The sequence below is a fragment of the Zootoca vivipara genome, chromosome 10, assembly GCF_965207765.1.
Source record: "Zootoca vivipara chromosome 10, rZooViv2.hap1.1, whole genome shotgun sequence".
NCBI lineage: Eukaryota > Metazoa > Chordata > Lepidosauria > Squamata > Lacertidae > Zootoca > Zootoca vivipara.
The window spans coordinates 56,218,798-56,362,976 of NC_142593.1; the positions used below are offsets into that span (position 1 = coordinate 56,218,798).

The window sequence follows — 144,179 nt, forward strand, 5'->3', positions numbered from 1 at the left end:
TTCTCGCTGCACTGGTGGGGGAAATGAAATTAGAAGTTTGCAGAGACTAAAGGGAACCCAGTTTTATTAAAAGAAGTAAATAAACCCCAAGGTCAATTCTCCCCTCTTCCCCAGAAATATCTTCCTTCTTTCCATTAAGCTTTTGTATGTGCAGGAAAGGAGAATAAGGATTTCCCCCACTCTTTAATTGCACGGGAGAAAAGCAAGGACCGCAAAATCCATTCACTATATAGCAAGAGGCAACCTATAACAACACAGGAAGTATTCTGAGCTTCTCCACCAGTGAAACTGCTGCTACGTCCCCCGTAAGTGTCTGAAATTTTTATACAGTGTGGAACGAGTTATTTGTGAAAGCGATCAATGTAAAAGAAAGGGAGTTCTGGGAAATTTGGGGCTGCCTGAGCCAGCTCTCATCCCCCCCTCTTTTATAGAAGTCTTTTGGGAGACTGAAATCAAGTTTCTGTTTTATTTTATATTTCAAGTAAGAGCTTAGTTATCATTTCCAGGAGATTAAGAAGGAGTGTTTGAAGACAAAACTGGGGTGCGGCACATTACACGACTAAGTGGATTACTGTGGGCTTAGCTTTTGTAGGGTTTTTCATGCCCCAAGAAGGTGATATGGAGCGGCAACAAACAAACAAACAAACAAACAAACAAACAAACAAACAAACAAACATGAAGAGGAGGAGCTGTAGCTCAGTGGCAGAGCATGTGCTTGACATAGAGAATGACCGGGATCCATCTCTGGCACCTCCAGATCAAATATGGCCTTCTGCATCTCTCTGTCTAGATCTTGGGACTCTTCCCAGGTCACACACTCTACCTTAACCACATGCCTTCTCCCCAAGCCACACCCTTACTGACCTTTTCCGCACCCTCCTCACACGTTTTCTGCTGGACTGTATCATTGAATTCTAATTATGCCTTTTGATTATCTGGATGGAGGATGGAGAGGCCTATGGAAATGATGGTGATGAATTTGTTATTTCGGTCACAGACCAGTTCCAGCCCACATACAATATCAAGGAAGTCATAAAACACGATAGGGATACATTTGCAATTAGGTATAACAGGGACAATACAGATATAGCAACAGTTAAAAAATGGGAGTGTTTACAGTCCAAAGGTAAACTTTGCTCTACTTTTGCTTCCACCCCCTTCAACCACTGAAAGGCATTGCTCCAAATGGACCAAGGCCCTCAGACACAAATAAAAACAAAAAAGTTGCCACCTCTGAGTTAAAGGATCAGCTAGTGGGTGACAGGAAAGTGCTTGAAGTCCACACAAGCAATATTGAAAGGTGGGTGGGAGAACCCACCTGTCAATTATGTGATGTCATAATTGCATCTTGTGATTGACATGTGGCTTGTCCCGCCCACCTGTCAATTTTGGACCACAGAGCCCAAAATTTTCCCCCTACCCCTGCTATAAATGGTCTTAGTAAAAAGGTAAAGGGGCCCCTGGGGTTGCGGCAGCGCTCATCTCATTTTACTGGCTGAGGGAGCCAGTGTACAGCTTCCAGATCATGTGGCTAGCACGCCTAAGCCACTTCTGGTGAACCAGAGCAGCACATGGAAACACCTTTACCTGCTGCTATAGCTAGGAGAGATCTCCTTGCAGTCTGGAGCCTCCCAAGGCGCAACCTGCCCTGTCAATTGCATCAGGCAATTTGTGAGACCATCACAACATTGCAAATGAAGCAATGGTTTGTCGAAGTCATACATACAAACCATCCAATTGTTTCTGGGTCTGTAAGCATTAGTGCTGAGATTAATCCAGGTGGGTTGAGAATCACGCCCTATCGGTTTGTCTACTCTTAATAATTTTGATGCTAATGCCAATTTTGGGCAATGCAAAGTGGGTTTTTATTTTTATGGGTGCTCATTTGATGCTTATTTACACACAATAAAGAAGTCGTAGAGAAAGGGTTGTGCAGTAATTAAGTTCCATCTCTCCTGTCCATTCTTTGAACGTGAAGATAATTGCCTTCAGCCCTTATAAATCGTCAGCCGAATTCCGCCAAGCAATAAACATGGTACTGTATCTTGGTAATTGTCTATTGACTGCACTTTCCAGTATGAATTAATTTTCAATTACAAAACTTACTTTCTTCCTGGATCAGGCCAGGAACTTTCTAATTGAACTGACAAATATCGGGCAGAACAACCTGCTCCACATCAGCCTCCTTAAACAACTGCCCATCCACCACTTCTCTTGTGCAAATTGGGGCCAGAAGAGAACAATTGGCAAGAGAGACTCTTTGAGATGGAGAAGGAAGGATGCTTAACCCTTCCTTTGCTTGCAGAGCACACACTTTTGACCCCTAAAACACTTTCAAATGAAGGTTAACCAATAGACAGGTCTGGCATTTCAGATGAGGACAAAGCATTGACTGAAGACAATCAGCCTGAAGGAGTGAGTATCTCTGTGGAGATCTGGTGTGGGGTGTCAGAACTGCTCCCTTGTTTGCCTCCAGTTATGCTCTGCTAATAAATACATCATTACAAACACCCCAAAATTCTCTCTTGCAGAAGAAACCAAACCAAAGATCAGCAGATGATGTCCCCTTGGTGGCTGCCAATGTTCCTGCAGGTGGACCCTCATGGCCCTGATCTTGCTGCCACCCTGCCCCATATCTTTCCAGGTTGCCGCTGTCTGGAGGATCGTCCTGCCCCATCACTGTCCCTGCCTGCCAAACTTCCACAGGAATTGACTTCCAAGAACTGGGAATCTTCATTCCCTTTCCCAGGTTATTCTGAAAGGGTCCTTGTTAGACCAACTGCATCCACAAATGTCACCTGAACACAAAATCTGAATCCAAGCCTCTCTCTCCTTGAAGCCATCACTTCTCCCATACTGACCTGACTAGGGTCTAAGATGGAGCCTTTTCAATGGTCCCTACGAAGGATGAAGTATGTGTTGTGTGTGTGTGTGTGTGTGTGTGTGTGAGAGAGAGAGAGAGAGAGAGAGAGAGAGAGAGAGAGAGAGAGAGAGAGAGAGAGAGAGAGAGAGAGAGGAGGGGCCTCTCCAGAGGTGGCTCCTTGAAGATGGGACTCTCTCCCTACTGAGATGTGGCTGGCAGCATCGCTGCCATACAAGTGAATGGTTAATACATCTTTCTCAGTGGATGTTTGAATGAGAGATCTGATAAGACACAAATATTCATTGCTGCTGCTATGAGTGATCCAATGATTTGATAGTTGCTGTGCTTGTGTTATTTTATGGTGTGTGTGTGTGTGTGTGTGTGTGTGTGTGTGTGTGTGTGTGACGCAGGTGGTGCTGTGAGAGCCTAGGGCTTGCCAATCAGAAGGTAGGCGCGGTTTGAATCCCCGCGACGGGGTGAGCTCCTGTTGCTCAGTCCCTGCTCCTGCCAACCTAACAGTTCAAAAGCATGTCAAAGTGCAAGTAGATAAATAGGTACTGTTCCGTGCGCTGCTCTGGTTTGCCAGAAGCAGCTTAGTCATGCTGGCCACATGACCCAGAAGCTGTACACCAGCTCCCTCGGCCAGTAAAGCGAGATGAGCGCCGCAACCCCGGAGGCGTCCGTGACTGGACCCAATGGTCAGGGGTCCCTTCACACACACACACACACACACACACACACACACACGGATTTTCAGCAGATAGATTGTGATCCACTGGTAGATCGCAGGGTGACTGTGGTAGATCACAGGACCCTCCCCCCACCCCCCTCAACGACTTTGGCTCCCTAAAAAAAGCTCAACAACTTTGGTAGATCACTGCCAGTTGTTTTATAGTGGGAGTAGATCTCAATCTCTTGAAAATTGGACATGCCTGAAATATATATATATATAAATCTTATTTGACTTAGGAAACTGCCCTGCGGTAGACTTTGGTAATATGGTGCCCTGTGCTGGACCAAAATGTGATCGATCCCTCAAGCCCTCGCAAGGTGCTGGGCTTTGGGGAGGGGGTGCAAGGCTCTGGTAGGGTCCTACCGTCCTAGAGGCCTCCCATTTCCTTCCCAAAGTAACTAGGCTTTGGGAAGGAGGACTCTAGAACCCTGTTAGAACCCGCATGTCTCCTTCCCCCCATGGCTTGGTGCCCTGTGAGGAGGGACTGGTTGTGCTGCCCTAAATCTGCTTCTGTCTGCCCTGTGGCTTGTGGAAAGGATGGCACAAGAAAGAAGCAAATAAACTCGAAACACCATTGCTCTGGGAACTTCTTGCTATTTTAGGAAGTGGGGAGCGCATGTTTCACCAAGGGGATAGATCCGCGAGAATGCATCAGAAGGGAGCTTTGCTTCCAGAAGTGGTTCATTGGGTGGCGTGGAGCTGCCACACTTGTTTTCTGGAAGATGGGTCACAGTTGTTTCCTGGGAGAAGGGGAGGATCGAGGTAGCAGGAAGGTTAGTGAAATGTACTCGGAGTCGAGAGTGAATTTCATGCTCTTTATTCAGCTCATAGTCATCAAGGAGAAGAGGAGAAGAAGAATGGCTCTTTTCCCAAAACCATCTGCTTATATACATTATTTACACAATGGGCCTTGCGTGATTGGCTACTTCAGGGCTACACCTGTGGGCCAATAATATTGTGGATTGACTTCTGCCTGCAGCCTGATTGGCTGCTCCTACAGGCCAATCAGGTAGCAGATTCACTTCTGCCAGCCGCCTGATTGGCTGCTCCAGCAGGCCAATCAGGTTGCGGATTCACTTCCACCTGGAGTTGGATTGGGTAGCTCCCGCTGATTCTGAATCCTATTGTTCTAGGATTCAGCTCAGTACATAACAGTTAGCACAGTGCAAATGCAATTTGTAAGATATGTAATTGCTTTGTCTTAGCACACATGAGTTTATCAGAAACATTATATTTATTAATTAATGCCTGCTTGTATTTATTCATACTTCAGTGTCTTAACTCACTGGAGATCAATAGAATTATGTTTAAGTCTAAATCTATATTTAAGTCTAAATCTCTGCAAAAGATTCATTTTAAAAACAAAATAAAAAGTGGAGGGGGGGTAAATAACAGCCCCCCCCCCGCCGCCATTCATTTCCAGGATTGAGCTGAGAAATCTATACTAGTCCTTAGTAGGAGTCTCACATGAGAAAAACTGAGATGAGTTATGGTTCCTAACTTTTAATTCAGCCCCTGAGGTCATCTCTTTCAGTAGCAGCCAGTTGCTTGGACATCTGCAATCATATTCATCACCATGCCATGAATAGCCAATTTCATCTGCTGATCTCTGAAGATCAAGCTGCTGGTAAAGGCAGAAGAGCAAGGTGGGCTGTGCTTCATTCCTGATCAGTTGGCAACTCTATGTCTGGTAAGCAGAGGCAAATTAGATTCCCTTTTAGAAAATCTGGTCGAAAACTTCCAATGAAATCTCAATAACATCCAATGCAAATCAGAAGATTTGAGGCCCTCAATCTTGAGATTGTCCAAAGGCGACACATTTTTCATATACTTCTGAATTATTACTCACCCCATTTTTTAAATGAAAAATTAGATCAGCTAAGTGCATCACTTTGATCAAAGCTATGCAAATCTTTATATACAGACCCCATCTATAATGGTGACAGCTCCGATAAAGGATTTGATTCCAGCTTCAAAGAGGAGACCCAACTATTTTCTGTAAATGAAAGCTATTCTTTCTTTGTTTCGTTTTTTTAAATAAAGCCTTCTGCCTTTCCCCCTGCTATTTCTGACAGTTACAAATTACATATATTATTTACTGTGCTTCCCTTCTACTCCCTGAAATAATTAATACTATAAATAAGACAATGGCTAGAAATAAATACTCCCCCCCCTTCAGTGTGGGCTTGGCAGATTTTGAGAAAGTGTGCAGTCAGTTATACTGAGCATTTGGCTTTACAGCAGAGAAGAACTTTTAGACTCGTCCAATGGGTTGTGAAAGACTCTCAAGTCAAGATGCTTTTAAGCACAATTTCCAGGCAAAATGCCCCTCACAAGGGAGACTGTGAAACTGTGTTGTTCTCCTCCTGCTAATAGGGAGAAATCTGTGACTCAAATGGTAGGCGGTGTATACTTGCAAGATAAAAGAACAAACTTTGCTGCCAAAAATGTGGTCCAGTCTTGCAGTGAGCACCTTATTTAATGATGTAGGTGTGGGAACATTTATATAATTTAGCAGAGTTTAAACAATCCCGTTTGAGTTTATGCAGCGACAAGCGGGTAGCTAACTCGTTTGAGTCCTATCAATAATTATACCTTCCTGGTTGATAATCCCTTTCTGTCCCTCTTAAAGAACACACACATGAATCCGAATCATATTAACATAAACTACTTTACTTTCAGATTCTGGGAAGAAGTGTGGCTAAGGAGGACAAGTGGCCTGAGTAGAATCTCAAGTAGCTTGGGGGTCAGATTTGGCCCTCAGGTTTGAGGTTATCAAACTCTGTTTCAGAGAGCAGAATCCCAACCAGAGGGACAATTCTTGATGAAGAGATTACCCTGTAATTGCCTGCAGTTGCCCTATGCATGGGCATGGGCACACACACACACTAGCTGGCCCTGCCACACGTTGCTGTGGCTCAACCGTGTGATTTTCCCCACCCTGTCCCGACCCATGACATATCATGCCCCCTCTTCCCCCCACCCCTGGATCATCCCTGTGACTGGTCCCACCATGTCCTGACCTATCCCATCCCCTCCTCCTCCCAACCCCCACCCAGGCGAGTCAGTACCTCCATTCGACCTAGTCTGTAAAGGCTTTGGCCTAGTATGTAAATGGGAGCTGAGGTGCTGTTGAGAGGGAAGGTTTTATAGGTGCAGTGCCAGTGTATCTGCTGCTAGAGGGCGCTGGTTTGCAACCTGGTTCTTTTCCCAGCATGCATTTTCGCCTGAGTGGTGTGTTTTGAAACACAGGGTTTTGGGGGTTTTACCTGGAAGAGGTGTGGCATCTGTCTTAGCAAACTTTCCTATAGCCTTCAGACATTTGCATGGGATGTTGTGTCAAAATTTGACCTCAATCGGTCAAGCAGTTTTGGTGAAAAGTGGAAACACACCCACATGCCCAGTTTACATACATACAGGCAACTCCCAATTTGCACAGGGGTCATTGTACACAACGGTGGAACATGGATAAGCCTGCCTTGCCCCCATTACGCGCCATCATGCCCCCTTTTCCTGCCACTTCTGGTTCATGGCAATGAACATGCGCATGATCACATTTTTTGAATGTGCACAAAATGGACATTCTGTAATTGCTAACAGTAATATGCTATTAATCAAATACAGTGGAACCTCGGTTTATGAACACCTCGGTTTACGAATTTTCGGTTTACGAATGGTGCGGACCCACCTGGAATGGATTAATTCACTTTCCATTACTTTCAATGGGAAAGTTCGCTTCAGTTTATGAACGCTTCAGTTTATGAACAGACTTCCGAAACCAATTGTGTTCATAAACTGAGGTACCACTGTATCTAACATTAGTGTACTTGCTTTCCTTTTTTCAGAAGAAAAAAACACCTTATTGGGTATAACATGGGTGTATGCATATGAGAGACAGAAATAGGGAACACTATCAAATAGTGGAAGATGGAGAACATTTTTTTTTTGAGATATGCATTTGTGACTTTTAATTCACAAAATTTACTAGATATAGAATGAAACACACCTCAAAATTTGGGAAAACAATCTCCAGGGTTTGGAAGATCAGTCAGTGCTGATACCATTGAGCTAGATAAGTGAAAGGTTTGACTCTGTGTAATGCAATTTCCCATGTCCTCAAAGTTTTCCCCATTGCCTTACAACAGCTAGAATTTGCAAAGCTCTCTGTGACATCACAGCAGTTGAGCCAATACCCTCAGCCAGAGGCATGATTCTTGGGCAAGCTGAGTAACTCACAGGCGCAACGAGCACCCACTGCAACACCAATGGATCTCTGAAAGGCACAGAATAACTGTAACTGCTGGTTGAGTTTCAGCACTAAAAGCAAGAACTCACCCACACCACTGTCTGGTCTTAAAAAATAAAATAAAATAAAATTTGACTGTTCAATTATCTACCTGCCCTTCCACCTTCCTCATGAAAGCATCATATTGCATTAGTTCCTCTAGCTAATTTGGTCACACTGAACACCTGGTTACCCCTCCCCCCACACACCTTGAAAAAAGATCCCTTCTGCACTGACCTGACCTTTCACTCTGTTGCCTCAATCAGCTTGCTTTGTACACCTGGGTACTGCATTGAAATGACTCCCATTCTTCTCAGATAGCGAGGCTTCAAAGTGATGGAGAGCCGACGAGCATAGCTAGGTTTCTTAGAATCATAGAGTTGGAAGAGACCACAAGGGCCATCCAGTCCAACTCCCTGCCAAGCAGGAAACACCATCAAAGCATTCTTGGCATATGCCTGTCAAGCCTCTGCTTAAAGATCTCCAAAAAAGGAGACTCCACCACACTCCTTGGTAGCAAATTCCACTGCCGAACAGCTCTTACTGTCAGGAAGTTAGCAGCATCACCATTTTATTGTGGGGAGAGAGATGATACATATTAATGGAGGAAGGTATTAAAAATGGTGGGGTCTGAAACAGTATGTTTCAGGGTCCAAACTCCACTGAAAATATGGGGCTGCCTCGGCTGTTTCACTCTCCCGAGCTACAACCTTTCTCTTGCGGGAGGAGTCATGAAAAAAGAAATGTGTATGCATGGAACAGAGAAAGTGGAGAGAGAAGAGGTTTTCTCTTTCTCTCCTAGAACTAGAACCTATGGAGCTGAATTTTGGACTATTCTGGAGAGATAAAAGAAAGTATTTCTTCATGCAGTGCAAGTTATACCGTGGAGCTAGCTCCCACAAGAGGCAGTGACAGACAACAACTTGGGTGGTTTTGGACAAATTCATGGAGAACGAAGACTATCAATGGCTCCTAGCCATGATGGTAATGCTCTGCTTTACCATGGTTGGAGGCAATAATACCTATGAATAATGAGCAGCAGTGAGCAGCCCAGCAGTAGAAGCTACTATGTTTTCCAGCCCAAATATAAGTGACCACTGCATTGGAGAACAGGTCAATCATAGCAAACAAAGAAGCATAGGATACCGGTTTGGGGATGCCTGCTCAAACCCCTTGAACCAACTGAAACGAATAACCATTGGTGTCTCCAACGGTGAAACGCTGGCCATTTTGGTTAGCAAGATTGCCTTGTTCTCAGAAAACCCTTCAGTATTTCTGTCTGGGTTTTTTTTATAGTTGGGGGAGAAAGCCTCTCTTGCAATTAAAATCTCTTCAAAGTCAGAAGCCTCTGCAGTGGCGGCTGCTGCTGAAAGCAGCAATATTGCTATATATAGCCCAGGAGAACAATCTAATTTTACAGTTTCCACTTCCACCCAAAGGCAACATGTTTTCAGCACTGAAGAAAATAAAGACGGCACAAAGGTGACACTTGGATAAGAGGGGCGGGGGGGAGTCAATAATGGAACTATTACATTAAAAATCCCTAAAACCCACCCCAAAATATTTTGGCTTGGTATGGAACATTTTTTAAAAAATATATACGGTGCCCTGCAAATTGAAGCCTCACAGTAGGTTCCCTACCCCATATTGTCCAGTTCATTTAATCCCATGTTTTAGTAAGATTATGATGCCAGGTTTCTGTGTCTCAGCTGACATAGGAGGCTGCATTGTATCAAGTCTGTCTGTTGGTCCATCTAGCTCAGTTCTGTCAGCACTGACTGGCAGCGCCCCTCCAGAATTTCAGGCAGAGTTCTCTCTCCCAGTCCTAACTGGTGGTGCCAAGGGTTGAACCTGGCAGCTTCTGCATGTAAATCAGATGCCCTGCCACTGAGATATAGCTCATTTCTAACGTAGTAGAGAAATAAAAAGTTCACTGCAAGACTGGCATACAGTAAAACTGGCTCGGCTGTATTCAGAGTAGGCCCATTGAAATAAATGGACAGTAACATAATTGCAGTAGGCCTAGTCTGGACAGAACTTCATTGGATAAAACCTATTGACCGCATAATATACTTTGCTGGAAATATGAAATAAATTAACGTTTTCTGTCATATGTTTTGCAACAAAGGGCACATGCACATGGAAAAGTTACAGGGATTTTTCACAATGTGGCAACGTTCAGCCATGAGATATCGTGGTGTAAATATTTTTGCATCTGGAACAGAGATCATCAGAAAATTTAAGAATTTCTACCCAAGAGGTGAGAAAGAGAAATGAGGAGTCCTAAAATAAGAGAACTTTGCATCAAAAGAAACTTATTAGTTTTGGAATATTTAATCAATGTGCATTATTCTTTATTGAGAGAATGAAAGGACTGAATCTCTCTATCTTTAAGGGCTTTTTAAGACCATCAGTGATATTTAGCTTTTTTTTTCCATTGTGGGTGGGCTCTTGCTGACACTTCAGAAGACAGCTGTCGCCAACAGAAATAACCACACAGCTGCTTATTGCCAATGACAATTTGGACAAGTCAGTGAACCCTGAACTTCAGTTCCAAAGTTCATAAACAGCTTCGGCAATACTTTTCTTCTTCCCATTAATTAAAATGGACATTTTGTAACACGTGCTCCTATAGACACCAGCCAAGTTAAGTGCAGTGCTAAGCTTCAGTTTCTGACTCCAACATCAGGTGTAGAGAAACACTTAGAAGGCCACGACACAGTCTTCTTTTCATAGTATTTGCATTTGGAGGGATACTGCTCTCTTTTCCAAACTTCATGGCGGAAATGTCTAGGCACCAAAACACATTCTTGACCTTGTCTTAATGGAAACCCAGACGAGGCAAACTATCCGAGCTGCTAAAACGTTCAGTACACTCTGTTGGGTGCCATCTGGTTTCCTCCAGAAGCTGATGGGGCTCATTTTCTCCAGTACTAAATAACAGGGGGAAAGAGAGGAAGAAATCAAACATAAGTAAGGCATCAATGTGACTTGGATGTTGTAGGCCGCTTTACTTGTTACCTTCCCCAAGACTGCACTGGGCAAAGAAGTTTATTGGGCTGGTTCTGAAAGACTTCAGAAAGGTGGATGGCAACCCACGAGTGGGTGTCCATGCACGGGTGTCTAATTTCCTGCAGTGCAGGAATACTTTGCCCAAAGTGGCTCTTGAACCCACCACCCCAAAATTAAGAGTCTCCTGCTATTACTCATCAATCGGGAGTTGTGTAGATGCTGATTTGCACCCCTGTCTGTTTTGCCCTCTTTTCTACAAATCTGAAATGAAGGAATTTCACGTTCTAAGTTGGATACATGGCAATTCCCCCAACTCCCCACCCTCAGTTTTAACCATTCGGAACACATGCCTCCCCAGCACAACTTCCATTTGATACCTGCATACAACAACTATATTTTGCAAAGGCATATGTTAAGATCTTCCGTATCTTTCGTCTGATACCTGCATACAGCAACTGCATAGAGCAACTATACTTTGCAAATATGTGGAACATTAGAAGGAAAAAATTCATTTTCTGCAAGTACTGCTTCTTAAAGTTGCCACGTCTGACACTTGTGTTCGTAAAGACATACGTGGAACACAAAAAAGCTTCTATTTGGACATTACGTATATTTGTATTTCCTGTTCAAAATGTTGGTGTTTAATTGCGTCTACTTAATTTGATGATGTGAAAAGAGGTGTGTTTATGTGATGTATAAAGAATTCATATAGTTAAATGTAGCCAGTTATGTTGTGGATGTTATTATTATCCCCAGCACAGCATGCAGGCCAGAGTGCCAATCACAAACTTTCAAACTTTGTTGCAGCTCAAGTGCCTCTTCCTGCTTTTTAAAAAGGATGCATTATCTTGCAGACGGCTTCCAATGAGAAACCATCAATGGTTGGTCATACTGTAGCACCAAGGCCACGTGGAACTTGACGCTTTCCAGTTAATTAAACTTGATACCCAACTGCAATAATATATATTTACTTCTGGAAAATAATAAAAAATAAAGAGCCTCGTAAAATGTGGTGATCTGGAATAATAGCTGGGGCTGCTGGTTTCTCCGGTTGAGATAAGAGGCTTTAATAATGTCAGCGGCTACAGAAGCCCATTGTATTTCAACAGCGTCACACGCCAATTTGCACAGGATTTAAAGCAGTAATTATTTTTGCCCCTAATTAATAGATGTCCTGGAGAAAACAATGGGAAGCGTATCCAGTCCCAAGAATAAACAACTGAAGCCCATGGACTGGTATAGCAAACTTCTGCTACATCCCCCTTCCTCGAAAGATGAACACAGTTGACTAGTTGTCATTGCCTTCATCAACCTGTTGCTCTTCGTATGTCCTGGACTACAAATTCTCCCAACATCATGGCTGTGCTAGCTGGGACCTATGGCAGTGCAGGTCCAAAACATCTGGAAGACAGCGGTTTGGTGAAGAATACAAGTCACAGTGGCTATGCCACAAGAGGAGAAGGTGCTTTTGTACTGGGGTCCTGCTTGTGGGTTCCCCCCTGGACCATAGCTGTCAAGTTTTCCCTTTTCTCGCGAGGAAGCCTATTCAGCATAAGGGAAAATCCCTTTAAAAAAGGGATAACTTGGCAGCTATGCCCTGGACCAATGGAAGTTTCTGAGTCATCTTCAAGCTCAGCTTCACCTACAGCACATTACAATAAACCAATCTGGAAGTTACCAGAGCATGGAGTACAGTGGACAAGTCATTTCTGTCCAAAAGGAGCTCTAAGTGGTGAACCACCCAGGGATGGAAGAAAGCTCTCCTAGACACTGAAGCCACCTGAGCCTCAACCGACAGTGATGATTCCAGGAGCAACAGGTTGGATGCAAGTGATGCTGGAGACCTGATACTTTAAAAGCACCACGACCAAAACAGCAGCAGCAGCAGCAACCACCACAACAGAAGGAAGTTGAAGATCTCATGTTCTAGCAAAGCACAGCCTGAGAAAACTTTCAATTGCACCGTAACAGTTGTAGAACTCCTGGCAAAAGGAGGGAGGGAGATGTTATGAATGAATGAGCCCGACTGGAAAAATAAAACATGAAGAAGCAAAAATGGATGACCGAGATCAAATCTGTGAAACTCTTGATTTATTAGCCCAACCTGGAAAGCACATTAATGCACTGCTGGCACAAGAACTCTTGAAAAATGAGAACCCATCACAAAAGAAACTGCTGCCTTCCACCCACCAATCCTTGGGGAGGGCAAAGGGAGAAGACTGTGGATAGCCTTTTTCTTTTGACCATTAGGATCTAATCCATGGTCTTGGGTGTGCCAATATCATTTTTAAAAGGGAGGGCAGCACTTCATATCAATAATGTGTATATCCAGTTACTGCAGTTGTGTGTTTATATCACAGTGTTTGGGATACAAGTTGCCTGAGGACAAACAACAGGAAAAAGCTCTCATGCTGTACTGGAAGTCTCTGGTTGGGGCATTGCTGGAAATGAGATGCTGGTATAGAGGAGCTTTCGGTCTGATTCAGCAGGGCTCTTTGGGTGTTGTTGCTCTGGTCCAAGCTTCCTGCCATGGACTGAGATATAGAAGGCTAAGTGACCCTGACTGCACATTCAGATGAAAGCTTCCTATGCTGTAGAAAGAGACCATCTCACAGGACCCTGAAGGAAAGGCAGGTTCTCTCTCCTAGAATCATAGAGTTGGAAGAGACCACAAGGGCCATCCAGTCCACCCCCTGCGCCAAGCAGGAAACACCATCAAAGCATTCTTGACATATGCCCGTCAAGCCTCTGCTTAAAGACCTCCAAAGAAGGAGACTCCACCACACTCCTTGGTAGCAAATTCCACTGCCGGACAGCTCTTACTGTCAGGAAGTTCTTCCTAATGTTTAGGTGGAATTTTCTTTCTTGTAGCTTGAATCCATCGCACCGTGTCCGCTTCTCTGGAGCAGCAGAAAACAACCTTTCTCCCTCCTCTATATGACATCCTTTTATATATTTGAACATGGCTATCATATCACCCCTTAACCTTCTCTTCTCCAGGCTAAATATACCCAGCTCCCTAAGCTATTCCTTAGGAGGGTCTCCATCTGGAACTTGAGGAGCAGAAAGCACTCAAATTGATAAGGCGAGCTCCGGAGGCACCAAATGACAGCTCAGAGCCCTGGGCTAGGAATCCTAGATGCAGCACTTCTGAGCTAGAATCCCCAGAGGAACCAGGAACTTCAGGGTTTCCAGTTCCTTTCTCATCACATGGGGGTGCCTCTTTAAGGCTCCCCATTACGCAGCTGTGGTACATGTGTCATATGGAACATGGGATGGGTAGGCCTCAAAAGGTATAAAAAAATGCATTTGGGGGCAAGGTGCCTTCAGAACATGCAACCAGCTCCTATTGACCTGTCCAGGGTCCTGAAAGCTGGGTACCACATTCCCTCCTCTGCACTTGTGCTCCAGATCAGAGTTTCCTTCCAGTCCTGCTGATTCCTCCTCATCTTGTTTGCCATGCCCTCTGCCTCCCCTGGGTGGCTCTGCTTTCTTGTGACTTGACATTCTCATCTGTATAGCCAGTTGACAGAGACAGAGTGTTCTATTCTGGCTACGGCACATGCTTCTCCCGGACAGGAAGAAATCAGACGCGATGAAAACAGCATGCTTGGTTCCTCTGCCACAGACCTGCTGGGATGTGCAGTGAGTTACAATGCACAATCTGACTCGGGTGCCAAAGAATCAATTGTTCCAAGGTCTTGCTAAGCCAGGAGACCTTCACAAAGAGTTCTGTTGCCACTGTGAAGGCAGGCAGACTGGATTTCTGTAGCTTGGCAAGGGGGCCGTGGAGACCACAGGACCTCTTAAATATAGAATCATAGAGTTGGAAGGGGACCCTGAGGATCATGTAGTCCAACCCACTGAAATTTAGGAATATGCAGCTGCTCCATATGGGGACTGAACCTGCAACCTTGGCATTATCAGACCATGCTCTAACCCACTGAGCTATCCTCTGAAGTGATCTGCTTCCCAAGCTACTGTTTTGCTTTTTAGATGGATGTGTTTAGATGAGTGAGAGTGGGCATGTTTGTGAGTGTGTGTGTGCCCACGTGTGTGCCTGCGATTTGGCAGTCTCAACCAAATCAGCTTGAATGTCTCAGGTGATGAAGAACTAAGATTATTCAGGGCAGACAGGGAACTGCATTTTCAAATTTATACACTGTATGGTTGACTTATGGAATTCACTGTTAGAATGGGTGATGAGGTAAGGTATTTGGCCAGCGTTTTTTTAATTTAATGAATGAAATAAATTCAAGGAGGAGTGGCCTACTAGCAGCTACTACCTAAAAAAGAAAGACTTTTGGGCTCTTCTAATGTTCTTACCTGAGCGAACTTGTGGATCTGCTCCACCATCGCAGCAAAGACAGCATGGACACTTTCATCTATCAGACTCTGCATGTAGTGCACAGCCTCCTCGTCAGAGAGATCCAGGCGGAACTTATCTTGCACCTGGGAAGGAAAGAAGGGAGCAGGAGAATTTTAAAAAAGGAATGTGATTTTGTACATTGCGGATACCATCAACTTTCCGCGTCCCTTTGTTGTTAGGAGGAGGTTTCCAAAGTACAAAATACTACTGCAAAATCCGACAACCCCCCTAGAAGTAATCAAAAAACAATGGGAGGACAACATAGGCCACGAGATTAACCCCACTCAGTGGACCAGAATGTGGTCTAAACCTCCCTTTAAATTCATATCAGCAAAAAGGAAAGAACTCGCTCTGAAACTCACTGACAGATGGTACCTAATGCCAAGGAAACTAGCGCTAACACGCCCAGGAACCTCACCAAAATGCTGGAGAGGATGCACCTCCACAGGCACATACTTCCACATGTGGTGGGAATGCCCCCAAATCCAACTATTTTGGACAACAAGCATACAAGAAATATGCAAAATAGCTAAGCAAGTATTAGATGTCAACCCAGAACTGGCCCTACTAAACATCTTCCAAGACAATAATGCCCACTCACATCACAAACAGCTCATAACCCACCTACTTTCAGCAGCCATAAACATCATAGCCAGACACTGGAGAGACCTGTCAGGAGTAAGCATGGACCAATGGTCCCTAATAGTATGGGAAACAGCCTTATTAGGAAAAAAAAACACTAACCAATAAACTGAAACTGACACGGGGACAGATTCAGTGGTACCTCGGTTTAAGTACACAATTGGTTCCGGAAGTCTGTTCATAAACTGAAGCGTTCATAAACTGAAGCGAACTTTCCCATTGAAAGAAATGGAAAGTGAATTAATCTGTTCCAGATGGGTCACGGCATTCGTAAACCGAAAATTCGTGAACTGAGGTGTTCATAAACCGAGGTTCCACTGTAGAAGAAGACACCTTCACTCCGGTATGGCTCCCCTTTTTCACATACACAGCCCAACAAGACAATGACAAGAATCCGCCAACAGCATCTGAATCAATCTGGCCAACCTGATTCAAAAACACCCACCCACCCCACTCACACATAAAAACAAAGTTCACCACAGCCAATCACAAATAACAACCACACTCTAGGCCAACCCCAACTTCTCTCACCACCAAAGAAACACAAGTGAATAGTAAAGAGAACCCGCACAAGCGACGCTGACACAAAACCCCACACATACATTAAGTAAAATAGAAACATCACCACCCCACCCCTACCCACCGTGGCCCCCTTCACCTCTTCCCCCCTTTCTTCCTAATGTAACACTAATGTCTCAACAAATGAAACTGATCTGTAGAAAATGTAACTTGAAAAAAGAGACATTGCACACACTTTTGTAAACCAAGAAATGTTTAAAAATATGTTTTAAAAATTTGACAAAATATGTCAAAAACAAAATTAAAAAATCCTTCCAGTAGCACCTTAGAGACCAACTAAGTTTGTCATAAGTATGAGCTTTTGTGTGCATGCACACTTCTTCAGATACACACAAAAGCTCATACTTATGACAAACTTAGTTGGTCTCTAAGGTGCTACTGGAAGGATTTTTAAATTTTGTTTTGACTGTGTCAGACCAACACAGCTACCTACCTGTAACTATTAAAAATATGTGTGGTTTTTTTTTTTATAAAAAAAAAGAATGTGAAATATGCACAGGGATGCATACACCCCAAAGTTGCCCCGGAACCTGCAAGCAATGCAAAATACAGTGGTTTAACTGTTTGCTGGAGCAGAATATTGCCATGTTATGTCACAGCTGAAAGAATCACAGAAGCATATAATCTTAGAGTTGGAAGGGACTCCAAGGATCATCTAGTCCAACCCTCCTGCAATGCAGAAATCACAGCTAAGGAATCCCGGAGAGAAGGCCATCCAACCTCTGTTTGAAATCCTTCAAGGAAGGAGTGTTCACACCTTCCAAGGAGGTCCATCCCATCATCTAACAGCTCTTACTGCCAGGAAGTTCTTCCTAACATTTAGCCGGAATCTCCTTTCTCATCATTTGAATCCATGAAAGGCCTGGCTGCCAGTTGGCTACCTAGCTAAATCCAGGGTCCTGGTATTAGTGTACAAAGCCCTAAATGGCTTGAGACCAAGATACCTACACTATGGTTTCATTCCTTACATACCCAACCAATTGCTGCGCTCTGCTGAATATTTCATCTTATCAGAAGGTCCGTGCCACACAATGCTACTGAATCTTAGCGTTACTGAACCTTTGCAACTTCTTCCCGACGACCTTATCTGCCATGTCTACTGTCTTTTCAGCACCAACTGAAGACCTTCCCTTTTCAACAAGTCATTTGAGTGGAGATCTTCATGTGCATTGGAGTTGAAACTGATTTTACATATGAAAGTCATGTTGTATTTTTACATATGATTTTTTAAATAATGGTATTAATTGTTTTTAAATACAAAATTGTGCAAGTGTTTTTATTGAGGATGCTTTTATTGTCAAAACACATCAAGGTATTTTACTGAAAGCAATTCAGAAATGGAATTAGTGGCAGAAATACAATCTTGACAGACAACACGCCAGGTATATGGGCACATGGTTTTGCACAGGCATAGGCAAACTCAGCTCTCCAGATGTTTTGGGACCACAACTCCCGTCATCCCTAGCTAACAGGCCCAGTGGTCAGGGATGATGGGAATTGTAGTCTCAAAACATCTGGAGGGCCGAGTTTGCCTATGCCTGGTTTTGCATCTACACTTAACAGCTGTACAGTTTTGGGTCTCGCTGAGAAGCTTGTGGTGGAGGCTTCACTCCTTGCCCCCAGATTTCCTCCCCTCATGTGATGTGGGTACAAGGGACAGGACTTACTCTATAGGGGATGGGGTCCAAAGGTTGAACATTTGCTTTCATGCAGAAGGTTCCACATCTGGGCATCTCCAGGCAGGGCTGCAAAAGACTCCTGGTCTAATATCCTGGGAGAGCTGCTGCCAGTCAGTGTAGACAATACTGAGTGAGACGGACCAAGGGACTGACTCAGTAGAAGGCGATTTCCCTAGGTTCCTAAGGCAAGCAAATCCCATTTTCAGCTGGGGATGGGGAAGCAGAGGATTTTTGTTGAGGTTGGTCAGGGTGAAAATGCACACGCTGGAGCTGTGGAGCTTTTTAAAAAATAAGAAAGTGGCTTTTGGAAAAACCCTACGGCTGTTCAGGGAAGTAACATGGAAACAGCACATAAGAGACGGCAACAGCAGTTCCACCAAAGCCATCTCTGTATGGTAGGCAAGAATTAGATTAGTGGGGATTACATTTTTCATCTGTGAATTAGTTACTACACTCATTCAGTTTCTCTGCACTGACAGCCGGGAGGCTTAAAAAGACTGCTCTGAAAAGTGTCAATGCTGGGCTTACATGGTGCGCAAGCCAAATGCCTGGAGTCCTAAAACTAAAGGGGAGGGGGAAGATGCCGAAACTTCCAAGTCTTCCTGATTCGCCCTTGCAGCCAACACCATGACCACTCCCTGTATGGATGTGGTGGTGGGGAAATACATCAATCAAGCGCTTTTCAAGGTTTTTGCATCCGAGGTCCAGAAAAGTGATCAGTACCAGCCAGCCACCAGAATCTCATAAAGCACATGGAAGGTGTCTTCGGCAGCAGGATTCAATTTTTCCAAGGAATCTCGGAGCTGGTGGGAAAGTGCGAAAGGGCCTCTAATCCAACCTCCTGCTGAGTGTCAGGCTAATCATTCCCCGGCCCCCAACAGGTTTGACCTACACAATCCAGGTCAGGAGGCTGTTGAAGGAAGGAGACAGGGCAGAGCTCAGCCATGTGGCTTCAGGAATGGAAGCTCTGCACCAGGCTCTCTCGATATGCCTGCATTTGAGTAGGCTTATTCACACACTGCGCTGAACACAGTGAAGAAGCTGTCTTGACAATGTACAAGTGCTTGTGTGGACAAATGCACAGCTGTTGATTTGCACAGCTAAAATACTGGGGGTACGCTCTAAACAGACTGTCTCCCTGCTTATTTAACTTATATGCAGAATTCATCATGTGAAAGGCTGGACTGGATGAATCCCAAACCGGAATTAAGATTGCCGGAAGAAATATCAACAACTTCAGATATGCTGATGACACAACCTTGATGGCAGAAAGTGAGGAGGAATTAAAGAACCTTTTAATGAGAGTGAAAGAGGAGAGCGCAAAATATGGTCTGAAGCTCAACATCAAAAAAACCAAGATCATGGCCACTGGTCCCATCACCTCCTGGCAAACAGAAGGGGAATAAATGAAGGCGGTGAGGGATTTTACTTTCTTGGGTTCCATGATCACTGCAGATGGTGACAGCAGTCACGAAATTAAAAGACGCCTGCTTCTTGGGAGAAAAGCAATGACAACATCTTAAAAAGCAGAGACATCACCTTGCCAACAAAGGTCCGTATAGTTAAAGCTATAGTTTTCCCAGTAGTGATGTATGGAAGTGAGAGCTGGACCATAAAGAAGGCTGATCGCCGAAGAATTGATGCTTTTGAATTATGGTGCTAGAGGAGACTCTTGAGAGTCCCATGGATCGCAAGAAGATCAAACCTATCCATTCTGAAGGAAATCAGCCCTGAGTGCTCACTGGAAGGACAGATCCTGAAGCTGAGGCTCCAAACTTTGGCCACCTCATGAGGAGAGAAGACTCCCTGGAAAAGACCCTGATGTTGGGAAAGATGGAGGGCCCAAGGAGAAGGGGACGACAGAGGACGAGATGGTTGGACAGTGGTCTCGAAGCTACAAGCATGAGTCTGACCAAACTGCAGGAGGCAGTGGAAGACAGGAGTGCCTGACGTGCTCTGGTCCATAGGGTCACGAAGAGTCGGATACAACTAAACGACTAAACAACAATGCCCAGTAGGATGAAGACCAAGGTTAGAAGAAGCATAAAGCAGCTCAGCATCCTTCTGAAGTCTGAGCAGGTTGTTGTAAGCCCTAGAGCCCTTTGGGGGGGGGGGCACCAGGAGAGAATGTTCCACTGTACAAACAGCACAATTAAGTGTGTTGGTGATGACCTTTAAAGCCTTAAACGGCCTTGGCCCCATATACCTGAAGGAGCATCTCCACCCCCATTGTTCTGCCTGGACACTGAGGTCCAGCTCTGAGGACCTTCTGGCGGTTCCCTCACTGCGAGAAGCAAAGCTACAGGGAACCAGGCAGAGGGCCTTCTCGGTTGTGACACCTGCCTTGTGGAACGCCCTCCCATCAGATGTTAAGGAGATGAACTACACTACTTTTAGAAGACATCTGAAGGTAGCCCTGAATAGGGAAGCTTTTAATGTTTGATTTCTTACTGTGTTTTAGTTTTTGGAAACCGCGCAGAGCAGCCGGGGCAACTCAGTCAGATGGGCATAATAATAATAATAATAATAATAATAATAATAATAATAATAATAATGCTGACATAATAGTCACATAGTGCTATGTAGGATGCAACCCACTAAAATTATTATTTCATTGGTTCATGGAGCCAGTGTGGTGTAGTAGTTAAGAGCGGTAGACTCGTAATCTGGGGAACTGGGTTCGCGTCTCTGCTCCTCCACATGCAGCTGCTGGGTGACCTTGGGCTAGTCACACTTCTCTGAAGTCTCTCAACCCCACTCACCTCACAGAGTGTTTGTTGTGGGGGAGGAAGGGAAAAGGAGATTGTTAGCCGCTTTGAGACTCCTTCGGGTAGTGATAAATCGGGATATCAAATCCAAACTCTTCTTCTTCCTACAAAAATCCACAAGTGGATTAAATAATGTTATAAACACATTCCAATCCCTTGTCGACTATTTAAAATCAGGTACCTAGAAATACGGTGTGTGTGTATATATATATATATAGAGAGAGAGAGAGAGAGAGAGAGAGGTGTTCGATACAAGAACAAAAAAAAGGGGGGGATATCCCATCTCTACCCACTAAACGACAGCAAAAGCAGGTCATATATCATACCAGAGTACAATTTAGGGCCAAGAGGAATGCATTATTCTGATGCATTATTCTGATGCAGGGAAGTTGACAGGGCTGGGACCAGGTGTGTTTCTCTGGGGTGAGCATTCCACAGTCAGAGGACCACTTTGCTGCAGCTAATTTGAACACCTTTGATTCGCTGCTTTGCTTTAAAACTCCCCTTGCTTAATCAGAATGTTTATCTCCCTCTATTGCCTCGCTCACTTTCAAGAAGCATGGTAGAAATGTTATTTTATTATTATTAGTAAAATAAGACAATTCTTCCCACTTGCGCTGCTAACATGTCTGCATCCTCTCATCCTTTTGGCGAATGTGCAATTAAAAAGAGGAGGAGAGGAAGAAGTCCGTGAAGCCCAGAGAGGAAGAAGTCTTGCCAAGGCGACAAATTATTTCTCGGGGTCATTGCAGGACCAAGATTAATGAACACATGAATCCCACTTGTGAAGCGATCCACAGGACAGGCAAGATCTCAGAAAAAACACTGCTCAGTGGTACTGGAAGTGAAGCTAATTTTGTTTCAAATCCTTGAGCGTTTGCAAAATCAGTTTAGCTGAATAATTAAAAACAACAACACACACATCTCGGTTATGTTGCAAGTGGTCAATCCCCCTACCCAAGCTCTATACTTTGCACGTGGGAAGTTGCCTGCAACTTTTTGAATTCCTATTAAAATCAGCCTTTGTTTGTGTAGCCGTTAAAATTATTAATGCCTCGCAAGCAAACTGTATCTTAGATACAGAAGATGGGGAAGAAATTGAGATATAATTTTCACATTGCTTCTACAGAGGCCCTTGCAATTATCTTTCCTCCAGCATCTAATTAAATATGGATTTTAGACCATTTGTAAGTCCTGAGACTAAAGTGGGGAGGGAAAAAACAACAACCACCCAGCATAAGAACGTAAGTTATTGTTCCAATATTGGTCCAAGAATAAATGATAACACATCTTCCATTGGGCCAAATACCATTGTAGAAAATACATACAAGCATTTTCATTATGCTATCCTTCAGCTGGCGCAGTTTGGTGTTAATTCACAAGTCCTCCTGCAGCTAATACAAACTTTGCCCAGATGTTTCATTTCTGGACACCAATTTCCTCTGTGTTCAAAGCAGAGGCACACTTCACGCTTAAGCCCAAACACGATTAGCTCTCGAAACAAAAGAGAGGCACCCTCCTTGCAGCTCTCGGGAAATCCGATTGAATCCCAGAGTTTGCTGGATTTAGTTCCATTCTGGACATGGGAGGAATAAGTTAACACTGGAAATTTCACCTTTTGCCTGAATAGTCCGGCATCCCTACCCACCACTGAATATGTTTCCTGGGAAGTTGCTCCTTTTCACATGTTATTGGGGCAATATGCCGACGGGGAGTATCTGCCCTATGATATTGTTTGACATGCGGACTGGACCAGCATTGGGGAATCTGGCCTTCCAGATGGACTCCAGCTCCCATCAGCCCCTGCAGCCAGCATGTCCAGTGGTCAGAGATGAGGGGAGTTGTAGCCCTAGGACACCTGAAGGGTTGCAGGATCTCATTCGCCTCCAGCCTAAAACTACAAATGCCATACTTGGTACTTGTAACACATTGACAGGAGCAGATGTACTGCATTTTTTTAAAGCGTTATTCTCTCCCCCTCCCAAAGGCTTTATGTGGACTTAGAAAGTACAGTAAGCATGAAGGTAGTTCTTTAACTGATACGCATCAAAGCTCCCCAGGATGCATTCCATCAGTGTCAGAATAAACTGCAGATTCCCTTCAGTAACTCGGGAGATCACAGATAAAGCAGCTTCCTTTTCTCCGCTACTCCTAGCACACAAAACAAACCTTTTGACCCAAAACCCTGCCATCTTCTTCTTTTGCTCCCCCACCTCTGGGAAGCAGCAAAGAGTTACAATGGAATTGTTGAGATCAAAACGCCTTTTGCCTATCATAAAATGCCGGGAATGTAAACAGAACGGGTTTAGGTGAGGAAAAGTGGTCTGAGGTTTGCTCCACAATGAGAAGGTAAAAGGCACTTCAACTACTCCACCTGTTTCCTGGATATTTAAAAGTGTCCGTTCATGAGCAAGAACGATTCTTTAGACTCCAAGCCTGTGTGCAAGGTTTGATCTTCTTCAGAGCTGCACAGCCGCCACCGCCGCCCAAGGCATTTTATAAATATAATAAACATAGTACAGTGGTACCTCGGTTTTCGAGCGTCTCCGAAGCCGAATGTTTCTGTTTTCGAACGCTGAAAACCCGGAAGTAAATGCTTCCATTTTCGAATGCGCCTCGGAAGTCAAACGGTTTCTTCTTCTTCTTCTTCTTCTTCTTCTTCTTCTTCTTCTTCTTCTTCTTCTTCTTCTTCTTCTTCTTCTTCTTCTTCTTCTTCTTCTTCTTCTTCTTCTGTTCTCCATTGACTTTGCAGAACATCCTTTGCCCCTCGGTTGTCAAACGTTTCGGAAGTCGAATGGTCTTCTGGAATGGATTACTTTCGACAACCGAGGTACCACTGTCTTATTGTAGATGTCATCTTCTTAAAAGTTAGAAAGAACTTTCTGATGGTAAGAGCTGTTCGACAGTGGAACAGACTATCTGATAAGCGGTGGGCTCTCCTCCATAGGAGCTTTTTAAAGCAGAGGTTGGATGGCCATCTGTCGGGGATTCGTTAAATGTGATTCCTGCACTGCAGTCGGTTGGACTAGATGACCCTCAGGGGTACCTTCCAACTCTACAATTCTGTGATTCCATGATCTTCAGTTGCTCAAGCCCCATATGCTTTTGGGCAATGGAGCTCTAGTCAGTCATCTCAAGGCTAGATACATATCTTGACACAAACCTCTCCCCTTTTGCATGATAGCTGGCTCCGCTGTGAGAAAGCTGGTAGATATATGAACTTCACCTATGGATATAAGCTCTGGTCTTGTGCAGAGCCTAGTCGTTGGTCCACCTGGAATGCCTGCTCTGAGAATTGTCTACTGCAGGAATGGGGAGATGGATCTGGCTGGTGGACTGAACTTTATCTCACCCGAGAGCCAAAGCTGAATTGTGGGTGGGCCACTCGCCTGTCAATCACGTGGCACCACAATGACATTGGGGGACATTCGAGTACCAGTGGTCTATGTTCACTCCTAGACAGGTCTAGTTACGTACAAGCAAGCCACACTGAAACCAACTAAAATCAACCAGCCAAGCACTGGACCCCCTTACCTCTCGCAGTGATGCTGACACAAACCCCCTACACTAACAACTACGCAACAGAACGAAAGAACACCCTCCATCTCTCCCTCCCTTCTCTTTTCCCCAAATCACAAGATGACCATGACAAAAGCATCTCGCACTACACGTAAACGAACTATGAAACTGTGAACTGTGAAAAAATTCTATATAAATACTCTATAAATTGAAAGTGGAGATGTTTATAACACAAGAAAATCCTTTAAAAAAACTAATTATAAAAAAAGACACCAGAGGACTTGTTTTTGCCTGCCTGGGTGATCAGCTGACTGAGGCAAACCTCCTTTGGCCCAGTCGCATCCTTACTTGCCCCACATCTGTAATCATATATGACCCCAGGTGTAGGACCAGTGGGCGTGACTTGGCCCAAATGGCCTCGTAACCCAATCAGGCCCCCAGGATTCCCAACCCTGGTCTATTTTGCTCTCCAGGTTCCAGGCAGGGGCCTTTGCCACCACTCCCTACCTCGTTCTTTTCAGCTGGAGATCCTGAGCTCTGTCCCTGGGACCTCTTTGCATGGAAAACACATGTTCTACTACTGAGATATAACCCCCTTCCTTTAGCCGCCTAACAACAGTAGGAGAAATAATAATAACAGATGCAAGAGATTAGGCATGGCAGTATTTGCTCCGAAGAAGCTACCAGCACAGCAAAAGCAACATGGATTTCCAAGGGTCATCCAACCAAGCCGGGGGCAAGGATCTCTTATTTTCTGGCTTCAGGCATTAGGCTGCCCATAAGGCAATAACCTGCCCCAGAGGAGTGATGGATTAACAAGCTAGAGTGTAAGCCCAGACCTTGCTTTTCTGAGGCAGAGGCTAACAATGCCTGAGTCAGCTACTCCGGGCAATTTGGTATCAATGTTTAATGACTACATGTTGTGAACTCAAGAGTTTGGTACTGTAGAAAGAAAGAAAGAAAGAAAGAAAGAAAGAAAGAAAGAAAGAAAGAAAGAAAGAAAGAAAGAAAGGAAGGAAGGAAGGAAGGAAGGAAGGAAGGAAGGAAGGAAGGAAGGAAGGAAGGAAGGAAGGAAGGGAGTCCACACCAAGTCCCAAAGCTTGTCTGGCAAGCTTCTGTTTTCCCACACAGCCCTTGATATTTCATTCACAAGACTAATTGCAAGTCAACCATACTGAAAGTTATCTGTTTCTACAGCGCTCTGCCTCCAGCGAGGCTACTAGGCACTGCTGATTCACGCTATGATGAATGAACAGCTTAATAGACATCTCATCACTTTGCTCATTGCAAAGGCAACAGGCCCCAGCACTCCATCATGTCGGAAGGAAGTCCAGGGTTGTTTCCACCAGGGCTCAAAGTCACTGGGGGAAGGGCCTTAGCTCAGTGGAAAAAAACACCTGGCTTGCATGCAGAACATCTCCAGTTCAACCCCTGGCAGCTCTGGGTAGGGCTGGGAAGCTGTCCTGGTCTGGAACCTTGGAGAGCTGCTGCCAGTCAGTGTAGACAATACTGAGTTGGGTAGATCAATGGTGTGACTTGGTAAAAGGCAGATTCCTATGTTCCTATCACACAGTGTCTTTCTTCTGGAACGAGGGGTGGCAGCCTTTGATGGTTCAGGGGTCATGCTCCGTTCTGGGCTGGGGGGGGAGGGATGCCCAAGTCAGTGGTAAGTGAGGCCAGAGGAAAAATTGGGTGAGTGCGGATCTACATTGGAAGCAAGGGTGGGAGGAGACCAGCAACACATCCTTTTTGTGGGATGCAACGTGAACAGTCAAGTACTTCCTGTTTGCCCAGAGTGGACACGCAGGGGGGTGTTACTCCAGCCAGGAGGAGACTTCCTGTCAAACCTGGTCTGGAGTTTCCTTCTCCTGCGTGTGACCAGGTAGGTGGGTGTGACTCTGGGAGACCCCATAAAAGGGGCTGGTCATACAGCAATCTTTCTTCTTCTTCTTCTTCTTCCATTTACTTCTCTTGGACTGCACGTGAGATGAGTTCCCATATGGGATGAACTCAAACCCACTTCTGTAACTCTAAGCTAAAGCCTGCCTTCAGGGATCCAACTGTGAACTGAATGTGAGTAAACATCTTGTTATACCTTTAAAGGAAGACTGTTGTGTCTTTATTCTTTTTAGGAGGGATAAAAGGGGACTTCCCAGGAACCAAACCCAATCTGAAGAAAGCCAGATTGGATTGCTTAAGTAAAGAGATTCAAACCAGGGGTAGGCAACCTAAGGCCCGGGGGCCGGATGCAGCCCAATCGCCTTCTCAATCCGGCCTGCAGACAGTCCGGGAATCAGCATGTTTTTACATGAGTGGAATGTGTCCTTTTATTTAAAATGTATCTCTGGGTTATTTGTGGGGCATAGGAATTTGTTCATCCCCCCCAAATAATAATAATAATAATAATAATAATAATAATAATAATAATAAATAAATAAATAAATAAATAAATAAATAGTGCAGCCCACCACAAGGTCTGAGGGACAGTGGACCGGCCCCCTGCTGAAAAAGTTTGCTGACCCCTGCATTCAAACAAATCTACCAACTAGCTTCCTGCTATATATTGGAGAATGCACTTTGCATAGCTGCCAAGTCTCCCGTATTCCCCGGGAAATCCCCGTTTTTCTAGCTGTTCGTAGCTGAAAAAAGGGTTTTTTTTGTTTTCCCCCGGTTTATTTTGGCGCGGCGGCCATTTTGGAACTGGGCAGAGCATGCTCAGAAGCGACTTTTGATGATGCTCTGCCCAGTTCCAAAATGGCTGCAGTGCGACTTCTAGCGCGGCGGCCATTTTGGAACTGGGCAAAGCGGCATCAAAAGTCACTTCTGAGCATGCTCCAAAATGGCGGCAGTGCTACTTCCGGTCTGCTACTTCCGCCCGGTCCCTTATTTCTCCGACAGCAACTTGGCAGGTATGACTTTGCTGCTGACTCACAAGCGTGAGTTAGGAAGGATACTATTAAATCAATATAGCTTCTCCTAGTATCTGCAACATTCCCACACTATGGCAAGAGGCCACTGTAGTTGGCAGATCCGGCCCCCAAGAAGCTTGCCACAGCTGTCAATGCCAGTGCAACTGCAGCAGAGAACGGTGGTACTTCCCTTGGAGGCTGGATCTGATGCCTCTGTGGATCCTGCCGCCTGAGGAAGCCAAGTCACCCTACCTCATGTGTGGGCCGGCCCTGGATGTAGGCTGAAACACACAGAGACACAACCTCTCCTAATCAGGAGCCGATGGAAGGGAGAGCCAAATTAATTCTAGTTTTGTCTCCAACCTCCTCCTTGCTTTGTTCTACAAGTGAAACATTGGGATGAAGTGCAGAGGAAGCTGTAGGGTAAAGGCTCCTTCCTTCTGCGCCTCCTCAGAGATGGAAGCAAATGTCAGATAGAGAAACCTCAACTACAGTGGTACCTTGACTTACGAATGACTCGACAACCAATTTTTTCGACTTATGAATGGGGCAAATGGCTGCACACTTACGAATTTCTCGACATCCGAACAGAAACCGCGACGGTTTTAGATAGGGTTTTTTGACTTACGAATTTTTAGATGGGGTTGCTTCGACTTACGAATTTTTCCGTTTCCAATGCATTCCTATGGGGAGCCGCATTTCCAATGGCGCTTTTCGACTTATGAACTTTTCGTGCTACGAAGGTGCCTTCAGAACGGATTAAATTCGTAAGTCGAGGCACCACTGTCCCTCTTTGCCTTATTCCGGTTATTTCCCACCACCTCTCCTGCTCAGGTCTTCCTAAAGAAACGAAAAGGGAAGCAGTTGAGAGATATGAGTCATTTTTTAAATTTTATTTTTGCACGGGGGATTTGTCTGTGCAAAATGTTTAGCAAACGCTGAGCATCATTATATCATACGAGCAGAAACTTGCGGCTCCTTTGGGATCGCTTGAACCTTCCTGCTGTCACTTTCCGTCAAGGAAACGGATGCTATCAACAGTTAAAACAGGGTTACTTTTTCTATTCTTTTTTTCTTCTTCAGGCATTGCCGGGCTTGAAGAAAATAGATGGCCTTTATCATCCATCCCCACTCCTGAACTCTAATTTTTTTAAACACACACACACACACACACACACAATGCAACAGCGGCCCCTGCTGTAAGTCCAGGGATGTTTCACCAGAGAGAGCACAGGGCGTCAGAAGCATTATGTTTTTGAAACCTGCCTGCGTTTCTTTTGTCTGGCGAAGAAATCATTGGTCCCAGATGCTCTCTCATTTAAAGGTCATGTTTGCTATGAAAGACACATGCTGAACTCTGAGGTCGCTTGGCTCAAAGGCTTGGGGAGGGGGTGAGGAGACTTTTGTTTTGTCTTGTTTAGATTTAACAATAGGAAACTCACAGGAATTACCTAGAGAACAATACTGCCAAGTGCCCCCCGAGCATCTTCTTCTCCAACAGACAAAAATAGTCTGTAGTTATTATCAGCTGAACCATTGTCCATCTTGGAAGGAGGCGAGGGAGACACTTAAAGCAGAAACAAAGATAATATTTGCAAATCGCTGCATCGACTTCCTCACCCAAGGCAGCGTTGGCTGAATGTCTCTTAATTTTTTTTGGTAAAGAAGAAGTGCTGGAAAACCTCTTTTGTAAAAAAGTAGAAACAACACATTCTTTTCCATGAGCATGTTTAGGAAAAAAGCTGCTTTCTCCTGAGTCTAACCAGTAGTCCATCTAAGCTCAGATTTTCTGCACTGACTGGTTCCCCAAGGTTTCAGGTAGGGGACATTTTCCCAGCCCTACCTGGAGATGTTGGGGGTTGAATACATGGGAGGAATGAGTTAGCATTGGCAATTTCACGTCAAAGCACGTCAAAAATGCAAGTAGATAAATAGGAACCGCTACAGCAGGAAGGTAAACAGCGTTTCCGTGTGCTGCTCTGGTTCACCAGAAGTGGCTTTGTCATGCTGGCCACATGACCTGGAAGCTGTATGCCGGCTCCCTCGGCCAATAATGCGAGATGAGCGTGCAACCCCAAAGTCGGTCACGACTGGACCTAATGGTCAGGGGTCCCTTTACCTTTACCTAAATACCATCAATGCAAAACTCTGATTTTCTGTATAATGGGGGTTGCAAATCAATTCCCCCCCCCAATCCTGTCCCAAGAGGATCAACTTGATTGGACGTTGCTTGCTGTTCAGTGTGTGTGTGTGTGTGTGTGTGTACTCCCAATGGTTCTGGAATCCTCTCCAAAACCCACAGGAAAATCACAAAGTTTCCACTCAGTATAGAAATGACACAGTCCTTGAATATCCAGTTCCTGACCGGTATCAATGTTGTACGCGCGCCATATAAGTGTTTCCCTTGTTACGCTCCTTAAGGCAAGAACCTCAAGCCCACAGCTGGTTCGCAATCCTCCATTTGCCCAGAGGTAAATGGAAGAACATCTCTGCAGCTCAGCATCTGCTGAGGAAAGACTGGGTTTGCTTATCCTTTTCTGCGCATAAGCGTGGACCCCCTCCGAGCATCATTTCTTTGGCTGCCCATAAAACATCTCAAAGCAATTTCACAGTATGTGGAAATGGATCTTCTCGATCCAGCCCATAGGCCTCTAAGCATGCACCAGTAAAATAGGAGTAAAGGTCCCCTGCCTGCCTCACAGGGTTGTTGTTAAGGGCATCATGGCAAAAGCTTTTAAAATCACAGTGCAATTTAAACACAACTACTTAATAGTAATAATCAAATGGAGGCCTCACCCTTTTCACACACCTCTCCCAGGATAAAGGCTTTCCCTGTGCTGTAACAATCGCAGGAAACGGAGAGCTCTAATTTATTCACGATCTTTACTCTGTTGGTGTTTAAAGCTTAAGGGTAAGATGATTTTGAATGGCTTCGGTACGAAAGCAGTCCTCTCCGACACACTTCTGTCATTCTCCTGCCTTTGTCTCCATAAATAGACTAATTTATACCCACTGATACTTAAGAGTGATGTAGGGTTTTGTCTACCAAAATATTTCTCTGCGTTGGATCACTATAGCAACTGTATTCTTCATTAAAAATAATCAAAGCACATACTGTAAGCTGTTCTAACACACAACATACCCTCCCACCCAAATTGCCATCTTCTAATCATCTTGATATTATTCCTCTCCAAATAATTGCAATAGAAACCTGCTGTTTTCTTCTTTAATGTTGATGTTTATGACACTGTCCTTATATTTTAAAGGGATCTGCCCAGCTCTGTCAGTGTGATAGCAAGATGAGACCTCCATGTCTGGAGGCTTTGCACCTCTGAATGACAGGGGCTGGAGTCAAAACAATGAAAGGGGCTGCTGTTTATGGGACAGCAGTCTGCCCACCTGTGAGCCCCCAGAAGCTGGTATTCAGAGATATATTGCCTCTGACATCCTGGCCAGTAGCCACTGATAGCCCTCTCCTCCATGAATTAGTCCAAACCGCTTTTAAAGCCATCCAGGTTGGTGGCCATCACTGCCTCTTGTGGCAGGGAGTTCCATAGTTTAACTATACATTGCATAACTTTCTCTTATCTGTCCTCCAACTTCCAGCTTTACTGCATGTCCACGAGTTGTAGGGAGGGAGAGAAACTTTTCTCTCAATCCACTTTCTCCATGACATGAATAATTTCATTTCAGTTATATTTTATCAAATTTTCAAAAATAAAATAAAAAATAAAAAAAATTCACATATACATTCCAATACATAATATCTCTTGCTTTGCTTTTTCTTGCTTTTTCGTGGTGTTTTGATTTATTTATTACTCCCTCTTGCTGCATCCTATCTTCTCTCTCTTATATCATAACAATAATACAATAATCGCTAATTCCTTAAGTTGCTCATAGTTGAAATCCTGCTTGCAAATTCACCATACTATAATATTTCTTTAAATAGTCCCAAAAAGGGCCATGCATAATTTTATAAACTATATTATTATAAACCACGTCTTACTTGTATTTTCTCTAAATGGAAAAGTCACAATGCAACTTTTCCTCAAAGGTGGGTCGCTACAATCCCTTGGTCATTTTGCTGCCCTTTTCTGAACCTTCTCTAATTCTAAAATATTTGGGATGGGTGGGGGTGGAGTTACTGCCTTTGTATGTTACTATGTTATGTATACATAGTATGCGTGTGAAACATGGACCACTTATCATAGAATCATAGAGTTGGAAGAGACCACAAGAGCCATCCAGTCCAACCCCCTGCCAAGCAGGAAACACCATCAAGGCATTCTTGACATATGCCTGTCAAGCCTCTGCTTAAAGACCTCCAAAGAAGGAGACTCCACCACATTCCTTGGTAGCAAATTCCACTGCCGAACAGCTTTAAATTCTTTACATATGGCTGTCAAGCCTCCAAAGAAGGAGACTCCAACACACTCCACCACACTCCTTGGCAGCAAATTCCACTGTCGAACAGCTCTTACTGTCAGGAAGTTCTTCCTAATGTTCAGTTGGAATCTTCTTTCTTGTAGTTTGAATCCATTGCTCCGTGTCCGCTTCTATGGAGCAGCAGAAAACAACCTTTCTCCCTCCTCTATATGACATCCTTTTATATATTTGAACATGGCTATCATATCACCCCTTAACCTTCTCTTCTCCAGGCTAAACATACCCAGCTCCCTAAGCCGTTCCTCATAAGGCATTGTTTCCAGGCCTTTGACCATTTTGGTTGCCCTCTTCTGGACATGTTCCAGCTTGTTAGTGTCCTTCTTGAATTGTGGTGCCCAGAACTGGACACAGTACTCCAGGTGAGGTCTGGCCAGAGCAGAATACAGTGGTACTATTACTTCCCTTGATCTAGATGCTATAAACCTATTGATGCAGCCCAGAATTGCATTGGCTTTTTTAGCTGCTGCATCACACTGGTGACTTATAAACTCCATCTCCAACTCCTCGAAAGATTCCATCAATGGTGTCTCTGAAAATTTGTACACATCACTTGGGAAGACAGGCGAACTAATGCCAGTGTACTGGAAGACGCAAAGATCACCCGTGTCAAAGCAATGATTCTTCAACTTCAACTTTGTTGGACTGGTCATGTTGTGCGGATGCCTGGTTATCGTCTCCCAAAGCAACTACTCTACTCCGAATTTAAAAATGGAAAGCGTAATGCTGGTAGTCAACAAAAGAGGTTTAAAGGCAAATCTAAAATAAATGTAGTATAAACACCAACACTTGCCTGCGAGTGCTCCAATTGGAGAACAGCCTTTACCAAAGTTGTCGTGGATTTTGAAGACACTTGAACTCAGGACACGAGAGAGAAAAGTGCTAAGAGGAAGGCACGCTTGGCAAACTTTCTCCATGATCAGCTCCTGCCCGGAAACCTATGTCCCCACTGTGGAAGGACGTGTGGATCCAGAATTGGCCTCCACGGTCACTTACGGACTCACTGTTAAAACCCTGTTTATGGAAGACTATTTAAAGAAACAAGCATGATGAACTTGCGAGCAGGATTTGAGCTATGAGCAACAGAAGTAATTAGATTATGATATTGTGGCTACGATTTGATCGATAGAACATGGGACGCAGCAGAAGGGGAGAAACAACAACTCTGTGGAAAATGGGGCGGAATGTCAACAAAAAATAAGAGGAAAGATGAAATTGTGTTATGACTGTAGATGTTAAACATGTTGAAGCATAATAAAATATAATTGGGGATTTTTTTGGTAAGATATATATTTTTGAGGTGATACTATACACAGTATTTCAAATGCAGCCACACCATATATTTGTATAATAATAATAATAATAATAATAATAATAATAATAATAATAATAATTTATTTATACCCCGCCCATCTGGCCGGGTTTCCCCAGCCACTCTGGGTGGCTTCCAACAGAAAAATACAACACGATAATCTATTAAACATTAAAAGCCTCCCTGAATAGGGCTGCCTTCAGATGTCTTCTAAAAGTCTGGTAGTTGTTTTCCTTTTTGACATCTGTTGGGAGGGCGTTCCACAGGGCAGGCGCCACCACCGAGAAGGCCCTCTGCCTAGTTCCCTGCAACTTGGCTTCTCGCAACGAGGGAACCGCCAGAAGGCCCTCGGAGCTGGACCTCAGTGTCCGGGCAGAATGATGGAGGTGGAGACGCTCCTTCAGGTATACTGGACCGAGGCCATTTAGGGCTTTAAAGGTCAGCACCAACACTTTGAATTGTGCTCGGAAACATACTGGGAGCCAATGTAGATCTTTCAAGACCAGTGTTATATGGTCCCGGCGGCCACTCCCAGTCACCAGTCTAACTGCTGCATTCTGGATTAGTTGTAATTTCCGAGGCATTATGTATAGAGGCATTATGAATCTATATCAGTGAAAGTTGTGCAGCACCAGAAATTTATCACCTGAAAAATGGGTCCTGGTCAAACCTGCAGCTGAAGTTTTTGAAGAGTCCTCCGAGCATCTGGAGTCACAGGATTTTATCTTATTGTTTAAAATAATGAATTTCAGCCACTCTTTGTTGCCCTTTTCTGTCATCCAGGTGCTTTAGGGAGCACTTGCACCAGGAGATGAGAAAATTGACTTAGAATCCCCATCTGCATAAAGCAAATAGCAGCGTTTGTCTTGTAGCCGGGCAAACATAGCGTACTTTACAAGTCTTCGCCCCCAAGCCTTCCATGAAAATGATATTATGGCTGAAAATGGGCTATTGACTTCATTCAGGCACCGACAGGTAATTTAATTTTACAGGTCAAGGCAAAATGGATCCTTATCTTGTTTGAGTTTCTCGAAATATATATGGATTTCTTGTTTAAAGCTTTGAGGAGGGGGACGGGGGACAGGACGAAAATCAATCAAGACACAGAAAACATCTGTTTAAATTCTCCTCAACAGAATGTACGTGGCGTTATCTTGTTTAAATGAGTTTCAGCAAGCTGCCCACTTCAACTAGGGGAAGTTTAAGGCAACTCTCTCCGCTCTCGACTCCACTCACGAGAGTTGAAACGTGGCCTTGTTTACAACACACCAGAATAGTCTCTTATAACAATGAGTTTGCCTGGATGGAGGACAGAGACGGGTGTGTGAAGAAACAAAGGCAAAATTCACATTTATTTGCTCCACCTACTTTTGCCTCCAGCCCCACCCGCAACTGGAATCTTCCCCCCTGGAATACTGCCCTGAAGGGAATGCGGCCCTCAGATTTGGGGGGGGGGGGAGTTCCCCAAACGGTTACATGGCAAGGGGTGATAAAATACTATCAAATAGATACTGGAAAAATCTGGCTCTTTATTAGCAAAGAGATCCCAATTTAGATCTAGCCCAAACACATTGCTTCATAGGAATGATGTGCCAAGAATGGAAAATTCTCTGCTGTAACAAAGAACAAAAGAAAAAGAAAGAGAGAGAGAGAGAGATGATACTGCTGAAAATCAATGCAACTGTAGCATTAGATAAATATAGATTTTTTCCTGATAGGGTTGCAGAAAGAAAGGCTTTGCCACAGGGAGCGGAAAAATAATATAAATTCAGTTTCAAATTTCTCCCAGAATACCTGATGATTTTACAAGATGTCATTCTCACTTCAAATTGAATAGCCTGTACAAAGTAAAAGCTATTGAACTGGGGAGAAATGGAAGTCCTCCTTGAGATCACTGTGTGCTGAGATACCAGCCGTCACCTTCAGGGCTTGGAAGTTAAGGAGATTCAGCATCGCGGTTTCAATGGTAATTTCAGCAACAGCTTCTTGCTATTGGTAGGCAAGTGCAACACTTTGATTGGCCCTGTTTCGGGACTCAATATACCAAAGAGTAGGGACGCGGGTGGCGCTGTGGTCTAAACCATTGAGCCTCTTGGGCTTGCTGATCAGAAGGTTGGCGGTTCAAATCCCTGCAAGGGGGTGAGCTCCCGCTGCTCGGTCCCAGCTCCTGCCAACCTAGCAGTTCAAAAGCACGCCAAAAAGTGCAAGTAGATAAATAGGTACCGCTCCGGTGGGAAGGTAAACGGCATTTCCATGTGCTGTTCTGGTTTTGCCAAAAGTGGCTTTGTCATGCTGGCCACATGACCCAGAAGCTGTACGCCGGCTCCCTCGGCCAATAAAGCGAGATGAGCACCGCAACCCCAGAGTTGTCTGCGACTGGACTTAACTGTCAGGGGTTCTTTACCTTTATACCGAAAAGAGGGGCTCATTCCCGAGAAGGCAGGAAAAATAAAAGAGAGAGGAAAACAACCTCACATCCTTTCTCCCTCTCTCATAGCACTAGAACCTGTGGATTTCCGATGAAGCTCAGACCCTCCAAATGTCCCAATTTTCCAGGGACAATCCCAAATTTACAGAAGATCTCCTGGTTTCTGATTTGGGGATTTTTGTAGGAAGAAGAAGAGTTTGGATTCGATATCCTGCTTTATCACTACCCGAAGGAGTCTCAAAGCGGCTAACATTCTCCTTTCCCTTCCTCCCCCACAACAAACACTCTGTGAGGTGAGTGAGGCTGAGAGACTTCAGAGAAGTGTGACTAGCCCAAGGTCACCCAGCAGGTGCATGTGGAGGAGCGGGGAAGCGAACCCGGTTCACCAGATTACGAGTCTACCACGCTTAACCACTACACCACACTGGCTCTCTGGCTTAGTATAAGGCAGCTTCCTTTGTTCCTATGATCTGTTTATTTAGATCAACCATTTGCACCATCATGTTAGGTTCTGGTTGCAGTTATCTTATTACATTAAACATTTTCTCCTTTTTAATATTTCCTTTCCTTTCCCCCTCTTTCTTCTTTCCTCCCCACCCCCCTTCTTGGTAAGTGTTTTTATTTAGATAAGTTTCTTTCACCTTTGATATCAGAGGTTAGATATTCACCTTTGTATATTTTCTTCCAAACTTTTATAAAACTTATTGGAAAAAATGAACATATATATCCTGTTCCCAACCCCCCTCCTGTGAATATAAACACAACAGCGATCCAGGCAGAGGGCCTTCTCAGTAGTGGTGCCCGCCCCGTGGAACGCCCTCTTATCAAGGAAATAAACAACTATATGACTATTAGGAGACATCTGAAGGCAGCTGTATATCAGGAAATACTTAATCTCTGATGTTTTACAATTTTTTAATTTTTTTTATTTAAAAAAGTACTTTATTGAAACTTTAAAATGAACATATATCATTAAAAGACAGATAAATCCTATTTTTTACATCCACTCACTCCTCAAAAAAAGAAAAAGGGGAAAAAAAGAAAAGAAAGAAAAAAAAGAAAAAATTATACATATACAAATCATATAGCTCTTATAAATCATATAAATCATAAATCATATATAATCCATTCCATTCATACGTCTACAACAAAGAATTTAAAAAGGGAGAGACCGGAGATAAGAGAAGAAATAAGGAGAAGATTAAACAGGAAGAAAAGGAGAGAAGAAAAAAAGGAAAAAGAAAAAGAAAAGAAGGAACAATACAAAGAAAGAAACGAAATAATAATAGCTAACCTTCCTACTAATTACTACCCGCTTTCCTTCTTCTGAACCTATTAACTGCCTTTTCTCATTTCCCCTATTTTTATAATATTCTATTTGTCTAAATACTCTTTCTCACCTTTTATAACTTTAATTTATACACGTTACTAATCTATTTTCTAAATTTTCTTTTTCCAGAAACTCTTGCACATATTTCCATTCTTCTACTATTTTATGTCTAGGAATCTCTCTTATTATCGCTGTTAGTTTTGCCAATTTTAGATATTCTACTAATTTCTCTTGCCAATCTTGTATTGTCGGGATCTTTTCTTCTTTCCACTTTGATGCTATTAAGATTCTTGCAGCCGCACATGCATATAATAAAATATTTATTCTATCCTTTGGGAAATCCAATGGGACCATGCTTAAGAGGAATAGCTCGGGCTTCTTTTCAAAAGTAAATTTCATCATCTTTTTTAATTTTTCATAGACCTCATTCCAGAATTTTGCCACCTTTGGGCATGTCCACCAGCAGTGATAGAAGGAACCTGTCTTTTCCTGGCATTTCCAACATTTGCCATCTCCCGATCTATAGAATTTTTCAATCTTTTCTGGGGTTATATACCATCTATAAAACATCTTTAAGATGTTTTCTCTAATTGTTGTACATGCAGTAAATTTAACATCAATTTTCCATAATTTTTCCCACTGACTAATTAATATTGGTCTTCCAATATCGGTCGCCCAGGTTATCATTACTTTTTTAGTCAATTCATCTTTTAATTCCCAATCCAATAAAAATTTGTACATTTTGCCTAATGGTTTTTTTATCATTATTTATTATTATTTCTTGTAATTTTGACTCCTTACCTGAAAAGCCAATTGCTTTATGTAAATTAAATATACTTTGTATTTGGTTATATTGTAACCAACTTGAGCAATACTTCTTTATTTCATCATAGGGTTTTAAATTCAGGTTGTTTCCCTCCTTCACTACCAGGTCCTTATATGTTGGCCATTTTCCATCTCCCCAACTAGGTCTCATCACTGACATTTCCACGGGTGATGCCCACCAGGGGCTTTGTGGCTCCACTAAATTTTTAAACTCTTGCCAAATCTGGAATAATGATTTTTTAACTATGTGGTCTGTGAATTCCCTATTATTTCCTTTTTGTTCCATTAATAAATAGTTGTGCCAACCTTTGATGTTGCGGAAGCCTTCCACCTCCAACAATTCTTTATTCTCTAAGGTTAGCCAATCCTTGATCCAGCAGAAAACTGCTGCCACATAGTACAACCTTAAATCTGGTACTCCCCAGCCACCTCTTTCTTTTGTTTCTGTTAATAATTTGTATTGAATCCTGGGTTTCCCCCCTGCCCAGATAAATTTGCTTAAAATCTTTCGCCATTCTTCGAATATCGACTTTTCCCCCACTATCGGAAGAGTTTGGAAGAGAAACATAATCTTGGGTAACACCACCATTTTTATCGCTGCTATTCTGCCTGAGATTGTTAAAAATAATTTTTTCCACCTTTCCAAATCCGTTTTAATCTCTTTCCACAATTTTGAATAATTATTCTCAAATAAATTTATATTATTCGTGGTCATTTCTATGCCTAAATATTTCACTTTTTTAACTACTTGCCAGCCTGTCAATTTTTCCAAATTTCCTATCTCTTCTTTTCTTATATTTTTTGTCATAATTTTTGTTTTTTTCACATTTACTTTAAAGCCTGAAGCGATCCCAAAATCTTCTAATTTCTTCTTTAATTTCGAAATTGATTCTTCTGGATTTTCTAGCATTACTATAATGTCGTCCGCGAACGCCCTCACTTTAACTATGTGTTTTCTCACCTTTATCCCTTTAATTTCCTCTTCATCTTTGATTTCATTTAATAAACATTCGATAGACATTATAAACAGTAAGGGCGAAAGCGGACAACCCTGCCTCGTTCCTTTTCCTATTCCAAACTCCTCCGAAATTCTCCCATTTACAATTAATTTGGCCGTTTGATTTTTATATATAGCATTGATGCCTTTCGCAAAATTCCCCTTGATTCCAATTTTGGTCATTATGTTTTTCATGAAATCCCATGAGAGGCTGTCAAAAGCCTTCTCAGCATCTAAAAATACAAAGGCTGCTTTTTTTCCTGGGTTCCAATCTAAGAATTCAAATATGTTTAGAAGCATTCTGATGTTATTTGCAATTTTCCTTTTTGGTAAGAAACCTTGTTGATTTTGATTAATTATTCTATTTAATACTCTTTTTAATCTCTCTGCCAATATATTCGCATATATTTTATAATCCATATTTAGGAGTGATATTGGCCTAAAATTCGAAACCGATATCTCCTCCCCTTTTTCTTTTGGCAGAAGGATTATATAGGCCTCTTGCCATGACTGAGGTATATTTCCCTTCTCTAGTGCCTCATTCACTAATTTATGGTATGTGTCCATTAGCTCTTCTTTTAGAATTTTATAATGTTGACTCCCCAGGCCATCCGTTCCTGGCGATTTCCCCAATTTTAATTTTTTTATCGCCCAGGTAATTTCTTGTTTTGAGATCGGGTCATTTAACAATTTTATTTCCTCCTCTTTTAATACTTCTCCCCTATACTTCCCCAAATAATTTTTGATTTCCATCTCCTTTCCGGCTTCCCCTTTATATAATTTTTTATAGTACCCAATTAAACATCTTTGTATCTCATCAATCTTTGTCCAGCATTTTCCTTCTTCTCTTACTTTTGTTATAATTTTCTCGTTTTGTTTTTTCCTTAATTGCCATGATAAAAATTTCCCCATTTTATTTCCCTGTTCAAACTGTCTTTGTCCAATTTTAATGTGCTGTAATCCACCCAGGGTGGCTGGGGAAGCCCAGCCAGATGGACGGAGTATAAATAATAAAATAAAATAAAATAATTAAAGCACCTATGATCAAACTTTGTAAAAGAAAGTGCAGCCTGGAGAGCTATGGAAATTAAATAAGAACATCATAACATCAGTAACCTTTCCAGATCTTCAGACTTATGACATTAAGACAACATATTGTCACACAAGATCAAGAGCAACTCACTGTTCGAAAGAGAAATTGATTACTAAACTTCAAAGGCATATCACAAGGTATCACACAAACGGATTCCACCCTCCCCCCACTGCCCCCCCCCAAAGAAAGCGCTTTGGGTTTTATTCTATTAAGACTTTCCATTAAAGTAGACTTTGAAAAATGGAAAGGAGACACCTCCATTAAAACAAAGGGAGCAAAAAGGCTGTGATGTGAAGGACTGACAAAATAAATAAGATTCCAAATGCAGAAGCACAGATATATAATATAATAAGATGAGTCTTTTACAAGGTCGGCAAAACTCAGAAGAAGAAGCTGCATTTGAAAGAGCTCAGAAATGCTTCTTAGGAAGTGACACATTGAAATGTAATCTGAATGGAGAAAGAGAAATTGGGATGGATGGCTCTCTCCAGCCAACATGGAAACGTGTATGCTGTTGCCCAAATGAAACATGAAAGCTGTTGCCCACATATTAATAACAAGCTGGTTATGCTCTGCCTTAATTGGCACGAAAACACAAAAGAAGAGACTCTCCATTTGATAAAGGAAGAGTGTCAGATTGCTCGCAAGACAGAGTCCAGGCCGAACACAAACACCATCACGTCAAGCAACACTGAACTCCTGACAGAGATGAATGGGATTAAACTAAGTGGTAAGTCAGAACTTGAAGTCTGCAGATGAGGAAAAAAGAAAGGGAAAAAAAGAGACGCAAGACCCCTGAAATCCAGAACAACTGCCAATTCCGTTCTTTGATGGCCAGGTTTCTACCAATTATATATCCTTGACGACTGCATCTCAGTCAGTGACGAGGGTTAGGAAACGTAAAAAAACCCACAAGAGAAATAAGAACGGTTTCAGAAGTGGCTATTCCCCCTCCTCCATCAAATTAAAAAGAGACCAGGCTGGAATAAGATGGGTTTCTGAATCATCAGAAGACAGAGATGAGATTGCTCTTGTTTGGCAAGCTGCCCTCCTGTTTCTTTTATAGACTTCCTTCGGATAATATCTAGGATCACTTCCAACATTACATTTCTCACTTTGCAAGGCTCCCTGGGCCAATTCATACTGAGTGCACACGGTCGCACAAGGGATTATCACAATCACCAACAACAACAATGAAATTTCTACCCAGCCCTTCCTCTCCAAGAAGCCCAGGGCAGCAAACAACAATACAATAAAACCAACACAATGCAATTAAAATAATCTGAAACATCTTTAAAAGACATAAAAACAAATTAAAAGAACATCTCAACTAGGGTTTACTGTTTGAAATATGGCAACCCTACTCTAAACGCATTCAAAAACACTAAGAGTATCTCGAAACATTTGAGCACAGCCAGATACCCTCACAACCAACTAATCCAAGCTGGTCAGGAATGGTATCATTCAGCCTGAGAGCTGAATTTCCTTATGGGTAATTTTCCTGGGGTGGAACAGCAATGATTGGCAGAGCCAGAGGCAAAAAAGAGGGTGGGACAATGGACGCGTCTCTTACCTTTATACTGCGGGCGACAGTGCAGTCACATAAAAGCCAGAGGTTTCTACAGAACCCCCTCACATCTCTCCAAGCAGGCAAGCAAGAGGCAACTCCATGGCTTGAGGTGATATTCCAACCAGTAAAAAGCACATGAGGAGGCATGTGGAGCAGGGTTGGTGAGGGCCTCAGCTTGGGAAGAGTTGCAAAGTTCAGACAGAGAAGCCTGGCCTTAAGGACCAGAGCATTCTCCGCTTCTGAACCAGCAGAAGCGAGGAGAACTTGATTGACATCCTAAGCCTGGGGTTCCCAAACTACGGCTCCCGGGCCGGATGCGGCCCAATTGGCCTCCCAATCCGGCCCGCGACGACCCCCGCTGCCCGCTGCCGCCACCCGCTCTTACGGCACGCGGTGCGGCGGCGATCTTCAAAATCGGCAAAAAAACGCCGAAAATCCTTTGTGCGCATGCGTATGGGCCTCTCCCGACCCAGAAGAGGTCATTTCCGATGCACTTCCGGGTCGGGGGAGGCCCATACGCATGCACACAAGCGATTTTCAATGATTTTTCCCGACCGTGTGCGTGTGCGCATGCGCACGGGCGCGCACTCCCCTGCCCTCCGGCCCGCCTCGCGGTCGGCGCGGCGGGCACCGGCCCGAAGCCCGGTAAGTCTGGGGACCCCTGTCCTAAGCCCTTTTTAAATGTGTTGCTGCGTTGCTGTTGCCTTTATTTTGATTGTGCATTTTGTGGTTTTGTATTCTGATTTTATCTCGAGAACCGCCCTGAGACCTGTGGGTATAGGGCGGAATATAAATTCAATCAACAACAACAACAACCCCCGTTTCATGGAAACAGTGCGTTGACGCACAATGGCAGGGAGCTGAGAAATAAAGCACAATGGAGGGAAATATAAATGAAATGGGTTTGGGAGCCAAGCCCCTCTCTGTGGGCAGAGCACATCCCGTAGCACACACACTTTGCATTCAATTCTTACCTTCTTTACAGTCTTGTCTGGCTCAAGAGCTATGTCCGGGATGTTGGCATCAACCATGAGGGAGAACAGGTTCAAAATGAGGTTGGAATACCTGTGGAGAAGAAGAGGGCAGGCACGGTAAGAAAATAATAACCCAATTTAGCAACAACCAGAGAGTATTGTGGCACAGGCTTATATGGACTTAAGCCCACCTTATCCGATGCATGAAATGGGTTCTTAATTGGCAGCCTGGCAGCCAAAATTTTAGATACAGTTGGATGCACAATGTGGACAAAACGAGACACCTGAAGGTCAAATTAATCGTGCTCAAAAAATGAACCTACAGCAAGTAGAAAACGAGCAACTTTAGCTTTTTATTGGCATTAGCTGAAACATGGGCTAATTAAAGTAAATTTCCTAGGGATGAGACACTATGTTACCAAGGGTAGGGGACTTCTTTTTTCTTCTTCTTGTCAGATGCAGTTCCCAATGCTTGCATTACACCACTGGTTTTTGGCAGCACGAAATCCACACTGTCTTGTCCAAAGAGCAGACTAGGATGGGGTGGTGGTGCTGTGGGCTAAACCGCTGAGGCTCTTGGGCTTGCCGTTCAGAAGGTCGGCGGTTCAAATCCCTGCAACGGGGTGAGCTCCCGTTGCTCTGTCCCATTGCTCTGTCCCAGGTAAACAGCATTTCCATGCACTCTTGTTTCCATCGCAGTGTTCCGTTGCGCCCAAAGTGGTTTAGTCATGTTGGCTGCATGACCCAGAAAGCTGTCTGTGGACAAACGCTGGCTCCCTCGGCCTGAAAGCGAGATGAGCGCCGCAACCCCATAGTTGCCTTTGACTGGACTTAACTCTCCAGGGGTCCTTTACCTTTACACTTCCGACTGAGCCTTTGGGGATGGTTTAAAGAACTTTTCTTTAAAAGGGCGTTTCAGGGGCTGGACCGAAATATTTCTGTCACTTCCACTGTGCGGACCTCAGAGTGTGTCTCCTGCTCAAAGTAAGCACCCGATCAAACTTCTGTGAATTACGTGAACTAGCCGTTTTACGCCTATAACTTTGGAGATCCAAAAGCCATTTGTAACCATTAAAAAGGAACAGCCTGACAGCTGCCTTGAGCTTTACAACTGAAGTCTGTATGCTTGAAACAGCTGCTGGTGTTTCAAGAGATTGTGGTTAACATTTTACTTTCTTAAAAGTAAAATACGGTGGGCTTTTTTAATATTAAATTCCATTTAAAAATTAAATTAATAATAGTAAATTAGCACCAAGATTTGAAAGAGCTTCCACTGTGAGTGATTATTCGAACTGACATATTTAACAGTAGAGGAGAAATCCAAATAAGGGAAAACATTGTGTTTTGCTGTTTTCAATCTGAGCACAGGCTCACCTGTGCAGAACTACAGCTTCTATCATCCTTGTCCGTAGCTGGGGTCGAAGAGCTGTCTGGGATTGATGGCAAGGGATGATAGGCTAGTCCAATACTTCCTAAAGGCACCAGGAAGAGGAAGCTGGATTAGATGAACTCAGGGTCTGATCCACCAAGATTGCTCTCATAAAAGGTAAAGGGACCCCTGGCCATTAGGTCCAGTCGTGACCGACTCTGGGGCTGCACACTCATCTCGCATTATTGGCCGAGGGAGCCAGCGTACAGCTTCCAGGTCATGTGGCCAGCATGACAAAGCCACTTCTGGCAAACCAGTGCAGCACATGGAAACGCTGTTTACCTTCCTGCTGTAGCGGTTCCTATTTATCTACTTGCATTTTGATGTGCTTTCAAACTGCTAGGTTGGCAGGAGAATTCATGGGGTAACCTCATGTATTCGCAGCTATTCCTGAAGCCTCTAGTCCTTCCTGTGCCAGAAATCTTGGCCAGCTTTCAGAGTCTTGCTCCATAATATTCCCAGTGATCCTGTCTCAGTGTAGGCCTTTCTTTGTGATTTCTTAGAGAGAGAGAGAGATTTTGCCAGTTGACAATTATTCACCTTTTTTTTAATTTCCAGCTGGATATTGTGTAATTACATACATCCTTGGCGTTGGAGACAGGCATTTGGATAATCTGTTGCTAACCAAAACAGGTAACTACTACTACTTATATTATTATTAATATTATTATTTGTTATTTGTTATTACTTGTTATTATTATTCGTGCTTTTGAACTGCTAGGTTGGCAGGAGCTGGGACCAAGCAACGGGAGCTCACCCCGTCACAGGGATTCGAACCGCCGACCTTCTGATCAGCAAGCCCTAGGCTCAGTGGTTTAACCCACAGCGCCACCTGGGTCCACCTGTTCTCGTGCTTTTCAAGTGTCTCCTTGCACAACAGTCATTAAGGCAAGGAAATGAAGCCCTCAATAGATCAAATGAGTTAAGCTGCATTTATCTTCCTTCTTCCTGTGCCGCAGAAGACACAAAGCCTTAAAAATTGAGACTTTTCTCCAGCCTTGCTAAACACTACCAATGCTGAACTGAAATGCAATTAATTAGCTAGCGAAGAACAGAAACCATCACCGTTGAACAATGACATTTTCCTGTGACAGGAGCAAGAGGGTGGGGGGAATCTCCCATGAAGATAGAAGATGAAGACAGAAAAAAAGGCAGAAAAATAATTCTTCTAACAAATTATTCCCTTTCTTTTCTATCTCAGGGTGTTTTCATTTGAATTGTGTTCCCTCCCACCACCAGCTTTCAGCGTCTTTTAAATATATTTATACAGCCATTCAGAGTTACTTGAGAGACTCCCCAGACTGCAGTCTGGTTTTCAGAATAGATATCTCCCTGATTCTTCCTAGACACTTTATATATATTTAACGGAAAAAGATTGTGGGTTTATTCCCCGCAGTCTCCCGCTACCTTCTTGAGCAAGCTTCTTCCGTATCTCACCCCACCCTGAAATGAATTCCTTGGGCACAAATTCCAAGTGTCTTTCTCTCCAACTATTATCTTTAATATGCCTCACTTTTGTGCATTTTGTTCCACATACATCATAAAAAAGATCCAATCAAGGTGTCGAGCCATTTAAATTCATTCCCGTTCAGGCTTTCTGGAGACAAAAGGCTGCGCCGGCAATGTTTTATTGCACATTATTAGGAGCATTTCGAAAGGCAATCAAGTTGTAACCGCTAGATCCTCAACACTCTTCACCTTTTAATCTTATTGTCTATTAGCGCTTCTTTGCACAACTCCGGACATCCAGCTATCCATAAATTAAGAAAGAAGGCAATTCCTCAGCACCTGGGGCCAATTCGTAAGTAACGCCACTTTAACCTTGCTCTGATCATCTCGCATCTATAATGTCCTCTCCGTGGGCCTAACCTCGTGCCACATCACTCCTCTTTAGTCGACGCACAACAATTCTGCTCAAGTCATCTTTCTCTCCAGACGCTATCGCCGCCATCACCTCTACCCTGAAGACTGAACGGTAGCTCTCAGTCACTGTCGGCATCTATTTCCAGTTTGTTGTCTTCACCTTTAAAGCTCTTCACACCTGTTCTCTCTTCGCTCATGTCTTTCCTTAGACCTGTTGCTCTTCCCTGTGAGTCCACCTCCCAGTGAGGCCCACCTGGACCATTTCCTGACACTTCTGGGTACATAGGAACACACACACACAAATCTCCTTTATACAGAGTTAAGATTCATAGAACCATAGAGTTATCCAGTGCAACTCCTTGCAATGAAGGTGTCAATATGTATTTCTTAGTAACAACATCAACAGCAGCAACAGCAGCATTAACAACAACAACAACTTATTATTATTATTTCTATCCCACCCCTCTGGCTGGGTTTCCCCAGCCATTCTGGGCAGCTTCCAACAAAAGATTAAAAATACATTAAAACATCAGTCATTAAAAACTTCCTTAAACAGGGCTGCCTTCGGATGTCTTCTGTACAAAAAGTACTGATCAGATGTGTAGAGATCTTTCCCGTTCCACTTAGTTCAAGAGTGTTCTGGAAAGCTTCTTTCTATGTGAAAACTGGCAGAAGGTTTCTGATGTTTGGGTTATTTCTTCTGGGAAGCTGAGTATAGCTGGTTTGAACTGGTTCTGATATCCTTTCTGTCGAGGTCACCCTGACTATAATAGTCGGGCCAGGAGGAGCCTTGGTTTCTCTCGCTTCCTCTTTCTATCTCTTTGTTCTGGTGTGATCTTCTGGATGCTTAGTGTTAAGGTTTTAGTCTTATTATAAGTTGTAAGTAAGTTTAGCTTAAGTCTGCGGCAACTGGATTTCTTAGGGACTGTGCCAATCCTGAATGTATTGGATTTGTGACCATTTATGCTCATTTGCCTTCAGTAGCAGCAAAGCTCTGCTGGATGAAGCACAATCGCCTCTGGTCTATTTTTGGGGAACTCTGCAATGTGTTTAAGTTTTTTCCTCCACACTCATGGAAGGAGGAACCCCAACCAAAGGCAGCATGCATGACAGATGGCCATACAGCCTCTGCTTTCAAAAAAAAATGCAATGAGAGCCCACCACCTTCTGAAGGAAGGGCAAGATGGGGGGAAGGACTTGAACAGTTTTGCTTTCCTCGTTGCGAGATGCCAGGTTGCAGGGAACTAGGCAGAGGGCCTTCTCGGTGGTGGCGCCTGCCCTGTGGAACGCCCTCCCAACAGATGTCAAAGAGGAAAACAACTACCAGACTTTTAGAAGACATCTGAAGGCAGCCCTGTTCAGGGAGGCTTTTAATGTTTAATAGATTATTGTGTTTTATTTTTCTGTTGGAAGCCGCCCAGAGTGGCTGGGGAAACCCAGCCAGATGGGCGGGGTATAAATAAATGAATTATTATTATTATTATTATTATTATTATTATTATTATTATTATTATTCCAAAACTTCCTTTGCCAACCCCCAAGCAACCACTAGGGGCACACCTTTGGCCTAGGTCAGGGGTCAGCAAACTTTTTCAGCAGGGGGCCGGTCCACTGTCCTTCAGACCCTGTGGGGGGGCCGGACTATATTTTGAAAATAAAAATAAAAATGAATAAATTCTTATGTCCCACAAATAACCCAGAGATGCATTTTAGATAATAGGACACATTCTACTCTTGTAAAAACACCAGGCAGGCCCCACAAACAACCCAGAGATGCATTTTAAATAAAAGGATACATTCTACTCATGTTTTTTTTTTTAAAAAAACAAAAACAAACAAACACCATGCTGTTTCCCAGACCGTCCACAGGCCGGATTTAGAAGGCGATTGGGCCGCATCCGGCCCCCGGGCCTTAGTTTGGGGACACCTGGCCTAGGTGGTTGAGAATTATCGGAAATTAAGTCAGTTTAGCTCCAGATATTTTGACATTTGAAATACTGTCGCTTAGGATGGGGGTGTATGTTTTTAAAAACATTGGATATGAAATCTGGCAAGTGTTTCCAGAGTCATCCTCAATGCTGCTGGGATGAAAGATAAAAGAAAATTCCGGACCTGTGCAAGATGTACTTAGTCTCTCTTTCTCAAACACACAGAAGCATTTTGTCTACCAAGTTTCCTATTAGGATATGTGTAACTGATGCTCTGAATGTCACCTGCACAGGTTGATCTTGTTGCAATGATTCTTGGGAGAGATGGGAGTAACCGAGCTCTCTGATTAATAACTTTGTTTTCTCATTCTGCTGAATTGCTTCTAATGCATTATCAATGACAGCTTATCAAAGGCATTTCTTTCTCCCTCCCATCTCTACTTTTCAAGAAGATGGAGCACTACTTTCCCAGACATTCTTTCACATTATCCCCTCACGTCCGTCTCCCAAATATTGCCACTAAAGGGCTGCGTTCAGATGGCACTTTAGTCTATCTTCCTGACACTTCCTTACCTGCTTAATTCCTTGTTTTACGTGATCTTTAATATGACAGAAAAGCCGCTTGTGGAAGTTTATGGTAAGCTTAGAGGACTGCTTGCAGTGATTTCCATGATAATTCTTTCCGAAAATTAAAGAAAATAAAACCCACCTGCCACCCTGTTAATTTAAAAATAAAAATAATTTAAAAATAAAAATTAAAAATAAAAATCAGCCCTGTTCAGGGAGGCTTTTAATGTTTAATAGATTATTGTGTTTTATTTTTCTGTTGGAAGCCGCCCAGAGTGGCTGGGGAAACCCAGCCAGATGGGCGGGGTATAAATAAATTATTATTATTATTATTATTATTATTATTATTATTATTATTATTATTGCACTGTAGTAATTTCATGGGATGAAATTTGGGGCCGTCTCCATTTCCCCCTGCGATTTAAAATTTGGCATGACCCAATATCAATCCAAAGGCCATATTTGCTTAACACAACAGGTAATGCAGTGTAAAAGGAAAATTCCAAATTAGGATGTTAGAATTATATGCAGGATTTTGGCTTTTCACTTTTTTTTTTTTTTTTGCTGTATATTTGTGGTCTGCCACTTTATTTTTTTATGGAATAGAGCAGACACGTCCAACCGGTCGACCACAATCTACAAGTCGATCCCTGGGGTGCTTCAGGTTGATTGCTGGATTAAGAAAAGTGATCACCTGTGTGTTCCCGATTAATCGCTCTGCGCCCCCTCCCCAGGTGCTAGGTTCCATTTCCGCTGCCATCGCCATAAATGTCCCCCCAAGAAGGTCAACAACAACTCTTGACAATGCTCTCAAAAAAAAGCTCTACAACTTTTGGCAATGACAATGGGTAGATCACTGCCAGTTTGATTATACTGGGAGAGTAGACTGTAGTCTCTAGAGAGTTGGACGTGCCTAGAACAGAGGAATGTTGTTTTTGTCTTGTCTGTGTGAAATGAAAAGACTGCGTTGTTGATTGTGCCAGCCAGCCCAACCTCTCTGCTCAAAAGTGAAGGAAGAGCCGGCTGGTCATCCCAGCAGCAGAAGAGCTTAAAAGATTACCTGCGCAGGTGGAGGAAAGCTGTGTAGCACTGCTTGCGGAACTCCTGGTATTGTTCGCTCTGTGTCCCCCCCATGCCTTCCACCATCTCTTTGTTCAGCTTCATGGGTGGGGGGAGAGGTTTTGGGTCGCGGCCCAGGATGTAGCCAAAATCAATGTGGAAAAGTTTGCCTGCATTTGGAGACAAGGTGAATTATCATTAATTCATAAACACATTAAATTCGTAGAGGTACCAACGAAAGAAGAGTGGATGAACAAGCTTAGTGAGTATTTATTAATGGCCAAGCTAACAATAGCCTTGAGAAATCAACCGAAACAAAAATTAAGAAGCGAATGGGAAAGTTATGATGAATATATAAAAAAATATTTTTTAAAAGTGGGCATGCTCACATGCTTAGAATAAAAAGATATGAGGGGTTATAAAACCAAAGAGTGGAGATACAAGATAAGAGTGATAGAGGAATACAGGAAGGACAGAATGCATGCAGAGAAAATACATAAGTGATGGATTATACTTAGAAATGGAAGCAGAAGTGAAAATAGAAGTCGGGTAAATAAAGGAGGGAAGCTTGTAGGGGTGGGTTGGTATTGGGGGGTGATTGGTATTTGGTGAAATTTTGTATATATATTTATTTTTATTTTTTATTTTTTTATTATTATTATTATTATTATTTGTCTATCTGTTTGTTTGTTTGCTTTTTTCGTTATTATTATTATTTATGGATATTACGGATTATTCTTTATGTTTATTGGTTTACAGATTATTTGTTTATTGTTTATGTTGAGTTGTATAAAGATTGATGCTCAATAAAAAATTTAAAAAAAAAATTCGTAGAGGTACCACTGTAGCTTGAAATTCTCTCTCTCTCTCTCTCTCTCTCTCTCTCTCTCTCTCTCTCTCTCTGTGTGTGTGTGTGTGTGTGTGTGTGACACAAAACTTAATTTTGGGGTTGTGTGTTCGAGCCCCATGTTGGACAAACTATTATTTCATGCCACTCTTCTAAGGAACACGTCAGACAGAAAAATTCAAGAGAAGATGAAGAAATTAGAAAAGAATATTCTACGGCACTGACAAAACAGGATTTGTATTTTGTACATACTGGACTTGGTGGCCAAATGAAAAGCTACATTTTAATATATTATGTCACGAAGCTGATTTTGACATTATGAGAAGCTGTATCTAATTTTTGAGAAGTAGTCTCTAGTAAATAACTGTGATTGTTACTATACAGCCTATTACGTTTACATGTTTTGTCAATTGGATTTGTGTGATGTAGGCATTCTGGTGGTTTTGGACATAATATTCCTGCATTGCAGGGGGGGGAGACTAGATGACCCTTACAATTCTATGATTCTATGATATGTGTGTGTTTCTCTGTGTTTTGTGCACATGTGTGCACGTGTGTGTATATTTATGTATGTATTTATTTGTGCATTAGATAGATAGATAGATAGATAAATACAGTGGTGCCTCTACTTACGAATTTAATGGGTTCCGAACGCACATTCGTAAGTCGAAAAAAATTGTAAGTCAAATCCCATAGGAATGCATTGGGAGAAAAAATTCGTAAGTCGAAGCAACTCTATCTAAAAATTTGAAAGTAGAAAAAATCCTATCTAAACTGCATCCAAGAGGGTGGACGGAGCTCCGTTCGTAAGTAGACACATTCGTAAGTAGAGGTACCACTGTAGATAAACAGATAGATAGATAGATAGATAGATAGATAGATAGATAGATAGATAGAGTGGCCAGCCCTACAACAGACAGAGCACGCAAAACACAGACAAGACAAAAACAACAACAAAAAATAATGAAATAGGAAGATGCTGCTGGGGTGGGGGTGGGGGCTACAGAATGAAAACTGAGGATTTCTTCATTTATATTGTCAGTTGGTTGACTATGAATCATTTATGAGAGCATTCCACCTTGGCTCAAAGCAATGAGAGCTCATTATTCTACCTGAAGTTGTGATTATTTTGCATTTTTCATGGGGGGTGAGGGTGGAGAGCACACTATGCCCTTCAATCTCCCCACTCCCCCTTATGAGGCATACTCCTTTTCAAATGATAATAAACCAGCTGACTCTCAAAAGAGGAAAGGCCACACCAGTTAAATGCACCACCCCAAAACAAATGAAAACGGAGGAGCTATAAACATTTCCAGCGGCATGAAGAACAACACACACACACACACACACACACACACACACACACACACTGGGCACCACTGGAGCCAATTCCAGGGAGCCATGGATGCTTCAGCACTCACAATAATATGTTTGTGGGGGCTGAGTCCCTCACCCAAGTCAATGAAGGTGAAGCCCTTTGTTGTGGGCACCCACAATCTTTGGTGCGAGATGGCGTCTATGGTGGGCACTGGGGACAAGTTTATGGAACCAAAGGGGTGGTAGCCCAAGGGTTACCCAATTATTATTATTATTATTAGGTCAAGTTTCTATCCTTGACCAAAGTGGTGCCCCTCTAGCTTGGCTGCTGTAGCCACAGTGTTTGTATACTGTTAAGCTATATGTATACTGTGAGAGCCAGTGTGGTGTAGGTTAAGAGCGGTAGACTCATAATCTGGTGAACCGGGTTCACTTCTTCACTCCTCCACATGTAGCTGCTGGGTGAACTTGGGCTAGTCACGCTTCTTGAAGTCTCTCAGCCCCACTCACCTAACAGAGTGTTTGTTGTGGGGGAGGAAGGGAAAGGAGAATGTTAGCCGCTTTGAGACACCTTCGGGTAGTGATAAAGTGGGATATCAAATCCAAACTCCTCCTCCTCCTCCTCCTCCTCCTCCTCCTCCTCCTCCTCCTCCTCCTCCTCCTCCTCCTCCTCCTCTTCAGCTATTACACAAGAGCACTCTCCCCTCCAACAGTTTCTGGCAACTGGTATTCAAAAGCATTATTGCTTTCAACTGTGGAAGCAGAGTAGACATCCTGGCTAGTAGCAAGTCTTATCCTTCAGCAAGTTGTCTGATCCTCTTCTAAAGCCATTCAACTTGGTGGCCACCAGTGTCTCCCACGACAGTGAGTTCTGTACTTCAACTATGCAATCCACAAGCACTTTTAAAATCAAGGTTTATATACTGCTTAATAATGCCATCTAAGCAGCTTGAATAAAATTAAACATTCAGAAGAAAATACCAATGGAATGAATGGATTTAAAGGAATAAGTGGACAAAACAAAATTATCAAAATCTGATAAGGTTCCATAATCCAGGCAGAATATTTTCTGTTGAAAGATCTCAGCAATGGGGGAAGCGTCAGCTAGGAGGGCTAGAGTCCACGTTGCTCAAACATCAATGACGTAACAGGCATGGTTCAATAGGTGCTGATTACTTGCATTGCTACATTCCACACTGCATTTGTTATTGCAGGAAAATGGGATGGATCTCTATTACCTACTTTATAGGGCCCATTTAAGGATGGATGTGATTTTTTAAAAAAGGCATAATCCCACACACAGACAAGTATGTTTAAACACACTAATCTCAAATTTTCCTGGGTTACCTTCACTCAAGAGCAGTAAAACATATTACCCACTTAAAATAGCACATACATTTGGGGGGGGGTATATATTTGAAAATCAGCAGGCTTTGATCTATGTTGCAGAGTTACACTAGTTATTTAATTAAGAACATTTAGAGGGATTCTTCTCTCTACTAATTTATTTCAAGTCTGTCATAATGATGAGTCTAGAGATACATGTATTTCTTAAAAAAAAGACAGCAGAATAAGTTTTGTGGCTGCAATTACATTTCTCATCTAGTTCTGTACACAGGGAATAAGAGGTGTTAATTAATCTTAGCCTCATTTGCATATGTAGCTAGTTCAGTAGATCAGTGTAGCACACTTCAAAAGCCGTCAGATCAACAAGAAGGATTGGTGGAGGAGTGAGTGCAAAAATTAAGGAATTGGAAAAAGAAATATTAATATCTCTCTCTCTGTCTTTCTCTCTCTCTTTCACCATTTGTGTACCTTGCAATGGCATTAAATGCTTGTTAGGCCCCCATCAAACAGAATAGAACTAGTGCACGTTATACCTTCTGTTCCATAGATAAAAATAAAGATCCTGCACCTTAGGTTACAATATCTGCACTGTTCCTGTCCAATCCTGCACCTTAGGTTACAATATCTGCACTGTTCCTTATTTTGCACAAATGTTTTTGTTTTGTTTTAATTTATTTAACAGAATTTATATACCACTTGACTGCAAGAAAATTTCTAAGCAGCGTACCAAAAAATAAGAAACTGCTTGCCCCAAGCCTTTCTCCTCCCTGTTCAACTCCAAAACACTTTTAAAATAAGGGGGAGAGTATCACACAACAGTTTCCAAACCACTCTGTGAAGCACACATCCCACTGTTAAACCTCACTGCAGGTGTGTTTAACAGAGGGGAGGAGATGTTTCACAGTGCCCCCCCCCCCTTGCCAGGGCTGCCTGCCAGCCACACAGTTTGCTTGACTGCCTGCTGTTCCTCAACTGCAGCGTGACAACAGCCTTACCCTTTTATGTATATAGGAAGAAATGTTTAAAATTGTCAACAATAAACAGCTATTTGAAACTATTCAAATCATGATTAGAACTAACGATGGCTAAAAATAAATGAAACAAGTGCAACTTCTGGGTGTCTTGATAGAATCATAGAATTATAGAGTTAGAACAGGCACCCCCAAACTGCGGCTCTCCAGATGTTTTGGCCTACAACTCCCATGATCCCTAGCTAACAGGACCAGTGGTTGGGGAAGATGGGAATTGTAGTCCAAAACATCTGGAGGGCCGAAGTTTGGGGATGCCTGAGTTAGAAGATACACCAAGGGTCATCTAGTCCAACCCCCTGCAATGCAGGAACCTCAACTAGAGCAACCATGACAGGATAGGCATGCCTAAAGAAATATATTGTAAGGAGCTGCAGAAAAGAAGGTGCCTACACACAATAGGCTCCTATCTGCCATAAGGAAAGAGGGAAGAAGCTAAGTTGTAGATTGAAATTGTACCCCCTGATCTGCAGGCCCCAGAAAGATGGATTTTTTCTTGTACTCCCAACTTTTTCTTGTACAGTCGTATCTACTTTGGCCACCTCATGAGAAGAGAAGAATCCTTGGAAAAGACCTTGATGTTGGGAAAGATGGAGGGCACTAGGAGAAGGGCACGACAGAGGACGAGATGGTTGGACAGTGTTCTCGAAGCTACGAACATGAGTTTGACCAAACTGCGGGAGGCAGTGGAAGACAGGAGTGCCTGGCGTGCTATGGTCCATGGGGTCACGAAGAGTCGGACACAACTAAACGACTAAACAACAACAACATGGTGAACCTCAGAGACCCACCTGCCATTCAGGGAAAGAGTTTGAAGTCCACGCATGCAGACCAGCAGTACTGCGGCCTTCTGTTTCAAAATATTCAAGAGCAGCAGAACAACACAACACATCCATACTGAGTTAAGGACTGCAAATAATCAGCATTTCATATCCCGGGGCTCCCGCCACCATTCATAGACCCCATGATGAGAGCCTTCCTGACCCCTCTCACTCTCAGCCGTCTCCCCGGATGCATATTTTCAGGGAAAGGGGTTAAGAGGGCCACCAGAAATGCCTCCAAGCTATTTGTCTCTGTCAGTTTAATCAACTGTTTCCCCCCAAAGAACCAGCATTTCTTATTTCAAATTTGTCAGAGTCAACAGTCATGACAATGCTTGAAAAACAGCTCAAAATAAAGAGGAAAAGGTGGCAGACAATGGAATGGATACAGCTACATGGCACCTCAAGGCTTCGTTTTCTTTTTTGGAATGACAAATTTGGTTTAGAAGTAAAGCAGCAACAATAATAATCTTTGTTGAGTGAATTTAATCCAAAGACTCATGGCAGCATTTTTAGCTCATATGGAAAAGCTCAGGAATGTCTACACTGACTGGTTGAGACTCTGCAGTCCGACCTTGAGATGCTAGGAGTCTTGGTCCAGTATACCTGAAGGAGCGTCTCCACCTCCACCATTCTCCACTGAGGTCCAGCACCGAGGGCCTTCTGGCGGTTCCCTCATTGCGAGAAGCCAAGTTGCAGGGAACTAGGCAGAGGGCCTTCTCGGTGGTGATGCCTGCCCTGTGGAACACCCTCCCAACAGATGTCAAAAAGGAAAACAACTACCAGACTTTTAGAAGACATCTGAAGGCAGCCCTGTTCAGGGAGGCTTTTAATGTTTAATAGATTATCATGTTGTATTTTTCTGTTGGAAGCCGCCCAGAGTGGCTGGGGAGACCCGGCCAGATGGGCGGGGTATTAATAATAATAATAATAATAATAATAATAATAATAATAATAATAATAATAATAATATATTATTATTATTATTATTATTATTATTACTATTATTATGCAACCAAGGCTGATGCTTTGCCATTGAGCTACAGCTGGCAAATTTCTTAACAAATAAAATACCATTGTAAGAATCTAAGACCAGCCTGCTGGATCAGGCCAATGGTCCTCCAAGTCTAGCATCTTGTTCACCTGGTGGTCAACCAGGTGCCTGTGGGAAATGTGCAAGCAGGATCCGAGCACAGAAACACTCTCCCATCCAGTAGCTTCCCGCAACTGGTATTCAGAAACATTTTTGCCTCTGTATGTGGAGTCAGGGCACAGTCATCACGTCTATGAATTTGTCTGGTACACAGGATGAGACCCTACCTGCCCGCAGACTGACTCACCAGAGTGGTACATGCTCTGGTTATCTCCCACTTGGACTACTGCAATGCGCTCTGCGTGGGGCTACCTTTGAAGGTGACCCGGAAACTGCAATTAATCCAGAATGCAGCAGCAGAATACAGACTGGTGACTGGGAGCAGCCGCCAGGAACATATAACACCGGTCCTGAAAGACCTACATTGGCTCCCAGTACGTTACCGAGCAAAATTCAAAGTGTTGGTGCTGACCTTTAAAGCCCTTAACGACCCCCCCACATCGTTCAGCCCGAAGGCCCAGCTCCGAGGGCCTTCTGGCGGTTCCCTTACTGTGAGACGTGAGCTATGGACTCCCCAGCTCAAACTTTTAGAGAAATCGCTGCACCAGGGAGAGAAGAAAATGCATCTCTAGATTGTTGCAGTGAAAGGAATGCTCAACGTGGACTGGGCAGGCCCTAGAGTTCAATTAACCACCCAGCTTTGAATCTCACCGGGTGACCTTGGGGCAGCCATGAGCTCTCAGGCTAATCCACTCCTCAGAGTTGTTGTGATACAAACTACCCTGAATTCCTGGAAAGAACAGGAAGATACAAGACAGTAAATATCCTTTTTAAAAAAAATTAAATAGATCACCAATGACTTTTTTCTTTGTTGTGAAGTCAAGGCTGGGAATAATCTCCGAGCGGCTCTACAGCCTAAACTGCTTGGGGAGCAGTTGTAGGACTGTGAGTTGACTTTTAGTTAACCAACATCACAGCTCCAGTACGCACATTTACTCATAAGTAACTCCCACAGTGTTCAATGGGGTTGCACTGGATCACATCCTGATATCATGAAGTGTATGGCTGCAGATCAATGTTTCGTTCTATGCCACAAAAAAGAGAGATGTAAGCTTTTTGCAAGCAGGAGCTTTCAAGATTTGCCTGGCAAAGTCTATATGCCAGTGTTGTAAAAACAAAACAAAACACAGAGGCTTTACAGAGCCACTGCTCTCCCTGTCTTTCTGTTTACTGCTACAGGCCAACACAACTGCTCCTCAGCAATCAGTAAAAAAATGAGAAATTTCTTCAGATTTATCATGTTCATGCACTGCCCCCTACTGTACTCTTTGGGGCTTCCCAGTGCAAAAACAAACAAACCACAAAACAGGATGGGATGTATATGGATGTGTGTGTACTAATTTGCTATGCAAATAATAATAATAATAATAATAATAATAATAATAATAATAATAATAATAATAATAAATTATTTATACCCCGCCCTCCCCAGTCAAAACTGGGCTCAGGGCGGCTCACACCAATAAAATTACAATAAAACACAAAAAGAAATTAATTAAAATACAGTGTTGTTGTTGTTGTTTAGTCGTTTAGTCGTGTCCGACTCTTCGTGACCCCATGGACCAGAGCACGCCAGGCACTCCTGTCTTGCACTGCCTCCCGTAGTTTGGTCAAACTCATGTTCGTAGCTTCGAGAACACTGTCCAACCATCTCGTCCTCTGTCGTCCCCTTCTCCTAATGCCCTCAATCTTTCCCAACATCAGGGTCTTTTCCAGGGAGTCTTCTCTTCTCACGAGGTGGCCAAAGTATTGGAGCCTCAGCTTCACGATCTGTCCTTCCAGGGAGCACTCAGGGCTGATTTCCTTAAGAATTGATAGGTTTGATCTTCTAGCAGTCCATGGGACTCTCAAGAGTCTCCTCCAGCACCATAATTCAAAAGCATCAATTCTTCGGCGATCAGCCTTCTTTATGGTCCAGCTCTCACTTCCATACATCACTACTGGGAAAACCATAGCTTTAACTATACGGACCTTTGTAGGCAAGGTGATGTCTCTGCTTTTTAAGATGCTGTCTAGGTTTGTCATTGCTTTTCTCCCAAGAAGCAGGCGTCTTTTAATTTCGTGACTGCTGTCACCATCTGCAGTGATCAAGGAGCCCAAGAAAGTAAAATCTCTCACTGCCTCCATTTCTTCCCCTTCTATTTGCCAGGAGGTGATGGGACCAGTGGCCATGATCTTGGTTTTTTTGATGTTGAGCTTCAGACCATATTTTGCGCTCTCCTCTTTCACCCTCATTAAAAGGTTCTTTAATTCCTCCTCGCTTTCTGCCATCAAGGTTGTGTCATCTGCATATCTGAGGTTGTTGATATTTCTTCCGGCAATCTTAATTCCTGCTTGGGATTCATCTAGTCCAGCCTTTCGCATGATGAATTCTGCATATAAGTTGAATAAGCAGGGAGACAATATACAACCTTGTCGTACTCCTTTCCCAATTTTGAACCAATCAGTTGTTCCATATCCAGTTCTAACTGTAGCTTCTTGTCCCACATAGAGATTTCTCAGGAGACAGATGAGGTGATCAGGCACTCCCATTTCTTTAAGAACTTGCCATAGTTTGCTGTGGTCGACACAGTCAAAGGCTTTTGCATAGTCAATGAAGCAGAAGTAGACGTTTTTCTGGAACTCTCTAGCTTTCTCCATAATCCAGCGCATATTTGCTATTTGGTCTCTGGTTCCTCTGCCCTTTCGAAATCCAGCTTGCACTTCTGGGAGTTCTCGGTCCACATACTGCCTAAGCCTGCCTTGTAGAATTTTAAGCATAACCTTGCTAAAATACAGTATTAAAATTCAAAATGCAGCCTGATTTTAAGTAGTCCATAAATCCAAACCATGAGGGAGGAAAACACAGGGGTCAGACTGAATCCAACCCAAAGGCCAGGCGGAACAGCTCTGTCTTGCAGGCCCTGCGGAAAGATGACAAATCCTGCAGGGCCCTGGTCTCCTGTGAAAGAGCGTTCCACCAAGTCGGGGCCAATACTGAAAAGGCCCTGGCCCTAGTAGAGGCCAATCTAGCCACCTTATGGCTCAGGATCTCCAGAATATTGTTGTTTGTGGACCTTAAGGTCCTCCGCGGGGCATACCAGGACAGGCGGTCCCGTAGGTACGAGGGTCCCAAGCCGCATACAGTGATCTACGTAAGAACATGGGGAACTGCTTTGTATCAGTCCGGTACAGTGTTTCTCAAAGTTGGGCTTCCAGCTGTTATTCCACTACAACTCCCATCATCCCTGACCCCTGCTCCTGCTAGCTAGGGATGATGGGAGTTGTAGTCCAACAACAGCTGGAGACCCCAGTCTAAGAAACACTGATCTAGTACCATGTACTGTGGCAGAGAGTAGCTCACAGCTTTCACCTGTGGTTCCTAGAAGCTTGGCCAGTTAAACCAGGTGGGGGTAGCCAATGGGACTTAAAATCCTTGGTGAGTTACGGACTTCCCCTGCATGCAAAGACACAGACTCTGGAAGAATGAGCGAACCAATTGTGGGTCTAATGGTCAAGAAGGCGGTTTCTGCACGTGCTGGAGAGGGAAGCAAGGAGCAGATGGGGTTCGTCCAGCTGGGAAGGTAGCCCATCTAAGAGAAGGAAAACTCTGACCCTAAACTTCCTCTGCCTTGTGGGATATCTTCAGGAGAAGAAAACACGAAGGTGTAAACCCTAAACAAATCTAGAGTAGAGTCCCTAAGTAAAAAAGGTAAAGGTAAAGGACCCCATGGCGGTTAAGTCCAGTCAAAGGCAACTATGGGATTGTAGCGCTCATCTCGCTTCAGGCTGAGGGAGCTGGCGTTTTTTCCACAGACAGCTTTCCAGGTCATGTGGCCAGCATGACTAAACCGCTTCTGGCGCAACGGAACACCGTGACAAAAGCCGGAGCACGCGGAAACGCCATTTACCTTCCCGCCACAGCGGTACCTATTCATCTACTTGAACTGGCGTGCTTTCAAACAGGGCCGGCTTTAAGACCTGGTGCCCGGCGCCACCCGGGCGGCTGCGCCCACTGCAGTGCTGCTGTGCGCTGCGCCTGCCCACCATGGTTAGAAATGGGGGGGGGGCGCCGGAGCGATCATCACACCACGGCACGCAATATGTTTAAGACGGCCCTGCTTTCAAACTGTGAGGTTGGCAGGAGCTGGGACAGAGCAACGGGAGCTCATCGTGGGGATTCAAACCACCAACCTTCTGATTGGCAAAGCCCAAGAGGCTCAGTGGTTTAAACCACAGCACCACCTGCATCCCAGTCCCTAAGACGGTTGGGTGGCACCTTGTACATCTCCTTCCAGCAGCTCCTCCAGCCAAGCTGGTGCCAAACATCTTGCTCAGCTTTCCTTTGGGCCATATCAGTGAGGCCAGGATCGGGGTTTTGTTGTTTGGGCAGCCCAGGACCTCCATGCACACTGCCCAGGCTTGTGTCCTGGGAAGGTCACTACAGTGAGGTCTAACTTCACCCCGACAGGTGCATTCTATTGCCTCTCGAGACAAGACAGATGACAACAACAGCAGGCTAGCTTCTCCGAAACACCACTCTCCATCCTTCATCCAGACAAACAAGAATCCAGTATTCTTCAGCCAGGAAAAGAGGGGTGTGTGAAATAGGGATTGTAAGGGATAGACCTGGGGAGAGAGCCAAACAGAGCCTGGAGAGCTGCATCTGGCCTCTGGGATTGAGCTTCCCAATCTCTGGTCAACACTTACCAGCCGGAGGTCTCTTAAGCCCTACTTAGAGAAGCTGGGAGCTGAAGCTGGGTCGGCCTTGCATGCAGAGCAGATTCTCTACCACTGAGCTATGACCCTTCTCCACAGGCCAGGGGCTGAACCAGAAATCAACTGTGCATGTCTTCTGCCCCTGAGCTATGGCAGAGTCGCACAGATGTTATTTCTCCTGCAGGCTGGAAGGGGAGCTGCCCACCACTAATTTGAAAGTCAGGTGAAATGCCAATGGTCTCCTGTCCCACAGGGATGTAAATTCACACACACACACACACACACACACACACACACACACACACACACCAGCTACTGTCTTTAAACTTAAAACAAGATTAAAACAAGAAGAGCAGCACAACCTCAGGCTTCGGAATTTTGGGGGGAGAAAGCTGCAGTGATTGAGAATGCCTATCTGTGAACCCTTGGGGTTGAATCTGCTTCGGGATACAAATAGTGTTCTGGCCAAAATGGTTATGTTCTGCTTGGAGGCAGAAATGCTTCCAAATGCCAGTTGCTGGAGACCACCAAAGAGGAGAGTGTTCTTGTGCTAAGGTCCTACACTTGAAGGTTTTCCATAGGGATCTGGTTGGACAGCATGAGAACAGGATGCTTGACTTTGTTGTTGTTTAGTCATTTAGTTGTGTCTGACTCTTCGTGACCCCTTCATGGATCAATGCCTTGTCATGGCGAAGGGGCTTGAATAACTCAGAGAAGCTATGAGCTATGCCATGCAGGGCCACCCAAGATGGACAGGTCATAGTGGAGAGTTTTGACTAAACGTGATCCACCTGGAGAAGGAACTGGCAAGCCACTCCAGTATCCCTGCCAAGAAAACTCCATGGACAAAGACAACAGGCATATAAAAGTTATGACTCTGGAAGATGAGCCCCTCATGTCGGAAGGCGTCCAACATGCTACTGAAAAAGAGTGGAGGACAAGTACAAGTAGATTCAGAGCTGATGAAGTGGCTGGGCCAAAGCCGAAAGGTCGCTCAGTTGTGGATATGCCTGGAAGCGAAAGGAAAGTCCAATGCTGTAAAGAAAAATATTGCATAGGAACCTGGAATGTAAGAACCATGGATGGAGGTAAGCTGGATGTGGTCAAAAATGAGATGCTTGACTAGATGACCAATTGGTTTGATCCAGAAGGCCCTTCTTATGCAGCAGTTTGGGCCACAACTCTAGCAGCAGACTTTTAAATGTTGGGATTCTGAAGGAAGCGCTCCATTTATGGGACAGAAAATTCAACTGCATTAAGGTCTGATTAATACCATAATTGAAGATCCGGCGAAAAGGAAAGAATCTCTTTGTTCAGTACGAATCTGATTATGCCCAATATCAATCTAATTAAGTAGTACTAATAAATGTTTTTAAACGCACACTGTATTTGGAATGCAGTTGAGTGTATAATAGCTACTAAATCTGTCGAAGGCCTTTACAAAATAATAATAAAAAACCCACCACAAAGGCATATAATTAACAGATCTTGAAATTGCTTTTATGATAGCTTGTATATATAAAAGGGTCTGCCAAATACCAATTAGCTACGTTATTTTATAAGGAACAAATTAGGAGTTTTGGAAATGATACAAGCTTTACTTCGTTTATTTTGTGATGTTTGGTTTTGTACTTCTTTTTTCATCTTAGCAATTTAAGCTGGCTTGCCAGTGTTGTCCCTGTAAGCATTTGACACTGGTTATGATCAGCTTTTCCACTTTCGGGGTGCGTGAATTGATATTACACACACACCAAGATCCCAACTGTACTATACATTTAATGCAGTATTATACCACTTTAAAAGTCCTGTGGTTTAACAATCAATCCCTCTTCCTTGGGAACTGCTGCTGCGGGAGGGCAACAGGGGCCTCCGAGCAACTCTCAGCACCCTTAAACCACAGTTCCCAGGATTCTGTGGGGGGAAAACCATATTTGTTTAAAGTGGTTTGACACTGCACTTGATGCAAGGTGCAGGTGGGGCCTTATTGTAGCATATCTTCAGCTCTTAAGTCCTGTTTTTAAGGGAACAGGAGTCTTACAGACGAGGTCTCAAGAGTGGAAAGTGGGAACTATACTTTCCCCCTGTTTCTGAAATCTTCCTCCTCCTGTGCTGTAACAGTGCCAAAGGGCTTTGCATGGCCAGTTCTGAACCTGAGAGATTTTATTATTATACAGTGAACTCAAGAATATAGAGAGAGTCTGCTGGATCAGGCCCATCTCGTCGACTATCCTGGATATACCATGGCCAACAGGGAAGCCTGCCAGCAGGATCTGAGCACAAGGGAAATCTGCCCCCTTGTGGTTTCCAGCAACTGTTATTCAGAAGCATTGCTGCCTCTAGCTGTGGAAAACAGTAGCCATCCATAGCCCTCTCCTCCTCCTCCTCCTCCTCCTCCTCCTCCTCCTCCTCCTCCTCCTCCTCCTCCTCCTCCTCCTCCTCCTCCTCCTCCATGAACCCTCTTTTAAAGCCATCCAGGTTGGTAGCCATCTCTGCCTCCTGAGGATGTGAGTTCCATAGCTTAAACTATACACTGCGTGAAGAAGTACTGTACCTTTTGTCACCTGCCCTGAATCTCCCAACATCCAGCTTCACTGGACATTCATGTGTTCCGGAGTTATGAGAATGGGATACAAAACCTTTCTCTACACTACGCATATCTTTAGGGTGCATGTTGGCGGTGGGGGTGGATAACAGAGGTGACAAGAGCATGAGGAACAGAGGACTACTTGTTCCTGCTTTCATGGCATGCTTCAACCTTAAACCTCAGCTCCACCATATGGCAAGACCAGCAAGGTAAATTCTGCATTTCCTTTCTCTGGTTACTTCCCCCCGCCCTGCTTCTCTCTCCTCTCTCTCTCTCTCCTCTCTCTCTCTCTCTCTCCCTCCCTCCCTCTGCTTTTCTGCCTCTGTCGCTCTCTCATTTTCATTAAAGGATTTTCATAGTTTGCAAAGGCACATATACACCTCTGTTTTCAATTCACAGAGTCCCTTCTACAGGTCAGTGACATTCAGTGCGAGACACTGTGAGGTTGGGAGGGAGCAGGGAAGAGAAAGAAGGTGGGGTTGTGACTTTTCCATTCTTTTGCTTTGTGTACGTGCAGAGTTTTGTGTCAGAGTTTTTGTGGACAGGTTCTTTATTGAGGTGTTCGTTTTCGTTGGTGGTGCAAGAGGTTGGAGAGGGGAGCCATGCTGGAGCCATGCCGGGGTGAAAACCCCCTCCTTTCTTTGTCTCCGTGTTAGTTTCAAATTAGCTTTTCTAGTAGGGCTGCTTCTCATACAGTTTGGTGCCAGTGGTCCGTGTTTACTCCTGACAGGTCTTTCCAGTATCTAGTTATGACACTCCTAGCTGCTGACAGCAAGTGGCTTAGAAGTTCTTCGTGGTGTGAATGTGCATTGTTGTCTAGCCCACTTTCTTTTTTTTCAAAAGTAGATCTGACTTCTTCAGCGTTTCACGAGTCATCCGCATGACTTTTAGTTCCATTAGACCAGGGGGTAGAAATCTGATGTTTGCTGGACTCAACCACCCATCAGTTCCAGCCAGCATAGCCAATGGTCAAGGGTGATGGGAGCAATAAAGTTTATAAAGCATTCTTGTTACAGAAAAGCACTATGGAAATAGTTCTCAAATTCCCTTTTTCCTGTCCTTTTCTTTTTAAAAAAACATTTTTATTGATTTTCCAATTAAAACAGCCAATTAACATATCCATCAAATCATAATCAAATTAAAAACAATAAACTAAAATAAAAAAACAACCAAATTACAATCCAAATTATTATTAATTTTTCCGGGCTTCCCATAGTCTGGACCTCTTGAAGTATATCTCCAATAATTTTGTTCCTGCCTTCTTCTTCTTGTTCTCATATTTTCCACATTCCAATTTTAACGCTTTAAAGTTCTCTTTCCCTGGCTATGTGATTCTCAATCATGTCAGAAAACATATATCCTTTCATCCATCGAGTACGGCTTTATTTGTGTATATTCATATTTTTCAACTGTCTATTTGCCAGTGCAGCTTTTCCTGACTTCATTCCAGTCTTCCAATCCGGACTGTTGTACAAGTCTATCGTTTAAAGTTTAATGACACAGCAACTCCCAATTTGTTAAATTATTCCAATCTGGGCTGTTGTCCAAGCCTGTCGTTTGAGCATACTGTTTGCAATATTGCAATGTAAATGAACTGTATTCCACAAATATAAGTCATTTGGCGATCAATCAGCTTTCCCAGAGACCACACAATCTCCCCCTCTGGGCCCTAGAAGGGGGGTTGCTAGACATCCATTTAGCCTCCTCTCTCACTCATAATCAACAAATTCTTCAAACAGATGCACTGTATGTTATCCCAAATTGTTGTCTCAAGTGATTATAAAGTCAACTAGCAAATATTTCCCACTTCCCTCGAAAAAGGGAGGAATTCTTATTTTTCTGTGCTGCGTCATATTAACAACCGCTATCTTGTTTCTTCTTTTATCTTTATCAAGTCTTTCAAGTCTAAGTAAAGCTGTGCAATTGAATACTTAATTATAAATAGAAGTACATCTGTACTTTTTTTTTTAAAAAAAATAGTTTCTTAATGAGGCTTGGCATAGAAAAACAATTGTAGGTATTGAGAAGAAGAAAAAAAGAACATACCAATCACCTCCGTAATCCAAACACCATGATGAGAATCTCTTTGAAGTCCAAGCTTAAACACCAGGGACTGTGCAGTTCTGCAGGTTTTTTGTCAGTCTTCTTCAGTCCAGACTATGTCTGTTTATTGTCCAAATCTAATTATTTCATCAAACAGATATTTCCGGCTATGGGAGTGACTTCGGAGAGTGCCAGCTGTGCCGTGTTCTGGGACCCAGCGTCCTGCCGCTTGCACCTTGATGTAAGCTGACAATCTCGGACAGTCTGCGGGTCTACGATACAGTCTTCCGCCACCCTGGGAAGTCTGCCAGGGCTAATTACCCCCATATCAACCCTGAATTACCAGTACGGCTGAGCTCCGATCGTGTGGGAGTCAGCCATTTCTCACCGCCGGAAACAGGAAGCCCTAAATTTTCATTTTCCTTCTTCCCTGAGCTAAATACGCAACAGGTAAAATATAATTCAGTTTTATAGACGATTAGATTGTTAAGCCTGCAGGCCCAGTTAATTTGATCTGTATACCACACTTAGCTGTTCCCGTCACGGCAGATGTAATGACACGGAGCATGATTACATTTACAAAAAAAAACATTATTACAATTATGTTGGGGAAGGAACTTGCAGAGTCTCGCACCCCTTCGTTTAAGTGGAAAGCAGAAAATGATTTTGCACCAAGATGCAAGCCTCACAAAAGCAAGAAGAAGAAGAAGAAGAAGAAGAAGAAGAAGAAAAACAGCAATAACGAATAATAATAACAAGTAATAACAAATAACAACAAATAATAATAATAATATAAGTAGTAGTAGTTACCTGTTTTGGTTAGCAACAGATTATCCAAATGCCTGTCTCCAACGCCAAGGATGTATGTAATTACACAATATCCAGCTGGAAATTAAAAAAAAAGGTGAATAATTGTCAACTGGCAAAATCTCTCTCTCTCTCTAAGAAATCACAAAGAAAGGCCTACACTGAGACAGGATCACTGGGAATATTATGGAGCAAGACTCTGAAAGCTGGCCAAGATTTCTGGCACAGGAAGGACTAGAGGCTTCAGGAATAGCTGCGAATACATGAGGTTACCCCATGAATTCTCCTGCCAACCTAGCAGTTTGAAAGCACATCAAAATGCAAGTAGATAAATAGGAACCGCTATAGCGGGAAGGTAAACGGCATTTCCATGTGCTGCTCTGGTTTGCCAGAAGCGGCTTTGTCATGCTGGCCACATGACCTGGAAGCTATACGCCGGCTCCCTCGGCCAATAATGCAAGATGAGTGCGCAACCCGAGTCGGTCATGACTGGACCTAATAGTCAGGGGTCCCTTTACCTTTACCTATGAATTAGGCACATATGGCCATGTAGGTTTAGGGATGGACCAAAGGAAGTGCCTTCTCTGTCGTTAAGTCACAGAATTTGCTTCCGGAAGATGCAGTGAAGGCTACCACACTGGGTGGTTTTTAAAGGGTTTTTAAAACAAACTTCTGGGGAGGATAAGAATATCAAAGCCATGATAGATACTATCTCTAGCATCTGAGTAACATGTGCTGAGGATAAAAATGTGGAGAGGGCTGTCACATCCAGGTCCTGTTTCTAGCCTTCCCATAGGTATCTATTTGGCCACTGAGGGGGTTATTCATTTATTTATTTACCTATTTAGAATATTTGTGTTCCGAAGATCACAGGGCACAACATGAAACAACTCAAAACGAGAACACAAACCACGCGATATTACGCAAAACACGCAATATCATCAATTTGTTTCAAAATAAAAAAATTCCTTCAGTAGCACCTTAAAGACCAACTAAGTTTTTATTTTGGTATGAGCTTTCGTGTGCATGCACACTTCTTCAGATACACTTGAAACAGAAGTCAGACCCTTATGTGATCAATTTGTTTCGTTCAATTAAATCTGTGTGCCACCCTTTGCCCATAGAACTCAGGGAGGTTCACAGCATAAAAATACAAGCTAAAGAAATATAAAATATGCTTTAAAAGCAAGAACAAAAACAAACCGATAACCCCCTCAAACCCACACATTTAAAAGAACATTGGATGTTCATCTGCCAAAGGCCTGTTTGAAGAGGAACGTTTTCATCCGGCCCTTAAAGGTGCATAATGAAGGTGCCAGGCAAGCCTCCCTGGGGAGAGCATTCCATAGATGGGGAGCCACTGCAGAAAAGGCCCTGTTCTCGTGTTGCCACCCTCCAGACCTCTTGAAGAGGTGGCACATGAAGAAGGGCCTCAGATGTTGATCTCGGGGTTCGGGTAGGTTCATGTGGAGAGAGGCATTGTTCTTTGCCCTTGCTAATAAATAACACCACTGATCTTTAGTTAGTTCTCCGACTTTGCTAGGAATACAGGAAGCTGCCTTGCACCCAGTTTGTTTTTGTTTGTTTTTGCTTTTTAAAATGCTTTATTGAAATTAGAAAAAGTAACATATAACAAAATTATCCATAGAAAAAAGAAGAAAATATTAGTGTTTGTTACATTGAATCATGTTCTTCTTAAGAAGTTATTCAAGAGCTGCCACAGGCTTCATGTTATTACAATAATCCTTGAGATACTTTTTAAACATGCCCCAATTCCTAATAAAAGTTTGTTCAGTGCGGTCTCTCAGTTTTTCTGTTAATTTTGCAAATTCAGCATATTCCAACAATTTATCCTGTCAATCCAGCTCTGTCGGTAATTTCTCACCCTTCCAGTTCAAAGCTATCAATATTCTTGCAGCCACTGTGGCGTACAAGAATATTTCCCTCACATTTTTTGGAATGTCAGGGCCTGGAATCCCTAAGAGGAAAGCCTCTGGCATATATATATAGCTCTGTGTGTGTGTGTGTGTGTGTGTGTGTGTGTGTGTGTGTGTGTGTGTGAATGATACCCTGAACATTATTTTAAACTCATTGTAGATTACATCCCCAAATACCTTAATTTTCTTGCATGTCCACCACATGTGTAGCATTGAGCCTTCCCCCTTTCCACATCTCCAACGTTTACTTGGAATGTTCTTAGATATTTTAGATGATTTTAGTGGTGTCAAATACCAACAGTATTGCATCTTCATAAAATTTTCCCTCGGATTGTAACATGCGGTGAACTTCACGTTGACTTTCCATAAATTTCCCCAGGCCTCCACTGGGATGTTTTAACCGAAATCCTGACCCCAATTGACCATAACAGATTTTAGCTTGCACCAAGTTTGAATGTGCTCCATCGAACTCAGTGTTCCCTACACTGACTGACAGCAGCTCTCCAGAGTTTCAGGCAGGCGTCTCTCCCAGCCCAGGGATTGCTTGCAAGGCAGAAACTCTGCCACTGATCCACAGCCCTTGCCCTGCTTTAATGCAATATGTGCCCTCCTAATTGTCAGGAGTATGGGCAGGAGTCAGGCTCTGGGGCCTGTAGTGCTTTGCAGGACTGGGGCCTGCCTCAGCTTGTGCTGGAGAAGCAAGGAGTGGCCACTCAGGTGAAGACCTCAGCTTGTGCTGGAGAAGCAAGGAGTAGCCACTCAGATGAGGCCATTTGATACCTCACTGCACCTGGTGGCAGGAGCTGGGAGGGATAAAAGCTCAGCATTTCCCTTCAGCTCTTTGCCACAGCAACGCTATCCCTGCCTGGTTGCCTCTGACCTCTTGCTCCTTGGACCCTCGCCTTGCTGACGCCTTGATCCTCGACCCTTGGACCTTTGCCTTGTTGACGCCTGGGACCTTTGCCTTGCTTTTCGATTCCCAGACCTTCGCCTCTGCCTTGCTCCTTGACCCTGCGACTGCCTGCTGCTGGACCATCAGCCCTGCACCTGTTCCTGCTTCTACACCTCCATCTTGCCTCTGGTCCTGACGTCCCCAGCCAGGGCTTCAACCGCCTGCCAACCGGACCGTGACACTAATCTCCTGCCATCACTTACCACAGCTTTTGACATAAGTGTCCATAACCTCTGCGCTTATTCCGTGGGGTCCCGTTTCGCTTGGTGCGTGTTTTCGGAAGAAGTTCTGAAAAAAAGAACATCACTCTAGTGTTTATTTCCTCTCCCACGTAAAGCTCTGAAAGAGTCTCTGGGGACTGACTGAGCTCATAAGTAGTTGGTGGCCTTGGATAAAATCCATTACTGCGTGTTACTGGTGAACACTGCCCCCCTTCTCCTCCCCCCTCACCTCCAAGTATCAATCTTGATATTTAAAAGGGGTCCAAGGCTCACTGCAGAAATAGCCTATATTTCTTTTTAAAACGGCAGATAACATTAAGCAAAGAACAATCAAGCAAATTACATTCTTTCCCCCTTAGTGCTAACATCGCAGCGCTCAGTTGATATTTGATGGGATTTTCTTAACCTCCGCAACGGAAAGATTTAAAATCACTTTGCATTACACACACACACACACACACACACACACACACACAGGGGCCTCTCGTTCTTTTAAAATGATCCCATCCTGTTGAATTTCAAATGCAGAGTTATTGCATAATTACGGAGAGTGCTAAATGCTTCAAAAGCAGATATATTCCTTTTGTGCCTGGGTAGCAAAATTTAAATAGCATTAGCAATTCAAAGCAATTGTGAATGAAGATAGAGGAAACAAATTGCAAAGTGGGCATTAATGTACATTGCTTAGGAGGAGGGAGGGGGCTACAACTAGAATCCCAAGAGTGAATTGGCCTAGAAATATGAACAAGACCCCCTCTAGAAGAAAATTCAGCTTTAAAAAGTAGGAGGTCAGAGGAGCAAAATCTCCTTTGCCCCAACACTAACATGTTGCGGGTCTTCAGCATATTAGCCACCACAACAAACAGATTTTTAAAACATGCAACTTTCAGAAAGGTTTTGATAAAGTCCCACAATGAAAGCTCCTGAGTAAGCTTAGCATTCAAGTTCCGGGTGGATGTGGCTTTCAATGACTATTAATCATGATAGCTAAAGCGATGACAAACCTAGACAACATCTTAAAAAGCAGAGACATCACCTTGCTGACAAATATCCGCATAGTTAAAGCTTTGGTTTTCCCAGTAGTGATGTATGGAAGTGAGAGATGGACCATAAAGAAGGCTGAGCGCCAAAGAATTGATGCTTTTGAATTATGGTGCTGGAGGAGACTCTTGAGAGTCCCATGGACTGCAAAAAAAATCAAACCTATCAATTCTGAAGGAAATCAGCCCTGAGTGCTCACTGGAAGGACAGATCCTGAAGCTGAGGCTCCAATACTTTGGCCACCTCAGGAGAAGAGAAGATTCCCTGGAAAAGACCCTGATGTTGGGAAAGATGGAGGGCACAAGGAGAAGGGGACGACAGAGGACGAGATGGTGGGACAGTGTTCTCGAAGCTACGAACATGAGTCTGAGCAAACTGTGGGAGGCAGTGGAAGACAGGAGTGCCTGGTGTGCTCTGGTCTATGGGGTCACAAAGGGTTGGACATGACTAAACGACTAAACAACAACAACAAAGTTATGCTCTGCTTCCATAGTCGGAGGCAGCACTGCTTCTGAACCCCAGTTGCTGGAAAACACAGGAGGGGGGAAGGGCTGTTGTGCTCGAATCCTGCTTGCAGTTGTCCCACAGGCATCTGGTTGGCTGCTGTGAGAACAGGATGCTGGACTAGGTGGCCATTGGCCTGATCCAACCTCAGGGCTCTTCTGCTGCTCTTGCTAATGTGGTCCAAAGGAAAAGAGAGCAAAACATTTGGCACCAGCTTGGCTGCAGGAGTTTCTGGAAGAAGGTGCCTAAGGTGCCATCCAACCATCTTAGGGACTCCACTCTGGATTTTTGTAGGGTTTACTCCTTAGCTTTTTTTTCTCTCCTGAAAATATCCCGCAAGGCATCAAAGGTTTAGGGTCAGAGTTTTCCTTCCCAGGTTGATAAGCCTCACCTGCCCCCTTTGCAACTTTTTACGGTGCTGAACAGACCTACACACCTAGGGTGGCAACCTGAATCTCACCCTAAAAAGGAAACCGACCATAAGGAGTGCACATGGAGAAAGATTAAAAAGTAAAGGTAAAGGGATCCCTGACCATTACATCCAGTTGTGGGCGACTCTGGGGTTGTGGCGCTCATCTCGCTTTACTGGCCGAGGGAGCCGGCGTACAGCTTCCGGGTCATGTGGCCAGCATGACTAAGCCATTTCTGGCGAACCAGAGCAGCACACAGAAACGCCCTTTGCCTTCCCACTGGAGCGGTACCTATTTATCTACTTGCACTGGCATGCTTTTGAACTGCTAGGTTGGCAGGAGCTGGGACCGAGCAACAGGAGCTCACCCCATCGTGGGGATTCGAACCGCCGACCTTCTGATCGGCAAGCCCTAAGCAAATGCATTGATTTGGGTCATTCCTTTTGGGGTCAGTTGTGGGTGGTGGGCAGAAGAAGAACAGGAGAAATAATAATCAATAAGGGTCTCTCTCTCTCACACACACACACAAACAAATCCACTCAGTTTTTATTTCCCTCCTTGGAATTTTGATATCCTAACTGCCTTATATGATGCAGGGTTCCTTTTACACATCACTTTATCCTTGAATCTCCCACATGCGATCAGGGGCGAACGAAGGCATCATGACACGTTGGGTGGGGTGTTGCTACGTAGGGCGCATGTGCACCCTCGCTACATATGACGCATGTATCATACGTAGTGACGCCACACATGCACTGCATATAGCAGTTTGCTGCCGGTGACACTCCAGCACTGTACCGGTGTGTGTGTGTGTGTGTGCCGGGATACCTCCGCCGCCGCTACAGCTGTGAGCAGAGGATCGTCTACATGCGGCTGTAGCGGCGACAGAGGGATCCCACCGCCGTCTGAACGGCACTTGAGAGGCGCCGGCGGCAAACCGCTATGTGCAGCGCATGTGCAGCGGTGTTACGTACATAGCAGTTTGCCACCAGCGCCAGGAACCTCTGCTCGCGGCTGCAGCCACGAACGGAGGATCCTCCACATGCTGCGGCGGTGGCGCAATGGCTGCTAGCACTGCCACAAGCCCCTACAGGGGGGCCTTGTTGCCATCCCCCCAGACATGGCATCCGGAGTGAACGGCCCCCTGCCCCCCCTTGCGACGCCACTGCATGTGATGCAATCTCAAGGAAAGAAGGTCGCTGTCAACTTCAAGTGGGCGAAATGCAAGAACAAGCAGGTGCTGAATCCAGCACAGGCACTCAAGTCAAAACACAAACCTGTATACTTTCTTCGGTTGCAAGAACCTCAGCCACTGGGACTGACTGAATGAATTGCATGAAACCTGGAAAAAGTGGGGGGGGGAGAGGGGGTGATAGAGAGAAAGAGACTCAGGGTCAGAAAATCTCAGGCATAGGTGCTAAGAAGCCAACCTCGAATTCCTATGTGCTTTAAAAAGCAGTGGGGTAGAATTAACCAAGTCTTAATCAGGCCGGAGCACTGCTCTTTAGAGTTTGCATTTAATCAAATCTTTGCTGTACCCCCCTTTTAAGGGCACCAAAGCGGTTGAAAGGTTCGTTAAAAAAACAAAATAAACATTTAGCACGGAGAGTTCTCTAAGTACTCCCCGCTCCTGCTATGATGAGTGTGTTTGGGGAGGCAGCCTTACCATGTTTTGTACTAGTGGCCAAGACCTTGTAAGGGGTGAGCTTCAAATCCAGATTCTCCTTGCGTAAGAGCTGCAAGTTAAACAGAAGAGAGAAGCATAAGGCAGGGGCAAGAGAGAGAGCTAATAAATTATCAGTGTGTTGGAAGACAGCATACAGGTGCCTTTTGTCATATGTGGTGGTCATGTAAGGTGATAAAAGCTTTCTGGGAGATGATACATAATGAACTGAAAAAAATGTTTAAAATAACTTTCATTTAAAAAAAAAAGTGGAAGCTTTTTTTTATTAGGAATTGTAGGTATCAACATCCCAAAGGAGGAGAAAAGACTTTTCATGTATGCAACGACAGCAGCACAGATCTTACTAGCCCAGAGATGGAAAGAAGACAAAGTCCCTACCAGAGAAGAATGGCAAACTAAGCTGTTGGACTATGCTGAAATGGCGAAACTTGACCGGAAAGCTCAGGAACCAAGAGGACCAAAACTTTAATAAAGAATGGGGGGGGGACTAGGAGACCACTGTAAGCGGATGAAAACATTAGCAGGATTTTGATCTCACATGTAATGTAACAAAGTCTATGGATAATATGAGAAATTCCTTCCAGTAGCACCTTAGAGACCAACTAAGTTTGTCATTGGTATGAGCTTTCGTGTGCATGCCCACTTCTTCATAATAATAATAATAATAATAATAATTATTATTATTTATTTGTACCCCACCCATCCGGCTGGGTCTCCCCAGCCACTCTGGGCGGCTTCCAGCAAAGATTAAAATACAATAAAATGTCACAAATAATAATAATATTTCAGTGTATCTGAAGAAGTGGGCATGCACACGAAAGCTCATACCAATGACAAACTTAGTTGGTCTCTAAGGTGCTACTGGAAGGATTTTTGTTTGTTTGTTTCGACTACATCAGACCAACATGGCTACCTACCTGTAACTAGAACTATGGATAATATGGATAGATATAAAATATAATTTGGATATGAGATGCAGTTGAAAACACTGACATTAGGACCCATGGAGGCGATGGGGGGAGGTCTCAAGATTTAGAAAAATCTCTGTATATGAAAATATATTTGGTTTTGTTATAAATCTATATTTGAAAAATCAAATAAAAATGATTTTTATTTTATTTTTTAAAGGAAGACGGCATGCAGAACGGCTCAGGCGACAGGTAAGGAAAGAAACCAGCTTTGGTTCACAGAACTCTCCTGCCACCGTGGATGTCATGAAAAGGGGTTTGGGCAAATCTATGGAGGACCGTAAGGCTGTCAGTGGTTACAAGCCATGATGGAAGTCTGCTGAGAATGGCAAGTGGGGAAAACGATATTGTGGTCCCGTCCTGCTTGTGGTCTTCCCATCTCGCTGGCTGTTCTGAAAACAGGGTGGGGGACTAGCTAGACCTTTGGTCTGTGCCAGCAAGGCTTCTGGGTGCAAAAAACACCTCCAATGTCACAACTTCCCCATTCCTGATTTAAAGGCTCATCTGCGCTGACCTCCCTATATGGATGTCCTCCCTTGAACCTTCACATTTCTAACCTTTATCCATGTGTGTGAATCATATAAAATCATAGTGTTCCTGAACTGCTGGAATCTTTTCTGCCCAACGTGGGTCTTGAACCCGCAGCCCTGAGATTAAGAGTCCTATGCTTTTACCAACTCAGCTATCCTGTGTTTCCCTTTACACGGGGCCTGGTCCCTCCTAATATCTCCGTAAGACACTTAGATCACTTTTGAAAATAAATGTTATTAAGGTTTATAGAGAAAAGCTTTCCCTTTTTCTTTTAACCAAACCAAGACTTTAATCTAGATACAATAAAAGCACAAAAGTGGGGGGGGGGCAGGGGGCAGAGAGAAATAGAGAAAAAGAAAGAAAGAAAGAAAGAAAGAAAGAAAGAAAGAAAGAAAGAAAGAAAGAAAGAAAGAAAAGGAGCAGAAAAGAGAAAAATACAAAAAGAAGAGCACTCAGATCATTTTTAAAAGTTTTTTAAAGAATGAAATTCTGGTCACCGTGTTTACAAAGACCTATTCACAATCTCCACCCCACCCTCTTCTGCTTAGCCATTGTCACCTTGTCCATGAGCGAAATGATCTGAAGAATTAGTTGGTCCTGACGCAAATCATCCCCGTGTTTAAATATAACAGGATACTTGTCCCCGTCTTCAGTCTTGAAAAACAACTGGGCTGGCATTAGGGCACTCTGGTTAGAGAAACGGAAAATGCGGCATATTAAACTGTGACTGAAAAACCAGAGCCTATCCGCAACCTTACAAGTTGTGACGATTTGCTACACGGCAGGCGAAACCCAAATGGCACCAGCCAATCAGCCAAGTGGGGGGAAATTCCTGCTGTGCCCCTGTCCCAATGACAGATGACACATGACAGCATAGCAAGGTCATGCATGCAAGCCCTAAATATAGGGAGAGGTGGGCGGGTGTTCCGATGCACTGAGCCCAAAAGAGGAAGCTCAGGGGACGTGCATCTGCTTAAGTAGTGGTCCCTTGAACTGCTTTGACTGGCGTCCCACTAGCCCAATTGCTCCCAGGTCCGAGGGACCACCAATAGGGTGTTGTGGCTGCTCCAATGATCCCACCCACAACACAAGGCCTGATTGCCAGGTCCCACCACAACACGTGCCCTCTGTTTAGGGAGGACCCGATTTACCAGAGGATGCTAAAACAACCACCACCACCAAATCCTGGTTGACATGCTTGCATCCCACTCACGGAACGTGGACAACAGACAAGACGGTAGGTGCTTTACCTTGAACAGCGTGGCTTTCTCTGGGATTATCCCTCTGATTTTCACCTGAGGTTCCAGGGGCAGGGGAATGGGCTCAAAATCTGATAGGTTCATCTTCTCGTTGTCTGCCAGGAGTGCCTGCAACCTCTCGTTCTAAAAGCAGAGCGGGGCAGGGGGAAGGAAGGGACAACATGACTTACTGAACCACGTGCTGATGCCAACCACTCCAAAACCGAAAACAAGGAACCCTTAACCATTCACTAGGAGCTGCAGCATGTCAGCTAACTCATGAATGGAGGAAGGGAAGTCAACTGCAATGTACGCTTGTTCATCAATGGGCAAGCTCACAAAGACAGAAAGAGAGAAAAATCAATGAAAGTAGGTTCAAATGTGCCTGCTGATGGTTTGTCCATCGCGTGTTGTTGTTGTTGTTTATTTGACAAAGTAATAATCATGCATAAATAGGAATAAAAATGTGCACCCCATCGCCGAGACCATTCCATTGTAACTATCCAAATTTGAACACCTCTTGCGATGGTTTGACCCCTTTCCGTTTTAACAGTACAAATTCTACAAACACCCTCCATATCTCCTCAAAACCATTTCTCCTGCATATTCCCTGTCTTCCCTTAATGGCACATGTTAATTTATCATTAATAGCTATACCCCACGCCTCTGTATACCATTCTTCTATTATTTTATATTCTGCTTGCCCCTTCCCCTTCCTAGCTGTCATAATTCGTGCAGCTGTCTATTTGTTCGTTTGTTTGTTTACATGGCGTTTCATTAAACGTTCTCTGCAAAGCAGCTGGAAATCGACACGTACAGTGGTGCCTCAACTTACGAATTTAATCTGTTCCGAAGACACCTTCATAGGTCAAAAAAATTATAAGTCGGAAAACGCCATTGGAAACGCGATTTCCCATAGGAATGCATTGGAAATGGAAAAAATTGTAAGTCTAAGCAACCCTATCTAAAAATTCGTAAGTCAAAAAATCCCTATCTAAAACCGCCGCGCTTTCCTTTCGGATGCCGAGACATTCATAAGTGCGCGGCCATTAGCCCCATTCGTAAGTCGAAAAATTTGGTTGTCGAGTCGTTTGTAAGTCGAGGTACCACTGTATATGGAAACAAACACACGCACCCAAAAATTCAGCACTGGGTGCAAAATGGTAGCTTCTTGAAGAAGAAAGATTAAGCAGGTTTCTAGTCCTTATCGCTACAAATACACGTGGGCAATGACTATTATTTCCAATGAAGATTTTTTGTTGGCATTTATGTCGTTCTTACTGTTTACTGGCGGAAAAGGCAGGCTATGCTAAAAATCACAATTCAGATCAGTTGCTCCAAGGCTGGGGAAGGTGCAAAGTTCCCCACCCTGGGTATTTGGTGCAGTCATGTGACCGCACAAATAAAATGTGGTAATAAACAGCAACGGAAACGGAATAAACAGCCATATGAATGTAGCCTATGACTCTGAGATCCAAACTGCACATTCTGTCACAAGGAACTCTCATTAAAAGAGGAATACATTTGCAATGAGAAACACAAGTATGGACAAAATGGCTTTTTTGTGGGGAGGGAATATAGATAAATGTATATATGGGAAAGATTGAGGGCACAAGGAGAAGGGGACGACAGAGGATGAGATGGTTGGACAGCGTTCTCGAAGCTACCAACATGAGAGAGGCAGTGGAAGACATGAGTGCCTGGCGTGCTCTGGTTCATGGGGTCACGAAGAGTCGGACACGACTAAAGGACTAAACAACAACAACAAAGAGCCCCTGATGACTCTGGGGTTGTGGTGCTCATCTCACTTTACAGGCTGAGGGAGCCAGCATTTGTCCGCAGACAGTTTTTCTGGGTCATGTGGCCAGCATGACTGAGGTGCTTCTGGCGCAACGGAAACCCAAAACCAGAGGAGTGCACGGAAACGCTGTTTACCTTCCCGCCGGCGCAGTATCTATTTATCTACTTGCATTTTTTTGGCGTGCTTTCGAACTGCTAGGTTGGCAGGAGCTGGGACCGAGCAATATATGTGTGTGTGTGTATCTATCTATCTATCTATCTATCTATCTATCTATCTATCTGCATGTATATCTGTATGTATCCCTATACAATTCTGGCCATTTTACCTTTTTTTTACGATTGCCACTTTCACGCTGCACTGCTTTCATGAGATGAACGAGCCGATCCACAAACGTCTGCTGGGCCGCCAGCAAAGACCGCATCACCCTGACAGACTTATCACCCTGCGTTAAATTAGAAAGGGGGGGGGAGAAGGAGAAAAGAATTAGTTCTCTGCTGTAATTATTTTGCCTTGAGTGGGGCTCTCAACAATCACGGCTCTCGGAGCGAGCGGATAATAAACACCGACGTCCTCTTTTTTTTTTTTTTTTAAAAGGAAGTTTCTCCCGGGCAATCCCACCCTCCTCCCCAGCCCTCCATAAAATGCAATCAAAGTTCTCTGTAGCAGGTAGTTGGTTACCTGACCTTTTGGGGTTTTTGTTTTGTTTTGTTTTTTCTACAGCTGTGCCAACAACAATCATTCTGGAGGTGAGGACTTATGTGACATGAGCCAATTTATACAGCAGAGAGAGAGGGAAGGAGGGAGGGAGGAGAGATCCCCAGAGCCCTGGTGAATGAGAACTCCAAACAAACACAAGGCTCTTGATGATGATAATAATAATAATAATAATAATTAGTATTAGTGTACCACCTTTCAACCGAAGACCATAGGGAGGTTCAGAACACAAAAATACAAAATGAGAACTGCACTTTCAGTTTACAAGTGGTACCTCGGTTCTCAAATGCCTTGGTACTCAAACAACTTGGAACCCAAGTAAGTGTTCCGCTTTGAGAGTGTTACGCTTCCAATTTGAGCACCACACTTCTGTTTTGAGTGTTACGCTGGGGTCTGCCTGTATTTGCTATTTATTTTGCGTTTTTGTTTCTGCAGCTATTTTTTGTTTTGTTTTTGTGACAGTGCGGAACCCAGTCCAGCTACTGACTGACGGATTGTGTGACGGCGGTACATTGTTTATTGCTTTCATTTTATGGATCCATGGTCGCGTTAGAGAGTAAAATTCATTTTAAATTGATGTTTTAGGGGTTGTTTTTCAAAGTCTGGAACCGATTAATCCGTTTTGCATTACTTTCTATGGGAAAGCGCACCTTGGTTTTGGAACGCTTTGGTTTTGGAACGGGCTTCCAGAATGGATTATGTTTGAGAACCAAGGTACCACTGTACTTTTAAAGAGCGCCATTCACAGAATTTCTAATTGTACAAATGGTGTCCCACCGGCTCTGGGACTTTTAAAGCACCAATCCAGCCCTTGGGTGCCTGTTTGTTGTTTTTCTCAGAAAGCTATTATCAGTCTTGTTCCATGATTTTGACTCCAAGAACATAAAACACAAATTGCTCGCACAGCGTCATCACTACGGATTTCTGCCCCAGGCGAAGAGCAGTACTTTTCTTAACCTGTGCAACAGCCTGCTATATATCGTGCAGCCAAATAAATAACATAGAGAAGCATTTAATGTTTCCAAGGAAACCATAGAACAAAACAACTTCTTGTCCCGAATGGGGAATTTGCCCTAGATCAGGCATCCCCAAACTGCGGCCCTCCAGATGTTTTGGCCTACAACTCCCATGATCCCTAGCTAACAGGACCAGTGGTCGGGGATGATGGGAATTGTAGTCCAAAACATCTGGAGGGCCGAAGTTTGGGGATGCCTGCCCTAGATGATCCCCGTGGTTGAAAGCAAGCGTGATGTTTATTACAATGCACTTTGTTTGCTGAAGTATTAAGAATCAGAGAAAGAAAGAGAAAAAAAGGGGGGGGGAGAGAATTTAACCCAGGGTTGTGGCAGGTGTTTTACAGAACCAGATGGGCATAAGTAAACCAAAATATTTATTTCTATACTTTACTAACAGTGCTTCCAACTGTTAGCTTAGAAGCTTTCGCTTTTCCTTCTTTGCAGCTAACATAATAGAGAATGTCAAATGTTTGGTCTAATGAGTGAAAGAGAGAGAGAGAACTTCTCTCTATTCATTTTCTCCAGGAATAATTTTATACACTTCTATACATCCAGTTTTTCCCCTTCATTTTTTTTTGGGGGGGGGGGGGGCTAAACTACTGTATAGCTTGTTTAGTTCATATGTAAACCCAGCACTGATCGTGTCCTCACTTACCCACCCTTTCTCTACATGAAAAAAGGCCCAAATGTTGTAATGTTGACCCATATGGGCATTCATCTACACACACACCCTGATCTTTGGGGTGGCCTGTTTTATTGTGAGGTGTGCATGCAACCTTTATAATTATGCTCCAATACCCACTAGCCTCCGCACGGCACGAAAAGGTAAACTTCACCTTTAGGAGAGCTTGGCTGAACCTCCTCATGACGTTCAAGTACATCTCGTGAGTTCTGGGGTCTCTCTGCTGGGTGTCCTGGTCTTCACACTCCACAATCACATACCTTGCATGGAAGACGAGAACGAGTCAGAGCTTAGACTAGAAGGAACACCTTTTTGCCCTGGCTTTTGATGCCTGAGATATAGATATCTATAGGCATATCTGCACGGTACATCTTGAAGCAGACATGGCTTCTCACGAAGAATCCTGGGTACTGTTGCAAAGGGTGCTGGGAGTCGTTTAGAAACCCTTGTTCCCAGAACAGGCTCCAATAAGTGTTGGAAGTGCAAAGAAAAAGAGGGCACTTTTTTCATATGCGGTGGAACTGTAAAATAATTACAAATGATTTATAATGAAATGAAAAGAATGTTTAAGATAACATTTGTTAAAAGACCAGAAGCTTTTTTTTTACTAGGCATTACAGGTCAAGACTTGCCAAAAGAGAAGAAGAAACTTTTCATGGATGCCACAACCGTGGCTAGGATATTGCTAGCCCAAAAATGGAAAAATGATGAGATACCAATGAAAGAAGAATGGGAAGAAAATCTGATGGAATATGCTAAAATGGTGAAGCTATCTTAAGAGAGAAGGACAATAGAGACTTTTAAAAAGACTCGGAACCATTTGTGTTGTATCTACAGAAACACTGCAAGGAAATTGACTCATGGACAGCCTTTACCAAAGGTGTCATGGGCTTTGAAGACACTCGAACTCAGGACAAAAGTGAGAAAAGTGCCAAGAGAGAGGCATGCTTGGCAAATGCTCACCGTGATCAACTCCTGTCTGGAACCCTATGTCCCCACTGTAGAAGGACGTGTGGATCCAGAATTGGCCTCAACAGTCACTTACGGACTCACTTTTAAAACCGTGTTTATGGAAGACAATCTTACTTGGCTACGAGTGATCGCCAAAAAAGATACTGTTTTAGATGGGGCCTCCGTGTCTCCTCTCACCAGACTGAGCTCCTCTCTCTCCAGAGCCTTTCAAAATAAGGCTTTTTGTATCTCTAGCTCCTTTTGCCCTTCCCTGTATCCCAGCCACAGATTACAAATCAAACTCCAGGCTTTCATCAAGGGTTACTACATCCAAACACCCCTTTGATTATTTCCAACTCCTGCTGAGGCAGGTCAGGCAAAACACACCATTGATCAGCAGACACGAGGATTTATAGCTAAGTCTGCCAGAACTGGAGCTGATGACATTCAGATTTTGGCACTGAGAAATGGAGGAGTCTGGATAGAGGAAAGTGTGCATTTGTGGGGTGGGGGGAGGGGGAAGTATAACAATAAACTGACCAATTCTGTCACCGATAAAGGATGCAGAAAGTGTTTGGAGGAGGGAGCCATGAATATGGGGGATGGAAAGCCCGTTTATAGACTGATATCTCCACACAAGAACCAACACTTTTTTAAAAAAACAAAAAAACCAGCATTAGGTACATTGTGGAATGACACCTTCATTTGACTACTGTGCATTCAGTGGACCACAACTTTGATTGCTTCTGTTATATTTTCCCTTTGTTGTGACGGCCCTGTACTGTTACCTGTCACTGTTTTATTATGCTTTTATATTTGTTGGTGCAACCTAGTCAGATGGGCAGGGTACAAGTAATTTTTAAAATCATCATCCTCATTACTGGTATTATCCCTGCCCTCGCCCCCCACCTCTAATTCATTTGTAACTGAAAATCAATAAAACACAAAAGTGGTCAGAAATCTTTTCTGAGGGCGGAATGAGCACCCAGACCATGTCCGAGGGAGAAACAGCAGGTCTATAGGACCTTTCTGACCTCCCCTAAAGGTCTGTGTTTAGGGAATTCAGAAGTGGCAAAACTATGGTATAAGAAACATGATTCAAACACTCAGTTTTCCTGAGGCCGAGGGGTCTAGGTTTGGTCAATGTCTGGGCTGGGTGAGGAATACTGAGGAGGGGAGAAAACGGACAAGCTTTTGCCTTGCTGGTAAGGGGACTGCGTCCCACTTGCCAGGAAGCTAGAGCGGCAGCTGTTTCTGGCGCACAGTATACCTGAAGGAGCGTCTCAACCCCCATCATTCTGCCCAGACACTGAGGTCCAGTGCCGAGGGCCTTCTTGCGGGTGTCCTCGTTGCAAGAAGCCAAGTTACACAGAACCAGGCAGAGGGCCTTCTTGGTAGTGGCACCCACCCTGTGGAACACCCTCCCACCAGATGTCAAAGAGAAAAACAACTGCCAGACTTTTAGAAGACATCTGAAGGCAGCCCTGTTTTGGGAAGCTTTTAATATTTATTAGATTATTGTATTTAATATTCTGTTGTAAGCCGCCCAGAGTGGCTGGGGAAACCCAGCCAGATGGGCGGTGTATAAATAATAAAGTGTTGTTGTTGTTGTTGTTGTTGTTGTTGTTGTTGTTGTTGTTGTTGTTGTTGTTGTTGTTACAAGGCATCAACCGCCTTATCTGCACTTACCAATACAAGTAGTTTGCCAGCGTGGAATTCTTGCAGGCTCGTGAGATCAAGAACGTGCAAAGGTCTTGCTGAAAGTACAGGGAAACGTCGCTTAAAGGTTGTGAAACGGAGGACCTTTACATGTTTGAAATGCATGAACAGCTCGTTGGGATATTTATGTTCAAACATAACACCGGTAGCAGTTTTGCACTAAAGAAAGCTCAGAAACTCCCTGGATAAGGGATACCTAATGCCTTATACACTATACTGCAAACTGCATGAAACACCTAGAAAAAGGTTAGCAGTGGTAGCTCAACAATAAGGATAGGATTGAATATCTGCTGTCTGGTTCGGACAGGTTTGCAATGTCTCCTATTCACAGTGAAGGTTGCTCAACCTAGATTTCCCTCATTATTTAAGATTCTGTTCTTTAATGCATGTTTTCTTTATTGCATAGGTCAACTGAATTCCCCCCACACACACCCACACCTGCCCTCTAAATCTGTTCTAGGGCTTTCCCCAACCTTTGGGGGCAGATTTGGGGTGCAGGGCACCCACATGGGGAGAGGAGAGGGCAGGAAACATCGATCACAGAAAGGGAAATCCTTGCAACTAGTAAAACTACTTTGTTGGAGATCGTCGAAACCCAAGACCCCTGAAAAGTAGGCCACAGTATAATTCAGGTGGGGTTGAGCCAATGTAGCTCACAAGAGGCTGCTCTGAGAGATCGTGGTTGGGCTCAGAATTGAAAACCAGAACCTTCCTAGCTCCAATAGAGCCCATTCTCTTAAAACTTAAGGGTTCCTATCAGTATTTTACTCACCTCAAGGTTTTCACTGTCAGCAGGCTCCTTTGATTTTGCTGCAGAAGGTGGGGAGGAGATGAGAGGCAATGGGCTCGTGATGATCTGAGAGCTGACAGGAGAATGGAAGTGGGTTATACATGGATTTTAAGGCCTCTTTCTCATGGGAGGCTGTCTTAACCCAAGGCTGACCCTTGAGTCCATGCAGTCTAGTATATTTTATTCTTCTTATTTTTATATTTTTTGGGGGGAGAACCTGAGGTCCCAAGGGGCCACATGAGGATCCCCAGCCCACTCTATCAGGCTCCTGGGAATCTTCTCAGGCTGAACATGATCCTCCTCGGTCACACCTGCTCTCCCCAGGAAGACAGGATGCAAAACTATGCAGTCTAGACTCAACACTCCCATACGGACCTCCAATCAGGTTAAGTCTCCCGCCTACCTTTCTATCTCTGCAGGATTCGCCCCAGATGTAGCCATGCTTTCCGTCATGGATCCCTGACTGTCTTTCTTCGTAGGTTCCAACCCATTTTTGATGTCGTCGAAGTTTTCGTACTTCAAGGCCTGGACCAGCTGGAGCAGATACATCAGGAGATCCTAAATAAGGAAGGGGGTGGCAGTGGTCCGTTAAGCTGCCAGGATCCCAGGACTCTTTGGAAGCTAACCTATCCTGCTTATTTACTCGCTTCTTGCTCCGTGTGTTTCGGTAAAAAGTGCTTGTGCATTTGGGTTTCCCAATGGCGCCTTCGGTTGGCCACTGTGAGAACAGCATGCTGGTCTAGATGGGATGTTGGTGTGATCCAGCAGGGCTCCAAATGCTGTTGGACTACAACTCCCATCATCCCTGACCACCGTCCATGCTGATTGGAGCTGGTGTGAATTACAATTTGCATCATTTGGAGGGGACCTTTTAAGCCACCCTTCCTTTAGGCGACTGTACCAACTACAATCAATGGAATCAAAACGATGAAACCCCATTGCACTCAGACATAGGGCTAGAACATTTTAAAACCAGCACTAGGCACACGGCTCAACCGTTGGACACATGGCCCAACTGTCCTAACCCAACAGCTCACATTTTAATGTCTAAACGCCACTCTGGATAAAAGTATGTCTTTACAGCTTGTTCCACAGAAGGCAGCGATGTAGCTCACCTGACTTCCCCTGGAGCCCAATTCCATAAATATTGAAAATTTGAAAAGGGGTGGATGAAAGGGGATGGATGCAATGCCAGAGATGAAAAGGGAAAGCAAGAGGGTGGGGAGGAAAGAGAGAGGGAAGGGAGAAAACACATACAGTCGTACCTTGGAAGTCGAACGGAATCCATTCCGGAAGTCCGTTCGACTTCCAAAATGTTCAAAAACCAAAGCACGGCTTCTGATTGGCTGCAGGAAGCTCCTGCAGCCAATCGGAAGCCGTTGAAGCCCCGTCAGACATTCGGCTTCCAAAAACAGTTCTCAAACCAGAACACTCACTTCTGGGTTTGCGGCATCCGGGAGCCAAAATGTTTGAGAACTAAGCTGTTTGAAAACCAAGGTACAACTGTACTGGGATAGCTCAGTCGATAGAGCATGAGACTCTGACTCTCAGGGTTGTGGGTTTGAGACCCACGTTGGGTGAAAGATACCTGCATTGTAGGGGATTGCACACCCTCCCATCATATGCTAAGGAGATAAATAACTGCACAACCTTCGGCAGTCATCTGAAGGCAGCGCTGTATAGGGAAGTTTTTAATGTCTGGTGTTTTATTATGTTTTTTATAACTGTTGGTAAGCTGCCCAGAGTCAGATGGGCAAGGTACAAACAAACAAACCAAATTATCCATGTGGCCCTTTTCCAACTCTACGCTTCTATGATTCTACATGCCAACCTATGGAAAAAGTCAGTCACACGTGTCTGGCTGAATCTAACCGGAATATAGGACAAGCGACAGCGGGGCATTCCCACACCTCGTCGTCTGCCTGCTGCAACCTAGCGACAGCGTAACGCCGGACTGTGGTGTTCGTGAAGTGCGAGGACAAGAGCTCCAGGGAGTCCTCCACGTCCATCGGCTTCCACTTCCCCAGGAGCTCCAGCGCCTGCTTCGCTTCCTGCGGGAGGTACCAGTTGACACACTTCAAGAACTTTGTCAGCGCCTGGAAGACAAAAAAGCTGCAATCACACAGGGCCTCCTTCCTCCGACTGAACTAGGCACCGTCATTTCTAACTTCATCCCTGCCTTTAAAAGAGCAGCAGCAACACAGCAATGGCAACCATAAGGGACCGTGAACAGGATTTGAACCACAGCGGGATCAAATGATCTTTTATTGGCTTAGCTACAATCCCATGCAACTATCCAAGAGTCGTTGTCGTTTTGTTTCTTTTCTTGTCTAGCTGCCCTTCCTTTTCCTCACTATGCTTCAACCTCAGGTCGACATCCGATCCCGGGGTGGAAACCCTACAGACTACAGGGGCCGTGGTAGCATATTCAGCCTTTCACATGGTTTCAGGATAGCAGAATGTGCAGAACAACCGAATATTTTAAAATATTTCAAACTGCACACATCCACAGGGGAAGGAAGGACGGATTTTTAAAAACACCCACACGTTTGCATGTTTTGATGCCTGCAGCATTAAAAAGCACAGCGGTACCTCTAGTTACAGACTCGTTCCTTTCCGGGGTGCCGTTTGCACCCCAAAAAGTCCGTAACTAGAGCGTCATTTCTGTGCACATGCACGGCACAATAGAGCATGTCTGTGCACGCGTTCGCAAGCCGAAAAGACGAAACATGAATCTAATGCTACACAAGGTATGACTGTAATTGTAAGAATATAAATTTAATTCGGGCACTCGCCTTTTCCTGATGAGTGAGATAGTATCGGAATTTCCACACGAGGTCCTGCTCTTCGTAAGTCAGCTGTTTCGTCGGAGGATAGCTCACGATGATCTAAATAAAGAGGTACTTATGGGTTTCTTTTATTTGGACCGAAGGAGTGGGGTGTTGTGCGCCACATCTTAAGCACACAAACTCCAAACCTCTAAAATAATACCTATTAATAACATGTAGGAGGTCAGAAGTGCCTCCTCATCTTCTACTTCATTTGTATTTATTTATATACTGCTAATTCCTAAATAAAATATCAATGCAGTACACAAACCCGGCTTGTGAGTGTCATGCTTCCGATTTGAATGCCACACTTCCGTTTTGAGTGTTACGCTGAGGTTTGTCTGTTTTTGCTATTTATTTTGCATTTCTGCGGTTCTCTCTCTCTCTTTCTTGTGACTGTGTGGAACCCAGTCCAGCTACTAATTGATTGATTGTGTGACTGCAGTACATTGTTTATCGCTTTCATTTTATGGATCCATGGTCTCGTTACGTAGGAAAATTCATGCTAAATTGCTGTTTTAGGGGTTGTTTTTAAAAGTCTGAAACGGATTAATCCGTTTTGCATTACTTTCTATGGGAAAGCGTGCCTTGGTTTTGGAACGCTTTGGTTTTGGAACGGACTTCCGAAATGGATTAAGTTTGAGAACCAAGGTACCACTGCACTTGCTTCTTCTATCAGTTCTCTTTGCAACAATTAGCCCCACTTCTTACGAGCACTTCATCTGGGCATGCGGGAGAAGACTAACTTGAGCATTCTCCCCCCAACCAAACTGCTTTTAGGCTGCTCCTTGGTACTATCATCAGGGGCTTATCTCAGGTGGTCCCTTGGAGCTGATACCTCAGTTCAATTGTATTCTACAATTGTCACAGCTCCAACATCTCCAATATCCAGGTTACCGAGACACCAGAGAAAAGCAAGTGCTTCTCTCAACGTGTCTGGATCTGCAATCAGCTGTCAAAATGTGACTGAAGAAGAACAGCTCCCAGTACGTCTCCAAGCACAATTCAAAGTGTTGGTGTTGACCTTTAAAGCCCTAAACGGCCTCGGTGACAGTTTACCTGAAGGAGCATCTTCACCCCCATCATTCTGCCCGGACACTGAGGTCCATCGCCGAGGGCCTTCTGGCGGTTCCCTCACTGCAAGAAGCGAGGTTACAGGGAACCAGGCAGAGGGCCTTCCCGGTAGTGGCACCCTGCCTGTGGAACGCCCTCTCACCCGATGTCAAAGAGAAAAACAACTACCAGACTTTTAGAAGACATCTGAAGGCAGCCCTGTTTAGGGAAGCTTTTAATGTTTAATAGATTACTGTATTTTAATATTCTGTTGGAAGCCGCCCAGAGTGGCTGGGGAAACCCAGCCAGATGCGTGGGGTACAAATAATATATTATTAGTATTATTATAACAGTGTGGTTTGATGTAATGATTGCAAACCATGATTTGGGCTAACTTTGAAGTCAGAAAGAACAAACCATCGCTATGCCCTCTGCTGGAGGCTAACCTCCTGCAGGAGTGCTGAGAGGCTGGGAAATGCAAACAGATAAGGTGCTCTAAACTACAGCTGTACTGTTTGGAAGCCTTAACCAAGGTTTAGGTTTCCAAACTGTGATCAGCACTAGCCATAAATCAGTGCACAGTGCCTTAATCAGGTCAGTTTGAGAGGGTGAGGCTGAAAATTGGGGTACAGGTAACACACATAATGTCTTGTGTTTGCATTTCAGGAGCTGCCGGCCAACAATGTCCAACATCCGTTCAAAGGTGTGTGGGGAACAACAACATACGTTGAGCTGATCTCGGGTAGCAGCGTTGGGCTTGAGATCGTGGTCAGAAGGTCCACTTCTTAAACTCCGAGCGAGCTTGTGGTGTTTCCTTTCCACTAGGTTTTCCTTCAGTAAACAAAAGTTAGTTGAGAGAGGAGGAAAATACCCCTGCATTCACACAACAGTTTGTTCCGCTTCCTTAACGTTCCCCTAGTGTTAACTTCTGCATTATATCGGAGTGTTTGCATGACTTAAAAGCCACCTTTAGAAGCTACCTGAAGACACCCCTGTATAGGGAAGTTTTTTAATGGTTTATGTTCTACTGTGTTTTTAATATTTTGTTGGGAGCCATCCAGAGTGGCTGGAGCAAGCCAATCAGATGGGTGTCATATAAATAAGATTATGATTACTTATGGAAAACTGAGGCATCCTCATTTGTACATTAAGGTGCATGAATACACACTCCCCGTTTCAGCATCCCCTTGCCGTTCCACGGACTACGTTGTGCAGAAAATGACTCACCATTGACATCTGTGGATCTGGAACCTTGACGATCTCAGAGCTCGTTAAAATGGGCGATGACTCATCGCCGTCCTAGGTGACAAAGCCGTTCAGAGAAAGGAACATTAAATCTATCAGCTGATAAGGATCAATGCGGCTTGTCAAAGGGACTTAATATGTTCCAGAGGCAAGATTTGGAAATTCAGCTCTTAAGCCGCAGTACCTTGGAGAAAGCCACAGCATGGGGGGAAGTGAGGGGGACATGGAAATCCGGCCTTGTGGGGAAAGAGACAACACAACGCAACAAAGCCATGGAATGGAAACACATTTTGAAATACGCAATGGCTAGGATTTGTTTTCGAATAATCTAGCAGGTTCATCAGGACACACCCAGGGTCAAGGCTATTTTAGGATATTCCCCTTCCCTTCTGTTTTGAACAGCAAATCCCCTGCTCAGGCACATCTTGTTGCACATTAGGGTGACGACTTTTTCATTTTTCCCCCTCAAAAAATATTTCCTGTAGCACAAATGGATGAACTTTTGCCTATTAATGACTAAAATGAGGCATATTCCATTGAAATATTTAAAAAAGGTTACGCACAAACCGGTTTTATTTTTTTTGTATGCTGTTTTACCATTTCATGAAATTGTATTAACAATTCTATATATATTTCGTATCAAATTTGGACACAGCACCACATTCCACAATGGGGAGTGTTCTTAGCAACATAGGGTATACAAATGTCACAGCTGCGCAAGGTAAAAGCCCCTTTTTGGGACCTCAAAACTCAGCCAGAAGACCCTGCCGGGCATGCTGGGAAAAGAACCTACAGGAGAGGTAGAAAAACATCGCCCTCTAGCAGCGCCTATACTGTTACTGCAGCTAAAAAAAGCTTCCTTGTGTGTTTGATGACCCTATATAGTGTTGTATATATTTGACTCTAAAGCTTGGGTTCAATTTTTTATCTGCTTACAGTGACTTCAAAAATGGTCAAAAAACTGATAAATAAAATGTGTGTGACGTTTTTCTTTATCAAATCTCTTTGAAAATAAGATTTTATCTAACCTTTAATGAAAGCTCATCAAATTATGATATAGGGAAATGAGGTTGTAAAAAAGTCATCACCCATTCATGAGAATGCCATTCAGAGCAGTAAGCAACGTTCCCTCCCCACTTTCATGACACAGAGAGCAGGACTAAAGCAGAGCATACAGCCTGTATTCTGGCCTTACTCCAAAGGAGGTCCATAGGGGAGCTCCATACAGAAGGTGATCCCAGTCCATCCCCAGTTACATCAGCCCTGTAAGATAGGCTAGTTTGAGAGAGCGAGAGAGGCTGGGTCATCCAAGGCCTGCCCAATTTGCTTCGCTGCTTGAAAGGAGATTCGATCTCTAGTGTTCATTTGGGCCCTGGTAGGACCACAAAACCATCAGCTTCAGCAAGCAGTTCAGGAGTCACAATAAACCGAAAACAGGTGTAAACTTCAACCCGCTATCATCTTGTGCCGGCTGCCTGGAACTTTGTACAGGATTTCTGTGACAGTTACATGAGACCAATAGAAGTACACATATAAAATTAAAAAGGCAAAGGACCCCGGGGTGGTTAGGTCCAGTCAAAGGTGACTATGGGGTTGTAGCACTCATCTTGCTTTCAGGCTGAGGGAGCCGGCGTTTGTCCACAGACAGCTTTCCGGGTCATGCGGCCAGCAAGACTAAACCGCTTCTGGCACAACAGAAACACTGTGATGGAAACCAGAACGCACGGAAGTGTCGTTTACCTTCCCGCCACAGCAGTACCTATTTATCTACTTGCACTGGTGTGCTTTTGAACTGCTAGGTTGGCAGGAGCTGGGACAGAGCAAGGGGAGCTCACCCCGTTGCAGGGATTCGAACCGCCGACCTTCTGAACCGCAAGCCCAAGAGGCTCAGTGGTTTAGACCACAGCACATACTTCTGTTGTCTCCTGAGAGAGACAAATGCCAACCACACCTGAGACCTTTGGATGATGAGATTAAAGGAAACATCATGTAATCGGCATAATAAGATGCTATAAATTACTCAAAGAAGAAAACAGCAATGGTTCCTTAGCCAATGTGAGTATGATAACTGTTTTGGAATGCAAATCCTGGACTGTGTAAAAGTGATCAGAATGAAGAAATATTAAGAAGAGCAGGGTCTCAGATCAATTTTGCACCCCCAGATAGTTTAGGGGTATCCATCATCTGCATAAATGAAAACTAGATCCCTTTAGTCCAGTTCCCAATCAATATAAGGTTTATATAATCTTTTTTTTTTCTTGTCTGCTTGCTTACTGCTTATTTATTTATTATCCAACTCTTCTTCACACACTCCTACCCAGCTGAAAACAACAGAATTCTAGAAAGCAGTTACTGACGGGGCAACAATCAACATTCCTACCAAAATACTAGGATACTAGATTTTGTTAAGGGCTGGAGGAAGTTAGGAAGAGGCCAGATCTTCTGTTAGGGTGGGAAACAGCAAGCACTTGAGTTAATTGCTTGCCAATATATCTACCAGGGGGGAAAAACTATCACTGCAACCGCACACACAAACAAATGCCATTTCTAAGCTATGTTATTTTCAAAGGCGCTATATCGTTATATTACAATGCTTTAAGTTGCTTTCCCCACTCTTTAAATTTCATATTATGATTATGAAGGTAATGAACATGCCTTACAATTTTGCGCCTGTAGTTATAGTTATGCCTCATGCCTTGCCACTCTGGATTTGCAAATGAACAAAGTCAAACCTTGATTAGAGACCCAAATTAAGACCCAAATTAACATACATTGATTAATGAACTAATTAATTACTTTAAGTTGTGATGGTGGGGGTGTTTATTAGAAGTGGGGTTGTTTGGGGGGGGAAGTGGGTTGAGGGCAGGAAACAAAGAAGGAAAGCTGGGCCGGTGAATCTAAAGATTCTTAAAATTGTTGCACTTATCAAAATTCTATAAACCTGAAGTGCATTCCATGAACGACTGGAAAACGCAATCACATGACAGCTTCTGTATTTGATTTGCATGCTCACATAAGTGATTGCCACCTGGCAGCTGTGTCTGCTAGACTGTCCTGGAAGGGTGGGGGAATAAGTATTCCACCACCAGCCCTGGCACGAGGGGAAACATGCAAATTTGTTTGCCTGGCGCTTGAGATACAAAAATAAACAAAAAACGTAAAAGCTCGTGAAAGCCGCGTACCTTCTCGTAATAAACTATCCCGTATTCTTTGTCATCGCATTTTGCGCAGCGGAATTCAATCATCAGATACATAAAGTTGGAACTGCGCTTTTCACTCTGAAAGCAAAGAGATAGAGGGAGAGTTGGGGGGGGGGGGGAGAGAGAGATTTAATGCTAGGATAAACTGCACCGAGAAAGAAACACCTGTTGCTTGTGCAATGGGGAAAGAATGAATTATCTCCGGCACAGGCAACATATGGATCAGATTTCCATGCTGCTGCCACAACACCTTGGTTTGTGGTAACCCAAAACCAGGACGGCTAAACTGACTGAAACTTCCAAAGTTGTTACAAGGAAGGTGTCACGGATTGGTGTTGGCTACTCCCGAGTAAGCACTCCACACGTCTTCTGGATTTTCAGAGTTTTTTTTGTGCATTCTATATACAGAGCTGAGATGTCTCAAATCATGTCCGCTCAGCGTGGGGGAGAAGCCCGCAATGGCGTCTGGCGGGCTCTGACCCAGCCTTTAAGACTGGTCCCCAAAACGCCCCTCCTACCAGCGCTACGGATCCCCATTGTGTCCAACCTTTCTCCTCAGGTGCCGTTGATTCTCCCCCCTCCTTTCCACCCTCTGTTGAAGCTGGCTCCGCCCCTTCTTCTCTGCTTCCCAACTGCAGTTGCAGCTCCAGGGTTCTGCTCGAGCCTTGGAACCTCCTTCCCCTTTCCTCTATCTCCCGAAGCTCCAGGATGCTGCTAGAGCCCTGGAACCTCCTTCCTGCCTTGCTGCTCTCTGTCCCGTCTTGCCAGTGTGTGTGTGTCGGTAGAGAGGTCTGCTTCCTGCCAGTCCTCTCTCTGACAGAAGGTTTTATTTTATTTTATTTTATTTGATTTTATTTTGGGGGGAGAAGAACCATGATGGCAGGCTGTAGACGTTATGTAGGTTCGGAGTCTCTGCTTCTCTGCAGACCCACCAATCTCCTGTTTTGCAAACGTTGTTCTCCAGTTGTTGCCGGACTGCAACGCCCATCGTCTCTGACCACTGGCCCTGCTAGCTACAGATAATGGGAGTTGGGTCTCCAGCAGCTGTCAAGACAAGTCTGAGAAACACTGCACTAATCTGTTGGGTATTGGGGACAGGTCACAGCTGGATCTAAGGTGGGTTGCTGGAGAAGCACTACAATGCAAATATAGGGTAAGAAAGGGGAAGAAGTGGGTCTCCAAATTCATGTGTGGATTAAAGATGGGCCCCTGGTCAGAAAAGACTGGGGACTACTGCACTAAGCAATCAATGTGTGCAGGGAAGTCAAAGGCTGCCACGCAGCATTCAAATAATGATTTTTTTTTGGGGGGGGTTAGAAAATGTACTAAATCAAATGCAAATATGTCAGACTGCTCCATCAAATATGAATATCCAAGACTGTTTCATGGGACAGGTGTTGCCGCAGTTCCTGCCTTTTGGACTGTTTCGTTGGGATGGGCTGTATTGCTCAGCAGCAGAACACATGCTTTGAATGCAGAAGGTCCCAAGCTCAATCAACAATGGCAGCTCTATTGGGAATTCTCCTTACCCGAAACCCTGAAGAACTGCTGCCAGTCAGTGTAGCCTATACTGATTGAGATGGGTGATCTGTGTGCTCAACATAAGACAGTTTCACGTCCCAGAATCCTATAATTGTAGAGTTAAAAGGGACACCAAGGGGCATTTAGTCCAACCCCCTGCAATGCAGGAATCAAAGCTAAAGTATCCATGACAGATGGTTGTCCAACCTCTGCTTAAAAACCTCCAAGGAAGGAGAGTACCTTGGAGTTGAAATCCATTCAATTGTCAAACAGCCCTTACTGTCAGAAAGTTCTTCCTGATGTTTAGTCGGAATCTCCTGCCTGGTAACAAGATTGTTTTCTCCTGCTCTGGAGGTAGGACTCAAACCAATGGCTTCAAGTTACAAGAAAGGAGTTTCTGACTAAATGTAGGAATCTCCTTTCTTGTAGGAAAAAAAACATGTAGGGGGGGGAAATCTGACAGTAACAGCTGTTCAACAGTGGAACACACTCCCACAAGAGGTGATGGACTCTCCTCTGTTCGAGGTTTTTAAGAAGAGGTTGGATGGCCATCTGTTATGGATACTTTAGTTGAGATTCCTGCATTGCAAAGGGTTTGCACTAGATGACCCTCACAGTCCCTTCCACACTCTACAATTCTATGATTCTATGAATCTCCAGAAAAGGAGAAAACAAGCTTGTTCCATGCGAAAGCCCTTCAGATATTGGAAGATGGCTCTCCTCTCTCCTCTCAGTGTCCTCTTTTCCAGGCTAAACTTTCCCAGTTCCTTCAACTGTTCCTCATCCAGGCTTGGTTTCCAGACCCTTGATCATCTTGGTTGCCCTCCTCTGCACACATTCCAGCTTGTCATTATCCTTCTTAAATTGTGGCACTCAGAACTGGACACAATATTCCAAGTGTGGTCTGACTAAGGCAGAATAGAGTGGTACTATCACTTCTCTAGATCTGGACACTATATGACTATTGGTGCAGCCTAGACAAGCATCAGCTTTTTTTTTTTTAGCTGCTGCTGCTGCTGCTGCTGCATCACACTGTTGATTCATCTTAAGCTTGTGGTCCACCAAGACCCCTAGATCCGTTTTTGCATGTACTGCTATTAAGCCAGGTGTCTCCCGTCTTACATTTGTGCACAGAAACTGTGATCCATTTCCAGCCTTTGAACTGAGAAACTTCAGAGCCCGGAGGGCCGAGTCTTTAATTTAACGTTTGCATAGAGTGCAGGTGGAGACTGGGTGCACCCCCTGAATTACAGACATCCTGGTGCGCCGAGGTTTTTGCATCAGCAAGGCTCGAAAGCTCATTAGAAGCTCAGTGCCCCCTACGACCTACCTCATTGATCATCTCGATCTCCCGAAAGGTCAGTCTGTCCAGCCAGTCGACTTTGACCATGTGGCCTTGTCGGTGAGATTTGGTGAGCTGCCATGGGTGGAAAGAGAAAGAGAGAGGCGTCATTCTGAAATCTGATCACAGAATCGTAGAGTTGGAAGGGATCTCCAAAGATCATCCAGTCCAACACCCGGCAAGGCAGGAATTTGTTGTTTTGAAGACAACCGAAAACTGCTTTAAACTAAATATGCATGGCATGTATTTCAAGCCTCAGCAAAACAGTTCAGCTGCCTTTATAACAGCCAGCATGTTCCCAAAATTCAGAGCATGTTAATCAGGGGAGGGGGAGCGGGGGGGAGATAGTTAACCTATTCAGAAAGGTCACAATCCACCCTAAAAAAGAGTGTTCAGTCCCAAGGGTTTTGATGGGAGAGGTGCTCAGTGGAATTCCAAGCATGCTTCCCCAAGAATTAATTTCCACACAGAAAGTGTGCTTAGCATTGCAACTTTGCATGCTCGATCCTCTTGCTGGAATCCATGAGACTGGGGGGGGGGGGCGCATCCCCAAATTGTTCATTACAGGTTGCCCTGAGATGGCAGTTCGTTCCATTACTCTGATACTTTTCTGTTAATTTCCGCATCTCCGTCAAGCTTTCACACAACGCACAAGCCAACTTCTGCAAATATCGCAGAATACAATAGAAAGTTTAGCACTTCCAGGAAACAACGTGCTTGCAAACTGCACAGAAACGAGTGCAAAACTTGTGGAACATGTTCCCAGGAGTAGCTTCTGTGCGGTGTGAAACCTCAAATACAATGCTGAAATCAACAGCTGGGGGTAATGGAATAAACTGTCTGTGAATGCAGGCAACATTGGTGATGTCAGGAGTCATATGGATAGTATGGGAGGCTTTTAATGTTTAATTGATTATTTTATTCTATTTTTCTGTTGGAAGCCACCCAGAGTGGCTGGGGAAACCCAGGCAGATGGGTGGGGTATAAATAATAAATTTATTATTATTATTATTATTATTATTATTATTATTATTATTATTATTATTATTATTATTACAGTGGTGCCTTGCTTAACGAATGCCCTGCTTAACAAAATTTCCTTAACTAAAGGTTTTTTCTAGCGGAGGTTGCCTCGCTAGACGAATTTGTTTTATGAAAAATTTGTCTAGCGAATCGCGGTTTCCCATAGGAATGCATTGAAATTCAATTAATGCGTTCCTATGGGCAAAAAAAAATTCAAAAAAAATTTCAATGCATTCCTATGGGATTCGCTAGACGAATTTTTCGTTATAAGAAAAGACCCATGGAATGAATTAAATTCGTCTAGCGAGGCACCACTGTATTATTATATTCAATTAAATCATTGCATAGATTAGCACAAGATCTGCAGGAACTCCCAGCACAGATTTAGGGGGTACATGGGGGGGGGCGGATGGAGGAAAACATTGTGTTGTGCATGGATAAATCTTTGTGCAGCTAAGTTAGTGCTTGCCACTGCACACTTGTAGCAGGAGCTTCAAAGGTGAATCATGTGTTGCGTCGGTGCAATGCCTGGTGCAAGATGTGTGCAGGACCAGATTGAGGTTGGATGAGGCCCTAAGCTACTAAAGGTAAAGGGGCCCTCTATAGAATCATGTAATCATAGAGTTGGAAGAGACCACAAGGGCCATCCAGTCCAACCCCCTGCCAAGCAGGAAACACCATCAAAGCATTCTTGACATATGGCTGTCAAGCCTCCGCTTAAAGACCTCCAAAGAAGGAGAGTCCACCACACTCCTTGGCAGCAAATTCCACTGCCAAACAGCTCTTACTGTCAGGAAATTCTTCCTAATGTTTAGGTGGAAGCTTCTTTCTTGTAGTTTGAATCCATTGCTCCGTGTCCGCTTGACACGGAGCTGTCCAGCTGTCTTTTGTCAACAACAGATTGTCGCTGTTTTTTTGTTTTGAATTTATGCTATATGGTAATTTATGGACCTAATAGGTGCATACACAACACAAAACACTGTTGCTGTATGTAGGTTTTATTTTATTTGCTTTTTTATCTTATATTTTGGAAATGTGCATCCAGATTTCTTTTTCCCTTTAAAAAAAATTTGGGGGGGGCCAAGAAAGTGGGGCCCTAAGCTATAGCTTGTTTAGCTTATACGTCTCCTCAGTCCGCAAGGGGGGTCGGATTGCAACCTACCTAAAGATTTTCCTTTTGCAGAAGATTGGAAAACATTTATTGAATACATAGAAAATAACTGTATGCAGCTGAAAACGCTGGCAGCGTTAAGATAAATTCAACAGAGTAAATGATTTTTGACAGATGCAACAGTGGAAAATTGATTTGAATGGTTATGCGGGGATGTAAGATATGTAAAATGACCCATGGAAAGAGAAGAATGGAAATCATTGGATATTTTAAAGTTTGTAAAGTGTTTATTTGAAATTGTAAAACATAAAATGTAATAAAAATTATTAAAGAGTAAAGATTTTCCTTCTGCAAAACAAAAACAAAACAAAAAACACCCCACAACCCAGACACCAAGTCTAAAATAAAAGTATGAGATTGACCCTGAAGATTTGCAGAGCTATAATTTGTGGAAGTAAATTTTGTGCTGCAATATAACCTTCACCTCAACCATCCTCATAGCTAAGCACAATGGCTGAACCTTAAATGTTTATCATTTACGTCAGGGGTCAGCAAACTTTTTCACCAGGGGGCCAGTCCACTGTCCCTCAGACCTTGTGGGGGCCCGGACTATCTATCTATCTATCTATCTATCTATCTATCTATCTATCTATCTATCTATCTATCTATCTATCTATCTTGGGGGGGGGGGGGGATGAACGAATTCCTATGCTCCACAAATAATCCAGAGATGCATTTAAAATAAAAGGACACATTCAACTCATGTAAAAACATGCTGTTTCCCAGACTGTCCACAGGCCGGATTTAGAAGGCGATTGGGCCTCATCCGGGCCTTGGTTTGGGGACCCCCGATTTACGTTTTCAAGAACTTGGTTAACATAGAACAGTACTCAAAATTTACCGAATTAGGGGGAAATGGCATATAATGAGATGGTTCAATTTGCACAATGCAGCAAGAGTCAGCTAGGTCAAAGGAATCACTTACTCAACTAGAATAATACACACTTCCAAAGGCCCCAGAGAATTGGGCAAAACAGCCTCAAGAAACCACCACTGTGCCTGCAGCTCACAAGGGGAACCTCCCTTGGTAGCTCTGGACCCAGGGGATTTCAATAAAACGTGTGAAACAGAAACACACATGCCCCCACCCCAGTGAACTCGGACCCACCGGCCATGTATTATGCTTGACAACCATTGGATTTTGCAGTCCCGGACACAGAGCCAAAACACATTAGCATAATACCACTCAAAACAAGACGCACTCGGGCATAGGAGGCTCAAAGCAAACACCAAACCATACAGGTCAAGAAACCACGCATGCCACTCCTGGTGTGCATTTTTAGTCCGTATTATTATAAAAGGCAACAAGCCCAATGGCACGGGAGCATGGACAAGGGAGGTACCACTTCGTTTAACTCTCCTATGCTTTGGGGGGGGGGTTGGTCTACACCAAAGCGTAGACCAAAACTCCACTCCTGCCACACTTCATGCTCAATGCTTCCTCTTACAAACACACATGGGTGGACCGTTCTCCGTGGTTTCAGCCACCACTCCCATTTCCCATGTCGTTAAAATTAGATTCGGGCCAATCAGACCTCAGCTAAACTGAATTCGGGAAGGTGGAATATTGGACATCGAAGGTGGACAGGTTCTGAATGACACCCATGTGGGGAATATTGTCCTTTAACACAACAATCGCTATTTCACGTTGATACCATAGTTGGGATGTTGGGAGTGCTATATTTATCATCCTGATGTTTGTTGTGTTTTACATAACATTCCCTAGTCATCTGAGTTAAAGGAGAAGATGTGTAAGTAATGCGGTCTGAGAGACCCTATAGAACAAGCATCCCCAAACTTTGGCCCTCCAGATGTTTTTGCCTACAACTCCCATGATCCCTAGCTAGCTAACAGGACCAGTGGTCGGGGAAGATGGGAATTATAGTCCAAAACATTTGGAGGGCCAAAGTTTGGGGGTGCCTGCTATAGAAAACAGGGCAATTGCAGACCAACAGCATCCCTCTGTAGTGTTAAGCCTTTCTGACCACAATTACCCAGAGAATATATCTTTTTCTGTTCATATATACATAGATAATTGCAATCACTGTCCAATGCACTATGCTTTAGACTAGATTTCAACCTTTTTCGGTCCATGGCTCCCTTGACCAACTATATTCTTCTTGCAGCACCCCTGTGGGGCTCAGGAGCCCAGATACTGTATTTCACCCCTTGCCTGAAGAGCTGGCAGCCCCTCCCAGCTCTTTTTCCAACACCCTCCCTTGTGGAGTATTTCCTCAGCCTCCTCTCCTCTCTCCTTGGGAGTCCTCTGGGCAGCCGCACCCCTGGCCTCTGAGCTGCCCCCCTCCAGGGACCTGGGAAGCGCCCCCTGGCCAGCCCCAGAGGCACCATTCGCCTGCGGAGCTTGTAGCCAGGGCTGCTGCAACAAACAGCTGTGCAAGCCTTTCCGAGGCAGAGATGCGAGAGGGCATCAGAGAAGGGAGGGGAGGAAAGAGAGAGAGAGGCCGGTGTTGCCCGTGGCATCCCTGGCCATCATTCAAGGCACCCCAGGGTGCCACAGCACACTGGTTGAAAACCACTGCTTTAGACAACGCCACATCGTGTCAGTTCTGTGACAACGAAGAGCTTGGCATTTTCATGTGGAAATACCAATCTATGGAACTCCTTGCCCATGGATACTAAGCAAGCTCCATCTCTCTCATACACTTCAGGGGCTTTTGAAGGATGAAAGCTCCCCCCTGGACGCAGCTGTATGCTATTATTAAAAACAGCCGAAACACTTTCCATAGCAATTCGCACTGTTCTTATCAATTACATCAGGTTCCATATGACTCAACGGTATACAAATGGGCAAATAAATACATTTTGGAAGGAAAACGAAACGCCCTGTGATTAAATCCAGGCCTGCCTGACCCGTAATAGCAGTTCATAAAGTTCATTTAGAAGCATAGGAGGGTTAATACACACTAAGGCAGCTTCAGAGCAGGGTTTTGCAGCATAATATATGCAGCACGGGGAAAGCTTTCCAGTGATTAAGACGTTAGTCACCCGTAAGTTGCAACATGCATTCCCCCCCCCCCCCAAAGACAGGCGCCAGCAAACCGTGGCTTCTTGGTGTTGCTACTTACTTCCTCCAAATGTTCCTTGCCAGAGGCCTACATTAAAGAGACCCATTCATTAGTCATGAGCTGTGAAGGGGCAGCCATCTCTGCTTTCTCAGAAATTTTGCATCACTGCCTAATTGGCAAAAGGGAATTCCGTCTCGGCGTAACTCTAATGCAGTATTGACAGAACTCTCCCAGATATGAAGGGAGTCAAAAGCGTGAGAAAATAGTATGTTTGCTGTACATTCACAACCATCCATTTAAAGAATTACCGTGTTTTCCCGTGCATAAGACTACGGGTTTTTTTTTTTATTAAAAAATAATGTTTAAAATTGGGGGTCGTCATAAATACTCCCCCCCCCCAATTTTCTTAATTTGGAGACCCAACAAAATAGGTGGCATCTTATACACAGGTGGCATCTTATACACAGAAAAATACGGTATATAGTCATGGCTTCCCCCCAAAAGTGTAGTTGGGAAGTGTAGTTTGTTAAGGGTGCTGAGAGTTATTAGAAAACCTCCATTCCTGTCCCACAACTGCAATTCCCAGAGTGGTTTAACAAACAATCTTTCTTTGCCAGGAACTCTGATTGCTAATCAACTCTGGAAACCATGTATCTGTGAAGGGAACAGAGATGGGTGTCCAAACATGTTGTCTCACCACCCGAACTACAAGCCATTGCCCTGCTGACAGCTGTGAAGAATATGAATGGTCCATGTCACCATTAAGAGGTAGGGACAGGACAATATACCGTACTTTTCTGTGTATAAGACTATGTGTTTTTCTGTAAAAATCATGCTAGAAAGTTGGGGTCATCTTATACATGGGTAGTGCATAGGGTGGGTGTTTGATTGGTTGCTGCCGAGGCTGCCATTGTGCATGCTATTGGTTGCTACGTCAATGGGTGGTGTTGATTGGCTGACACTCCGGCAGTTGGGCGGGTGATTGGCAGCTTCTGCTGGCGGATTTTTAAAAAGCTCAACAACCCGGGACAATCCTCTACAAAAAAAAAAAAAAAAGCTCAGCAGCTCTGTGCCATCTCCCCCCCCCCCATTTTCTTAAATTTGAGTCCCCCAAAATAGAGGCCGTCCTATACATGGGGTCGTGACGGAAAAGTACGGTGTATGTGGACTGTTCCTGGATCAAGTGACTTTTCTTATTGACGGTCTCAAAATCCTTAAACTTGCTCCAGGTTGTCTTCTGAACCAGCCAGATGTTTAACTGAGAATCAACCACAGTCCGTCCATCATTTGAAAAATAAGTTTTTAGAGCTGTCTTGCCCCTAAATGGCAAGTAAACATTCTGTTTTGGCAACTGCAACCTTGGTCTAAGGAGCCATTTTGGTCCCTAGCTTATATATATGAGTTTCTAACGCTGAACACAATCACAGAAAATAGATGATGATGATGAGGTCCCAACCTAAGAAGAGTGTCAACTTAAATTGACAGAATATGCGCAGCTTGCAAACTTAACACATAGAATAAGAGAACAAGAAGAACATATGTTTAGAGAAGATTGGATAACATTTATTGAATGTATGGGAAATAACTGTGTACAGCTGAAAAAGCTGGCAGCATTAAGATAAATTCAACAGTGTAAATAAGTTATGATGGATGCAGTAATGGAATGCTGAATGGTATAGTTTTTGCAAAATATGCAGGGATTTATGATATGTAAAATGAACCATGGAAAGAGAAGAAGGGAAGTCACTGATATTTTAAGGATGTAAAAATTAGTATTTTAAATTATAAAACAGAAAATACAATTTAAAAATTGTATACAAAAGAAAAGAAAATAGATGATGATGATGGTGATGGTGATGATGACAAATGGATGGCATTGTTGTTGTGGTCTGTGTCAGACCACTTGCCCATCTAGCTCAGTTCAGAAACAAACTGTGTCTGAGCTTGGTAGAATGTAAGAGTAACTAGACTGCTGTCTCCCTCTTCTGTGCATAAGCCAACTGACACAGCTGCACCGAGAATGCACATCCTCTTAAAAAGAGACCAAGGCAACATCTTAAGGAGAATCCCAAAATCACACGTGTTTCTGTGGCTAGGAGTTATCTATTGGGCAGGACAGAGAAAACGTCCTCCAGGCAGAAAAGTCCTTGTCACCAGTTCTGGTCCAATTACTTATTTTTTTTAAAAAAAGTCTGAATTTCAACCGAAGGTCACGTACGTCTCCTTTTGACAACATCGTTCTCTCCAGCTGCCCAGATGCCCTTTCATTGCAAAATGGTTCATTTTCAAAGCAAAAACCTCTACTCTGCTTTAGGGAACGGACCTTCCTCTGCAGGAATGCACCAGCTGGTGAAACTATAATCTTAGAATCATAGAATCCTAGAGTTGGAAGAGACCACAAGGGCCATCCAGTCCAACCCCCTGCCAAGCAGGAAACACCATCAAAGCATTCCTGACAGATGGCTGTCAAGGCTCTGCTTAAAGACCTCAAAAGAAGGAGACTCCACCACACTCCTTGGCAGCAAATTCCACTATCAAACAGCTCTTACTGTCAGGAAGTTCTTCCTAATGTTTAGGTGGAATCTTCTTTCTTGTAGCTTGAATGCATTGCACCATCTCCACTTCTCTGGAGCAGCAGAAAACAACCTTTCTCCCTCCTCTATAGGACATCCTTTTATATATTTGAACATGGCTATCATATCACCCCTTAACCTTCTCTTCTCCAGGCTAAACATACCCAGCTCCCTAAGTCATTCCTCATAAGGCATCGTTTCCAGGCCTTTGACCATTTTGGTTGCCCTCTTTTGGACACGTTCCAGCTTGTCAGTATCCTTCTTGAACTGTGGTGCCCAGAACTGGACACAGTGCTCCAGGTGAGGTCTGACCAGAGCAGAATACACTGGTACTATTACTTCCCTTGATCTAGATGCTATACTCCTATTGATGCAGCCTAGAATTGCATTGGCTTTTTTAGCTGCTGCATCACACTGTTGACTCATGTCAAGTTTGTGGTCTACCAAGACTCCTAGATCCTTTTCACATGTACTGCTCTCAAGCCAAGTGTCACCCATCCTGTATTTGTGCCTCATCTTATAACCTGCTGAGAATGTCGGCCTAGCCAGGCAGAAAGTGCAGTCTTTGCTCTCCAGAGAGCAGTGGTACTCAGTTTGGTGCTCCAAAGGCACCCCTCACCTGACAGGAATGGGGAATCTGAGACCCTCCAGAGGACCAATGGTCAGGATAATGGGACTCGTAGTTTGCCAAAATCCAGATTAAGAATCACATTTATGCTAGCATGGAAAGGAGAGTCAAGTCAGTTTGTAAGAGTCCTTATTCGCCTCACTCATGTAAAAGAGATTGCCCAAATGCTTTGAAGTCCACCTCTGCAAGAAGACAAAGGGACTAGCCACATACTCTTTAAAAATGGACTTTTGCTAGACACCCTAGCCAGCTTAAAATACTTTTACTAGATTTTACAGTTCCTCCAATACTACCTGTTATATTTGTTTTACAGTTCCTCCAATACTATCTGCCAGCACAGAGTGGTAACAGGGATTGGCTGGCTGATGCCGCAAACATTTCCTCTTGAGTTCAACCTCGGCAATGTCGCAGTGACCTACCGACTAGAAATGTGTGGATTATAATGCTTTTTTTGTGTATTAGAATCCCAAGGTAAACTAGCCTTAGAAGAGGTATGTGCAACTTTAATGCAAGTTAGTTTATTGCCATGGTAAATCTCCAAAAGATCAAACTGACATATTTATAGCCCCGTTCCAGATATTCACTTCAATTTGCACAAAGCCATGGAGAGTTGCCTTGAAACCATGAAATCTGACATCCATATTTTTAAAAAAGGTAAAAGGAAGGGGAAAAAAAAGATTTAACAAGGTCTATTGAGCTTGGTGCCAAAAGTGAACGATATCAAACTGTCACAAAAGCAGGAATCGACAGTGCCCAGAGTGCAAGGGGAAAACATTGCACCAGATCTAGGAACTCAGAGCCAACGTTCAGGGTGGAAGGCGTTACTACAGCTCAGAGCTTCCTTTCCAGACTGGAAGGTGAATAAGGAGAGTTACTACAGCTCAAAGTTTCTTATCTAGGGTGGAAAGTGAGTGGCTTGAGAGTTACTACAGCTCAGAGCTTCCTGTCCAGGGTAGAACGTAAGAGACAAGGGAATTACTATAGCTCAGAGCTTCCTTTCCAGAATAGAAGGTGAATAAGGAGAGTTACTACAGCTCAAAGTTTCTTATCTAGGGTGAAAAGTGAGTGACTAGTGTTACTACAGCTCAGAGCTTCCTGACCAACACACACACACACACACACAGAGAGAGAGAGAGAGAGAGAGAGAGAGAGAGAGAGAGAGAGAGAGAGCGCTACAATACAACATATGGTCTGGGAGGTTGCTAACCCCAGATCTCTCTCGTGTAACATTAAATGAGGGAGGGAGGCGTTAAACACTTCACATGGAAGCTAGCTTCCCCCAACCTCATCTACTTTTATTAAAATTGAAAAAGAAACTATTTTTAAAGTAAAGAAGGGGGGCGTAAAATAAATACTGCAACTGAAACATGATAGGAAAGATGTAGCGCTATATCTCATTATAATGAGACTTAATGATAATCACTGTACATATTTAACCAGAATGACAAAAGAGACTCTCAAGGAAAGTTTGAGACAATTGCCGGTAATTGAAAGATGAAAGTATTAAGACACTAATCAACGACAAATGAATCCTATTGTCTTGCTTATTAAGGGCATGAATTTGTTTTCCTTAGATATTCCATTAGAAACAAGGACCATTTTTGTCTGTGCGGTCCTTCCCCAATCGGGCGTACAAGGTGCATCACACTAAAATTATACTTTCCCACACGGAGGGACGGACAAGAACTTCCCCTCACCTTGGCAAGTCGACTCATTTGATCCTCCGAAAGAGTGCTGCTAGTCCTCCCAGGGGTCTTGGTGGGCTCCGAACCGTCTGCCTCCACGTTGGGCCAGACCTTCAGATCGTGCATTCCCTGGCGGAACATCCTATGAGAAAAGCGCAGATTTAGGACAATGCCCACACCAGCACAGACAGAACACCCACATGCAGAAAGTTCACCAAAGGATTTGGTACGGCAGCAGTAGCTCATCGCATGCATCATCATTTCCTTACTATTCAACATACAGTGGAACCTCGGTTTATGAACACCTCGGTTTATGAATTTTCGGTTTATGAACGCCGCGGACCCATCTGGAACGGATTAATTCACTTTCCATTACTTTTAATGGGAAAGTTCGCTTCAGTTTATGAACGCTTCAGTTTATGAACAGACTTCCGGAACCAATTACACCCATGTTTCAGTTTATGAACGCTTCAGTTTAAGTACTTCACGGACCCGTCTGGAACGGATTAATCCACTTTCCATTACTTTCAATGGAAAAGTTCGCTTCAGTTTATGAACGGTTACTCCGCGGACCGTCTGGAACGGATTAATCCACTTTCCATTACTTTCAATGGGAAAGTTCGCTTCAGTTTATGAACACTTCAGTTTATGAACAGACTTCCGGAACCAATTGTGTTCATAAACCGAGGTACCACTGTATTTACATTCAACCTGTCATACAAGGAGCTGAAGCACGGTTCTCCATGCTCCTAATTCAAAGCCTACAACAACTGTGCGAAGTAGGCTAGGCTGAGAGGCAGTGAGTGGCTCAACTACGTCTTATGGATTTTCTGCCAGTTACCTAAAAGACCTACTGCTTCCTTCCCAACGAAGAGCTTTTATGCTCGCAAGACTAAATGCTTTCCCATCCGCAGTGAACACAGGAAGATACTTGCAAATTCCTTATCAAGCCCGCCTGTGTGCCTGTAGTCAGGGAGTACCAAATTCACTGGACCATATTCTTTTGGGACTGCCCTTTGCACCGTACCAGGGCCGGCACGTCCATTTAGGTGAACTAGGCAGCTGCCTAGGGCGCCAAAATGGAGGGGGTGCTGGCTAGCCGTCCCGCCGCTGCCTGGGGCCGCCTCCACTGCGCCTGTCACTGTTGAGTGGCTTCAGGCTGCTATCCCGAGGCATGTGTGTGCCTCCGGAGAGCGGCCTGAAGCCGCTCAACAGGTGACAGGCGCAGTGGAGGGGGGCCCAGGCTCGCCTCCCCCCGTGAAGCACCAGAGGCGTGCAGGAGCGTGAGCCTGGGGCCGCCTTGCCGCACCTCTCAACTGTTTTTTATTTTATTTTTGTTTTTAATTTTTTCTACTTTTTTATTTTTTCTACTATTTATTTTTTTCCTATTTCCTATTTTTATTTTTTCTATTTTCTATTTTAATTTTTTATTTGTGATCTCGCCTAGGGCGCAAAAAACCCTAGCACCGGCCCTGCACAGCACAATCCACAAACAGATGCTGAGCAAGATGTTGGACCTGCAACTTACGACTTCGAGAGAATGCCAAATGAGGTTCCTCCTAGCGGGTAGGGACAAGGACGTTACTGTTCCAGTGGCTTCCTTTTTAGTATCCATCTTACCCAGAAGGGTTCTTAATGAATCATCCCTCTAGGGGAGGCGTCGGCAACGTCTTCCGGCCGTGGGCCGGATCATTTTATCATGTTTTTAATATTCTGTTGGGAGCCGCCCAGCCAGTTGGGTGGGGTATAAATAATAAACTATTATTATTATCATAGCTGAGTGGGGATCCAAACTCTGGTCTGCCACATCCTAGTCCCACATGCCAAGTGCCCTCGGCTGTACTTGAGGGACAATTCCAACAGATTCCACACACAAAAACGCTTATGTCCCTGTGGAAATGGCAGTACTGAATCAGTGGCGCATGCCCTTCGTGGTTGCACTCTTGATAAAGACTTAAGGAATGAGATCATCACCCTTCTTTTATTGTCCATTCTGGGTCGCCCAACGACTGCCACACTGTCCTTTCTCTTGGCAGATCAAGATGAGCAGGTGACAGCAAACGTTGCAAGATTTTTAGCTGGGGCAATCAGAATAAGATCCACTATTTGACTATTGATTCAAAACCCTGAAATGTATTTTATATGATTGACTTTTTATTTCTATTCTTTGTACAGTGGTGCCTCGACTTACGAATTTAATCTGTTCCGAAGGCACCTTCGTAGGTCGAAAAATTCGTAAGTCGAAAAGTGTCATTGGAAATGTGATTTCCCATAGGAATGCATTGGAAACGGGAAAATTCGTAAGTCGAAGCAACCCCATCTAAAAATTCATAAGTCGAAGAAACCCTATCTAAAACCGCCGCAGTTTCCATTGGGATGTCGAAAAATCCGGTTGTCGAGTCGTTCGTAAGTCGAGGTAACACTGTATATCGTACTGTTGTTTTATTGCTATGGCCGATGGCTGACGCAAATAAAGATTCATTCATTCATTCAAAGTAGTGACCACAGGAGGAATGACTGCTAGGAGGAACACAGAGAGAAGAAATGCTCTGGTGCACCTGCAGCAGCACAACTGAGCATCTTCATCTCCCCCCTGCTGCAACAAAACATGTCTCTCCCATATCGGTCTCTACAGCCATGGCAGTCACAACAAGTCTCCAACAGTTTGACCAAAGGAACACCCCTTGATTGTCTCCCGAGATAGATGGAGGCCAACCAATAAGTCCACCATGCTGGCTATTTGATTTGATACAGCAACTTCCTTCCTAACTCTACATTTCAGTGTTTAAACCTGCAAAGGAACAGAAGAAGTGAAAGCAGAGCCACATACCCATACTTTCCAAAGAGCGAGACAGTCGTTCCCCCGACAGGGATGGCTTTGCCAGGTCCATAGACATCCCAAATTGTCAAGGCTACCTGGGCATTTCGCGGCAAGTCTGGATACTTGACCGGCAGTTTTAACCACTCGTTCCAGCTGAGGAGAGATTGTGGATATTAGTTTGGACTTACAAAACCATACAATTGTGGAGCTGGAAGGGCCCCCAAGTGCCATCTAGTCCAACCCCCTGCAATGCAGGAATCACAGCTAAAGCATCGATGGCAAATTAAAGCCATCCAAACTCGGTTTAGAGACCTCCATTGTGGGAAAGCCAACCACCATTCATCAATGCCGGATTTACGTATAAGCTAAATAAGCTATAGCTTATGGCTCCACTCTCTTGGGGCCCGCAAACGAAAAATTAAAGGGGAAAAAACCTGGATGTACATTTCCGAAATATATGATAATAAAAAAACCTACATACAGCAACAGTGTTTTGTGTTGTGTAGGCTCCTATGATGTACCGGTAAGTAATGGGACCCGCTTGCTAGCCTGTTCCCTAAAATATCACTGGTTTGCTCATTTCTATATATAGGGTGCCTATATTCTGCATGTGCAAATGGCTTTAGATACCTATTAGGTCCATAAATTACCATACAGCATATATTCAACACAAAAAACAGCAATAATTTGTTATTGGCAAAAGATAGCTGGACATATTGGCAAAAGACAGCTCCTTTACCTTCAGTAGCCTAGGGCCTCATCAAACCTAAATCCTGCCCTGTTAAAGGTGGTCTGTTGTTGTTGTTTTTTTGTTTTTAAATCAAGAAAAGTAATCAGTGCTATAACAGCCCCCTAGGTTGAATCAAAAGCGCTTTTCAGGTCATAGATTTTTTAGGCTCCCAAAAATACCCTTCCAGAGTAGACTTTGCTCTTGTGGCATGAATACACCAGATAAAATATACCATATTTTTTGTGTGAATGCTTTGTCTTTGACATTCTTGAGAGAGACCTACTGGCGACTCCCTTGAAGCTCAAAGTATCTACTTGCAATGAATCTGTAATCCAGTATCTGCCGAGGGGTGGTATTCCTGAAACTACTGAGATTGTTTCAGGATATTTAGCCGAGATTTTAAAAGTCAAATCTAAAGCTACTTAGTTTAACTTAATGGTGGCTGGCTACTGAGTCTTTTGTACATTTTATGTGTTTAATATGTGTGGATTACCAATGTTCCATGGAAGGCTTTTTCTTTCTTTCTCATCTATGATCTTATTGTCTAAATTATGCCAATAAAGGTTGAATAAAGGGGATGGGGGAAGGTGGTCTGTTCCACTGTCAAACAGCTCTTACTGTCAGAGGGTCACCAACTTGGATGACTTTAAAAGAGGATTATACTAATTCAGAGGAGGGGGCTATCATCACTACTACTAGCAACCATGGTTATGTTTCTGTCTCCATGGTCAGAGACAATAATGCTTTTGAATGCCAGTTGCTGGAAACCACAGGAGGGGAGCGGGCTCCTTCACTGAAATCCTGCTTGCGGGTTTCTTACAGGCCACTGTAAGAACAGGAAGTTGGACTAAATGGGCCACTGGCCTGATCCAGCAAGGCTTCCTTACGTTCCTACATCATTATGACAGTGGAGATCATGGCTAATAGTCATTGCTTACCCCAGGGTGCACTGTGGGTTAAACCACAGAGCCTAGGGCTTGCTGATCAGAAGCTCGGCAGTTCGGGTGAGCTCCCGTTGCTCGGTCCCAGCTCCTGCCAACCTAGCAGTTCGAAAGCATGTCGAAGTGCAAGTAGATAAATAGGTACCGCACCAAGCGGGAAGGTAAACAGCGTTTCCGTGTGCTGCTCTGGTTTTCCAGAAGCGGCTTAGTCATGCTGGCCACATGACCTGGAAGCTGTACGTCGGCTCCCTCAGCCAATAACGTGAGATGAGCGCCACAACCCCAGAGTCGCTCACGACTGGACCTAAAAGTCAGGGGTCCCTTTACCTTATACCCCAGGGTCAGGTAAGTCTCACAAAGAGGTATGGCAGCCAGCTATCCAAAATGAAAGACGAAAGGCACTTACTTCCACCTGGTGCTAAAAGCTTTGTAGGACGTCCGAACTGGAAGGGCAAGAGGTTTGCCCTCTGCAAAGACCTGGCAGGTGACGTACAAGTCAGAACAGGTCTCCTGGTACAAGCCTGAGAACCTCAGCATGGGATTTTCCAAAACCGCTTTGTAGCTCTTCTGCTCTCTTTTCCCCTCCAAGCTTCCTCTAAAGAAACAATGCACAAAGAAAAAGATCATAGCAACAAGATTTTCACACAGCCAGAGGTAAGTCAGTCCATCTACTGGATAATTGTTCCTTGCCTAAAGTAGGCTTATGCAAGAGACAAGGTAGTAAGCCTATTTCTAAGACCATTCCACTTCAGAGTGTAGGTTGTGGCTCCAGTGTCTCACACAGGGTGTGTGAGAGAACTCCCTGCATGTAGAATAGTAGGATTAAAGGGGAAGGGTTGTGGCTAGCCTGACCTTCTTGATAAGCTGATTTCTATGGGAAGGGCATTATGCTTTTAAATGGGAAAGCATTCAGACTCAAAAGGAAAAGAAGTCACTCTGCATTGCTCACACTGACAGCAGCAAGCTCTCTAGCGTGTCAGGCAGGGGACATTGCCAACTCTACTTGCAGATGCCACTGGGACCCTCTGCTTGCAAGGTAGGTAAAGGTAAAGGTAAAGGGACGCCTGACCATTAGGTCCAGTTGTGACCGACTCTGGGGTTGTGGTGCTCATCTCGCTCTATTGGCCGAGGGAGCCGGCGTAAAGCTTCCAGGTCATGTGGCCAGAATGACTAAGCCACTTCTGGTGAACCAGAGCAGCACACGGAAACACCGTTTACTTTCCTGCTGTAGCGGTACCTATTTATCTACTTGCACTTTGACGTGCTTTCAAACTGCTAGGTTGGCAGGAGCTGGGACCGAGAACGGGAGCTCACCCTGTCACAGGGATTCGAACTGCTGACCTTCTGATCGGCAAGCCCTAGGCTCAGTGGTTTAACCCACAGCGCCACCTGCGTCCCTACCTACAAGGTAGGTACTGCCCTACTGATACCTCTTGCTGCAATTCAAGCCTTGCAGTGTTTGTTTTAAAGTACATTTGGAGCCTTTGAGCAAATATCGACTTAATCGCACCGGCAAATTATTTATTTTAATCATAATAATAATAACAAAACAGACAAGGAAACAAAGATGCCTTGCAGAACATTGGTAACCTTCGCCTCAAAAACGTCCTGTTCCCTATATCAGCAGGATGCATTATACTGAGCCCATCCAGATCAACATTGCCCACACGAACTGGCAGCAGCACGTCTCCTAGGTTTCAGGCAGGGGACGTTCCTAGCGCTCCCTGGAGGTGCAATTGGGAAATGAACCCAAGACCTCCTGCTTGCAAGGTAGTCGCTGCCCTACTGATGCCTTTTGCTACAGTTCAAGCCTCTTGGCGTTTGTTTTAAAGTACATTTGGAGCCTTCAAGCAAATACCGAATTAATCGCGACGATTAATTGAATGTAATGACAATAATAAAACAGACTAGCAAAAGAAAAAAAAAAGATGCATTGCAGAACATTAGCAATCTTCACTTCAAAAACATCCCATTCCCTACATCAGAAAGGAGCATTGTACTGAGTTGGATTATTGGTCTGTCCACTTCAGCATTGCCCACACGGACTGGCAGCAGCACCTCTCCTGTGTTCCAGGCAGGTGACGTTCCCAGCACTTCCTGGAGGTGCCACTGGGAATTGAACCTGGCGCTTTCTGCATAATAATAATAATAATAATTTTATTATTTACACCCCGCCCATCTGGCTGGGTTTCCCCAGCCACTCTGGGCGGCTTCCAGCAAAATATTAAAATGCAACAATTCATCAAATGTTAAAAGCTTCCCTAAAGCAGGGGCTCTGACACTGAGATGATGACCCCTTGCCTCTATGGGGCTGCACCCCATATATCTTGCCCACCCACTCAAAAGCATGGGTGCTTTTGGCATGCAGATAAATGTGCATTCATTCATGCATGCATCCCTCCCCCCTCACCCTCAGCCCACTCACATCTTGAGCTGCACATTGATGTCCAGGTCGCAGCTGTAAACATAATAGAACTTCTCTGCCTCCCCCATGGCGGCTGCTCCGGGGTCCCTCCCTTCTTCCCCTTTCCAAGCAGCTGGTGGCTCCTCGGAAGCCCCGCCCACAGACCGACCCGAGCTCCTCCAATCAGAAGCCGGCCGGCCTCGGAGCGGCAGTCTGGTTGGAGCAGGAGCCTCCTCCGCCGGCGTTCCAAAGGGCGCGGCGAAGCCTGCCCGGAAGTTTCCTGCTCCCTTCGCGGCTGGCTTTTGTGCCCGGCACAAAGATGGCGGTGGCGTCGCGTACGGAAAAGGACGATGAGAACGATAATAATGGCCGCGCCCAAGGCAGGAATGGCGGTGCCCTATGGGGGAAGGTTTTCTGTGATGCTCAACAGGGGGAAAGTTGAAGGTGTGGGACTTGAGTGGGAGGGGCTTAGCTTTCGTTGGAGCCCATGAAGCAGAATACTGTAGAGTTGAAAGCTGGAGGGTTATATTATCGTTGCTGTTCTTTTCACTATATTGTATTAAATTATGCCACACACCCATTCCATCCCAGTTAGTGTGTTTATATGTGTTGGAAGCCGCACAGAGTGGCGGGGTATAAATGATAAAATTAGTAGTAGTAGTAGCAGTATTAAAATAGATAACGTAAGTAAACTGTTTAAACAAAATTAATAATATGTTATAATATATATACATATATAATGCTAGTTTTTATCTGCACAGGAAAACTAAACGTTTAGCAAATTAAATTTTCACAATACACTCCTGTGCTTTGCAAGCTCCAAAACTCCACTGTGGGACAGAAAAGTTAAGATTTAAAATTTAAAAAATCTAATTTAGGGGTACTCTCATTTTGACTCAAGAAAATCACCATTTTATAGTTCAAATCGGGAAAAATAAATACAGTAAATGGACAAAAGTACAAAGATTCACAAAATGTTTAGGGGTATGCATACCCCTGCGTTCCCCCAGAGAAAAACAACACTCTATCCTTATCAGAATATTGAGAGGGGAGGGGGGACACACAATTATTTATTTCCTCACAGAAATAAAGATGGAGAAGCAGGACAGGTGGCCAGATTGAGCCTTCAGCCTACTCACTAAAAACGGGGAGGACATCCTTGAGATGTTTTAGACTGATAGGAGTTGTAGTTTGAAACATCTCAAGGGCACCAAGTTGGGGGACAGATGTATTTATGGATGCCTCCAAAAAACAACAACACAGCTGCAATGCAATACAAATATGGTGTCCAAAAGTCTACAAAATCTCCCCAGTTGCTCATATAAAAGGATAGAATTGTAGAGTTGGAAGGGACCCTGAGGATCATCTAGTCCAGCCCCCTGCAATGCAGGAATATGCAGCTGTCCCATGTGGGAACGAACTTGCAACCTTGTCCTTCTCAGCACCACCCTCTAACCAACCGAACTATCCTGTTGTGTTCTATCACTTAGCTATGGCTGCTAATTTAAAAAGTTTTGCAATAAACTGACTAAGGATTCCCCAATCCGTCCACAAGTCCTAACAATGAAATGGTGAAACCATTCTTTTAAAAAACACCATCATAATATCACCAGCCTAGAATGCAAAATTCCACACATACCACTAGATGGGGGTAAAACACAAGAGTTGGGACCTTCCGCCACTAGAAGGGTCCTCAGCTAAGAAGGCAAGTCATTCATAGATAGGTAGATAGATAGATAGACGTTTTTCAAACTTCACATCAAATGGGGGAAGAAGAAGAAGGCAGGAAGGAAGAAAAACAACCCTAACTAAATCTCTTTCCTGCCTTTTTTTGACTTCGAAAGAAAAATGGGCATTTCAAAAATGTTCCTGATTAGATTGGAACAAAAAGATGATGCATCCGTTCGGGATGAATCACGAGGCGCGAAGCTTTCTGTCACCCTGATATAGACCTGAAATGCTTAGCTTGGATTTATAGTGCCGTCTGAGAGCCACAAGACTCTGTTTACTCATATGGGAAAACTGGGCGCAGTTTCCAGCCTTTCCTTCGGCGTGATCTGTTACTTTATCACCTTGATGGATCTGGAAGATACAATAACTCTCCCTTCTAATACGCGGGGCTACCATAGATTCTTTATCAACTGTCTTTGGTTTTAATCTCATCTCTTGGGGATAAAGCGCCCCACCCCACACTACCGATCTCTCACTTTGAAATGCAGACACATTAGTGCAACTCCTTGTGGCAGAATAATCCATTTTTTGGATGGCGAACATGAGGATAGGTCCTCTGCTACCAAAATCAGAGGTGGACTGTTTTGCTGCCTGAGGAGTTAAAAGTAGATTGCATTCAATGGATGGCCCCATAGATCTGCGGCCAGACACAAGCCTTAGAAGGACAAAGTCCCAAATTCAATGCTTATTTGATTTCATTTATTTATTTATTCCTATTTAACTAACTGCATCCCCTTCATGGATCAATGCCTTGTCGTGGTGAAGGGGCTTGAATAACTCAGAGAAGCTATGAGCTATGCCATGCAGGGCCACCCAAGATGGACAGGTCATAGTGGAGAGTTTTGACTAAACGTGATCCACCTGGAGAAGGAACTGGCAAGCCACTCCAGTATCCCTGCCAAGAAAACTCCATGGACAAAGACAACAGGCATATAAAAGTTATGACGCTGGAAGATGAGCCCCTCAGGTCGGAAGGCGTCCAACATGCTACTGAGGAAGAGCGGAGGACAAGTACAAGTAGATTCAGAGCTGATGAAGCGGCTGGGCCAAAGCCGAAAGGACGCTCAGTTGCGGATATGCCTGGAAGCGAAAGGAAAGTCCGATGCTGTAAAGAAAAATATTGCATAGGAACCTGGAATGTAAGAACCATGAATGGAGGTAAGCTGGATGTGGTCAAAAATGAGATGACATGAATAAATATCGACATCCTGGGCATCAGTGAACTAAAATGGAAGGGAATGGGCGAATTCAGTTCGGGTGACTATCATATCTACTACTGTGGGCAAGAATCCTGTAGTAGAAATGGAGTGGCCCTCATAGTCAACAAAAGAGTGGCAAAAGCTGTAATGGGATGCAATCTCAAAAATGACAGAATGATCTCGATACGAATCCAAGGCAGACCTTTTAACATCACAGTAATCCAAGTTTATGCACCAACTACCGGAGCTGAAGAAAGTGAAATTGACCAATTCTATGAAGACCTACAACACCTTCTAGAAATGGCACCAAAGAAGGGTGTTCTTCTCATTACAGGGGATTGGAATGCTAAAGTAGGGAATCAAGAGATAAAAGGAACAACTGGCAAGTTTGGCCTTGGAGTTCAAAATGAAGCAGGGCAAAGGCTAATAGAGTTCTGTTAAGAGAACAAGCTGGTCATCACAAACACTCTCTTCCAACAACACAAGAGACGACTCTACACATGGATATCACCAAATGGGCAGCATCGAAATCAGATTGATTATATTCTCTGCAGCCAAAGATGGAGAAGCTCTATACAATCAGCAAAAACAAGACCTGGAGCTGACTGTAACTCAGATCATCAGCTTCTTATAGCAAAATTCCAGCTTAAACTGAAGAAAGTAGGAAAAACCACTGGGCCAGTAAGATACAATCTGAATCAAATCCCTTATGAATACACAGTGGAAGTGAGGAACAGGTTTAAGGATTTAGATTTGGTGGACAGAGTGCCTGAAGAACTATGGATGGAGGCTCGTAACATTATACAGGAGGTAGCAACGAAAACCATCCCAAGGAAAAGGAAATGCAAGAAAGCAAAATGGCTGTCCAACGAGGCCTTGCAAATAGCGGAGGAGAGGAGGCAAGCAAAATGCAAGGGAGATAGGGAAAGATACAGGAAACTGAATGCAGATTTCCAAAAAACAGCAAGGAGAGACAAGAGGGTCTTCTTAAATGAGCAATGGAAAGAAATAGAGGAAAACAATAGAATGGGGAAAACCAGAGATCTGTTCAAGAAAATTGGAGATATGAAAGGAACATTTCGTACAAAGATTACCATAATCAAGGACAAAAGTGGTAAGGACCTAACAGAAGCAGAAGACATCAAGAAGAGGTGGCAGGAATACACAGAGGAATTATACCAGAAAGATATGGAGGTCTCGTATACCCCAGGTAGTGTGGTTGCTGACCTTGAGATAGACATCTTGGAGAGTTAAGTCAAATGGGCCTTAGAAAGCACTGCTAATAACAAGGCCAGTGGAAGTGATGATATTCCAGCTGAACTATTTAAAATTTTAAAAGATGATGCTGTTAAGGTGCTACACCCAATATGCCAGCAAGTTTGGAAAACTCAGCAATGGCCAGAGGATTGGAGAAGATCAGTCTACATCCCAATTCCAAAGAAGGGCAGTGCCAAAGAATGCTCCAACTACCGCACAATTGTGCTCATTTCACACGCTAGCAAGGTTATGCTTAAAATTCTACAAGGCAGGCTTAGGCAGTATGTGGACCGAGAACTCCCAGAAGTGCAAGCTGGATTTCGAAAGGGCAGAGGAACCAGAGAGCAAATAGCAAACATGCGCTGGATTATGGAGAAAGCTAGAGAGTTCCAGAAAAACGTCTACTTCTGCTTCATTGACTATGCAAAAGCCTTTGACTGTGTCGACCACAGCAAACTATGGCAAGTTCTTAAAGAAATGGGAGTGCCTGATCACCTCATCTGTCTCCTGAGAAATCTCTATGTGGGACAAGAAGCTACAGTTAGAACTGGATATGGAACAACTGAGTGGTTCAAAATTGGGAAAGGAGTATGACAAGGTTGTATATTGTCTCCCTGCTTATTTAACTTATATGCAGAATTCATCATGTGAAAGGCTGGACTAGATGAATCCCAAGCCGGAATTAAGATTGCTGGAAGAAATATCAACAACCTCAGATATGCAGATGACACAACCTTGATGGCAGAAAGCGAGGAGGAATTAAAGAACCTTTTAATGAGGGTGAAAGAGGAGAGCGCAAAATATGGTCTGAAGCTCAACATAAAAAAAAAACCAAGATCATGGCCACTGGTCCCATCACCTCCTGGCAAATAGAAGGGGAAGAAATGGAGGCAGTGAGAGATTTTACCTTCTTGGGCTCCTTGATCACTGCAGATGGTGACAGCAGTCACGAAATTAAAAGACGCCTGTTTCTTGGGAGAAAAGCAATGACAAACCTAGACAGCATCTTAAAAAGCAGAGACATCACCTTGCCGACAAAGGTCCGTATAGTTAAAGCTATGGTTTTCCCAGTAGTGATGTATGGAAGTGAGAGCTGGACCATAAAGAAGGCTGATCGCCGAAGAATTGATGCTTTTGAATTATGGTGCTGGAGGAGACTCTTGAGAGTCCCATGGACTGCAAGAAGATCAAACCTATCCATTCTGAAGGAAATCAGCCCTGAGTGCTCCCTGGAAGGACAGATCGTGAAGCTGAGGCTCCAATACTTTGGCCACCTCATGAGAAGAGAAGAATCCTTGGAAAAGACCCTGATGTTGGGAAAGATTGAGGGCACTAGGAGAAGGGGACGTCAGAGGACAAGATGGTTGGATAGTGTTCTCGAAGCTACGAACATGAGTTTGACCAAACTGCGGGAGGCAGTGCAAGACAGGAGTGCCTGGCGTGCTATGGTCCATGGGGTCACGAAGAGTCGGACACGACTAAACGACTAAACAACAACAACAAACTAACTGCATGTAACCAGTTAAGAGAAAACCTCAAAGTGTTTTACAGAGGAGGGCATAAAAACATATGCAAACATTAAAAACTAGTTAACATAAACCTTACAGAATCAGTAATGTCCAGATGTAATAAAATCACATGTGGTGAAATTACACGTAAACGATCTAAGATTGCAGGGTGGCAAAAGCCACCAACTGATGACCACCAACTTGGAGGTCTTTAAAAGACAATGGCTATGGTCTGCCTCCATATTTGGAAGCTGTGGTTCTTGCAAATACCAGTTGCTGGGAAAGCACATTGCTCTTGTGGTCCTGTTTGTGGGTTTCCCATCTGGGCATCTGGTTGGCCACTGTGAGAACAGGATGCTGGACTAATGAGGCCATTGTTCTGACCCAGCAGGCTCTTCTGTTTTCAAAGAGCTCTATCTGAGGCTTTGCACTGATACCAAGCAGTCAGAGATAAAAGGACTGATGTTCTGATTTCATAAAATGGTATCTTTTTAAGCGGGTGCAACCCTGTTGTCTAGGTCAAGATACACCTACCAGACCAACAGTTAAATGTTGCTTGACACTGAAAATGGAGCAAGAAGCCAAGTCAGGAATCCAATGGTACACAGATCACTTTCAGCACCTTGGAGAGCTCCCCAGGTTCTGCTGAGGCAAGCTGTTGTCCTTGCTGGTACAGAGATCAGGGCTGGCTCTAGGCAAACCCCCGGTGGCCCGGTGCGCCAGGGTGCCGGGCCAGTAGGCAGGGCACCGCACGGCAAAGCCGCGCGGAAACCATGCTGCGCCCTGTGAGGGCGGGGGCGCCGGAGCGATCTCCGCCCCTCAGCACCAGGGCGTGCGACCTGCTCGAGACTGCCCTGACAGAGATCCATCTGAACTATGATGTACAGTATGTTAACTGGATCTGTAGCTTAGGTCCTTCCCGACCTCCTTAACATCTTGGGGAAACAGGGGTCCTGTGGGAGACGCCTCTTCTGAATCAGTGGAGGGAGGGCTCTGCCCTCTAGCCAGGAAGGTCCATGTGAATGTCCTGCCAGTTATTCCCCCTAGGATGGAACCAAAGTCTCATTCTCTTCTGCATCCTCTATTTCATTGTACTCTTTCCCCAGGTCATAGGTTATGACAGTTGGAAACCTGTGAAGGGTGACTTCACACATCCACCTAAGGATGGACCACCAGGTTGGCAAGACTGGTCCACGTGGCCTGGTCACCATCCTGTGACTCTCTCTTGCTCTGCTTGCAAGCTTCCCCGTAGGCATCCAATTACTAGGGCTGGCTTAGGAATTTGTGCAACTTCAGGCAAAACAGAAAATGCTGCAACAAAAACACATGCCCATGAAGGAGATAGGCGTGGTGGTGTCTGGCTGCTGTGATGGAGGTGGAGTGGCAGGGGCGGGCAAGGGCAAGGGCAAAGGTGGCTGGATCTGCCACCTGAGGTGACTGCCTCACCCTGACTCATGGGCAGACCAGCCCTAAAATTCAACACTGTCCAAAACGCGATGCTAGACTCGATGGTCCAGCAAGGCTGGAGACAGTATGACTATGAATGACAGAAGTGCAGTAACCTACTGCTGCTGGGTAAACCTGTGGAGTGATTGCTTGCATTTGATATTGCATAGAGTTCTGGCTTCCTAATATGAAGAGGGTATTGTAGAGCTGGAAAAGTGGCCACCAATGTGATTGTAGGGCTGGAGAAGCTCCCCTGTGAGAAAAGGTTACAAGACGAAACAGTAGGAGCTGTTTGACAGTGGAATGGACACCCTCGGAAGGTATTTGATAAGGTCATTGATGGTTGCTATCCATCATGGCTCTGTGTACCATCTACAACAGAAGTGTGAATGCCAGTTGCTGGAAACTAGAGGAGGGGAGAATGCTGTTGAATTCAGGTTCTGTTTGCAGGCTTTCCACTAGTATCCGGTTGGAAGTAGAGTTGGGACTAAATGAGCCTTTGAACTGATCCACCAGGCCTCCTCTGATGTCCTTATATTCAAATGCCTTCCTTTATTTCCCAAAAGTCTCCCCACCCACTCGGCTAGGTCCTCCTGAGAAGGGTTTCCGATGGCACAATTTATTTGTTCCCTTCCTCCCTCTCCCCCCTCCCCTCCTTTTTTGTGTTTGCGCTAATGTTCTGAACATCGACGCCGCATAGCCGATGATTATTTGCCAGACAGAGTGACTTAACGCAGATCTGCAAGCTGTTCCCATTTGTTAAATGTCAGAAAAACACATGCGAGTCAGTGGCTCTAGCACTTAGCTGCCAGCTGGTTCTTCTGAAAGGAGGGGACGAGTGACACTCTATCAAACAGCAGGCTTTCAAAAGAAGAGGAGACCTCTTCCAGAACTGCGGTTCAGATGTTCTTTTAACAACATAAGCAAAACAAGGCGCTCGGCTCCCCTCCCTCATTGCACACACAAACACACCACGTCTCTCACCCACTATTTTCTCTTGAGATCTGATCTTCTGTTTCTGTAGGGTTTCTTAGCACCCAAAGTATTGCACAGCAGGAGGGAGAGTGTGTTTGACGTCATTGCACATATACTTAAGAACATAAACCGAGCCTGCTGTATCAGGCCAATAGCCCATTCAGGTCCAGCATCTTTTTCTCACAGTGACCAACAGGATGCCTCCTCCTCCTCTTCCTCACATTCTCGGCTACACATTCTCGGCTACTTCCAACATATATAAAAACATATTAAACCATTAAACATTTTAAAAAACTTCCCTATACAGAGCTGCCTTCAGGTGTCTTCTAAAGGTTACTTATCTCCTTGGCTCAGGGGCTTCATAACTCCAAATCCCCCAACATTGTTCCAATGAAAATAGAGACGTCCTAGAAAAAGATGCTTAGGTATACCTTTGGTATACCTTTTTTGGTATACCAAAAAAACTGAGGCGTTTCTATTGGGACTAATGGGAGAGGATATAGCAAAAGGAGATCAGAGATTATTTATGTATGCCACAACCGCAGCAAGGACTTTGTTAGCCCAAAAATGGAAATTACAAGAGATACCGACGATTCAGGAGTGGCAGATGAAAATGATTGACTATGCAGAGTTAGCAAAATTGACCTGCGGGATCCGTAACCAGGGAGAGACAAGGTTTCAAAGGGAATGGAGTAAATTCATTGACTATATAGAGAAGAACTGTAGAAGTTTAAAGACACTTGCAGGACTGAAATAAATCCTACGAACTGATTTAAAATGTGGGTAAAAAGGAACTGTGAGAGAAGAGTGAGAAATAAAGCTGAATGACGAGTGGGAGGGAAGTCCTAGCTCGGCAGAGTGAAATGAACTGAGAGAGGGGAATATAAGATGAATTGTATAAAAATGGTTTTTGTTTTGTTTGTTAAAAGTTAATAAAAAATATTTTAAAAAAAGAAAATAGAGACGTCCCAAGGAAAAGTGGGAGATTCTGGGATCAAATTTGAAACTCAGAGGGCTTTTGTAAATCCAGGACTGCAGAGACTCCAAGCAGGGCCGGCCCTAAGGCAAGGCTGGGTGGTGCAAGGCGCCAGGGGGGCACCGTGCTGCTCCGCCCGTGCGGCAGCCGTGCTCAGAAACAGGAGGGGGGCCCGGAGGGATAGTTCGCGCGAGGGCGCCAGCTATGCTTAAGACGGCCCAGACTCCAAGTGCACATATTTTCCAGGGACAATTTTATATATGTTGGAAGCTGCCCAGAGTGGCTGGACCAACCCAGTCAGATAGGTGGATGATGATGATGATCATGATCATGATGATGAATATTATTAATATTGAATAGGACATCCCTATTTTCATTGGAGAAATGTTGGGACAGTATGGGAGGGCCTGCTTGGAGGGTCTGCTGTAAGCAAGCTAGACAAGAGTGCAACAGTGCCTCCCCCTCCCCCACAGTGCTTTCCAGCCAGTGTCGTTCAGAAGCATTGCTGCAATTTTATGTTGAGGCAGAGCATGGCCATCATGGGAAACCAGTTCAAGGAAGGAGGTTGAGACACAGATGCAGAGGTAGACATATGAGGAATATAATATATAGATGAATTCTATATATGGGGGGGGCGATATTTTCAGCAACATGGCTTGAAGACCCCCTACAAAAAGTCATCTCACTTCATTAAAGTGATGGGGGGGCAGAAGCGGTCCCTTCTCCCTGCTCCCCCAATACTTTTTAACTCCTGACAATCCTCATAAATCTGCAAGTGGGTAAATGTTAAATAAGTGTTCACAGTTAATTTGTAATCAACCAACAACAGCAAAGTGTTAATTGAATACCATTACACAAATGTAACATGATGTGTCAGCTATGTTCTTAAAGCGGGGAGATGTTACCCTTTTGTTTATCATTCCCGGCTCCTTGGAGAAATAAATGAATGTGTTGTTTATCTGATCTGTGTCGACTCGGAAAGCTGGGCCAATTTCAATCTTGAAGTTCTTGCTCTGCTTCAGAGAGGTGCCCAGAATAGACCAGCTTGATTGGTTTAAATTTTAAACTTTAAAACAAGCTGAACTTTCTCTCTTAGGGGAGCTGTGAGTATGAAATCTCCTGCTCTGGCAAAATACTCAGGAGTTTGGCACCAATGACAAAGTGTTTGAATCATGCTTCAAAGGCGACCTGAATGAATTTCTTTGGGCCTAATTTTTAAGCATAACTTCTGATTCCCCTTGCCTGTTTGGAAAAATTAGATGGTAATTTGTGTGTCCGTGTGTGTGTCCGTGTGTGTGTGTGTGTGTGTGCATGCGCTACTTATTTAATTACTTAGTTCATCATGGAACTGGAGAGTGGAATGGGACTCTGAGAATCATCTAGTCCAACCCTCTACAATGCAGGAATCACAGCTAAATAACAGTATTCCAAACTCCCATTGTTTTAGGCACATTTTGCGACGGGGAATTTCATTAGCAACTTCTGTTTAAAAACCTCCAAGAAAAGAGAGTCTACCACTTCTGAGGGAGTTTGTTCCACTGTCGAATGGTCTTACTATTAAAAAGTTCTTCCTAGGGTTGCATCAGAATATCCTTTCTAGTCATTTGAATCCATCGGTTCGGGTCCTATCCTCTGCAGAAGCAGAAAATAAACTTGCTCCATCTTCCATATGCACCTCCATCCTAGCTTAAGAAGACTGTCAGTTCTTGGCAGATGTTCTTTTCCTCTTGACTTTTTCACCTTCTCTGCTTCTCTACTCACACTGGATATTTGTTTTCCCCAGCAAGAGTGGGTGACTGGCCATTGTCAGGTTAGGATTGGGGGAAACAAAAAAGGCTCTGCAAATAGCAAAAGGCAAAATTCCTCAGAGCCGAGGTGAGCTTCCATCTTTGCTTTGCATCAGAAGCAGACTCCTAGACCTCCTAGACTTGAGAAACCTCTCCCGGGCATGAGCTTCCCTTCCCCCACCCTTCCGATATTGGTCGCTTGACAAAAAGCTCTGTCTCTCCTCAGCTCCACTCCATGGAGATGAAGCTCTGTCTGGTAATGAGACCTCTTCTCGCTGTGTCCCTCATTCTCTGACAGTGCTATTAACAGCTACAAAACACACCTCGGCAGCTCAGATTTAAAAATAACCCAGTGTTTTCGCCCACCTTTCATGCTTGAAAAGGAATTTGTAAATTGTCAGGTTGACTTAATTTTTTCCTCCAGACTCACACCTATTTGCTGTAATAAGAATTTCCCCCTCGAGTTTCACTCAGCTTGCAGAACGTGGTGGGAGAATTGGGATTAGGGCTGGTATTTGTCTACCTTTATTATTATTATTTTTCTTATATAAAAAAAGCTGGTACTCTTTCAGCAACTTGGCTATCCGTTCTGGCTGCCAAAACAGCATTTTAATATTTTGCCTTGAGGGTCAAGTGCTTTATTTTAAGTTAGCTTTATGCCTCCGCCAATGTTTTTCTCCCTGCGCTATCCTGTTTACTTCAAAAGCTCGATTCCTTGCCACTCTGCTTATTATTTTCCAGGTAAACAAACACACAAATCTTGATTAATATTCATTTTTCGTTGCTAAAAGGGAGTGTGGATTTGGGAACAGGGGTGGGACACACCAAAGCGCTCAACACTGAGAATCCTTGAGAGGTTCCTTCATTTGTTTTTAGATGTTTTTAATTTTGCTATTTTTTTAATTGTTGCTGCTTTGCACTCCTTTGGGAGGAAGAAAGAGGGAGGCAAAAATGTCACCACCCAATTTGGCCTGACATTTCCTGAGATCAAGGAGGAGCTTTTCATCTACGTTTGGATACCATTTGACAACATCTTGAATCAAGATGGCAGGCTGAACCTTTCCAATTTTGGTTACAAGCAGTGCAGGAGTTGACAGTATCTATCTCAGTGTTCCATTCATAGACGTGCACAGGGAGGCTCTGCCTGTCATTGGCTCTGGCGCCACCTACTGCTGGCCTCCTGCCTTACACCTCACCAGACCCACCAGGCCCACTGTTCAATGTTGTATAAACACAGGTCTCACTATCTGAACACTATGCATTCACAGGAAAATATTAGTTAGGCAAGCATTTGCATTTCCATTGAGTCCTATGGGGAAAGTTCTAATTCATTCCTGACCACAGAACTTTGAACACAATGATGGGGAAAACCAGGAAAACCTTCTGAAACCTTGCAAAAGACAAGCAAGGAAGGAAAAAACATGTTTCTTTTTTGTCCAATCATTCCCCTTCCTCCCCACTCCTCGCATGGTTTCTGATGAAACTGCTGCCACAGACCAACAAAACACACAAAGTAATGCTTGTTTAAGATTGCATATTTGTACTACACACAGGTCTGGCTATTTGCATAGAGATTCATAGAATTGTAGAGTTGGAAGATACCCTTAGGGTCATCTTGTCCAACCCCCTGCAATTCCTTCTTGGAGCTCCCTCCCATCAGATGTCAAGGAGATAAAGAACTACACAACTTTTAGAAGACAACTGAAGGCAGCCCTGTATCGTGCAGTTTTTAATTGACATTATATTATATTTTTATATTTTGCTGGAAGCTGCCCTAAGTGGGTGGGGTATGAGTAAAATGATGATGATGATTAAGAAATCTCAGCTAAAGCATCCCCAAGACTAACGGCCTTCCAACCTCTGCTTAAAAACCTCCAAGGAAGGAGAGACCACAACAAAGCCCACTGTTGAACAGGGGGTGGTCTAGACCACTGAGCCTCTTGGGCTTGCTGATCAGAAGGTCAGCAGTTCGAACCCGCATGACGGGGTGAGCTCCCGTTGCTCTGTCCCAGCTCCTGCCAACCTAGCAGTTCAAAAGTGCAAGTAGGTAAATAGGTACCGCTGTGGTGAGAAGGTAAATGGCGTTTTCTGGGTGCTCTGGCTTCTGTCACGGTGTCCTGTTGCTCCAGAAGTGCTTTAGTCATGCTTGCCACATGACCCGGAAGCTACATGACCCGGCTCCCTTGGCCTGAAAGCGAGATGAGCACCGCAACCCCATAGTCACCTTTGAGTGGACTTAACCATCCAGGGGTGCTTTATCTTTTACTGTCAGAAAGTTGTTCCTGATGTTTAGAACCATAGAATCATAGAGTTGGAAGAGACCACAAGGGCCATCCAGTCCAACCCCCTGCCAAGCAGGAAACACTATCAAAGCATTATTGACATATGCCTGTCAAGCCTCTGCTTAAAGACCTCCAAAGAAGGAGACTCCACCACACTCCTTGGTAGCAAATTCCACTACAGAACAGCTCTTACTGTCAGGAAGTTCTTCCTAATGTTTAGGTGAAATCTTCTTTCTTGTAGTTTGAATTCCATTGCACCATCTCCACTTCTCTGGAGCAGCAGAAAACAACCTTTCTCCCTCCTCTATAGGACATCCTTTTATATATTTGAACATGGCTATCATATCACCCCTTAACCTTCTCTTCTCCAGGCTAAACATACCCAGCTCCCTAAGCCGTTCCTCATAAGGCATCGTTTCCAGGCCTTTGACCAGTTTGTTGGCCCTCTTCTGGACACGTTCCAGCTCGTCAGTATCCTTCTTGAACTATGGTGCCCAGAACTGGACACAGTTTAGTCGGAATCTCCTTTCTTGTAACTTGAAGCCACTGGTTCAGGTCCTACCCTCCAAAGCAGGAGATCTGTGGTATGTATAGGGAGGTTTGGGGTACTCATTTGCCATGTTGGATAAGTAGCTTTACATGTAATGAGCATTTGTAGAATAAGACCTGTGTGCATTTCACAAAGTATAGTTCTGCCTGGTGCTACCATTGGGAGTGAAAAGAGGGATCCAACTCTCCAACACACACTTGCTCTGAAGGCTGGTGCTGGCTGCACCCACACTGTCAATCATCTCATAGCAACAAAAGGCTCTGCTTTTCCAGCCTGGCTCTGCAGAGATTGTCAACCTTGACAAATGGCAATTGCAATCCAGGGTCTTGATTTAGAGAATGGAGAAGGTTTGCAAAAAGAGCTCTCCCTCAGGGGGGTTGCTGGCCAATTCTATTCTCTTTTTGTTCAGGCCCTTAGTTTTCCAGCCACAGATGAATGGCAGCTCACTATCCAATAACTCATGATCAAAAGCCAAAGCTTTCTGACTCAGCACAATTAGAATTTCTTTCGGGGTGTGTGTGTGTGTGAGAGAGAGAGAGAGAATGGAGCATAACCTTTCACCCCCTCCACCTAAAAAAGAAAGAAAGCTACTGTATTTCCAATATCTCCAAATCAAACAAGGTTGGGTGCATTTTTTTTTTTTTTACATTACCGGTAATTGCCTGACTGAGACGGGCAGAAAACAAATATATGCACAATTCAGTGAGAGAGATGGAACCAGTATAGAGTAAGACCCTACCTGAGTGTAAGATGTATTATCCTAGATGGAAGTATCCTGCATTGCATTGCATGATGATGCTGTCTTGAACCATGGAATTTGCTCCTCCGGGAAGCAGTGGTGGGAACCAACTTGAATGGCTTTAAAAGAGGATTACACAAATTCATGGAGTTGAAGGCTATCAACGGCTTAGCCATGCTCTGCCTCCATGGTTGCAGCAGCAATGCTTCTGAATGCCATTTGCTGGAACCCACAAGTGAAGGGAGTGTTCTTGTGCTTTCACGTTTCCCAAAGCCATCCATTTGGCCCCCGTGAGAACAGGATGCTGGACTAGAATCATAGAATCATAGAATCATAGAGTTGGAAGAGACCACAAGGGCCATCCAGTCCAACCCCCTGCCAAGCAGGAAACACCATCAAAGCATTCCTGACAGATGGCTGTCAAGCCTCTGCTTAAAGACCTCCAAAGAAGGAGACTCCACCACACTCCTTGGCAGCAAATTCCACTGCCGAACAGCTCTTACTGTCAGGAAGTTCTTCCTAATGTTTAGGTGGAATCTTCTTTCTTGTAGTTTGAATCCGTTGCTCCGTGTCCGCTTCTCTGGAGCAGCAGAAAACAACCTTTCTCCCTCCTTTATATGACATCCTTTTATATATTTGAACATGGTTATCATATCACCCCTTAACCTTCTCTTCTCCAGGCTAAACATACCCAGCTCCCTAAGCCGTTCCTCATAAGGCATCGTTTCCAGGCCTTTGACCATTTTGGTTGCCCTCTTCTGGACACGTTCCAGCTTATCAGTATCCTTCTTGAACTGTGGTGCCCAGAACTGGACACAATACTCCAGGTGAGGTCTGACCAGAGCAGAATACAGTGGTACTATTACTTCCCTTGATCTAGATGCTATACTCCTATTGATGCAGCCCAGAATTGCATTGGCTTTTTTAGCTGCTGCATCACACTGCTGACTCATGTCAAGTTTGTGGTCAACCAAAACTCCTAGATCCTTTTCACATGTACTGCTCTCAAGCCAGGTGTCTCCCATCCTGTATTTGTGCCTTTCATTTTTTTTGCCCAAGTGTAGTACTTTACATTTCTCCTTGTTAAAATTCATCTTGTTTGCTTTGGCCCAGTTGTCTAATCTGTTAAGGTCATTCTGAAGTGTGATCCTGTCCTCTGGGGTGTTAGCCACCCCTCCCAATTTGGTGTCATCTGCAAACTTGCTCAGGATTCCCTCAAGCCCATCATCCAAGTCATTGATAAAGATGTTGAACAAGACTGGGCCCAAGACAGAACCCTGTGGCACCCCACTAGTCACTACTCTCCAGGATGAGGAGGAGCCATTGATGAGCACTCTTTGGGTTCGGTCAGTAAGCCAGCTACAAATCCACTGAATGGTAGCATTGTCTAGCCCACATTTTACCAGCTTCTTTACAAGAATATCATGGGGCACCTTGTCAAAGGCCTTGCTGAAATCAAGATAGGCTACATCCACAGCATTCCCTTCATCTACCAGTCTTGTAATTCTGTCAAAAAATGAGATCAGATTAGTCTGACATGACTTATTTTTCAGGAACCCATGCTGACTTTTAGTGATCACAGAGTTTCTTTCTAGGTGCTCACAGACTGTTTGCTTAATGATCTGCTCTAGAATCTTTCCTGGTATTGATGTCAGGCTGACTGGGCGGTAATTGTAATTGGGGCGGTAATTGACTGGGCGGTAATTTTCAAAGATTATTGCCAGTGGTTCTGAAATCACCTCTGCCAGTTCTTTTAATACTCTTGGATGTAGTTCATCTGGCCCTGGAGACTTGAATACATCTAAACTAGCCAAGTATTCTTGTACTACCTACCAAGTATTCTTGTACTAGGTAGGCCATTGGCCTGATCCAGAAGACTCTTCTTGTTTCCAGAGAGGATCAAGGTTCTGAAGACCAAGCCTTCTGAGGAACGGTTGAATTTGCTGGGTATGTTTAGCCTGGAAAAGAGGAGACTGAGAGGAGATATGATAGCTATCGTCAAATATCTCAAGGGCTGTCCCATGGAAGATGGAGCAAGGTTGTTTTCTCCTGCTCTGGAGAGTAGGACTTGAACCAATGGCTTCAAATTACAGGAAAGGAGATTCCGACTAAACATGCGGGGAAAACTTTCTGGCAACAAGAGTTGTTTCACAGTGGAACAGTCTCCCACATGAGGTTGTGGACTCTCCTTCATTGGAGGTTTCTAAGAAGAGGTTGGATGGCCATCTATCATGGATGCTTTAGATGAGATTCCTGCATTGCAGGGGGTTGGACTAAATGACCCTTGGTGTCCCTTCCAACTCAACAATTCTATGATTCCATAGGTAGGTAAGAGCTGGGGAAATGTTTTCAGCCTGAAAACCACATTCCATTCTGAGCGACGATGCATGCTGTTCCATTGTCAATGTGGGAATCGGATTCAGCCACCCATTCGATTAGCTTCTGTACAAGGCCGATCATTTTACCTTTTCCGCAGGCGACAAAATGTATTAGGTGAGCCCTGAGCAAGAGACATGGCCACTGTAACTGTGTCAGATGTTGAGGGCAGGGCTTGGGTTCCCCCCCCCCCCAGAGGGGCTGATTTTGGACAGCCGGAGATCTTGCAAAACCTAAGACGCAGCAGCCGTGTCATCTGTACTCCTGCAAATGTACCAGCACAGCCTCTGTGGTCAACATTTGCATTTCTGGGTCTTAATGGCGTTCTCGAGGATTGCTTAACAGGACCTATTTTACAAGCTAGCTGAACTGCACCACTTAAATGCTATTATGTTGATGGATCCTGCTGACAATGGTTTAGGGAAAGATGAGGCGTCAGACAAAACAGAATGAATGTTTTATTGCAGAGGGGGTAAGGGGGAGCACAGGGGATTTAATATCGTTGTTCCTTGGAACTTCCCCTTCTGCTAACACAGCACAGGAACCTTTTCACCTCTCAGCGAGTGTGTTCTTCCACTTTTAAAGATGTGACACGTTTGCACAAAAATCACCTGTTTTGTCATGGAAATGGAATGCATAAATGAATCCAAAGTAAGCCACTGACAGCTCTCCAACATCAGCGTTTTCAGAATGCAGGCAATTGTGGTCCTTAAAAAAAAGAAACAAGTAACTGTATAGGCAATATACCTATTTACCCCAGGGTAAAAAATCTGCTTCTCCATCAATATGCATCATTGTCGTGAACATGTTAATCCAACTCTTCTTCCTCCAAGGCCTTCCTCACTTCTGCACTGCCTCACAACTACCCTGTGGAGGAGGCTAGGCTGAGAGAGCATTATCAGCAGGTTTCAAACCAGTGATTTTGGATTGCCATCTTACATTGGTTGCAAGAAATGTCACCATTTTGTAGAAGATTAGCTAAACAAGTCCAATCGCATTGAGCCCCTCCAGGCAACCTGGCTACTGACTATTCGTTTGCACAAAGCTTATGTGGAGGTTATATTGGGTACATGCAACCTTGCATGCCTCAGTCCGTAGAGGGCAGGGTTCAGAATAACAGATAATCAGGGTTTCCTGTCAAGCTCCCAAGCACCACCTTTTCCTCTTCATTTGTTCATCCTTGTCATGGGTCAGGAGTCAGCTTCGCCTGCTGAACAGCAGCCTGAAGGGGGAGAAGGGGGACTGACTCCACAGAACGACTCCTTCACAGAGAAGGCGGCACTGAGGAGATCAAGCAAGCACTGATGAGAACCATGTGCATAGCAAGGGAGGGGCAAAGGGGATGGGCTGCCCCTAGATCCAGTCTGGCAGGGGCAGCGTGCGGGGGCAGCCCCCGGACCCTGGCCCGCCCCTCGCCTCCTCTGCTTGAGCAGGAAGAAGCAGAGCGCGTCCAGCAGCAGATGCAAACATCTCCATAGCACGCTCTGCTTCAGAGCGTGCTGGCTTAGCAGAACATGTGCAGTTCGTCCTGGCACGTGCATTGTGCATTGTGACATCATGACACATGTGTCATGATGCATGCATGCTGCGGAGCGACGCCCTGCCCCCAGGGGGTGCCGCCCCGGGCAGCCAAGCAGCACCGTTCGCCCCGATGAGAACCAGCTGGCTCTGGGCTTCTTAAACAGAGATCTCAGCTGCAGTCAGATGCTGGAAACAACCCCTGTAGTTCCTGGCCCTACCTTGCTGCTTCCTGTTCTCTGTCTGGATTCCCTGACCTCTGGATTGGACCCTTGGTTCTGTGATCATCTAGATTCCTTAACCTTTGGACTGTCTTGACTTCCCATGTGGATTAGGAAAGAGTTCCTTGGAGACTCCAAGACCCCGCTTGCTCAGCAACAGGCTATGGCAATCCCACACTTTTCAGTGTGTTTCCCCATCGCTTTTCAAAACTGCAATATATATATGGATCCTGACACCCCAAGTGGTTGCCTCACCTTCCTCATGGGTGGACCAGACCTCACTTTAAAGCACCAAGTGTTTCGATGAGCCAGTGTGGTGTAGTGGTTAAGAGTGGTAGACTCGTAATCGGGTGAACCGGGTTCGCTTCCCCGCTTCTCCACATGCGGCTGCTGGGTGACCTTGGGCTAGTCACACTTCTCTGAAGTCTCTCAGCCCCATTCACCTCACAGAGTGTTTGTTGTGGGGGAGGAAGGGAGAGGAGAATGTTAGCTGCTTTGAGACTCCTTCGGGTAGTGAGAAAGCGGGATATCAAATCCAAACTCCTCCTCCTCCTCCTCCTCCTCCTCCTCCTCCTCCTCCTCCTTTTTCTTCTGAGTGGAGGCCACATAATATCTTACAAGGAATTGATAGCTGCCTCTTATAGGAGGAAAGGGAGCCCAGTGGCAGATTTTCAAAGTCATAGTTCAATTGGCAGTTTGTTCCATTTTGCTGACGTTTCTCTAACTGTTAATATTTGAGCTTTCATGGTATGTAAAACCCACTTCCAGAAATCTGGTGGAATGTAGTGGGAGTCTAGTGCTCATTTCTGTGTTAATTGCTTCCAGGGAAAAAAATCTCATTAACCTGGAGAGCAGTGGTGAAATTGGGGTTGGTATACTGCCATGCAGTTATTTGCTGTCCTTTTCATGGGCGAATCACAGAAGCATGCATGTTCAGAAAGTGTGAGGCCATTGCAATGTCCTCAAATGACATCTGTTGTTGTATCGAACCACACCCACTGGTGTGAATGAAATTTAGCACAAATGTCAGCATATCAGTCAAAGAAAACCACAGTTCCATAGGACAGCAGGTACCGTGGTGCAAAAGGAACATTAGAAAACAGGGCAGAAATACTAGTGTATAATCAGGAAAGCTAATGCAATATGCCCCATATCTGAATGCAATACAATTAAATATAAAACTAGCACTACATTTCTAATGGTGGTACTTTGAGAAACTAGACACTTCCCCTGGTTTCACAGCTCAGCCTCACAATGAACTATTGATGGTTGCTCTAGTTTCATGGCAAAGCTTTATTTTATGTAGGTCTGTGAAGTTTCCCCAAATATCCAGTGATGGGAATTGAAGCTTAAAAACTGACCCTTTGTTTTCCCTTTATGTTTTGTTTGTTAGATTTTACATTATTGCATTGTTTACCCCCTCCTGCCGCAACAGTAATAGTCTTGGGTGAGAGAGGTGGAGGGAATAGCTCGGCCTTTGAAGGAAGGCAGTTGTTGCAGGTAATTGTTGAAATATCAAGGGTATTGCGTCCTCCATTACTTAAACTTTCATTTGTGGCTTCCATGGTTTTGAAGAATGTTTATGACTGACAATCCTTTCTTTACGGCTCTATCCTTCAAGCTCCGTCTGATACCATGGAGAATGACTGCATGAGTGCTTGATAAAATGTCAAGATGCCATTATTTCCAGGAGAGTGTTCGGGAGCAATGAGGTCCCCTTCAATTTATCTCAACAAGCTGACTTTAAGGCTCTGGGATTTCACTTCCTGGGCCACTGGCACAGACGCACAGAAAGGAAGACTTTCTGTCGCCCGCTGCACCTGCTGCTATTGTGGTGCAGGTGAGTAATAACCAACAGCATTTGCTTTGGATTTCAGGTAACAATATTTGGGTTTTAAGTAATCAACCATGTGAACAAGAGTTTGTGCATTATTTTAAGAAATGGCTAAGAGAGGAAGAAGAAGAAGAAGAAGAAGAAGAAGAAGAAGAAGAAGAAGAAGAAGAAGAAGAAGAAGAAGAAGAAGAAGTTGCAGAGGAAGCCGTTTGACTTAAAGAAATAAACAGGCAAGGCAGGTGATGAGAACTGAGTGTGCAGAAGAGTGGAAGAGATAGATTTGCATGGCGTCCCAGCAAATCTTCAAGTGCAATCTTAAGATTTTTGCTAATCTTGCCCCCCCCCCCCACACACACACTGAGTTGGTATCACGTTTGGGGAGCGCACAGAGAATAGATAATTTGTTTTGGGGGTGGGAAGCCACCATGAATTATTTCCCAAGGCAATTAAAGCAGCAGAGTCTGGTCCATTTGGGTAAATTACAGTCTGACCGCAGTTGATTAAACTTGAGCATGGTGGTGATAATGGCAAGGTTGCGGGTTTGATCCATGTATGGCGCAGCTGCAGATTCCTGCATTGCAGGGGGTTGGACTAGATGATCCTCAGGGTCCCTTCCAACTCCACAGTTCTATGATGATGATACTGATGATGGTGATGGTGATTTTATTATTTGTTCCCCACCCATCTGACTGGGTTGTCCCAGCCACTCTGGGCAGCTTCCAACAAATACTGTGTTTCTCATATTATAAGACACGTCTTATATTTATTTTTTCCGCAAAAAAACACACTATGGCTTATTTTCAAGGGATGTCTTATTTTTTTCCTCCTCCTCCTGCCGCGGCCGGCATTGCTGCTGCGCCTATCACTATGTCTTATTTTCGGCTTATATTCCTTGAGTGCTTAAAATCCTACTATGGCTTATTTTATGGGTATGTCTTAAAATATGAGAAACAGGGTATCAAAGTATAAAGAAACGCCATACATTAAAAGCTACAAGATACAGGGCTGCCTTCAGATGACTTCTAAAAGCTGCATCTTTATCTATTTGACATATGATGGGAGGGTGTTCCACAGGGTGGGCGCCACTGCCAAGAAGACCCTCTGCCTGGTCCTCTGTAACTTCACTTGTCACAGTGAGAGAACCACCAGAAGGCCCTCCGAACTGGACCTCAGTGTCCGAGCTGAAAAATGGGGGGGGGGTGGAGAGGTCCTTTCATGTACACAGTGCATTCCCTCGTCCCAATATATTGATTCAGATAGATTGTGGATCAGGCCGTGCATCACCTTCTCCCAAAGGAACACAGAGGTTCCGAACATTATTTGGAATCTGATCCTCCCCAGCCTTTTACTCCATAAATACAACACTGTCTGAAGCTCTAGATGCGTATCCAGCCTCCCACCTCAAAATGCTTTCAAAACCAAGTAACTTAACAACTAAAAAAATCTCTTATATGAACAAAGGTTGGGGGTGGTGGGGGGGGGGAGAGAGAAAGAAGGGGGATGGAGGATGAAAAAGCACTTACCTGGTCAACATTATTTCATAAGATGCCAGGATATAAATCAAGAATGGGTCGACCTTCAGAGAAATTTCAGACTTATTTACAGTAGGATGCACTGATCACTTTATCTACCCATGGCTCTGCCCCCCCCTTCCCTTGGCGACTCATAAGTAATGTGGTCCACACAACCCCCGTGTAAATAGACCCAATATTTCAAGGAAGGTCATGGTATATACTCCTTTCCTCTCTTATGAATATATGATGGTGTACTGCAGGCCTGCTACAGCATCTGTCTTCATGAGCAAGGAGCTCGGTTGTGTGACTCTTAATGCCGGTAGGCATGGCTAGTGGGCTTTGGAAGAGAATGAAGAATGGGCCAGGAATGCGTCTCGAGAGCCTCGTACCCTGGAGACTGAGATATAGGAAGCTCTGCTGCAAAATCGGGGAAAACTGAACCGAAACAAAATGGCAACTTCAGAGCAGAAGGAGGGGGGCTGCAGGCCCAATGCCATCTCCGAACCACAGCCGCTACCCACCCTGCTTCACACCCTTCAAAAGTTGTTTTTGCGTGGCTTAAATATGTAATTGTTCTCCGATAATGAATCTTGCTTGCCTGGGTGGAGGACAGCGACAGAGGGTATGCTACCGCCACCCGTATCTGCCAAGTTCCTGCCGGAAAAATAAGGGATCGGCAGACCAGAAGTAGCGCTGCCGCCATTTTGGAACTGGACAGAGCATGCTCAGAAGTGACTTTCGATGCTGCTCTGCCCAGTTCCAAAATGGCCACCGCGGTGGAAGTCGCGTGGTGGCCATTTGGAACTGGGCAGAGCAGCATCAAACGTCGCTTCTGAGCATGCTCCGCCCAGTTCCAAAATGGCCGCCACGCCAGAAATCGCTTCTGCGCATGTCCAGAGACTCCAGACATGCGCAGAAGGAGCTTCCAATGGCCGGTAAGTAAACCGGGGAAAAACAAAAAATAATAATCCATTTTTCCAGCTGGGAACGGCTGGAAAAACGGGGTTTCCCGGGGAATACGGGAGACTTGGCAGCTATGCCGCCACCCAGGACGGGCTTTTGGGTGGCGTGGCATGCAGGGAGCCAGCTGTGCCCACGGGTCAGAGCTGACCCCGGAGTGGAACTGCAGTCTGGCATGAGAAAGCTGCCTTGGGGCAGGAGAGTGGACAGCAACATTGCTGTCGATTCCCCTCTCGCCACCCCTGCCCCAGGTCAGGCTTAACCTGGGGTGGAACTGCAGCTGGCGGTGTTGGGCCATCATGCATGGAAGCCGTCTCCGGAGCTACCTTGTGATACCAGAGCCAGGCTCCGATGAGAGAGCCTGGCATGGGGGACCTGGTTGTGCCCCTAAAAATATGTGCCTGGGGCCACGGTACCCCCCAGCCCCTCATGCTACACCACAGATAGAGGATGGAAAGGGGTAATAATAATAATAATAATAATAATAATAATAATAATAATTTATTTCTACCCCACCCATCTGGGTGGGTTTCCCCAGCCACTCTGGGTGGCTTCCAACAGAAGGTTAAAAATACATTAAAACATCAAACATTAGAAACTTCCCTAAACAGAAGGTCCCGAATACATGGAAATAGGCATATATAACATTCATCCCTAAGCAAGATACAGATCGTTTGAATGTCAACAACCTAAGACCAATATCGTTGTTAAATAATGGCTATAAGCTTTTCACAAACATTATGGCAAACAGATTAAAAGAAATTCTTAACGAGTTGATTCATAAAGATCAAGCAGGTTTTCTTCCTGGTCGACAATTAAAAGAGAATGTAAGACATATTGTGGATATAATAGAGTATTTGGAGATCAGGAATGATAAACAAGCAGCATTAATGTTTATGGATGCGGAAAAAGCTTTTGATAATATCTCTTGTGATTTTATGAAGAAAAGTTTGGAAATGATGGGCGTAGGAGGATCCTTTCTGAGAGGAATAGATGCAATATATTCTGAACAGAAGGTAAAATTGATTGTGAATAATGTATTAACAGAATATATGAAAGGTATTAGACAATGGTGTCCACTGTCTCCATTATTATTTATTGTGACACTGGGAGTATTGACAAATAGGTTAAGAGAAGCCTCAGAGGTGAAAAGTATAAAAATTGGTGTAAAGGAATTTATGCTAAAAGGCTTTGCAGATGATTTGGTCTTAACATTAGAAGAACCTCACTCTAGTGTACCAGAAGCATTGGAGGAAATGGAAGAATTTGGGCAATTAGCAGGATTTAAGTTGAATAAAATTAAGACTAAAATGGTGGTTAAAAATATGGTTAAAGAAGAATTATATTTGCTAAATAAGCATATGAAGGGCTTAAGGCTCACATAGTCCTTGCATTCTCACAGGAGACAGGTCTCTCCTTTCTTTTCAAGCCAGCAATGTGAGCAGACACACATTGTCTCCATTTTGAAAACTTATTTTGTTTTATTTTGTAACTAATAAGTATTTTACCTGCATACTACTTTGATATGTTTGCTGCCTGCATTGAATGTGAGTAAACATTTTTATTTTTACTAAAACGTGTGGTTTATTCTTGGCATGAGGGACAAACACGGGAGAGGGCAGCAGACTGCAAATAAAAAGGGATGAGGTGTAATTGCCTAATTCCTAAGTTGCGAAAGTGTGTGTGTTTTTCTCTGCTTAAATGGGCTTCATAGCCTGATTACTCCTCACACACATTCAACAGGAGGATTAAATTTTAGTTTATAAATTTAACCCTCAATCCTAGAGGAGTAAACCCCAGTAGATTCAATTCCCTTCCTTTTGAAAAAAAAACACATACTGTATATTGTATCATGCTACACAGTATTTGACCCTGCTCTCACCCCATTCCACAGTATTTGACCCTGCTCTCACCCCATTCCAGGGATATAGTTTGCATGGAGTTTGCTCCACACACAGGGCTTGGGCTCAATAAAACCAGACACAATTATTGCTCCTCTCCTATCAAAATGAATAGAGAACCCATGATGGGCAATGGAGCCCAACACAGACTCTAGAGCACATCCAGCAAGAACATATCACCAGTTCAAAACGCTGGCCCACAGCCATGATGCCAGGCTCTGGGGAATCAGCTTCCTCCCCCCCCTCTGTGGCAGCAGATAAGAAAATCAAAGAAAGGAACATTTTACCAGTTAGAAACTTTAATAATCACAGTGAGAGAACAAAGAACACACCTCATAGAAATGGTGGTGCTCCCAATTAAGGCTTACACCCCTCCATTCCTATTAATCTACATCACTCCTAGTCTTGTAATCTGATCATGTACCCTCTGTGCTTTCTGTTCTGACACTTTCTGAGCTCTTCTTGACCTTGGGCTGAGTGGAGGAATGCTGTCTAGAGACTGTGAATCTGTTAACCCTCTCTCTCCCAGTGTTTCTTCTCCTAGCTGTTTCCCATCCATTATTTCCCAGCTTCTGAACTATGTCCCTCTGAGAACCACTGTTCCAAATCTATACTGTCCTCCTGCTCCTAGGAAGATTCAAGAGCAGGGGGAGGGGGAGGCTCCCACCATCCCTCCTCAGGGCAACCCTCCTCAGCACAGTCCCGGACACATGAACTTCAAGGGCAGGTACAGAAGCAGACTGCATCTGCTTCCACATTCCTGCAGCCCCACTTCTGGAGGTTCACCTGTGTCAGGAGCTGGCAGGCTGCCGGCTTAGGTAAACATCACACGGTGGTGGTAATTACAAGAAGAGTTATTGTATACAGTCATTAGCCTCAGAGCCGCTCCCACTAGCGACTATCCATCACAATTCAGTTGAAGCATCTGAGCTATCATCGTGTCTCCAGCAGCAAACACAAAAACATCCGCCCCTCCTCCTTTTTGATTGATGCCTCTCTTTGACCTTTGTTCTTCTGCAAACCCTTGGACTTTCAGGGTCAGCTCCCACCCATTCCTCTGCCGAAGATTCTCCCCCCCCCCTGAGATGTGACTAACGGCCGCTCTCCAGAGGGTTGGCCTGTGTTCAACGTGTTCTCACTGTACTGATAAGGTACCTTCTCTCCTCCTTCGGGAAAGGGGGGCTCTAGCCTACTGCTTTCAACTGGCTGAAAGACACATCTCTCTCTTCCCCTTCTGAATGACAGTGTCCTGTCCCCCGGACTGCTCCTCTGGACCGTGGGAAGCTATGTCCACAACAACCTGAGTCTGAAATGGGCTGGAGCACATGGGTGGATGAGGACAATTCTTTCAAAATGGCAACTCTCCAAAAATGCTGTTGCGACCCCAGAGCCGCTCAGAATGTATTGGAAATGCCACACTTAGCCAAATGATTAAAGCCTACATCATGCAAATCCACCTAGGCTTTGATGGCTGTTGATAGAAGACAGTTAGCTGTAGGCAGTATCAATCCCTCCCTGTATCTGCTTGAGGTCTGTGCCTGCAAGGCCAGAGAGATGCAAATACCCTTGTCGTATGCTATCCATCAATCCGAGAAGCATGTACTTTGTAGCCACCCCCGGCAACAGAGAATCAATATGTATGAATTTTTGTCACTCAGCTGGTATTTATCTTTGAGGGAGAGAAGACAAACACCAGGGCCGTAACTCCAACGCTCAGCATCCCAGCCTGGATGAGAGTTGCGAGATGGTGTTAGCATCGCTAAGGGAAAGCGGGTTGACAGCTGGCAAGGAGAGGGGTCAGGTGCTGTTGACTAGCTGGAGGTAAAGGGGGAGAGGAGGGGGGAAGATCAAAGGTGAGCCGAGAGCCCGGCAGGATGGAGCCGGTGACCTGAAGGTGAGGAAGGGGGAGGGAAACCCTCTTCAAAGGAAAGATCCGTGTCCAGGAGTGGCACACATGACCTCTGGAGTGTCAGCAAGTTGTTTTTTTCCTTCCCTGAAAAAAATGGCAACAACCTAAAGGTAAGCACTTGCAGACAATCAGGAAGAAAATGGCTGAGTTCATGGAAAGGATGAGAAGATAGTTTGGTGGAAGAGTTAAATCCTGATGTTGGTCAAAGCATCGAGGTAAATTCTCTAGGACTGGGGACAGGGAGCAAGGATACATCAACTGTGTTGAAATCTGTCCCCCGGTTTCTCAGACAATTTTGTCTCCTGCAAAATAGACTTTCATTTTCTCAGGGCACTGAAAAATAAAATTCTGCTTGGTGTTTGAGCTTACCTTATTTTTGCAAAGTGGCAAAGAGTGGCTGGTGTACTTTCCTTCCCTAGTAAACATATTTTCTAGCATTTTTCTACCATTCTGCTATACTTTGCCTCCCCAGTCAGAGGCAGTGAGGCTTCTGAATACCAGTTGCTGGAAAACACAGGAGGGGAGAGTTGCTCTTGTGCTCAGATTATGCTCAAAGCATCCAGTTGGCCTCTTGTGAGAACAGGGTGCTGGACTAGATGGGCCATTGGTCTGATGCAGCAGGCTCTTCTTTTGTTCTTATGCAGCCTCCCTGGGTGCTTTCAGATCTGGAAAAGCCCCATAGGAGCAGCTCCTTCATGGAGTCTCCCCCTGGGCTTTAACTGAAGCTGGAGCACCCAGGAGGGCTGCAGGATGCAGACTGCTGGTGAGACGATTTGTAGAATGAGAGAAAAGACACAAGCACTCCAGGGTCAAAAGTAAGGTAAGCAAGACATAAATCTTTTATGCCACCCATGAGAACTTAAAAAAGAGAGTCTCCCTTAGAGTACTTCTGTGAGGGAAATAGGAGTATTCTAACAACACTCAGCATCCTTAACAAACTACAGCTCCCACAGTTGTTGGGGGGAAGCTATGGCTGTTCAAAGTGGAATGATACTGCTTTAAATGTACTCCCCACCCCTGTGAACCACTTTAGGATACAATAATTGGGGGGGGGGGATGGAGTAAGAATATAGGTTGTGTGGGTTTTTTTTTTTAACTATCTAGCTGGAGCTGCAAACAAGGAGCTAGCCTGAACTAGCCAGGGTCTCTGCATTCTTAATTGCACAGAGCTGATTCCTCAGCACACCTAAGTTTTCTGCTGCCCGCTTCCGACTCACGGAGTGGAACGGCTGCCCTCTTCAAGTATTTTAAAAGGCGTAATGATTTTTGCTCCCCTTTCCCCAGTAGAGAGTACATTCATCCAGGCAGATATGATTTAAATATAAAGGAGAAGTTTACTAGAATAGAATTTAAGAATATTAAGAAGGGATTTGGTTCTGAGAGAAATATTAGCAGCGGAGACATGGATAAGGATTTTGAAGGAATTTAATTAAAATTTAATCTTCTTTCTAATTAAATTTCCTTTTAATTAAACTTAGAATTAAATTTGCTTTGTTTAATTGGAGGAATTTAAAAAGTATTACCTTGGAGTGTCAATCAATTATTTTAAATATATATTTAAAAGTTGACTTTGGTTCACCCGGTTTAGAAGATGAGATCCCACAATGATTTTTTTTTTTTTAAGGGAGGAAAAAGGAAGAAAATTTAAAAAATGTATATTTCTCCGTTTTGTAATTACTCTTCCTTCCATTTACCTTCCCAGCTCAGTGAACAAAAATGTGTTTTGCCCTCATTTATTGACTGGATTTTGCAAGGTGTTTAAAATTATGTGTGGTATAGAGAGGAAGAAGTTTTGCTCCCTCTTTCACAATACTAGAACTAGGGGTTACCCAGTGTAGCTGAAGGTTGGAAGACTCACAGACAAAGGAAAGCCTTTCTTCACACAGCACATAGTCAAACTATGGAACTCACTCCCACAAGATGTGCTGATGGACACTGCCAATTTAGATGGCTTTAGAAGAGGGATTAGACAAATTCATAGAGGATTAAGCTACCAGTGCCTGCTAGGTTGAATGTCTCTGCTAAGGGGAGAAGGCTGTTGGCCTGACCCAGTAGACTCGTCTTATGTTCTTATGTCAAAGGTTACCCTGGCTTGCTGGACTCTATACAGACTAGCAGCCTGTAGCAGCCGGGTGGGCTGCTTCTCCTTGAACTCATCCTTGCATGCTCATTTTGGCCCTGTCTCCCACTGTGCGACTGAATTCTCCCCCACCCTTTGGTTTGAGAACTCCCAATACAGTGGTACCTCGGGTTACAAACACTTCAGGTTGCAGACTCCGCTAACCCAGAAATAGTTCCTCAGGTTAAGAACCTTACCTCAGGATGAGAACAGAAATCGTGCACTGGCGGTGCAGCAGCAGCGGGAGGCCCCATTAGCTAAAGTGGTACCTCAGGTTAAGAACAGTTTCAGGTTAAGAATGGACCTCTGGAATGAATTAAGTTCGTAACCAGAGGTACCACTGTACATCAATTGGCAAGGCAACAGAAATCCCAGGCTTACAGATTCATTGTCCTCCATTCTTTCCTTCTACCTAAATCCAGGAGAGTTAATTTTTTGCTTCTGCTGTCTAGACTTCTGCATCTCCAATCTCCTCCTCCTTTAATCTGCCTTCTTTCCTACACTACAGACTCACAGATGAAGGAGATTAAAGTGCTCCTTTCCCTTTAACAAGTTTGAATCTTGCTTTCCTCAGTCTCCTGCTGCTGCCTTCAGCAGTGGCGTAGCTAGCCGTCTGGCCGCCCGGGGCGGCAAACCTGAAGGTCCCCTGCCGGGGGGCAGGGTATCCGTCATGCACATGCATCACGCGTCACGGCACATGCATCTTGATGCACGATGCATGTGTCATGATGCACGACACATGTGCGCACAGGAGAGATATGAGGTAGCGAAGCGGCGACACAGCAGGCACTGGCAGGCCTCCCCCTCTCCCTCTGGCCCTCCCTCCACCCGTCTTTACCTTGCTCAAGGAGGTTCTCCTCACAGCCAGTTTGTGCTGGCTCCGCAAGGGCTGGTCCTGCTCGCCTACCGCCTGGCTTTCTTCAGGGCCATCGTGGAGGCGGGCGAGGGCTGCATTGCCGGAGGAGGGCAGCTCCTCCAGCAGGGAGGAGACGCCATGGAAGAGCCGGGCTCGGAAGCCGCTGGAGCTCTTTCCGCAGCGCACCCCGGCCTCACCTCCACGTGGGTGGTGAGGGGTGCTCACAGCAGCGGTGGAGGCCGTCGGAGGTGGTCACCCCTGTCCAACCTGCTGCCCCCCACCCAGCCTGCCGCTCGGGGCGGCACGCCCCTGCCCCCCCCATTGCTACGCCACTGGCCTTCAGTAATCCCCCCCCATCTCTTCACTCTGGTTTATATCCTCTTGCTTGCAGTCTAGGACTGTCTAAGGCAGCGATGGCCAAACTTGGCCCTCCAGCTGTTTTGGGACTACAACTCCCATCATCCCTAGCTAACAGGACCATTGGTCAGGGATGACGGGAACTGTAGTCCCAAAACATCTGGAGGGCCAAGTTTGGCCATCAATGGTCTAAGGTTTGTAGATACTGTATGACAGATCTCCAGACTTTGGTCCCCAGGTGTTTTTTCACTCACATCATCCCTAACCATTTGCTGTGCTGGGTGTGGATGATGGGAGTTGTAGTCCAACAACATCTGGGGACCAAAAGTTGAACAACACTGCTTTAGCGCTGGCCACAAGCCTGAGTCTGGCCCTCGGGATGCCTGGCTGTCATTCCCTGCTCCCTAGTATCTGCCACCTGAGGCAGCTGCCCTAGTCTGCCTGATGGTAGAACTGGCCCTGTCCAGCTCACATGGGTCTGTGTTTGCACGGGGGAAGGAACCACAGCTACTTCCTAAATCAGGGGTCACCATCCTAAGGCCCATGGGGGTCGTTTAACCGGCCCTGAGCCACCCCCAAATTGAGCCGCCCACTTGGCGAGTCCCTGTGCACTGCACTAAACCGGCACGGCATGACGCGGTGCAGGGACTTGCTTCCGTGGCACTGGAAGTCATGTCTGCACAGACGTAGATGCCGGAAATCACGGGTGCGCACACTCACGCGCCTGCGCAATCCACCCCACAGAGGAATCTCCACTAGAGTGAACCGGCCCAGGCAAAGCAAACCTTGCCAGCCCCTGTCCTAAATGATCAAAAATATTCTTTTGGACCCAGATCTGTTCACCTACTTCCTGTACCTGGGTCTTGCCCAAGCCTGCACTTTATATATATAAACTTACTAATGACATGAATGGCATCTCCTCAGGTTTGTCCTGAACTCTGCCTACAGAAAGAAAGTGGTCTTTTAAATAATAATAATAATAATAATAATAATAATAATAATAATAGGTCTTGGAAGTGCTTAGGTCTTAATAAAGTCCTCAGTATTTTGTTATATTAGCTGTCAGCTGAAGGAGGCAGAAGATGCAGGAAATTTCTTCCCCTTTAATCGGTGAAATCAGCCTCCCCTGCGATCTAACCTCGGTCATTGCTTATTAGAGATTTCAGGCACCAGGCTGGCCTCTTTGCACTTGAATATATTTTCATAAGAAAAGCTCCGGCCCCACGTGCAAGGATTAAATAAGGACGGCGTAGATCTTCTATGCAAATTTCTGACACCTCCGCATTCATAATTTATGGGGAGTTGTTACAAAGGTAAATAGATTTTTATTTACCGTGGTTCCCTCCACTTCCCCACCAGCTGGGAGCACTCTCATTTGTTTTCCATCCCATCTTAGGCAGGAGGCTAAATAAATAATTAGACTCTCTCTCTCTCTCTTTGTGGCACGCTACATCTTTTCTTACCCGTGTGCAGTATAAGTTACATGTCTCAGGATGAGGACATGTGTAACATTTAAACCAGGCACCCCAAAACCTGGCCCTCCAGCTGTTTTGGGACTACAATTCCCATCATCCCTGACCACTGTTCCTGTTAGCTAGGGATGATGGGAGTTGTATTCCCAAAAGAGTCATTTGTGGGGAGGCGGAACTGCCTAGTTTACCTGGATGGGACCAGGATAAGGCATCCTGGAAGCAAGGTTAAGCTTTGTGTGGGAACCAATCCCTCATTCTGATTGGTGTGTCTTCTCAGCCCAGACTTGCCTCTGCTCCTGAGACCCTTCCAGGTATCATCTTCATCATCATCATTATTTATTGAGTTTATATACCACCCTGTATGGTATAGATGTCTCAAGGCGGTTCACGGAAAAGATCACAAGATATATAATCAGAATAAAAACAACAACCCAATAACACACACACACACACACACACCCCAGAAAAGAGACACATTTTAAAAGGGTATAGGATGTCAATCAGATCAACCAAAGGCCTGGTTGAAAAGGAACATTTTTGCCTGGTGCCTAAAGGTGTATAATGAAGGCACCAGGCCAGCTTCCCTGGGGAGAGCATTCCACAGACAGGGAGCCACTGCAGAGAAGGCCCGTTCTCCTGTTGCCACCCTCCAGACCTCTTGAGGAGGAGGCACACGAAGGAGGGCCTCAGAAGATGATCTCAGGGTCTGGGCAGGTTCATATGGAAAGAGGCGGTCCTTGAGGTATTGTGGTCCTGAGCCATTTAAGGCTTATAGGTCAAAAGCGGCACTTTGTATGGGGACGGAAAGTAATTGGCAGCCAGTGCAGTCGGACCAGGATTGGTATAATATGTTCAAACCGTCTTGCTCTGGTGAGCAAACTTACAACCCCTGTGTTGCAAAATATGACTCAGCAACATCAAACGCAACACGGTGGCCAAAAACAATTACAATGTGAAACTTTATGAAATAATTCCAAACATAAAGAATAACAAACTAAAGTCTCTGAAAGTACTGAATGAATCATGGTGCCAGACTTTACCCAGTGGAGAACAAGCTGTGAAGCTTTGTAATCGGCAATGTCCAATTCTGATGTCCAACAAACACTCGATAATCGCATGAGCATTGTTTCCATTCTCATGTATATGGCATCTATTCGAAGAAAAAAAATGGTTTATGAAGAAATTACATATCTTTCTACTTACGAGTGTTTGTTGAACTAATTGGCTGATGAAGAATTCAATGAAACCGTAGTTGCTATCCGGAAACACTGTTCAGCAGAGTTCAGAGTTGGACATCAGAATTGGACGTTGCCGATTACAAAGCTTCACAGCTTGTTCTCCACTGGGTAAAGTCTGGCACCGTGATTCATTCAGTACTTTCAGAGGCTTTCAGAAAGTTTCATTTGTTAATCTTTACGTTTTGAATTATTCCATAAAGTTCCACATTGTCATTGTTTTTGGCCATCGTGTTTGGCTCGAAGGCACCAGGCCCAAGCACCAATCCATTAACCATGCAGTATG

General features: G+C 44.4%; 1 protein-coding gene across 2 annotated transcripts; it reads right to left on the reverse strand.

Moving 5' to 3' along the window:
* Window positions 1-10,196: 10,196 nt before the first annotated feature.
* PIK3C3 (phosphatidylinositol 3-kinase catalytic subunit type 3) lies at window positions 10,197-111,480 on the reverse strand. Of its 2 annotated transcripts, XM_035100486.3 has the most exons (26): window positions 111,193-111,322; window positions 109,174-109,362; window positions 107,106-107,249; window positions 104,288-104,417; window positions 99,450-99,476; window positions 94,158-94,244; window positions 91,289-91,384; window positions 88,089-88,160; window positions 87,588-87,692; window positions 85,776-85,868; window positions 84,891-85,076; window positions 83,384-83,538; window positions 82,963-83,053; window positions 82,161-82,228; window positions 79,675-79,780; window positions 77,434-77,550; window positions 75,320-75,451; window positions 74,628-74,756; window positions 72,553-72,622; window positions 72,164-72,228; window positions 68,914-68,998; window positions 65,825-65,899; window positions 49,178-49,346; window positions 42,331-42,421; window positions 15,220-15,345; window positions 10,197-10,814 (listed from the first exon to the last, which is right to left on the reverse strand). In XM_035100486.3, the coding sequence occupies exons 1-26, from the start codon at window positions 111,258-111,260 to the stop codon at window positions 10,800-10,802; spliced, it is 2,691 nt and encodes an 896-aa protein (XP_034956377.1). In that variant the 5' UTR covers window positions 111,261-111,322; the 3' UTR covers window positions 10,197-10,799. The 2 variants fall into 2 exon arrangements, with proteins under 2 accessions (XP_034956377.1, XP_034956378.1); XM_035100487.3 differs by lacking the exon at window positions 99,450-99,476 and having other exon boundaries at window positions 111,193-111,480.
* Window positions 111,481-144,179: the final 32,699 nt, after the last annotated feature.

Bases quoted from the DNA above. Each gene is read 5' to 3' on its own strand.
- PIK3C3 (XM_035100486.3), bottom strand. From the start codon at position 111,260: ATGGGGGAGGCAGAGAAGTTCTATTATGTTTACAGCTGCGACCTGGAC. The intron at 99,477-104,287 runs GTGAGGGGAAGT...TCTTTAATGTAG, and splicing joins AAATGAGTCGACTTGCCAAG to GCCTCTGGCAAGGAACATTT. The intron at 42,422-49,177 runs GTAATCTTTTAA...TCTTCTCCACAG, and splicing joins GCTTTCCTCCACCTGCGCAG to GTATTCCAACCTCATTTTGA.